This window comes from Myxocyprinus asiaticus, chromosome 3 (genome assembly GCF_019703515.2).
Source record: "Myxocyprinus asiaticus isolate MX2 ecotype Aquarium Trade chromosome 3, UBuf_Myxa_2, whole genome shotgun sequence".
NCBI lineage: Eukaryota > Metazoa > Chordata > Actinopteri > Cypriniformes > Catostomidae > Myxocyprinus > Myxocyprinus asiaticus.
The window spans coordinates 36266062-36393671 of record NC_059346.1 but is presented as its reverse complement, the minus strand read 5'-3'; the positions used below and the strand labels follow the sequence as shown (position 1 = coordinate 36393671).

Below are 127610 nucleotides of genomic sequence, written 5' to 3'. Positions count from 1 at the left end.
TTATGTGCATTACAGTGGGGGGAATATGTTTTTGTTTGTTCTTAGCACTTTCATACCTATACACTTCAGCTGCTGAAAACCAAATATCGCTGGTGATAAAACCACCATTACTATGGTGGTACCATGCTCTTTTTGTAATTCAGAAGGGCAGTAATGTTGCACAGGACTCTCCATTTGTAAGGCAAAACAGAAAAATAAGCAAAAGACTAGCATGGGGCAGCTGTGTTTGTTGGGATGACAGCATGTTAGAAGCAGCACATTCATCATTGTGCCACATAGCTTTGGCTCGGCTTTGTGTATTTTGGTGAATTTGCATTCTAAATGTTTCATATTATCTTCACAAAGGCAGGTGCAGGCCAGAGTTTGAAGGATTCGAACACCTAGTCTCACAACAAGCAGACCGACAAAGGAGACGTTGCAAAGTATTCATTGATTTATCTCTGTTGATTTGGCATCCAGAAACAACTTGATATTCATTGGCTCATGATGTGAAGCATGACAATCCAGATGACGCAAAATGGAAAGCAGAGTTATACATACAAATATCCACACTGACAACATCAACAGATTTTTCTCTTTGTTTCAAGCTAATGTTTGGATTGCGCTAAACAGCATCTGACTTTTCTCAATAAGGCATGAAAATCTTTTTTTGCATTGTTGAGCTGCAGTAATGCTTTGATAACTACTCAGTGCAACACACGTCAATGATACATTCAAAGCTATTTTTATGAACCTACTTTCTGATCTTATAGATTTGAAATCAGATAAGCATTTAACTTTTTTTTTTTTTTTTTTTTATAAATTTATTTATTTATGTGAAAGGGATCAATACAGTCACAAGGAGAATCACGCTGGAAAGAAGGAATGGTGTTTCAAAAAGATGTTTATTTAGTCAGCGCAAATTAATAGTCCCCTATCAATTCAGTCAGAATGCTACGTTATCCCTGACGCTATGGGGTTACCTCCGCAGGCGTAGCCAATATCTGAAACTCTTTAAAATGTCACCAATTTTAATTGGCAGAGAGCACTTTGTGCTCCGTCTCCCTTGTGCGCGTAGTAGTATATAACAGCGGTGCACAGCGCTATCTCTTCAGAATTTTGTCCTTCAGGGAGCCGATAATCTCTCTCTCGTACTCTGCATGGAAAATTAGATTTTTCTTCTACAAGAATCGGCGTCAAGATTTGCACCTCTCTCACAGCGGGTGGATCAGAGTTTCTTCTACCCCCTGCGGTGCTCTGGTGATAGCGGATACTAAACCTTCACCGTTGAACAGCAGTGTTGGAATTTTTCCTCCTGTGGACAGTGGGTGGACGAGACATCTTCACCTCTTTTACTGCATCACAGTGCTGGGATTATTCTATGGCCCGTGGGCCTCAACTGAAAGTATGTTTTGGATTATTTATTTATTGGATTGGATTGTATTTTTTCTCTAGCGTGTAACATAAGTGCTACAGCCTGATTGTGTTTGTATGTATCTGTATACTGTGCACAATCTAAAAGAGCAGTTTACTTAACAATATCTTTTTAAAGATAGCATTTCGTAAATATTTTCCATCGTGTGAACGGTATATCCCCTTATCCAATGGGCACGAGCACTGTGTCCTCTGCCTGGGTCAAGCTAATGCAGAGGCAGCGCTCAGTGGGTCAGATTGCACTCACTGCGAGTGCATGAGACTCAAAACACTGCGCTCTCGGCTCTCCCTCTTTCTGAGGGATGAGTCCGGTCCCTTCCCCTCCCACCATGCTCCTTCTGTAGCTCCCGAGGGACCACACGAGGGAGACGTGCGAGGACGGGATGAGCTGGATGAGTTTGAGGAGGAGATTTCCCCGGCACAAGCCTCGCATGTCTCCTCACCTCATCCGCAAGCGTTTTTGCCTGTGGAGTATGTCCATGATGGCTCCATTACATTCGGAACTCACTCTGAGGATATGGTGTCGGAAAACCGAATTGTTTTTCTGAAACCGAACTGTTTCAGGTGCTCGCTTGGGCGTTCGAGAACCTCAAATTGGATTAGCCCACTCCTGGTGCACCTGAGTGTTCTTGACTAGACAATCGGTTCTATCCGAGCCAGCGCGACTCTGTGTTCCACTGCCCGATGCCGTTCTTCCCCGAGCTGCATGAAGAGCTCATGAAGACGTGGCGTTCGCCATACTCGGCACGAACACTCGTATCAGGAACCGCAGCCTTCACAATGTTGGACCGCACTGAGGAACGAGAATATATGTTGATACCCCTGGTTGAAGAGGCAGTAGCGGCCCACCTGTGCCCCTCCTCAACCCCGGTGTGGAAATCCAGGCCTGCTCACCCGTCCAGGCCCTGTAGGACAACGTCCACTCTACTGGACAAGGCCTGCAGTTCGGCGGGTCAGGCTGGCTCGGCTTTGCACACCATGGCGGTGCTGCAAGCCTACCAGGCTGACCTGCTGAGAGAAATGGACATGAGCAGACCAGATCCTGAGTCCTTCAAGGAGCTGCGCTGTGCCACTGACATGGCTCTCTGGGCTACCAAGATCACCGCCCAAGCCATCGGCAGATCCATGGGTAGCCTGGTGTCCGCTGATCGCCATCTCTGGCTTAATTTGTCAGAGATGCATGACAGGGACAAAACCGTGCTGTTAGATGCCCCGGTGTCTCAACAGGGTCTGTTTGGTGACAGCATTAGTGCTTTCACCGAAAGGTTTCAGGTGCCACAGAAATAGTTGCAGGCCTATAAACACCTCCTGTCGAGGGGGTGGGGGGGTGGGGGGGTGCACACCCAGCGGTGTTCGCGTTATGAATTACCTCGACGACTGGTTGCTCTTAGCACAGTAAAAGGAACAAGCTTGTAAACACAGAGATCTGTTACTTGCACATTTGGGACTGAAAGTCAACTGGTCGAAGAGCATGTTAATGCCCAGCCATCAGATTTCATTCCTGGGCATGAATCTCAACTCAGTATCTATGACGGTGTGCCTGTCAGAAGAACGTGTTCATTCCATTCACCGGTGTTTGAACATTTTCAAGCTGGGAAAAACGTTTCCATTGAAACTTTTTCAACGAGCCCTGGGCCTCATGGCCTCTGCAACAGGGACTACTGCGGATGACCTGTCTAGACCACTTCAGCGCTGGCTCAGATTGAAGGTACCCCATCATTCATGGCAACACGGCCGCTTACGTCTTTTGATGACGTGCTGCTGTCTAGCTGTGCTAACCATTTGGAAAACGCCCACATTCTATCAAATGGGCGTGGCACTCGGTCAAGTGTCCAGATGCAAAGTGGTAACGACGGATGCGTCAATCACGGGCTGGAGCCCTGTGCGATGGGCACCCAGCTTTTGGCACCTGGACAGGTGCTCAAGCGACCTAGTTCCAGACACATAAATTGTCTGGAACTACTCGCTGTATTTCTAGCATTAGAATCCCTTCTCCTCGGGTGCGAGAAACATCTGCTATCGATACGTGCGATGCACCTAATTTGTGCTGCAGATTTCTTTCATGACAGTTATAAAAGGAGAATGGAAGAGTCACGTAACGCCATGCGAGGATCGGATGTGTGAACGGCGTGCTCTGCACACTTTGCTAGTTTTAATACTTTTAATGACATAAACCGGTGAGATTCGATACACTCTGTTCCATAACTGTTCTAGGAGGACAATATGTCAAAGAATTCTAAATCCTCAGGCTCTGGAGACATTAAAAGACACTTACATTCTCAAGTTGACGCCCCCGAGCAGGCCGCAAGCCTGGGAGTCGACTTGGTCGGGGAGGTGCGGGAAATGAGGCGGGAGAGGCTGAACATGTCGGCAATGCCGACAAAGGTCATTGCTGACTTGGAGGATCATACTGTGATATGCCGAACGATCACTGCCATGGAGGTGAAATTCACTGATGTGGTTACAAGAGTGGGGGATGTCGAGAAACGGATCGATTACCTGGAGTCATCAGAGAGAGAATTATCTGCTAATCTGCTAGCAACCAAGGTGGATTTGGAGCGTGTCTGGGAGAAGTTGGAGGACATGGAGAACCGTAGCCTGCGGAATGACATCCTTATTGTCTGAGTTCCTGAGGGAGCAGAGGGACAGGGTATATTGAAGTTTCTGGATGGGCTCTTTCTGAATCTGCTCGACATAGTAGGCCGTAAGCTGGAAATCAAGTGAGCTCACAAGGTTCCTGCTCAGCGACCCGTGGAGGGAGACAGGTCCCGATCAATTTTGGCCAAATTTCTGAGATCATCCGATAAAAATCTTGTGTTACACGAGGCGAGGAGTAAAGGAAGGCTTTCTTGGAGGAACCATAGCATTTTCTTGTTCCCAGACTTTGTGAATTCGACAAGAGAGAAACGTGATCGATTCAAGAAATGCAAGAAACTTTTACATCAATGGAAGGTTGCTTTTGCACTGATAATCCTGGCCAAATTGAGAATAGATGCTAAGGATGGCCGTAAAACATTCACATGCCCAAAGCAAGCGATGTTCTTCATAAAGTCAATGGAGTGAGTAAGTCATCTTGATGTACTCACGTTGCAGCCGAGTAGGCCGGCTCACTGACCATTCGCTTGACTGTTTGACGAATCTGCACACTTTTTTTGTGCTAGTTCCGCCTAGCGGCTGGAGCTTATTCTGTAGAGTAACACACATTCAGGACAGTTTTATGGATGAATCTACATGCTCTTTGTGCTTATTCCGCCTATTGGTTGGAGTTTGTTTTATAGATTATCGTTTGTGTGTAATTCTGTCTCACAAAATTTGTATAGAAACACCGGACTTGAGCAATCTGACGACAAAGTTGTCACGGGGGTTGGAGTAAAAGCTCATTCCACTAGAGGCATGGCAACTTCATGGGCATTGTCTAATGGTGTTTCCCTTGAAGACATCTGCCTGGCTGAATGTTGGGCTTCCCCTAACACTTTTGCCAGATTTAACAACCTGGATGACTCCTCTTTCTCTTCCCAGGTGCTTAATGTGAAGAAGGGTTAAACTATGTATCCTGCTGCTTACTACAAGTTTAATCATTCATTTATTATGGGTCATCCCATAAACCGCAGTTAGCAGTCACTTTATATACGTTTTCACTACCCATTTGGCTAGTCCCTTATTTATACTTATTCACACATGATAACCGAACCGGCTAGCGTTATCGCCATGTATATCCATCCATTCATCATTCTATGCCTCCCTTCTCATTGCGATGCGAAGAGGAGACTCTGTTGATGCTTTTCGCTACCCATTGGCTAGTAGGCATCGTTACGCGTGTGAACCAGTAGCACAGCGTGATGGTATACATTCCCCATAGCGTCAGCTATGATGAAGCATTCTGACTGAATTGATAGGGAACGATAAGGTTACGACTGTAACCTTGGTTCCCTGAAATGAGGGAATGAATACTGCGTAAGCTGGTGGCGCTACTGAATCTTTGCTACAAGGGTTGATTATCGCTTGCACCCTTCAGTCAAATTTTCTGAAGAGATAGCACTGTGCACCACTGTTATATACGCCTGCTAGGTGCGTGATTGAGGCGAAGCACAAAGCGCTATATGCCAATTAAAATTGGCGAGATTTTAAAGAGTTTCAGAGATTGGCTATGCCTGCGGGGTTAATGACGCAGCATTCATTCCCTTATTTCAGGGAACCATGGTTACAGTCGTAACCTTATCATTTCAAAAGTGAACAAAACCAAGGTTACATAAAAATAAATAAATAAATAAATAAACATTCTAAAAGCTAAACAGTTTTTGGTAACAAGAGCTGTACCTAATCCCCTCCCTAAACTATGCAGGCCAGATTCCTTGCACTCAAACAGTGCTAACAACCTTGTTCCATGTGCTCAGACACTCTTCGTCCATTTTGCTTTTCCCCATAGTGGTGGCTGGCTTAAATAAAAATTTCCTGCATTTTCTAATTGGACCACCATACTATTATTTTAAATAAAATCATTCCCCACCTCCCCATTCTTAAATACAATATCATTGAATAAATATATAAGAATGAGAGTTAAAACAAAAAATGAAATCTACAATAAATAGGACAGATAAAAACACAATAAAACTGTAAAGATTTCCTTAAAGGAATATTCTGGGTTAAGCTCAATCAACAGCATTTGTGACATAATGTTGATTACCACAAAAATGTATTTTGACTCCCTCCTTTTCTTTAAAAAAGCAAAAATCAATGTAATGGAGAGGCACTTACAATGGAAATGAATGTGGCCAATTTGTGCAAGGCAGAAATATATAATTCTATTAAAACATTTGTATTATTTGAGCTGTAAAGTTGTTTAAATCATAATTTTTACAGTAATTTTAGGGTTTTAGGTTTTGTTGACATTACATCGTCATAGCAGCAAAGTTGTAAAATTGGCCATAACTTTACACAGAAAAGTGTAAGTAAGTGATTTTATGACACTAAAATCATGTTATAATGCATATTGCTTATGTCTTTTGGCTAACTTATGAAATAGTGAGTACATTTTACAGATTGGCCCCATTCACTTCCATTGTAAGTGCCACACTGGAACCCAGATTTTTCTGTTTTAAAAGAAAAGGAGGGACGAGTAGAAATTAATTTTTGTCACAAATGCTGTTGATTGAACTTAACTTGTATTGAACCCAGATTATTACTTTAAATAGTTTAAATGACCGGTTCCCACAGATGCGCAATTCCACATGGTTACGCCCACTTGCTGAAAACAGGAAATCTAAAATAGCAAGACCCTAATAAGTATCACAAAATGATGAGTAAAACAAGAAATAAGTCCTTTAGATAGATTAAAATCCTGTGATGGAGACCAACTCACAGGTTCCCCATCACAAGTTATTTATTTATTTATTTATTTATCAGTGTGTAAATGTTTGAACTATATAACTGTCATTAAATAATAATAATAATAATGATAATAATAGTAATAATTTGTAATGCGCTTTTGTCATACCCAAAGCATTAGGCTAAAACATAAATAAATACGCATCTATACACATATACTGTACATACATATATACAGACAACACTGAGTAAATTGAAATAAAAATGATCACTTAGCATAATATAAAATAAACAATATAAATTATTAATACAAAAATTAGTAAAAATTTGTTAAGGACAAATAAAAGTCGACGTTCTATGTCAGAAGGAATTTGGTTGAGTTTTGTTCAATAAAATCCAGACAATTTACAGTGGAACTATGGAGATCAATACATGATTTGTGTATTGATTACCTGATGTCCAGTTTCCTTAGCTTTTATCACTATGGCAACCTGTGGTTTTGTGGCAAAATTACCATTTCCTTTCACACAGAATATTTCTGATGGCTTTTAAAGTACTTCCTTGAACATCATATGTGCCATATTATAAAACAGGTCATGGACTGTGACCTAGATAACTGCCTAAAGAAATAATCCCATCTCAATGCATTAGTGCCTGACTAACCCTTACTTAATATGAGGAATGTATGACCCTTCCCCCACTCAGATATCTATTATTCTAGCATTGTCAGCAAACAAATAGAGGGACATCCCATGCTTGTTCAAGCCTTTTGACAGTGGTTTTTAATGCTCTTTCTAGTAAAAAAAAAAAAAAAAAAAAGGTCTATCAGGAGAGGAAACAGCCTCTGCATTGACACACAAACTAAAAGAGAATGAATATAATACAGTTTATTGTTTGTGAAAAATGTTAGGGTTTGCTGTCAACAATTAAAAATTCCTACATTCTTTATAATTAGAAAAATCATTATAAACAACCTGGACACACAAAGATAATGAGTTTTAAAATAATAATAAAAAAAGAAAAATGTTACAGAAATGAAATTGGTCTTCAATTAAAGCAAAATGATTCAGTAAAGTAATAACATAATTGTACAATAGATAGATAGACAGGCAGGCAGATATACAGATATACAGACTGATTGATTGATTGTTCGTATATTTAAGTTTAATTTAGCATTATACTGAGGTATAAAACATGAACCGCAGGCTGGCAACATGTTGAAATCCTCCTTCAATGAGCCTTTGTAATTCAACATTTTGTTTTTTTCTGGCTGAAAATGTACTTTTTTGCTTGTAAAATTTGAAGGCTGAGAAATATGGTCTATTGAACAAAATGATTAGTTCTTCTCAGGTTGCCTTTGAAATGACACTCCCTCTGAGGCTTTTGGTAGCACAATAAATTTAATTGCTGACTTCATCTTACTACACCCCTGAGGCAAACCTGTCTACAGATAAAAGCCATTTGATCCGTGATCAGCAATATACTGGGAATAATTTTTTTTTTGCCTGAAAGTATTGTCTTTAAGGTACAATGGCATTCTTATGTACACAAATTCAGTATGTTCCCTGAGAATCTTGATGAACTGCCAAAGTTGTGATCTGATGTGCAAGGGACAAGAATTACATTGACACAAACTGATATTTGGTGTTGGTTGTTCATGTATTGAGGTCATTTAATGTGAAAAAAAAGCATGTCCTTACTTAAACATATACAGTTGGATGAGAGGGAACAGTCACCACATCCTTGATCCTTCATGCTCCACTAGCAAAAAGACCCTCCTACCAGTTTTTATCAGTCCATCCATTTGAATGCACTACACAAGAAATCTTTACATACCTTCATGGAACGTAAGAAACAAATCTTTCAAATACAAAAAAGACATTTATACATTACACCAGCATTGAATTGACTGTCTGAGCCTGAAGCTAAGTTCATTGATGGATGTCTCTCTTTCATGTTATTTTGTAAAACGTTATGTTTTTTCCTCTCATATAAATCACAGTTTTAACCGGATAATTAAAGGTTTTTACTGTCCAGTGGTGTAACAGTCTTAATTTGGTGATTTTGCCAGTTGTTCCATAAGTGTTTTAAATTTACGTAGACAATGCAAATTACATCAAGGGACTTGTAGGTTAAATTCTAATAGTTAGCTTTAAAGCTATAAAATATCAAATGTCTTGCAATGTGACATGCTAAAACCATTTTAAACAACAAATTGTATTATAATTATTGGCATGAATGAAAAATTCATTTGTCACACCACATGCTGACATGAACTAGTGAAATGCAAAAATTTAAGATACTGTATGTTGACCATTTCATCCATAAAACATACTTCTTTTCCTTATACAAATAAATAGCTTTTAACGTAATAATTCACCTTAAAATTTAATTATTTGTCATCATTTACTCACCATTATGTTGTTCCAAATCTGTAAGACTTCCTTTCCTCTGTTGAACACAAAAGGAGATGTTTGGCAGAATGTCAGCATCAGTCACTATTCACTTTGATTGTATGGAAGAAAGCTGCAATTAAAGTGAATGCTGACTGAGACTAACATTCTGCCAAACATCTCCTTTTGTGTTCCACAGAAGAATTCATATTGGTTTGAAACAACTTGAGGGTGAGGAAATGATATTTTTGGTTGAACTGCCCTTTAAAATTTGGACGTTGAAATAAAAAAAGGTAATGTCCATGTTCATTGGCAAATACCCCTGTACAGAGTACCCTGGCTTACTCATGCTGGTACAAATTAAAAAGTGTTTGCCTCTCACGATAACAAAAAAATCATTTATTTATAGTAAACAATGTGTGCAGTGACGGATAACAATATACATAAGGCTGAATAATGACAAAATAACAGACATTTAGTCATTATTGCTCTGCTTTTGTAAAACCCCTCTTCCCTCAAAGAAAAAAGTTCTGAAAGTTTTTATTTATTTTGCATTTTATCAAATCACAAACTTGGAAGCCAATTAATCAGTATTCTGGACATGTTCCATTGCAGGTATATGCTGTGGTTGCTAATTGGTATTGACAGCACAAAAGCCTGTTCTCTTAGATCAGCTAAGCTAATCATCTCTGATAGCCATGAGGTTATTCTAGTGTGGAATCTTACTCCAGAGGTGAAAGTTCACTATTGAATCAATGGTCACCAGGACAGCAGAGGATGAAAACAGCATCTTTGTTTTTGTTTCTCTTATCAATGGGTCATCAGCCAGTGAATACGTAAGATGAGAGAAAACAACAGAAAACATAGGCTTATGATGTTGCTTTATTTGGTGCAGGTGGGTGACTCTGTTGGGGAGCCTTGATGTAGATCTGACAGGTTTGCATCTAATGATAAACATGTCTTCATTTCACTGTGCTGTCCAGACATGAGAACTCTCAAAGAAAAATCATTATATTCAATGTAATTAAACTTGTTTATTAAGATTGCAGGCAGGAGCAGAAGTCAGAGAGGGGCACTAAAATTAAATTAGACTATATGTACTTGTATACATATGCAATCGGTTTAGATGTTCTCAGATGAACCCAGGCAGGGTAATCTAACCCCTTGCTTGGACATATGACCATTTTAAAGCCTGCCAGTAATACTGGTCTACAGAAATGAGGAAGTACCAGACTTGGACTAACATATGATTGGCCTGTTAAAAGTAAAGGATAAACATTAGTTTGGTATGTGTTTCCTACTCTTCAGAGGATGTCTATTATGAGTTTTTAATATGAACTGAAGTAATAAGTCCGTCATATTAAATAATATTTTGACTAGAATAAAACCAGTTAATTTAAATTAACTACCCACCCGATCTCATGACAAGTCATAATAATAGTAGATGTTGAAATCGTAAGAAATCATTCAAGTTGGCTTTTACAAAAACGTACAACCTTTACTCACATAGAGAGCAATAAACAAACCAATGGACGGTGTTACTAAGATTTACCCTAAGTTGAACCCCTAATCATGATTTTAGGAAAATAACTTGTGTACCACGGAAGAAAGAAAACATTGGGGTTTGGAATGAGACAAGGGAATTCACTGAAAAAGGGAAAGCAGCTCTATTGAAAATAATAAACCAGTACAACTGAAATCAACTTAACACATTTATGTTTGAGATGAGAACAAAATTATATTGTGTGAAGTCCAAGTGATATTCAACACAGTCATCAAAAAGTGTGATCACATTGCTATGAAATGTTCAAATAGATTCAGACTTCTAACGGATGGTGTTCAATCAATGTGATTTTTACTGCTTTCTCAATTAACTTAAAATGAGCTAATGCAACACAATTCTTTTGCATTTGGTCTGAACTTAATTTAATTGTGTACAATCCATCTGTGTTCACTTAATCCAGATGTGCTGTGTCTATGTGAATAATATTTGTTGCATCAATGTATTATTGAAACTTTGCAGGGGATTTCCAGTTCCCAGCATGCTTTAAATGGGACTGGATTAGGAGAGTACATTTTAAAATTGACTGTTATTTTAATGTATTTCAATGCAAAATGAAACAAGTAGGAGCCTTTATAGGGTTTCATGTTCTGTTATGTTGGGATTTAGAGGAGTGTCATGTTACCATTGTGGAGAAGAGTGGAGCCAATGGGACATTGCTACTGAAATTTCAGTGACTATTGCTTGTTTTCAAGAAGCAAACACTGAGGGATCATCATTATAATGACTGATTGGGGATCTGTAAAATATCAGCAGCACCTACATTTGGATTTGTGCGACTTTTCTAATTTTGGCTAATTCGTATGATGTCGTACGACTGCACTCGTATGAATTCGTATGACTTTCACTACAGCCAATGACGTCGCTGGACATCGTTTCCATCTAATACTTGACAATTACTTGCTTCTATCACACACAACAGCTTCCTTTCATGTTTACACACTCTACAGATCGGTTAGGTTTAGATAAGGGGTTTAGGTAAGGGCATAATATTAATAAGCATGTCCTTAACACCTCGTGCGCGAAACTCGTGCTTACTTGAGCATTAGACATCCAGGCATTTTCTCTTGATGAAATTGTACAAATTCATTCGAACGAACTCGTACGAAATCATACGAAATAGGCAACTCGTAAAATATGTAAGAATTTTTATGAGACTGGGTTGGTCAGGTTCAATAGAGTTATTTGAACAGATCAAATTTAAGTTGGGTTACCTCAATTCATTTAAGTTTTCAATACACAAAGTATTTGAGTAGAGCCTACATTTTAATTTCATATCAAAGAAACCCATTTTATTGTGTGGAACCAATGTTAACAGTTGAATTAATTTAAACCAACAAAAATGTTAAGTTAACCAACAAAAGTTACTTCGTAAGAGTAGACTAAGCAAAGTAGTAACCAAATTTGCTCACTGACGTTTCATATCTTAAAATAAAGTGTCGGATAGGAGCTATACATTCTATTCTATGCCTGTATTGTATCGATTTGAAATTTACTTTGTTGATTGGTTGGTTTCTATAGGAATAAAAGTTGTATCGTAAGAGTCAAGACACTATAGGTGGGTTTCCAACTATTTTTATGTGCATTTTGAAATTGCGCATAAGAAATCCTGAATAGAAACGCTCGATATGCAACTAAACTTCGCTTAAAATTTTATGCGCTAGGAGGAGGTGGATTTTCTAGAGTTTCACATTAGTTAAAATGCGCATTAAGGTGATAGAAATGGTTTATTCGCAAAACAGTTAGGTGTTTTGACCATTTGTGCATGTGTTATGAGCAGAGCTGTAGCAAGGTAATCTGGGCTCCCTGACTGCATATTGCTTTGGACCCCTTTCCTATTAAAAAATACAGTTTAGAATTTGTTGTGGGGCCCCCTGGACATTTGGGCCCCTAGAATCGTTACCACCTTTTACCCCACTAGCTACGGCTATTGTTATGAGTGTGCGATAGCTTGATGTGACTAGCCCACTGGAAGGTCCGACCTTGGCACACAATTGTTTGAACATAGCGCTTGTCATTCGGAAGTACAGCTGGTCGATAAAGTTGTTCCTCACAATCCGCCAGAACAGTTTTGAGAGCGGGCACTCCCAGGTATGCGGAGAATGGCGGTGTGTGGGCATCGTAGCTATTTCAGCCCACATTAGATCAGATATTACACTTATTCTGCCGTGTCTTGTGGATGCATTTAATATAAATGAGATACTTGTTCCAATCTTGCAAATAAAACTGTCCCCAAAGCAGGGAGAGGTCATTCAGCTGCTCCATCATGACAAGGCTGCTCCCTCATGATAATGTGCATTGCGTAGTAGACGGAAATGCGCAACAATTCGTATTTTCTTAAGTTGAATTTATAGAATTGCGCTTAAAAAATGCTAAACATTTTGGATGGAAACCCAGTATATGTTAAACTACCACACAAAGCACATTTTAACTTTAACAGACAAAACTTAATTTAAAGTGTACTTCATTAGTGTATTTGTCCTGAACTATTTATCATACATTGATGCTGTAATTACAGGGTTATATCCCTAAAATCCAGGGCTGACAGGGCTGATCCGATGGATTGGGACGTTTTATACATCTTATTGGTCGTAAAGGTATTAAAGTGCAGTTTTTAATAAACAACAAGAAGAAAACTCCTACAAGGAGAAAACTCCTCGTCTACCTGTCCTCAACCCGGACTGATGGTCTCCCTGACTTTATAGTACCTCTATCGATTGTGAAGGTGCTTGTCAGTGATGCATAAAATTAACACTGTGTTATAGGGCATGGATTTCTGTCAGGCCCTGACAAGATAACTCATTATTGGACGACGCTGCTAATTTGTTTTTGTTTATTCCAAAGTGTAATGTAACACTGCTTAAGCCTCAATGATAACTCTATTACCTGCAAATCCTCAGCAAGACCATTGACAGACACTAATCTTGGCCGTACTCCTAATTACATCAGGTTCTCGGGCCTTAATGAACCAATCTTTACCCCATTTTAGCTGCTTAATGCTGCACACACCCCTGGCATCATTAGTTTAATTGCCTGTGTTTGCAGTGCGGGATTTTGACCTTTGTCCTGCCAAGTCAACTTTTTCTGTCTGTCTGTCTTTTTTTTTCTGTCTCTTTCCATGTAGGCTTTATAGGATAATTGCTGATATTCTCTGTATAATGCTGAGCACCTGTGTTTAAATTATGGACCATCTGCTGTTTCCACACAATCTCATTATGTTTTAATATGAACATAATGAGATTGAAGGCCATCTTGCTCTGTATACATCTTGTCATTTAATGAATGCTTGTCGCTCAATTTGTCTTTTAAGTGGACAGCTTTTATCAAAATCCTTTGTCAGTGAACATAGGCTCATCAAATATTAAGCGATCTATCATTATGACTCCGCTCTGTATTATCTAAAGTTTAATCTTAAATATATATTTTTTTTCATGGTTCAACTCTGGTTTAGTCTGTGGATTTTGTTAAATTCATATGTTAGGGTCTTTAGTTAGGTTGATACTGATTAGAGACTATTTTCATTACTTTTATGAGTCTAATAATGTATCATGCTCTAGAAAGCAGTACAGTTTTGTCAGAGGACGCACAAAAATTTACATATATGTTGAAACTGAAGCAAAGTTAACATGTTACAATAAGGTTGTATTGGTTAACATTAATTAACTAAATTAGTTAACATGAGGTAACAATGAACAATACTTTTACAGCACTTAATAATCATGGTTAATGTCAGCAGATACTAATGCATTTTTAAATGTAAAAGATGTATTCATTAATATGAACTAACAATGAACAATCATATAAGTTAACATTAACCAATATTTATGAATGCAATTAAAAAATATTGTTCATTGTTAGTTCATGATGAATTTACTAATGTTAACAAATAGAACATTATTATAAAGTGTTACCAAAACTATTTATTTGTTTATTTTAAATAATAATGTTTTAAGAATCATGGAGGGATTTAATGCAAATGCAAGACCATAATTACTCACTGTAAAATCTAATTAGTTGACCTCACTTCGGTTTGCATGCTTTTTCTAAGTAAACGTACTTATTTGGCATAAGTAAAGTGACTTAATTATTTAAGCACAGTTTACAAGTAAACTTAACTCATCTGTGATTGAAGTATCGTTGTTCTAATTTAATTATTTAAATTGAGTTATAGCACGTCTTATAAAGCACAAAGAAAATTATGACTGGAATCTAGGTTACCCATATGGCACATTAGATCATCCTCAGTACTTCTTAGTGCACATAAATCTGCACTTTTGTAAAGTACAATTGAGTAAAGAAGAATGGCTTAAATTTAACAGGCTCCAAGTTTACCAGAGGTAACACTAATCACCCAAAACAACAATAGTCATAAGAATTAAAACTATATTCACTTTTTATAACAATTATTATATTTCTACATAAGTTCCCATGTTTTGACCAAACATACAGTACATAATTTATTAAAGAACAAGGGCTTATGGGTATCCCACAGAGCCACAAATTTGTACTTGATAATTTTGAGTTAGTTGTACTCGAAGCCAAAGTCTAAAGAACGTATATATTTCCAAAATGTGACATCTTTAAAGTACTATTTAATTAGGACCACTTAAATGTTTTTATTAATGATTTAGAGAGTAACTGTAACTTAATTAAAACTAGTAAGAATAGTAAAAATATAGCTTAAGTTGAGTCAACTATATTTTTTATTTGAGAAAACTATTAGTATTTACAGTAAGTCCTACTACTAATTCCATCATCAGCCAGTGTTACCATGTTCAGCCTTTTCTCTCCAATAAAAGTTAAACTTTTATGTATTACAGCAGAGTTATGAAAACCAAAATAAAAACTCAACTGGTCATTAAAGTGGAAAGAAGTACTTTATTACTAATTATGCTACAAGTCAATGGCAAAACAAAGAAACAAAACAAAAAAAACTTTCACCTGTTTTTTTTTTCCTATTTATTTTTTTTTTAACCCCTGAGCACCACAATCCAGCTTTCCCATAATGCACTGGATTTATCCAAATTGAATTAAATGAAAAGAAGCATCACACACAGTGAATAATAGGACCTAAAATCTACCAGGTTAGCATTGTTGACATAGCTAAACAAAGTAAACAACATGTTATTTTTTTAAGCACATGAGTGAATTATCTTTTTTTTTCTAAACATTTATCAAAATGATAGTCTTATATGAACAAATTCTCAAAACATTGTCATCTACAGTAAGCCTGTGAGCATGGTCTTGTAAAAGCTTTGGTTATGGAATCACTCTGATTCCTGTTTTTATTTCACAGTCAACAAGCTCTTCAGAGTTTTTCCAGAAATCTCTGCAGTCTAGTGACATGAGCCAAAGAGAGAACAGACAGTAATGTGAAGGAATAGACTGTGCAATTGCTGTGAAAAAATAAGAGCAAAGTCTCTTCATATGCTGATCAAGAGGTAAATGACATTGAACAACAGGAATCAGACAATTGTGCATTGATTGTGCCCTCTGGAATTCCACATAAATATACACTATATATTTCCATTACAACAACAAAATGATGCTCAGGTTTACTTGTTTAATTAATTCTTAAATTGTGCGAAAAGTCTGGAAAATGGTATTACATTCTTAGATTTCCTTTCGTGGACTGTGACAAATTGAATATACAACTTGGCCTTGCCTTTGAAAACATTTTGATCCAAGTGCTTAATATCAAGTTTTGCTACAGCAGAGACCAACTGAAAACTTTCCTCTGTTGCTTGTGATTAAAAGTTAAAGGTTAAAAGATGCAACTGTCAACCCTACAACATTGTCAAATCCAGATCTTTGGTATTTTTTTTTTTTTTTTTTTAAACAAATGTCCTGTTCTATCACAAGAGCATGTTTCTACATTCCAATCCCATTTAAGAGAGTGTATATAAAAAGATAATTACACTTTTTGTTAGTTTTGGTTTAGGTTATATATCTTCTGAAAGCCACATTAGGTATGTGATGTAAGCTACAACACTTCATTAAAAATGTTAAAAGATGCAGCTAAACTTAGTTTATATGATATATTAAGATGTTTTTCAGATAGATATTGTAAAGATCTCATTTACGAAACCTCTATAACATCAACATTGAATCAATTTGAGCAGTTGTACACATAAAATAGATCCTTCTGGTATTTTATTTCCCCAGTGCATAAAAAAATGCCACTGACAAAAATGAACAAGCAATGCAAATCACACTGTGTCAAGCCCTGTGTGGTCCAACCTCTGGTTTTGCAGAACAAGTCACGCAAACAAAAACGAATTTGGACCAGAAAGGCTACGATTAAAAACTGGCTGCTGTGATCATGTAGTTGGCACAGTCTATAACAAATGAGGTAGATGTGTGTTCATTATATAGTCCCTTCTTTGGTAAAACAACATAGAAAAAAATCCAGTGATCTATTGAAAAAAACAACAACAAAAAAAAAAACATCATTTTCAAGTGGCTTCACAATAAAAAAAAAAAATAGAAAAAAAAAAAAAAATGAGGTATATCTTTTTATCCATTTACAGGTTTACAGGATTTGTGAGGTACTGGGCTATAAAATTACTATTGTTTTTTTTTTTTTTTTTTCATAAAAGTGGTGTCACTAAAAGCATTGAAACAGCCCAAGATTCAACATGATAGGATGCTGAGAATAAAATAATAAATACAACCTGAAATTGTCTACAGAACAAATAAAAAAAATAAAAAAAAAAATAAAAAAAGACACAATAATATAATCCCATTTTCCTTACCAACAGAACAGAGAAGAAAAAGAAATAAACAACAAGAGCGCAAGCAAAAAAAAGAAGAAAAAAAAGAAGAATGGAATAAAGAATGAGAGATGAACTCTCACATGCAAGTGCATTGTTTAGAACTCGATGAAAATTGGATTCTATTCACAACAGAGATAACACCTCATGAGCTGTTGGTTAACCCATTTACGGCACATGTAATCTTCTCAAGAGCCTTTTTTTTCTGGTTGAAGTGCTGAACCATTTTTTTCATGATCAAATTTCAGCTCAGAGCCCGCACTTCCATGCCACAATATTATTTAACCTCCCCTGACTTCCTAAAACCTGTATTAACCAGCTTGACCCGTTTGTCCATCTACTAAACCATTTAATGAACACTCTTTGCAATTAAACAATAGCTGAGGTGGTGGAAAATCATGAAACAGTGTCGACAAGTGTTCCCCAAATAAGTAATCAGTAATCAATGGAATAAATTTTGCCATGGCCATGTCTTGAGCGTGTAGGAGACATAATTGCATTTTGTTCTCCCTGCTTTCTTCAGTACTAAGCTGAAAATGGCAGATCTTGCATTTCTGCCTCACTTTTTTTTTTTTTTTTTATAGATTCTGTACATGATGCCATCACAGCAGATAAATATACCTTCCACATTTGTCTTTACGTTGAACAGAAATTCAAGCAGTGATACAGTAAATAAGTTGTTCTCCCTGACCATTTGATGCCCCAAGTAAAATGGCATGTGCTTTGCTTAAAATCAAAATATTAAAATCAGAGTTTTAGCATGATACTTCATTATGATGACTCTCCATTGCATATTTCTGATATTTTGCAATGGCATCAGATATGTGTGATGTTGCTGGAAAACTGTGCATTGTAATCATTATACGTTATCAAATAAAGTCATAAACCACTAATATGTTGCTCGTATTCTCTTTGGTAATAGCTGACAGTAGCTCTTGCTGTTTGATTCAAGAATGCATCAGGTGAAGATACAGGAAAAGATGAACAAGATCTGTGCCTGAAAGTAAAAAAAGCCTGCTTTCAAGAAAATCAGCACTCTGTTTGAGGAACATCCTGTCCTCTTAGGTTCCTCACACTGTTCCTTGTGTTCGTGGCATTGCCACACAGTATGTTTCAGTCGCTCCTCACTGAATAACAAGCTGCAAATTGCTGCATATGTAAATGTAACACACTTCAAATGTGCGGCTATGAGCTGTTGGTGCTTAGCTTACACATTTTGTCTTTGCCTTTTTTTAAGTAATAGACTCTCCTGTCCTGATTGCAGGGGGATGGTTATAAAAACAGTAAAAGTGTACACTGAAGGAGACAGAAAGAAAACTGGTCCAACAGGATGACCTAAAGACCCTGCCTTATCTGACAATTGGGGAGAGTCGAGTGAGGTGCTATGGGCTCAAGGGGAGGTGGCTGGTCCGTGTGAGGAGGCGGTTGAAGAGGAGGAGGATGGGGGCATGTGGATGCTGAGCCCTGGGCTGCTGCTCTTTCCCTGAGAGCTGTGTTGGTGATGGACTCGCTGGCTGCCTGGCATGAAACCAATGGCTGGCTTACGGGCAAACAAGACCCCTGGAGTTAGCATAAAAATATTTAAGTTAATTTTAAAGTTAGATTTATGGCATATAATCAGCTTGACAAACTCAATTGTTTGACGTTTTAATGCAATAGTAATATCTATGTATGTTGTTATACATATGGTGGTGAAATGATCCTAACAAAAATATATGACAACACCCCCTTGCCAAAGAAATTGCTCCATTATGGTGGCAATTTCTCAACTGCATAATGTAGGAGACATTAAAGCAGTACTTGAAGCCTACATATTGATTATGTAAGTACATTTTCTGTTTAAGATTCATGAGAAAAATAACAGATGCTAACTAGACAAAAAACTAAGTAGGTGCTAACTAAAAGCAGTGACACTACTAACTTCAGTAGTGCAACTAACTTAACTAACAGAAGCTTGACAATAATTCAGCTGTTTTCAAAATAGTGTAGCTTTTCCAGTAAGAAGCTACTCGCACCAACAAATTGTGGGGTAGTGCGACAAAACCCTACATTGATATTTTGTTTCTTTTTTATTATATAGCTATAGAATAGTTGCTATAGCATTTATATTATAAATGCTGCTGTTCATCTCCATGTTTTCTAGTTATTTAAATTGTCCTATTCAAGTTTTATTGGTGTAAACTGATCTGTTCTTACGCTGTTTAAAGGGATAGTTCACCCAAACATTCTCTCATCATTTACTCACGTGTATTACTTTCTTTCTTCAGCTGAACACAAACAAAGATTTTTAGAAGACCATACAATGCTAGTGAATGGTGGCCAGAACTTTCAAGGTCCAAAAAGCACATAAAGGCAGCATAAAAGTAATCCATACTCCAGAGGTTAAATCCATGTCTTCAGAAGCGATATGATAGGTATGGGTGAGAAACAGAACAATACTTAAATCCTTTTTTACTATAAATCTCCACTTTCACTTTGACATTTTTCTTCTTTTGTTTTTGGCGATTCACATACTTTGTGCATATTGCCACCTACAGGGCAGAGAGCAGAATTTATAGTAAAAAAGGACTTAAATATTTATATGTTTCTTACCCACACCTATCATTGCTGCTGAAGACATATATTTAAACACTGGAGTCATGTGGATTACTTTTATGCTGCCTTTATGTGCTTTTTGAACCTGCAGAGATCTGGTCACCATTCACTTGCATTGTATGGACCTACAGAGCTGAGATATTCTTCTAAAAATCTTTGTTTGTGTTCTGCAGAAGAAAGATAGTCATATACATCTGGGATGGCATGAGGCTGAGTAAATGATGAGAGAATTTTCATTTTTGGGTCAACTATCCCTTTAATGCTAGTTGAGATCCTCACTGTTTTTATTTCAGATAAATACTGCTCTGTTCGCAAAATTATAAAAGGATATGCTTTCTCCAAATAGCTTCAATGTAGTTAGCTATTTTTTATTAGTAGCTTAACTGTTGAGTAGCTTCTAAAGTAGCTTAAGAAGCTGAAGTTTCAAAGAAGCTTCCCCAACAGTGAAATTAACATACTGAAAAAACAAACAAAAAAAAAACTCTGTTCTGGAGCTATACATCTTTACTGGAAGCAATCCTTCAGTGAAAAATGGATGCCACTTCAACTTGATCTCCTCCATTGAAACATTCTCAGCAAGCTTATGAGCCATCTTCTAGTAATTACTGTCTCCCGCACATCAAGCACAAGCACTGTATCTAGCTAAGGCGCAGGGCCTTTCTCTCGGGCACAACAGCCAATAAGCTCCATCGACCTCCCAGCACCCAGGTCCAATTTTAAGATATTTAACTTTTTTAACTCTATTGGACTTGCCACTTCATTACGATGGATTTTATAGCAAAGACATCAAATTGTGTGGAGGACTAAGCGAGGGGATGCTGCTATAACTTATTGAATTTCCTGCCTGCAATTACATCAGCAAACGGCGCTCTATTTACCTGTGTAGACAACCCCATTTATTTCTATTGACATGTTGATGCTGCTAATGCCGTTGGTAGACAGGTTCAATGCAGTCTCTTGTCTATCATCTGTCAAGAGAGGAGCCAGAGAGCGAGAGAGAGAAAAACTCAATATGAGCATTTATAAAAGGAACACACGAAGCAAGAGAAGTGTGCCACCAACTATCGGTGATAACTCATGAGTGACAGGATAAGGAGGGGTTTATTAAAATAGTACATTTCTTTGAACATTTCTTATAATAAGCACATTGAAACTTAATATTACACACAGAGTATTAAACAGAAATACACTAAGGTGATTAGAGTCATTTTAGATGTACATTTCCAAGAAGTCAGCTACTGGTATTTTTCAGTGGATATTGGTGTGCATTTTATCAAGTTACAGAATATAAAATTAAATTTAATATTTAAACTGCAGAGTGTTTTTCTGTATTATAATATATAGTCCTGACCAGCATTATAGAATTGTGCTACATTGTCCAATCATCTCTAAAGAGCAACACCTGTTAAATGAGTGGCGTAAGAATAACAATCGTGCAGAAGACAACAAGCACATTACTCATGACTAGCCTGCAATCACAGCACACACTCTGCCATTAAATTATGAAGGTAAACTGCAACTGTTACCATTAGAAAATTAGCTTAAAAGGAATCATAAACTTTCACAACATATTTACACCTAATTAAGCAGATATGCTTATTTTTTATGAAAATGTCATTAAAGTGCATTTATAATGATAATGTATTATTTATTCATAAATTCATTCAGTACATGGTTTGGTTAGGTAAGATTGGAAGGATGATGTTTGGAGCACCTTTTGTTTGTCCGTTAAGCCTGAGACTTTCCCTGCTGCCGCTGGCTGTTTGTGATCCTCACTCAGCACATAGTAAATAACCTTCAGGTTTTTCTACCATCATCTGCATTATTTTATCCTTAAAGTTTTCTTGTGTCACTACTGACTCAGTCCACAAGACTGTATGGGTCATTCTACAGACACACTCCACTTTACCGCTCTGTTTCTTCCCTGTCAGGATGTAAGAGATTACCAAATAATAGGTGTGGGAATCAGCGGGTACCTAAAATAATTTTCTGTTGATATCTGGTTCATGACACAAAAATATTGCGAATCTTCTTATTGTGAAGTTTAGTGTAAAGTTATTCAAAACGGTTATATATCTTGTACTCACTTTTTTCTAACTTGTCTTCATTGGATTTCGGTGCTTTGTCCAAACATATTCTTAGCTTGTTTGGAAGTTGTATTTTGGTCAAATAGAATAAATGAAAGTGCATTAACGATTCCCAAAAATATTAATGTAATAAATGTAGCTAAAAATATTGATTCTTGGCATTAGAATGTAAATACAGTATTGCGAAGTAAATATCGATTTTTACCCCATCTTTACCAAGTAGCTGCCATTATTATTAGCTACTTGCTAATCATTACAATTAGTCAGTCTTAAGCCAGTCTGCTCCACAATTACAGTACATGCCTTTCCATGAGAAACATGTCATCTTGGTGGTTGATATCATGGCAGACACAGTGTTATTATATTACAATACTACACATGCTTAATTATAAAGGTTGTTTCTTTAAATTGCAATGTTATGACTTCTAAGAATCTTTTAAGCTGACTGGACAATACCACAAATTGCACTACATTTTACACCCAAGTCTACAAACAGTTGCTGCTTATCATTCGTCTCCAATAAAGCGTCTTTCAAAGAGAGAGAAATGAAGTTTGTGCCTGTGTTAAGAGCTTTTCATTTCACTTTTTGTGACACCAGATGACAATAAAGAGACTTTTATGAGAACATAAACTGACCATGAGGGCAGTCTTAGCACTCCATTTTCTTCACTCACCTCTGTTGTTCAGTTTGATGTTCATAGGTAGTTGGGTTGCCATGGCGAAAAGATTCTGCTGCAATGCATGTTGCATTATCCTCTGCTGCTCCTCTGCCATAAGCATCACTTTCTTCTCCGGTGGCTCTCCAGACTCCAGCTTCTCCCGCAGCTGCTCCAATGCAGCTGCCTGCACAGCTGCTGCAGCTGCAGCCTGGGCCGCAACGGCCTGAGCTGCACTGTGGTGGCCGGCCAAAGACACAGGGATGCCCATCCTGTTAGTCAGGCAGTTGGAGAGCACGGTGTCTTCTGTGGAGCAAGAAAGCATCATGAGGTCTGTGTGTAATGACTGTGTAAACTGACAAAAATGGTAACCTCCAATTGTTACCTTAAAGAGCTCTTTCTACCTGATCTAACACTAACCTAATTTATTCAGGTTGATTCAGTGATTTTAAATAATATTTTTGAGTTCATTTAGATTTACCACATGATGAAGCACATTTTTTACAGTGTAGTAGTGATGTGACTCTAAAGCTTTTTGGCTCACTATTTGACTTTGATACTAACTATACTTCATACTTTACGATAGTTTAAACCAATACCTTAGTCTTTATACACCGGAATGTTTTTGAAAGTAAAAAACAAGCTCTGAAGTGACAGCATTGCACAGTTAACATTTTGCAAAAAGGTTCGGTTCAATAACATTATTTAATGCATAATGTATCATGAACTGACTATAAACAATATTTTTTACCACATTTTTAGTTATTATTAAAAATTTATATGTAACGGTAAAGCTTTACAAGGTTCCATTTGTTAACATTAGTTAACATGAACTACCAATGAACAATATTTTTACAGTATTTACTAATCTTGGTTAATTTTATTTTCTACATATAGTAATAAATTTTTTATATCAAAAGTTGTATACAGGTATGTTAACATAAGTTAATGCACTTCGAACTAACGTGAACTAACAATGAACAATTGTATTTTTTATCTAACATTAACAAAGATTAATAAATGCTGTAAAATATATTGTTCATGGTTAGTTAATGTTAACTAATGTAGTTAACTAATGTTAATGAATAGAACCTTATTGTAAAGTGTTACCTTGCACAACTACACTGTAAAAAATGTGCTTCATGAGGCAACATCTCAAATTAACGGATTTTATTCGTTTAAAAATGTAATTGTTTTTTATTATTTAGTATGTCTTATGAACTGCATGTATCCACTTTTGCAGTGTTTGTTCTTTGCATGTAACATCATCAGTTTGCATTGTATGCTACATATTAATATTGGAAATGTTGTAATAACATCCTCATAGGGAAGCATGAGTATGAAACACAAGTCATGCAATAAGCACTCAGATCTATTTAAAGCTGCATTGTAAACACTATAAATACTGTGAAATTTGTAAGGGTCTTTGATCCTTCAAGAGTTGCGTGACTTGTCTTTTTCCATATGGGCACATTACTAAAGCATGAAACAGCCCAGGTCTCTTTGTATTTCATTGCTCCTGCTGGTGTGATGCGGAAACTGGCAGAGTGGGCAAGAGGAAGTCCTGCAAGCTGTTTCCTGTCCGCTCTGATGACCACTCAGGCCACAGTGAGGAATCAACGTGCCAGTGTTATTGTGAAATAGAGATGACTTCTCCTTTGGTGGGTCTAGTTGGTAATTTAGATTGTCTGGAATAACATGACAAATTCCTGATATAGAAGGTTGGGATTGAGGTTAAGATGGTGAACGAAGGCATATCTAAAGTCAACTTACAACCCATCTCTGACACAGTCCCTATCTTGTCTCCAGAGACTATATGAATGTATCGATCCTACATTTCTGCAGTAGTGATAGCATTTTACAGAACCAGTCGGGGAGTGCTCTGGATCATATATTTTATGTTTTAATGCTTAGAAGTGGATATCATTTATACACCTAGTCATGTAGTTTTTTTAAAACGGTTGCAATAGCGAACATTCCGATATTCAGTTAAGTGCATTGCTTAAATGATTATGACACCATCTTGTAGAAGGCATTGTCTTTAAGTTTTTCTGATAATTGTTTTATTTATTGTCTACATTACAATATCTGTAATGTAATATTTAAAAAACTAAACATGACAAAAAAAAAAAAAAAAAAAAAAAAAAAAAATTAGTATTTTGTTGCCAGAGATTACAAGTAGTTCTATTATATTTTAATTATTTTGCTGCAGTTTCACTCTGGTTCAACATATTCATTGTGGTGTTGAATAAAAGGAACTTTTATCCACAAGACTATGTGTTGGAAGGAGTTTATCTGTCTAACTGAGGAAAAGTGAGGACAGAATAAATATAATTGTATTTATTTATTTGTTGTCCTTATCTTTTCACGAGTCAACAAGCAAAGGAATATGTTGCATTACTTTTTTGCATTTTTTTGTTTTGTTATATTCTTCGTAAGGGATAATATACAGTGAACCAGTCATTGTCACATAATAAACTCTCACAGGGTGGTAGAAACAACTACTGGTCTAATAAATAAAATAAAATAAATAAATGCACATGAAATACTGATTTGAGTTGAAATTATTGTATTATATAATTGTATAATAATTATATAAAATATGATATATTTATATAATTATTTTATATATTTAAAATTGACCACAAAGTGGTACGAGAGACATGAAAGCAGCATTTGTATGTGGGAAACCGTTTGCCTTAGCGGTCATTATATGAAAATATTTTACATATATAATATATATAATATATAATATTTGACTTATTGCTGTGATTTCCAATCAGAATCAAGTATTCCAGAGAGCTGTGTAATAAACCGTTTTGCTTTTTATTATTTAGTTATCTATTTATCCTTTCAATCCATTGAGATTGCAAGGAATTATTGTGCATGGGGGTGAAATATTGTTTTATTGTAAAATAGTAATAATAAAAAAATTATACTCAAATAAAAAAATATAACATTCAAATTTCTCTTGAAATCTTACATTACACACATAATTATGTAATTTTATCCTTCGTGCTTTAGACACACAATTATGTTATTTTATCACGTTGGAGCTGTAGAGGCATGTTCACAAAGTGAAACAAACACAAACCTTTCTTGATGAGGGGGGTCTGAGTCATGTGCCCGCCATTGGGAGTGGTCATGCTGATGTGGGGCATATGGAGTTTGGGGGAACCATGCAGTGTGGGGGTGCCCACGGGGGAGTAGTTGAAGAGGGTGGAACCATAACTCTGTCTCCGCCCTTCACGACGGTTGCTGTCGATAGCTGCCTGGAGCTCACCGGGTGAGCTCAGTCCCCGCTTTTCACATTCATAAGGATAGAGGTACTTCATATACCTGTAGAAAAGAAAGGAGAAAATGTGAGAGAAAAGAAGATTGTCCTGTTGTGTGGCGGTATGATGTTATAATGAAATGAGAGATTTTTCAGTGGTAGAGATTATGCTATATTGTTTTTTTACTGTGGCACGATTTTAAATATCCAACATGAAACAGAAAACTACAGTCTGCTTAATTGTGTTAAATGACAGTGCTGACAGAAAGCAAAACCAGAACCAGCACAACATTTCTGACACAAATACAACAACGAAAATGTACAATGTCATGTTCATTGTTTAGGTTTGGATTTTTGGAGTAATGTGATCTGATGTTTTCAAGTAAAGAGTTCTGAGTTAATTATAATAAGCACAAAGGAATCCTAAACGAGCAGTTCAGCCAAAAATGACAGAATATTTATTATTTACTTACCCACATGTTGTTTCAAAACCGTATACTACAATTTTTTTTTTCGTGCAACACAAAGGAATCCTCTTATGGGTTTGAAATAAGGGTGAGTAAAATTACATTTCTTGGTGAACAATTCTTTTAAATGTAAACATTAATCGTTAATATTTTAATTTCAACATAGTGATACATTTTTGAAATCAAAAGTTGTATATGTTAACATTAGTTAACGCACTATGAACTAACATGGACTAACAATGAACAATTGTATTTTTATTAACTAACATTAACAATAATTAATAAATGCTATAAAAATATATTGTTCATTGTTTGTTCATGATACCTAATGCATTAAATACTGTTAACAAAAGGAACCTTACTGTAAAGTGTTACCCTTTACTGCAATGTATACTTCATTGAAATAATGCCTTTATTAAATTTACATTCTTATGCTGATTCAATAAAGCAAAATGCTTAAAAACAGCATTATTTTTTAGTTGATGGATCACAGTCTCAATTTTATCTACAAATATATCTCTTTTATCCACTTGACCCCTGTCAAATATACTCTCCCCTTTACTCTCCCTATTTTAAAAGCAGATAATTGAATTGGACAAGATAGTCAAGAATCAACTGGCTGTTATCAACAGGTTTCCCCCTCTAAAGTTATCTCACTCACTGTGTTCGGAGGGTGAAAGCCGCACTGGTGATGGAGGTAGGGAGGTTCAGGCCTTTGGTAATCTCGCGCCATATTTTCTTATTGATGACTTCCACTAAGCCGCCTTTTTCGGTGACAAGCTTGTAGAGAGTGTAGAGATCCAACACCTGCTTGGCCATGATAGGAATCCGATTCACTGGAGTCCCTGCAGGAGCGGGGGAAAAGCACAATATCCACAATCAATGCCATTAACTCAAGCTTATTGATGGACCTCTGTGCCGCTTATAAGGCCAATCAGTCAGGCATAAGTAAAATGTCCGACAGCTTCCCAGTCCACTTAGCAAAAATATCACTTTTTGCCTTCAATCAAAGGTCTCTGCTGTCTGTTTCGCCAGAACTGAAAAGATTTGTGGCTTCTCTTTTGGAGCAAGAGTGCATCTGTCTAATTTAGTAAAAGTACATATCTTATTCTCACATTCTGAATTACATATTTTTAGGTTAACATTTTTTTCAGTGTATGTCTAACCCTAAACACTGCACTTCTCAACTTTGCCAGTTAATTTGCTGAAAAAAAAAAGAAGAAGAAAAACCTTGGTGGTAATTTGTGATCACGATTTAATGTTCGGTTGTAATGTGTGAAGAGTATAAGCCCTTTGTGTGCATTTGAGACCAGCTGACCTCAAGATAATTAACCTGTATTTTGCTGATAGAGTTCTATTGTGCCCATTGGATTTGCCATAATAGCAATCAATGCGCAAAGAAATATAGAGCAAACAACAGCAAGCAGAGCCACGGACTGAAAAGAGCAAGGAGAGCAGAGCTATGGTCTATCACGGTAAAAACACATCAATTAAGACATGTAATTACACTTTCATTTTACCTCCCTGGCATGTGAACTAAGAGACTCTATTAAAACTAAAGATTTATCTGCTCTCCACTCTGAGACAATGCTGGCATTAGATCTAAAGTTACACCACCATCTAAAACTATCGATTGATGTTTCTAACTTCTCCTCAAACTTACCACACGTCACTGAAGAAAAAGGAATTATAAGGGGTCTTGGTCTGGAGACAAAAAAGCAGCGCTCTCAGTGCAAATCATGCCACTTTATGTCAGATATTATGATAAAAACCGTCAAAATCTGAACAGCTGAAAGGAACACCTTTTAAGTTTTAAAATGACTGTAAAATGGTCTAGACAAAAGCCACCAGACTCCTTAACTGAACATGTGTTTTTCTATATGCAAAAGTAAATGCAAAACCGTGGTGTTTCCCAACCCTTTTTGTCTTATGAACCACAGCCCCATCAGTAAGGCTCAAGTATGCCTTCACGACACTTAAAAAAAAAAAAAAAAAGTTCTCCTATCAGTCTTGGGTGTAATCCAATTACAAAGAAATTAGTTATTGTAATCTAATTACATTTTAAATTCTTGCAATCAGATTACAGTTACTGACTTTCAATTAATTTAATTACTATTAAGTACATTATAGTGTTATGCTTATTTCTAGTATATTATTTACTGTATGTAGAATACATGAATTATGGCCCTATAACGAGCTATTGTGAAGGAGAAATGTGAGGTGCTGAATGTATGACTTGTGTGCAACAATGAAGTTGGAAGAAATACAAACATTATTTTGAATATGTAGAGTGAAAACAAAAGTGTTTAAGAAAGTAACTTAAATGTAAAGTAATTAGTAATGTGATTACTTTTCCAATTAAGTAATTAGTCAAGTAATCTTATTACAATTTTAGAGAAATAATTAGTAATTTGTAGTGGATTACTATTTTAAGTAATTTACCCAACACTGGCTCCTATTAAACCATATTATACTGGATATCATTAGGCATTATCATTAATATTAATAAAGCCACTTTAATAGTGAATTAAAAACACTTACAAAGTACAGTCTCACTAAGTTATTTCTACTTGATCTGATCCTTAAAATCATTTTCATTGGTGTAACCTAATATAATCTGGCTGATTCAGTCACATAAAATATGTATTTTCCCTTGAATAAAAATAATAATAATTGAGGTGTTACCACATAATTTTTTTGTTGTTGTTTTTTTTTTTACAATGTATCACATATATTCTGCTACTGTCATTCATTTTAAAAAACACTTGCAAATCATGTGTAAATCATTCATAAATCCAACAATTTACACACAAATTTGTACTGTTCGTGTTTCATGAAATAGGCCCATTGCACACATTATTTCGGTTTCCTTCCTTAAAATGGAACTGAAAAAAAAAAAAAAAAAAAATAAAAAATCATGATATTAATTCCCTTAAAATTCTTAAAAGGTTTAACAAAGCAAAATCAAAACCTTTCCAAGTACCCCCTGGAACCTGCTTCAGTACCCTCTGGGGGTTGATCATTGCTATAATGCACAAAGTTAAATCACAATAATGCACAAATAATAATTTATTCCCATGCACAAAAGGCCAAACTAAACAAGGCTGAAGCAATAAATTAAAAACCTGACTCCACAAAAGCCACCTTTGGACTAAATGTGAACCTGGATAAGCGTCTTTAAAACAAGATTTACGAGCACTCGATATCCGAGGTGATGTATTCATCTCCTCCAGTTTCCTGAAAGAGATGCAGCGAATACAGGCCAGAGCGAGCTTTTGTCATCCCAAACAATTTGATCTGGTCATGCATCAATATGACTATGAGTGATTGTGGACTGCAGAAAAACAGGATTTGCCGAACTTACATAGCTGCCTGCTGTTAATTGCTCACAGGCTAAAAAGGTTTAATTGAAAATGTGCTGAAGGGAATAAGCCGGTGTTGGGGCCAATCATCTATGTGGCTGCCTTCATCAGCAGTCTGTGTTTTCATCATTCATTTCAGGCAGATAATAGAAGGGGAATGTGCCTGCGATTGCTTGCTCTTCCCAAGCATGAAATGAATGGGCTAATTTGTAAACAAATCTAGAAAAAAAAACATTATCCATCTGTATAAAACAGGCAAATTGCCCTTATTAGAAGACCAGCAAGCTTGAGTAAGTCCTCCATGATGTGACTATCAGGGAAACTAGCTAGGTTTACATTTACATAACATTTATTAATTTAGGAGCAGATGCTTTTATCCAAAGCAACTTACAAATGAGGAACATGAGTGATTCATCCGAAAGAGTAACAGGTGTGCCTACGTGTTTTTCAGTATACTTGAAAAAAATAAAAATAATAAAAAATAAAAACTACAGTACCTTCTCCTTGCATTGAAACCAGTGTATTATTAAAAAAAGTAAAATATAAAATAAAGTAAAAAATAAAATAAATAAATAGGCCAGCCAATAAAATAAAATTGCGAATAGTATAGAGAATGTATAAAAAGAAACACATTTTTCAAGAAGAATATGGACAAACACAATTCACTTTCACTGACAAATTCAATATGGAGTAGATATGAAGTTATAAAAATAATTTTTGCTGCTTGTTCAAGTTACTAAATTAAAATGAATTAAATCAACATAATTCTACAACATTTTGTCACAACATGATTTCATTGCATTGTATCCATTTAAATTTGTAAAATGGAAGTTTACTTAATCCATCTTAAGCAACCGAGTTGGGACTACATGAATACATTTTATGGTGTTAATGTACAGTAGCACTGATGAAACTGGTTTTGTTTTTATGCGTTTTTGTGCAAAATAAATATAAAGGGGAATACTTGAGTGGAGCTTGAGCTAACGATGAGGACAGGGAACCTCTTTCCATGATGGAATCAAGTTTAACCAAAGAGCTATTTTTTTTATAATTATATTCCTCCTTGACCTTTAAGAATGCTCTCAGATGTCGCTGATTTATTATAAGAAGATCCAATAAATACATTTTTTTTTCCTAACAGAGTAAACTACTAAAAAAATGCAGTAAGAGTATTGCAGGCTGAATACACCCTGGTGTACTCACTGTTGTAAATAAGAAGTACTAAAACTTGATACTTTCTTTCTTGATTTTTTTTTTTTTTTTTAATCTTCAGCATATTTGGTATTTATATACAGATTCAGGTATGTGCTATTAGCCTGATTTCCTTCCTATATGGAAGCAAGAGTGACAATTGACATGAACTGAAAACTGAAATGTGACTCCAAGACTCGTTCTTCGAAATCGCACAACTTGCCTTTCATTCTCCTCAGGTAATTATGAGAGCGTCAAATATTGATTTATTCAAAAGAAAGTGCTGATGCTGCCCTAGATGTGATCAATTTATTGTTGCCTCCCTGTGGGAATCATGAATCAAAGTGGGAATTTATCAGTTTACAACGGGCAATAACACTCGCATTGTTCCCATTGCTTTAAGATTAGTGGTCGTAAATGAGCCCATCACTCCAAGTCATTTCCATGATGGACGTATGTATTCTTCAGAACCCATCACAGAAACTTAAAAGAAAGGATACAATTAAGTGATTTACATTAGTTGTTTAAATCTCATTTCTCTACATCTAATGAGACAAGCATACTAGAGCCAGCATCAAGCAGAAGGTTTTCATCGAACTACCATAAAACAACAGTCTACTGAAGGGTTACTGAAGTTTTGAATTTAGTTACATTTTAATTTGTAATTTTATTTTCAATTTGTGCTTTCAATTCAGTTTAGTTTATACTCTATGACTGTTATTTTTAGTCTTTTCTGTATTATTTGGCCTTAGTTTCAGTTTTCAGTATATTTAGATTTATTCTACACGAAAAAACAAGTTGTAACCTGCAACTGTTCCCTCAAGGATGTACTGCTACTTGATCTAACTCTTAGATTAAATACCTTTAATTAAAATTAAATAATTCTCTGAATGGAAGAAAACCACTTAATTTAGATGTAACCACATGAAGCACAGGTTACCTGATAAAACATTTTTACAGTGTATGCTGAAAAAAATAAAATAAAATAGATACCTTAAAAATGTGCTTCATATGGTAACATCTAAATTAACTGGTTTTATTCAACTAAAATAAATAAATAAATAGAAATTTACATTGCTGAATCAACCTAAATATGTTACACCAACAACACTTATTCAAAGAGTTAGAACAAGTAGAAATAAGTAACAAAGAAAAAGGTAACAAATGCAGGTTACCACTATTAGTTTTAGTCTTTCAGGGCTGACCAAATTAAAGCATTGATTTATACAATTACAATATGTTTAGTGCAGATAAATGTTTTTAGTACTCCCTAGTATTATTGCTATTTAGTGACATTTTCATGTTTAAAAGATATTTAGGGTTCAATACAAGTTAAGCTCAATAAACAGCATTTGTGGCATGATGCTGATTAAAAATGTATTTTGACTCATTTGTCCATTTCTTAAATAAATCTGGGTAACAGTGAGGCACTTACAATGGAAGTGAATGGGGCCAATCAGTAAACATTTAAATACTCACGGCTTCAAAAGTATAGCCACAATATGTAAACAATATGTGTGGTAACATGATTTTAGTGTGATAAAATCGCTTACTAATCTTTTCTTTGTAAAGTTATAGCCAATTATACAACCATGTTCCCATACCGAATTAATGTCAACAAAACAACTGTAAGAATATTGATTTAAACAACTTTACAGCTCAAATAATACACGTTTTAACAGAAGAATTAGTGTAATTGCTTTTATAAAATTATAAGCTTCACATTTCTGCCTTTAAACCCTCCAAAAAATGGATCCCATTCACTTCCATTGTAAGTGCCTCACTGAAACCCAGATTTGTGCTTTTTTTAAAGAAAAGGAGGGAATTAATTAATTATTTTTTGTGGTAATCAACATTATGATACAAACACTGCCGATTGAGCTTCACTTGTATTGAACCCGGAATATTCCTTTAAATGAAGGCCATTTGAAAGTTGAACATTTTATAATATATAGTGTATAAAAACTAAAATTAATTTGTGACCTTTTTTATTTTAGTTGTTTTGGAGTCATGAAAACACTATTTTAGTTTAGTTTCAGTTTTACCCAATTTTGTTAGTTTTTACTTCAGTTAACAAAAATCTTTTCCTTTAGTTTTTGTTTTTGTTCATGACAATAAAACTAATCTATGTTTTTGAAAACATTTCTACATTCTGACAGAGGTATAATTTGCCCTCCACAGTAAACAGTACAAGTTTCATTTACAGGTCTTAAACAGCTGGTCATAAATATTTCTCTCTATATAAAGCTCTCTGGGGGAGCAGTGAATATCATCTACATTCTTCCATGAGCTGAACTCAAACACAGGCCTGTTTGTGTTGAGCTGTGAAATAGAGGCAGCCATTTTGATGTGAAAAAAGATACGGCCATCTCAGTACACCGAGGGCCTTGCGACAAACAATCTGTTTTTGACAGGTTATGATTGATGATGGCAAGGTCCAGGTGACACTGGGAATGCCAGTGACCTCTGGTCTCAGGCTAGGCCTATAGGGGACCACAGTCCTGGCACGAATTCACTCACAGCGGGGGAGAACCTTTCGTGTATTGATTTTTAAGGTGTTCTGGACACTTTATAAAGTTGAGTAGATTTCAACCAAAGTTGTCTTTTTTTTTTACTATCATCAAAATTACAGGCTTTAATAGGCAACCTAGGAAGTCTGGGAAGGGCTCATTTTTTAAGTTGCCTTACAAGCCGTTCACACATTGGCAAAACAAAGGTGAATATTACATGAAAATTGTTACATACAGCACCTTTAAATTTACTCATGCAAAGCTCTACAGGAGTTCAATGAATACTTTTCCGGTTGATATTAATTTTCTCATGATCAGTGTTGACATTGGAAAATTATCTCTTAAGAATACAAGATCAACCAAAAACTCTTTGCTATTTCCCAGGGAGATATAAAAAAAAAAAATGGGAGGGTAGTAGTGTTGGTTGAGTCTTGATACACTAATGACAGAAAAATGTCCAACAGAAGTTGATTGTGATAATGATTCAACCACTATTTCATTTTCAAGTACAGCTAGAAAATCATCCACCTTAAGGCGGTCTCGCACCGGACGAGAAGGGCCAAGCCGCATCGTGTCACGGCTAAGACACGGCACAGGTATCAAACACGGGGTTGCAGACAGTACACACAAAAGTTACCAAGGTTTTTCCCTTGTTCAAGAATGAAGAACGCTAAAGTAAATAATCTATGTCCTTTGATAATGATTTGGGTTGAATTTAATGGAAAATATGCGAGTTGTGCTCCGTGGCGCAGCAGTAATTTGAGCAGCCTCCAGAGTTGTAGTACCTTCATTGAAAGCAGTTGTTTCGAATTTTAGAACGCACCATGTCGTCCCCAAGACACACTTGGTGTGCAACCCCCTTTATAGTGACACGTTAATCTTTGAGCACTCTTTTGAGTGGGCCGCAGATGGGTAAAGAGTGGAAGTCAGCGAGTGCCAGAGGCAGGACAGGAGATAGCCCCAAACCCCATCACAATGATCTGACACAAAGTATTTCAGCAGACACCACATTATGCTGACATTTACCTCACTCTTACAATTTGGACCAGACATACTGTGCTGTCCAAAAAGTCTGAGACCACATTGAAAACAAGGGAATCAAAATCAAATTTAAACCTGGACATTTTTAGGGTTTTTAGGCAGAACGCTTTAGGGTTTTGAAAAATTTGAAACAAAGAAATATAATAATGTAAAATGACAAAGAAATATTTAAGATTCTGCACTATTTCTAGGTCACTAATCAAATAAGCAAATTTGTGACACTGACCACGTTAACTCCTTTGAACGAAAGATCAGATTTCTTTGCTGCCATTGAAGATGCTTTTCTCAAATGATTCTATCATGGATCATCAGGTTTTGCACAAACCTGCAGAGTCTGTCCCAGCTTAAGTACATGCTGAAGTTAAAGCAAAAGGGTAACATACAAGATACATAAGAAATTTACACTAAATTCTGAAATACATATTATTTTTTAAATTAAACTCTTCACTCAAATGATTAAGATGATAAGACATTGTTTTTTGAAAAATGCAAAATGAAATCCCTTTCACTAGTGGACTCAGACAGTATGGCAGGAATGAAAAGAATATTCAACAATAAATCAAAGCGTAAAGGGTTTATTGCTGTTAATCCAGAAAATCAAGATAAGTGCAATCTTGTTTTTTTTTGTTTTTTACTAAATACACAAAATAACAATGCCTCTTGATATAAAAAAATATGTGCCTCTCAAAAAGTTTAAAAGTGCTGTGTTGATCTTTTTTGCCTTCCAGGACAGTTTCTCTTGTTGGTCTTAACACAGAAAACTGATATACATTAAGTACCCATTTGAACAGATATTGAAGTCATGTATTGAAAGAAAATTTTGATTTAAATCCAATTATCCACATACTCCAACATGATCATACGAGAAGTCGGCATGTTGCTTTCGAATGTCCCAATACCCTGACATCTGGAGTTGCTCAGGCAAGCAATAGGACCTGTGTATTTCCCCAGGTTTCTTTGAAAACGTTTCATAGCCTTAGCTCATGGAACCTCACGAAAGATAGCACTATTGAGCCTGATCTCCTTTCTCAATCATACTTTTGCATATGAAATATGGTTGCAGAATTATTGTAATTTTTCATTATACATAACAATAACTGAAACCACAACAATTGTTTGTCAGTTACAGAGAATGAAGGGAAAACAAAAGTGGAAGAAAAAAGAACGATTCATGTGAGTAAAGGTGACAACTTCCCTTACAAACAGTGTGAAGAATATTTGCACAAAATCACAGTGTCTTCCACTGGGACATATGTATTTCTATTAAAATTTTTATGAATATGTTAAAGTAAAATGAACTGAAGTATGAATATGACATTTTTATATAAACTTTTTGGGTTGCACTTTATTTTAGAGTATGTGTACTTTCAGTATACTAACAGTGCACTTACTAAAGAAAGTACTGAGTAGTATTAGTTAACTACATGTATTTAATATGGGTTAAGGTTAGAGATAGTACCTAGTAAATTCTATAGTTGTTGTAATTATATAGTACGTAAATGTAGAACAGTACTGTAAAATAAAGTGCTACTAAGTTTTGAAACACTTAAAAAAAAAAAAACGTAATTAAATTGTGGACATTGGTTCGACACAATGAAAATGTAGAACTTATTAAAATGTAGGCTCTACTCAAATAATTCGTGTAGCGAAAGCATAAATTAATTGAGTTAACCTACCTTAAATTTGATCTGTTCAAATAACTCTAAAAGTTGAACCTGGGAGCTTGTTGCTAGCTAGCAACAAACACATTAGCATATTATAGATGTATTTTTGTACAGTGTAATAAGTATGGTGCTGCTGAGAGTTTACAGATCCCCAATCAGTTATTATACTGATGATCCCTCAATATTTGCTTCAAGAGAAAAGCAATACACACTGATTGTTCAGTATTAATGTACCCAACCTTGACCTAACCATTAGTTCCACTCTTCTCCACAATGGTAACCTCCAAAAACATTCAACAATAAAATTAAGTTGAGACCAAATGCTAAAGAATGATGCATTAGCTCATGAGTGAATTAAGCAAGCAATAAAAATCAAGCTGAGTGAACAGTATCCGTTAGATGTTTGAATCCATTTAAACATTCCATAGCAATGTGATCATATCACTTTTTGATGACTGCTCTGAATATCACTTGGACTTCATGCAATATAATTATGTCCTCATCTAAAACTTAAATGTAATAAGTTGATTTCAAGTGTACTTGTTTAGTATTTTCAATAGAGCTGCTTTCCCTTTTTTCAGTGTACCATGTTAATCATACAGTAAGGCTGTATAAGCAGTCTGAGTTTAGATTTCTTTAGCTCTAGTATGAAATGAACATGTCAGGTCAGACTAGTTTCAAAATCTAGTAATGTAGAAATTTACTTCACATTCTGTGACACTCAACAAAAATTACATCTAGTTTCAGAAGCACCTGGAATGTCTCTATAAATGGAATCCACACTGTCGTACATAACATATGTGAAACAGTGTGTCCTAATTGAATTTTTTAATATTTTCTCAGTTGAAGCTCAGATTGCAGTGTAACATACACTCGTCATAGCTCTATATATAAACTTGGTATCACTGATCATTGACCTTTCCTCTATTATAGTTTACTGCTAAAATTTATCCTTAATAAAGTAACAACAGGTGAATCGCTTGCATTCTATAATCCATCTTGCTCAATTCAACCATAGGGCAAAATAAGACTGCTAATTACTTTAACCAAGACTAATTTAATATGTTAATATGTAAATGTATGAGATTTCAACACATGCGTCTACTGAATATGACAACATACAGTGTGTGCAGCTAAAAAGTATTGCCGTGACACATAATAAACTAAAAGTTGACAAAAGCATCACAAAAAAAAACAAAAAAAAAAAAAACAAAAAGGAAAAATTAAGTACAAATTATTTACTTATCAGAGAGCCACAATAATAAAGTCGGAGTGGGAAAACACTTTCAGCAAGATAAGCTTTTAATAAGCGCTGTAACTTGAAATCATCAGTTTGTATATCCATCTCAAATTGCAACATGGCATTCATTTCATTCAATCCAAGTCTGTCTTGAAATGTCATTTATAATATGTAATGTGTCATTTGTAACATGATCAGTGTCAAGTTTCAAACAAGAAAATCCACTAACTGTGTGCTGCTATGGACAACCATATAAGTAGGGGCAGCAACTTTGAAAATTTCCCAGGATCAATCAATTTTGGACTACTGCAAACAAACTTACACTCAGGTTTATAAAATGAACACCTGCCTCTTTTGAAACACACACAGGCTCTTAAAGTAACTAGAGAGGGGGGAAAATGGACATGCTGCAACCATATATTGCAAGAATCATCCATGGAATCGCATGTGTGGAATGTGACCAAGACAACAGTCAGAGAAGACCATGTGCTTTTACTCACTTATTGAGCTTATTGATGGAGCAGAGGTTTCCCCTTAATGTTCCATAGTTTACACTGAAAAAAAAAATGTCAAGTAACCTAAAAAATGTACTTCATGGGGTAACATGCCAATAAACTAGTTTTCAGTCAAAAATATTATTTAATACGACCGAATCAACCTGACAATATTAGGTAGCATCAGGTTTTGTAAGGGTCTTAAGGGTTAGATCAGGTATAATTGGACAATAAAGGCAATCATTGAATTTGTATATTGTTCTACTATTGCTAACTTTGACTTAGGCTGCCAAAAAACACCCACAAACAACTTTGACCATTACCGTGGGTCAAGCAATATTTAATGTAAGTGCATTTCAATTTCATAAATATTTCTTTCAAATTAAACTGAATTGAATTAACTAAAAAATATTTTTATTAAATTTTATTAAAGGTGCACTCAGTAATTTTTTCCTCATTAAAAAAGTTTAACTCCTAAAGACATGAATTGTAATTTTGTAATATATGTAAGAAATCATGACCACTCACATTAAAATGAAGTCATATCAGTAACCCTATAAAAGCTGTTTTATTCTACATGGAGAGGGTCCACACATGGGGGCTGCTGTTATAATCACATGACCAGCCGAATACTACTCGCTTAATCTCAGTAACCGTCCTGTTATTTGACACTTTCACTCATTAATTAAAGTAATAATGGCTGACTGTGAATACTACATTTCTACAATGGCATCTGAAACTGAAAACTATTGATTTTAAATGATGCTGCATCCACACCACTAGGTGTCACTGTAAGTCCAAGATGACACAAAGACAAGTGCACCTTTCATTTAATTTAGTTAAAGATTATAAAATTAAATTTGATGAAAATTTGTTATGAAATTGAAATGCGTAAATCTTAAAAGTAGGTTTAAAATGTTTCGTATCATCTAAGTTGTCATGGCTAGTAATTTTAGACACTAATCAAATCATAATGAGCTGCAATTGTTCTCTATTCTTCAGACGTAGACTCGTAAGCCATAATTTTGACTACTGGCATAAACTCATATTGTAGGAATATTGCAGAATATAGTTGTGCTTGAGGAATTTGTGAGCAAACCAATTTTTGTGAGCCTGTCTATTTGCAGTTCTTGCAAACTCTTTTATTCAGGCACAATGCCAAAGTTGGACAAATCCAGCAACAATTTTTTTTTTCAGAAGCATTCATTGTAACAGCCTGATTATTTCTAAACAAACTTAAAAACACCTGGCATACCATTACTGTAAAATAAATCTGAATACAGAAAGCTGAAAGAGACAAAAAGTCTTGTAACTACATCATTTTTAACAACATACAATGCTAAAGTACACATGATCTTCAGGTATGTCTGAGGCTGAGACTAAGGTTAGGACCTTTTTAGTTTTAACTGCAGTAATAGTGAAATAATTACTTAATAAAAACTACTCCTTTTAACATTTATTTCAAAGTCATATTCCAATATTAGATCTAAGGTTGGCCCCAGACACATTCACAAATGCAATGGCTATGCCCTGAATACCCATTGACTCCAGAAGCATCCCTGTCTCTTACCATCTACTCTGACTGAACATGTATTACTAGATAGCATTTTGAATCCTTTATCCAAATGGTGATGTGATTCAACAGCTCCAACGGTCTTTAATGACTATACTGACTGTCAAAACTTATGGGAATTTCCTTTCTATTCATGCTGTCAGTCACACAGTATGATAACGCAGCTATGAAAGCCACTTGGTCATTTAATACCATAGAAACATTATTAACACAACATTGAAACAAGTACTGCAGGTAACCTGCATTATGTGCTGAAAGATTAATTTATTTATAACAGGCATTCCCAAAACACATAACAGATCTTATGATCTCAAAATGCTTCATTAAAAAATAAAGGGGTAGATTAATATGAATGATTATAACTGGAGTTTTCTGCAGTAAAGCAACTAGTAAAATGTAGCCAAATAAATGATTGTGTGAAACACCCTTTTCATTCACACTAAAGAATGAAAATATCCTTTATAGACTTGTTAAGAAGTCTAACCAAATCAAGTCACAACCAGTGCTAATAACAAATACTTTCTATCCAATCTGCTCATTTATAAATGTAACTGAGCCTTTCATGAGTGTTCTGGGTGTTCAGATTTCCTGAGCAATCAAGTCAATACAGAGGTAGACATCAAGCATAAGAACAGAAACGGAGGGGATTTAATTATATTTGATCTCATGGCTGAGCTGACAGGAAGAGCTTCACTTCACTGCATTCAGGCATTTTTATGTCATGGCATCACTAGTCTGGGCGACTCTTCATTGGCTGTCTCAGATGGATTAGCCCATGGCGCAATAACAACAGCGTGAACTGCGATAAAACCTGCCCTGCATTCCTGTCATCACAAATCTAAACAGATGAGACAGACCTAAATGACAACTCACCCCTCCCTGTCCTCTCTTACCTCTCAGGTCAAATAAATCAGATATCCCGAGACCTCTAACTGCCCCAAAACTAAACCAAAACACTAAGGTGAAGTTTTGAAAATCTGTTGCAAAGATGGTTTGACTAGTCAAAATGGCCACACATGATGTACTGTATAAACAAATATATTAAAAAATATCACTGGTATAGGAAGCTTCAGAAAAGATTTTCTATGCATAATTCATCATAGATACATTGGAATACTGTATAGATGTATATAGATGTGTCTATACATTGTATAAATATCATTATTACTGTTAACAAAAGCAGAATTTTTTTTTTTCACCAAATGAATTAAAAATATAAACAAAACTAACAAATAATTTTCATGACTCCAAAACATACTATAATAAAATTAAAATGAATATTAAATTTTGTTTTAGAGACACAGTACATTAAAATTTACACTGAAAAAGTGGTAACATGCAACTGTTACCTCAAGTGTCTATTTCTACCTGATCTACTCTCACTGAGCACTTTATTAGGAACACTATGGTCCTAATAAAGTGCCCGACGTGGTCTTCTGCTGCTGTAGCCCATCCGCCTCAAGGTTCAATGTGTTGTGCATTCTGAGATGCTATTCTGCTCACTACAATGGTACAGAGTGGTTATCTGAGTTACCATAGGCTTTCTGGCAGCTTGAACCAGACTGGCCATTCTCTGTTGACCTCACTCTTCAACAAGGCATTTCTGTCCACAGAACTGTCGCTCACTGGATATTTTTTGTTTTTGGCACCATTCTGAGTAAACTCTAGAGACTGCTGCGTGTGAAAATCCCAAGAGATCAGCAGTTACAGAAATACTCAAACCAGATCATCCAGCACCAAAAATCATGCCACAATCATAAGCACTGAGATAATTGTTTTTACCAATTCTGATGGTTGATGTGAACATTAACTAATGCTCCTGAACCGTATCTGCATGATTGCATGATTGGATGATTAGATAAGCACATTAATATGTAGGTGTACAGGTGTTCCTAATAAAGTTCTCAGTGAGTGCATCTATTCCATAAAAAAATTACTTTTGTTGGTTTAATCTAATCTGTCAGGTAAATTTAGTCAGATTACATACATTTTTTGAACTGAATAAAACCAATTAATTTACATGGAACCATATGAAGCACATTTTTAAGGTTACCTTTACAAAAAAACATTTATAGTGCAACTTGCCTTGATTAAACAAGAAAATGTCACTCGATAGCTATATTAATAGATGACCCTGAGAATTATAACTGTGTTAAACATATTTAAATTATATTTAATATAGTATTTAAATGAATCCTAATATAAAACATATACTGTAAAACTAAACTGAAACTAGAAAAAAAAACTGAAAAACATAACAACTAATAGTCACAGAGTGAAAACGAATGAAAACTAAACTAAATCAAAACGAAAAATTGCTATACCCTGATAAACATGGAAAAACACAACAACCATTTACAAAATATACACAGACATTTTTTTAACCTACAGTACACTGAAAGAAAAAAAAAGTTGACCTAAAAATTTGCATTTTGTGGTAACTAAATTAACTGGTTTCAATCAAAAATATAATTTAACGTCAATAAATCAACCAGTACACATTAGGTTACAGCAACAAAACTAATTTTAAGTGTTAGATCAGGTAAAATAAGCTCCTTTAAAGTACCATGGTACAGTATTACCATGTTTTTTTGTTTTCATGTACCATGGTGGTAGCACCAGGTAGAACTGGCACCACCACATAACTTTTTTAAAGGAAACTAGCTGCTTCAATAAAACAAAATCTTATAACACCCAAGAATATTTTAAAATATAGTACAACACGAACTGCTAAACTACAAACTGTATTGTGAAACTAATGATATCATCATAGCACCGATATGTAGTATGTATTGAAAAAGAATAAAGTGGGCTCTGCAAGTGTTTTTCAGTAATAATATGTTGTATTGCTGATTGGCTGCTGGGTCAGCAACACACCATGAATACATTTACACACAGATTTTGTCGAATTGCTTCTAATTACCCTCATTGTAATGTGCAAGGAATGATTCCTCCACAGGCACACAGCCACAAACTGTAGAGGCACATCTGTCATTACTCATGGATTAACAGAGGGTTTCTCACTCAACTCTTCTTTCTTTGGAAGAATCCACTGCATGTTTTATTGACTTGGAGATGATTGTGCATGACAAGTTCATAATACAACTTTTCAGTCAATCATGCTTAAAGTACACTTTATGTAAGAAAAGGAAAGCTGTTTGATCATGGTTGTAAATTACCACCATGTTCATGGTGTTTTTCTTGATTATAAATAAAACAATGTCAACTAAATCAGGGAAACTCACTCAACATTTAGATGATATACATTCTATTCTATTCTATTCTATTTGTAAGTGAATAACTTTTACAGTGTCCATAAGTTTAAAATGAGTTATGAAAATAACCAAATACATTTTATGTAGATACAGATACTGTAAGAGTGGACGCTTTTTATTGTTTATGAAACAATTTCAGATCAATAATGACTTGGATGAAAAAACTAAATTACAGTGAAAATACACTATATTACCAAAACAGAGCCACTCAAAATAATAAAAACATTTCTGTGCAGTGAAAATAACTCTTTAATTTTGTCCTGTCTTGTTTTTTTTTTTTTCTTTCTTTTAAAGGCTGCAACCTTCCTCACATTATGTAAGACCATTAAAGTTCTTATATTTCCCCTATACATTATCTGAGGCTAATATCTCCTGAAGCACCTCTGTGAGAAAAATTCTCAGATGATGTACCTCCCTCCTCAGTAAAAGCTGAAAATTCATTATGCTATGGCAGGCTAACATAATACCAGGATGCTGCCTTTCCCACTGTGGCAAGGTCATCCCCTCAGGGATCTTTTCACATAATCTGAGAGTAATTATAAAACAAACAGCAGAAGCCGTTGTTTCAGATAGCATCAAGGGCAGAAACACGCCAATGAGGCAGCAACACTTCAGAGAACTGGAAGTTTCAAGCAGGAAACCTGAAAAAGCCTATCACAATAGTTTCTACACATTTGCAGCTTTTAGCACAACAATAAACCCTGCATTTCTATTGTTGGCAAGGCTGCAGATGGCTGTTAGACATATATGATACTTTGTTTTAGAATGCAGGTGGCAATCATCTAAATGCACAATTATAATCAAACATATTTATTCAAATTGTTCATATGAAAAAAGATCCTCATTATATTCTAAGTTTTTATTCTTATATTCATTTAACTTTATTACAAAAATATTTTAATATACATTAGCTTCTGTTATTTGTTTTGCTATAAAAAATGAAAATTTGATCACTTATAAAGCTACAGCTTGAAAGTCCTATACCGTATGCAAATATTTTCATCTAATGGCAAGCTAAGCTTGTGTAATGTGGGTGTGAAGGGGTGTGTTAGCTTTTTATATTTGCAATCTGAATAGCTGCACACACAGACACAGCAAGACTCACCTCTTTTCTGCATAAAACTGAAGAGATCGTCAAGGAACTCCTTTCTTTTCTCATCATCATCCAGTTCATACAGCTGTGAAATGACAAAGAAGATGCATCATTAGTATTTTGAGAAGATGGAATATTATGTCTGTGTTGTTCTGGGAGTTATTCATAGCAATTATACCTAGAAATTTTAAGTATACAACAGGGCCAGAAATTAACCCGGGCTCGGGGCAAAAATGCCACCAAAAGTGTAAAAAATGGCCCAGATATTTTAAATGTGATGACAAAAATGGATTAATCAAATTAATCTTTAAAATGTATTAAACAAAGCATTTATTGGATTATGATATCTATTAAAAGACAGCTACTTTTTTATTGAATGTTCATTTGATTGAGAATTGATTTCAATTAATTTACTTGAAGAATTTAGTTAAAAAAATGGCACTAAATATCAATTCCACAGGGCAAATATTGCTCCTTTATAAAATAGCTAATTTCTGACACTGCTATATGCTCATCTGTCATTAAATATACTGTATTATAGCTGGATGCTGATACAATCCCACCTGTGTGAAACCACATGCATTCTACATGAGCTTTTCCCCTTATTGGCTATTCCATTATGTTTCTCATCCTGTCCCTCTCTATACATGATCAAAAGAGCCTTTTAAAAGCCATCTCGAAAACAGAACTGCAACCTGATGGAAATATGTTCCTCAACCTTCACTTTCAATAAGTCTTAGTCCACGTTAACAGGCGAGCAGGTCGATACAGGAAGACAGAGGGATGACCTTTGGAAACAGCGGGGCACATGGAACAAGGCCCCGGAGATAATAACCGATCATTTAAGAGTGTATTAGCTGTCACCAATATTAAAGGACCAATGCAATCAATGCCTCAGAAAGAAGGTACAGTGGGTTTAAAGTGTGAACAAACACAACTGGCTTTTGCCCATACATGACATTTCAAATAAAAAATGTGCTATTTGAAATACAGCAAGCAAACCAAAAGAATCTCTAATACAACATTATCCTCTAAAATGCAGTAAAGTCTGTAAAGTCTATACAGTATATCCTGCATACTTTTAAGATTTATTTAAAGAAAGGTCCATCTGAATCAGACAGTTCAAGTTGAAGTTCACCCAAGAATGAACATTCTCTTGTCATTTACTCGTTCCAAACCCGTATGTCTTTCTTTCTTCCATGGAGCACAAAGAGATTTTAGGCAGAATGAAAGCCTCAGTCACCATTCAGTTTCATTGCATCTTTTTTCCATAAAATGAAAGCCATTCTGACAACTCCTTTTGTGTTCCATGGAAGATAGAATGTCATATAGGGTTGGAATGACAAAATTAACATTTTTGGGTGAACTAGCCCTTAAACTTAAACTCATTTACCCTTGCTATGTGGTTGTCCAGTTGTGTAGATGTAATTATGTTTGTGCAGATATTGATGCACAGACTTTAAGCGCAGTATTATCAACTGTGTGGCAAGTTGTTGAGCATCAGAATTTGTAACATGAGAAACCTGCTTCAATTGATGTGTTCGAGAAACACAAGAATACATTTATATGCTAATATGTGGAATAAGCCAAACAACACAATTTCTCTGGCACATTAACTAGCATTCGGGCATAGAGAATCACTTCAAAGTATTTATTAACCATAAAAATACATACTATCATACAAATACAAAAATACTTCTATAAACACCCAGACACATTTACAAGATATTCTTTTTTTAAACTGTGAAGAATCAATTTAAACAATTTTAAATTATGCCTAACCAATCTTTCCACATTAAAAATAAATAAAAATTCACTTCAATCAAGCCAACACTCTGCCCACAGATAAAATGGCAGGAGCCATAACAGTAAATTAGAGATTTATTACAGTAAGATTGAGGTGATGTAATTGTGCAGAGGTCATCACTAAGCTGGAGTGACCAGTAAAGGGATAATTAATGACATCTACAACACTCCATTAAATATTAACAGATGGAAAATACATTAGAGCTCTGCTTCACTTTTGAGTGGTCCATTACGGTCATATTAGTTCTGTTCCGAGCATTATTACTGCAGGAATGTAGAGCACTGAATGCATTTGGACTCACAAATCCTACATGATTCAGAATTTGTTCACATACTGTATGCCAAATATTTTGTTAAATTACATCTACATTGATTCGAAGGTCTGATTCTGAAAATCTCTCTCATGAGTTTATGCACATGAGTTGTTGAATTATTTAACTATGGGTACTTTTGGCGCTATTGACTTAAAGGTGCACTCATTAATTTTTGCCTCATTAAAAAAGTTTAACTCTTTAAGAAATCGATTGCAATTTTGAAACATCTTTATAAAATCATGATAACTGACATACGAAACCTTATAAAATATGTTTTATTCTACATGGAGGGGTTCCCCTCATGGGAGGTGCCATACTTAATCTCAGTAACCACCCTGTTATTAGACACTTTCACACATAGATGAAATTAATCATGGCTGACTGTGAATAGTGATTTTCTACAATGGCATCTTTAAATAAAAACATTTGTGATTGAATGATGCTGCATCCATGCTCCTAAGTAGGGATGTGCACGAGTAATCGACTAATTGAGTACTATTTCTGCACCAGCTAGTCGACTATTAAAAAAACTACTCAAATATTAATATTATTAGAATTTTTATTAAATTCTACTCTATTGATATTTGGTTCTTGTTGGAATCATGCAAACCAACAGACGAGGATTTGCTTTTATGGTGGAATGAAACTGTGAAGCAGTACGAGAAACTCTGAAGCTTATTAGTACAGTATGTGTGTGTGTGTGCGTTAAATCTCTTAACATGGGCAGAGCGGATTTTATAAAAAGCCAACTTTCAGCACTTGTTTTTCTGTATAATAACATCTGAAATTATAAATATGTGATGGTGTTTATGTAGACTCAGATATTATACAGTATATGTGCATTACCCGAATGCCATCAGAATTGGTTACTATCTTTCTAAGCTCTGGGTGAATGCAAATCTTTTTTTCCTTAAAATGTTTTTTTATTTTTTTAATCTTATTTTCATTTTTACTAATGCATATTGTTCATTGTTTATTTTGAAACCGTTCTTGGAAAAATTTGTGAATAAAACAAAATCTAAATTTCACGTACATGCCATACTTTTTACATTTTAACTTATGAGTAATCGATTACTCGTTTTTTTGTGGGTTAGAGTACTCGACTACAAAATGTTTTGAAAATGTCAATCCCTACCCCTAGGTGTCAGTGTAAGTCCAAGACAATGTGAACAAAAACTTACTGAGTGCACCTTTAATGTAAACTAAAAGCAAACTTTTCAAAACACTTTTCAAATGCTTGAGTTTCATTATGTTGGCTTGATGAAGCCAAGATACTGTTATTCTACAAACTTTACCTATCTAGTTTTAATATGTCAGCTACACATTCATGCACCACAAGACAACTCAAGCATTTTTGTAATTTTTTCCTAAATAGTAATTTTTATGAACCAACAAATGTCATTTTCACCGCATCCCAAATTATGTATGTGTTGTCTGACAACATTCTGTGGTGGAAATTACATTTTAAACATTTTTGGAATAGAATGGCAGACTCCTTTGTCTTGCTAAGGGTAATTTCATAGCTACATTTTACATATCATAAACACACACATAACTAAATCATCTAAATGTTTTTTTTTTGTTTTGTTTTTTACATTATCATAGTAAATGTAAAATAGTAACATTGCAATAATTACATTTTTTATGATAGACTTTTGTATTTTAAGATTGGAAGTCAGGGTCTGGGACGAGGTTAAAACAATAAAATCTATAAACAAAAGCCATTTAAAAGTAGCAAAAATAAATGATAAAGGTGGGTAAAAAGTTCCCAAGTTTAAATACAAATCAATCCCTGGGGAATACAATAATTAAGGGCATGAAGTATTTCCTTTCTTACTGAACTATTCAGTTTTGAGCGTGAGTGTGTGTGTGTGTGTTCGTTATGAAGCTTCTAAATGATTCCTCCAAGTTTCAAATGACACAGGCTGCTTATAATGTCAAACCCTTTAGGCTGCTGATCACACACTGACTTAACCATGAATGACTGAAGGTTAAACGTGTACAGGCAAAAAACAGAGAGGGGAAGATGTGATGCCAAATGCTCATTTGAGTAATTTATGAATTACGTATTTGAATAAAAACTTTCAAAAATACAATGATTTGTCCTTACAAATAAATTATTTAGCATTTAATATATTATCAGAGCTCATTTAAATCAGAAAATGAAAAAAAACAAAACAAAACTGTAAAACATGATGAACTTTAGTAACTTTTAGAATATATATTATTGTTGTTTAGGTGTGCACAATGTAAGAAGTATCACAGCAGGATTTCAGTAGAGGGAGCTCTTCACAATACAATAAATTATCCTTCACACACAACTAAAATGTTCCACATCTATAAAGACATCTATAAAGACATTTTCGCCTGTGGTTTTCTTTCGCCTACCCTGACCAACTTTGAGGGATCTGACAAATCATATACACTGACTTCTAGACTGTGAGTAGAACAACAAACACTTTTCTTGTGTTTAAACAGTGTCCAAGAGCTATCAACATAGTTTCATAATCCTCAAATCAGGTAGGTGGGCCAGTGACAGGGTGACATTCTTTGTCAGTGAAACACACACACACACACACACACACACACACACACACACACACACACGTTGGTGCAGCTATCCTTATGAGGACTCTCCATAGACGTAATGATTTTTATACTGTATGCACTATAGGTTCTATCCCCTAATCCTCACAAAAAACTTTCTGCATTTTTACATTTTCAATAAAACATCGTTTAGTTTGTTTTTTAAGCGATTTGAATTATGGGGACACTAGAAATGTCCTCATAAACTACATTTATAGCATAATATCCTTGTAATTACCAGTTTGTAACCTTAAAAAATTTCCTTGTAAACCACCCAAGCCCGCCCACACACATACACACACACACACACACACACACACACACACACACACACACACGTTGGTGCAGCTATCATTATGAGGACTCTCCATAGACATAATGATTTTGATACTGAACGAACTATACTATCCCCTAACCCTAACCCTAACCCTACCCCTAAACCTAACCCTCACTAAAAACGTTCTGCATTTTTACATTTTCAATAAAACATTGTTTTTTAAGCGACTTGAATTATGGGGACACTAGAAATGTCCTCATAAACCACATTTATAGCATAATACCCTTGTAATTTCCAGTTTGTAACCTAAAAAAAAAGTCCTCGTAAACCACTTAAACCTGCCCACACACACACACACACACACACACACACACACACACACACACACACACACACACACACACACACACACACACACACACCATTCATTTTTTAAGTGTCAAAAGCAATGAAGTCAATGTAGGGGGAGCAGGAATATGACTTTGAACCCAGTTCAAGTGAAGCTTCAGGCAGTCTAGAACTAAACTACTATATGTCATACTAAAACCTGGAGGCTCAGCAGAGGGACTGACTCTTAACCTAAAAGTTTGGAAATGCTTTTACTTCTTTACTTTGTAACCTCTGTGACCTTGCAAATAATACACGCTCTGTTTAATATGTGCAAGAGCACTTATTAAAAATTCTGGCTTTCAGCAAAGCAGAAAAGTAAAAATGTTAGGTACTGTATTATATAAGTTATTACCTATAAAAGATAAGGTAGTCAATTTAGAAGTTCAAGCAATATCACACAAGCAAGGCTGCTGTAGTGCGGGGTGTTGCAGGTTATTACAGCGGTGGTGATATTCAATACAAATGCACCATGCTCCATCAGTGACCACGTTTACATGCACTTAAGAAAACTGTTTGTTCCAGGGTTTTTGCAGAAAGCAGCGTTCTGAAACATCATGTAAACGAGAACGCTATTTTCCTTACACAGTTTAAAGGATTAAGAGAAGGCATTTAACACACCTGGGTGTCTCCCAGAGAACGCAGCTTATGTGGTCATGTAAACCCCTTGTGGCCAAAGGTTTTTGAAGGATGTGCATGTGCGTGAAACAGACCGGATGACTAACATCATAGGATGGACCCATATATTATACACAATGGTCAATACAACTGAAAGTATTAAACATTTCTGGGAGTGCAGTGGGAAAAGGGAAAAGCATACAGTACACTATAAACTATACCCATTTATACACACCAATTTAAAATATCGACTACTGTCCCTCATGTCCGTGTATATGCACTCAAGTACACTGGGGGAATCCCAGAGTTTGATGTAAGAGGAAAACCCCAATATTGAAGTGCAATTCCGCTGCAGGTGCGATGGAAAGTTAAGGAAACAAAGAGAGCAACAAATAAAGCAAAGCAACAGAGAATAAAATAACTAAGTCTTCCTCTGATCCCATGCTTGTTATTTACACAGGCGTTATGGGGAAATTACGTTGCTGTGGAGAAAACTGCTTACTGACCAATCCGCATGTATATGGTTGTAAAGAAAAAGCCGATGACACAGTGCTTGTAAACCTTTACGACGTCTTAAGTCTTAAGCAGATTCAAGTCTTAAGCAGATTTCTTGCAATAAATGGCTTTCTGGTGTATATGTAAAATCAGTGAAGTGTCCCAAGGTAGTTATGCTAAATATCAGCACTCTTACAACACAGATTTGAGGACCGGAACGGTTGCTTAATAAGTCATTAAAATACTATGGAATTGCATTACCGTATTTAGCAGTGTAGCGAATTTGTTCTGAATGTGCTTTATATTCTTGGGAAAATGTGAGTGATGTATTATTTTTAAATAATTGTCAAAATGATTGTGATGCGATAAAATAAAAAGATGAATAAATGTGGAATAGGTCATTTTAAAGGTAACAATCACTGTGCTAACAAACCACTAATTAACAAGCATCAATACTGGGGGAAAAATCCCATGACATCAGAATCGATCACAAGATCCTCCCTCATTGTGTGTGGCACTGATAGTGTGTGTAGACACGTGTGTATGTGTGTTTATGCACTGGGTCCTGGAGCTCCTGGGAAACTGCTGGGCTTAACATGCCTGTGTGTGTGTGTGAATGTGAGTGTGTGAGAAGCACAAGCGCAAGGGAGCAGGAGTTAATTCGGGAACAGCAAGACTGGTCACTGTGGCACTGGTCCAAACTGGCGGACTGCCAGTACTGCTTCCATTCCATTACACACACACACACACACACACACACACACACACACACACACACACACACACACACACACACACACACACACTGCCATACACACATGCTCATCCTCACAATGGTGTGGAGCTCTGCAGCAAGCTCAGCTGACATAATGAGATGTGTAAGCTAATATGAAGAGCTGATCTTTGTCTTTCCTTGATGGAGTTCCTCCTAATGGGATTTGTCCGGGTACTTGAGCTGACGGACTGGATTAAGTGGCAGTGAGTTGAGCATGTACTGCCAGAGCTAAGTGTTATTTTACGGGGGCAGAACTGTGCAGGTGCCCTTTTAACTCCCTAGAGGGAGCTGTGAGAAAAGGTCCTTCTGCGATGAATATGGGCTTTTGCCCAAACTACACTAGACCTACAGTGAGACACTTGTGAAAATGCTTTTATTTAGTATTTTTCTATTTTTATTTTTTTTCATTGCAAACTACAATAAAATATACAATTATATAACAATTTGAGATAAAAGTTGCATTGAAAAATTAACATGAGTTTCAGGATATCTTCAGTATTTGGAACAGCTCTTTTTTGCTTTAATGACAGCATGCATTTGAGCTAGCATGGACTTCACAAATTTGTGCAAAACCTGATGATCCATGCATTATTTTTCTCAATATATATCTCAAACTTAAAAAAACATAACACAAACACACGTGGCCGCGTGCGTCTCTCTCTCTCGAACTGGCTTCTCCAGCTCCCCTTTATCTAGCTCTCCCGCTGATCACCTGATTCAGCGCCGGCTGTGCGTCCTCACGGCCCGGCCATGCCCTCCTCCTCATCACAATGGTCAATGACACAAATGTGCTTATTTGATTAGTGATTAAGAAATAGTGCAGAAATTTAAATAATTCTTATTTGTTTTATATCATTTTTCTTCTTCTTCTTCTTTTTTTTTTTTTTTAATATTTTTCTTTTAAATCCTAAAACTTTCTTTTTATTTTCAGGTTTAAATTATATTTTAAATCCCATATTTAAGGGGATTCCCATATTAAGTGGACTCAAATTGAAACCACACTAAATCAGATTGCTACGGTGTGGACCACTGCTATGGGAATTCAAGATCAGTGTGCCCCAAACAAGCTAGTGATCAAATTTTGATGTATTGAACAGACAAATAAAATCCATTATATAATTTTAAAGGTAATGTGACATAAGGTGAGTCTAATGTATTCAAGAAATTCTAATCCTAAAAACCAGCAGCTATATTCACAAGGCAGGACTGCTTGAGATAGCTCTCTGACTATCGCACATGAATCAAATATGGCCACCAAAAACATCTCTCTCTCTCTCTCTCTAGGTTCAGTCCTTTATCTGGACTCAAGATGGCGGCGAGTATGGCTGCTGCGTTGCGAGCTCCGACACAACTCAGTACAATACTGTACATTCTATATATATATACTTTTTTATATATTTTTATTTTGTATTTTTATTGAATAATGTGTATCTATATAGTGCGTATTGTATACTGTACAGTGTATGTTATTATTTGTATACTGCTGAGTGTAATTATGTGTATAACAGACGTTTAAATTGTGTTGTGTTAATTTGATGTTATTGTAAATTGGTATATGTCTCATCACTGTCACGACTGCTATGTTGATCGGAACTGCACCCAAGAATTTCACACACCATTGCACTTGTGTATATGGCTGTGTGACAATAAAGTGATTTGATTTGATTTGATTTGATTTTAAAAGCTCTACTGATTTAGAGAAGCTGTCTGCAGGCAAACAGTGATCTCCTTAAAGCCTGCACAGGATTTTAGCATGTGTGGATCAAAGTCAACAATGGCATTAATTTATCCCTACATTTACGGCTGATATGTGGGGATGCAATTGCCCCGTACCATCCCCTGGTGAAGTAATTTTATTACATTAGGCTATTTCTTTATTGTATTGAAGACTTTATTCTAAACATGTGTCCTTTCTGTGATGAAAGAGAACTCTTATGATGGTGTGTGCTGATTTAAAGGTGAAGTGTGTAATTTCAGTGCCATCATTGTTTTCAAACAGGTTTACTGAAATTTTTGGGGGGTAGGTCTATCTGTTTGCCTACCAATGGCAGTTTGTGGAGTATTCGGGAAATAATTATTTTTTCAATTCCGTTTGGTGACGCTAGTGGTGCAGAAATTACACAAGTCACCTTTAAAGCTTTAAATAACTCTATTACAGTCTAAAGTTACTTATTCAAATGTATGCATATTTTTATGTTTACATTTTCATTTGCTAAAATGCCATGTTCAGATTGGTCAGTTGCAGTCAAATGATGCAATCAGAGATCAACCACTGCTTCTGCTTTTATCTGGTGCCACAGGCAGAATGTGATGATGGTCCATCAACCGTCCTTCACCATTGTGTTTTACTGTGTAATCTGAAGACTTGCACTTTGTCCATGAGATTACACAAGAAGCCTGAATCCTCTCTGCTTGACCACAAGCTCAGAGACATTATCAGATGCACAAAGGCAACTAAATGAGAACCTTCTCTAGTCTATGCATAGTTATTTAGATAATTTGGCTTTTACCTTTATAGCTGTATTTTGGTTTGATGTGAATAAAAATTAACTGTTCACATAACCTCAGTCATTTAAGGGTAGTGAGAGAAAAGAGAAAAAAGAGACAGTAGGTTGTCTGACAGAATTAAAGACACTTAAATGGCAAGCCCCAGTATTGTAATTAAGGCATTAGACTGAAAACTGCTCGGCGCTCACATTTCGCTCTTTCATTACAAGTGAAAAACACAGCAAATCTTCATAGTCACTCAAGCAGAGCACCATGAATTATACATCATCTGATCAGGACAGTTTCTTTATGTGTGTGTGTGTGTCTTTTTTAATCAATAATTTAATGTAAAAACTTAAATGGCTAATTGGACGTTTTTCAAAAACAAGATTTTAGGTTTAAATTTATGTGAATATACATGTGAAAGTGTGTCTTAGGTACTGTGACTGGTAAAAATTTATTTTAGTTCACAAATTCGTTTTTAATGGTCTTGCAATGTAGCAAATTATTATTATTATTATTATTTTTTTTAAACAAGTACAAATGTTTCATGTAGTCTCTCAAAATGAGGTCACAAGAGCTGCATTGCATAATAATGATAAATGAATGAGAATTTTTTTTTTTAAATAGTTTTAGATTGAGTTTATCATGTCACATTGCAGGACATGTCAACTTCTCAAAAGTATTTCATGTTGACTACACCCTTTATTGGTTTGTCTTGCTCCATGAAAGTATGCTTGTCTCAAATTACAGGGTAGGTTGTTTTTATCTACATGTATAAAAAGAAAATGCTGGTTTTTAGCAAATAAAATATGTAAAACACTTAGATCTTCAGTTTTAAAATGTGAATAAACTGACCAGTAATTAAGTCAAAACAAGCCAGTCAGCTTTGTGACTTCTGCATTCTTTACAGGAACAAGCAATATGTATCTCTCAAAGAGAGGGTGCCTGTGTGGAGTGAATCTGGAGAGTTTTTGCTGTGGATTTAGGAGGTTTCAAGTCTATTTTCAAACCTGACTTTTGAGGGGAGGATGTATTGATAATATACTAATATAGACAGGTGCTATATAATGGATTTATCAGCTTACGTATATCATACAGGGGCAATGGTCACCTTTTTACTTCAAACTATTAAAAGTGAGTAAATAGGGCTCTGTATTACTAGACCTTAAACCCTATAGTGATGACAGAGGAGCAGCTTATAAAGCTTTATGGTACAGAATAAAATACATACTCTCAATAATGTGTGTAGCATACACCTAAATGTACATTGCATTATCTTGATTACTGATTAACAATCTAAAGCAATAAAGGTTCCATTGAAATTGTGGCAATATCACAATCAAAGTTTTACAGGCCTTTTGTGGTGAGTGTCTCTGACTAAGTGAAATAAAGTAGTGTATGCTTCTATCAGAGTTAAGTGTACAGTGACTGATATAGTTCTCATTTCAATGCATTTGGCGACTGCATAAGTACGTAAAAGTAAGCCCAGATGTTTTCTGCATTTTCTGCACTGATTTTGAGGGAAAATCTGTGAAACTACGCTGGATGGATTTAAACATGATAAAATTAGTCACTCTTATTAGTAGCTGAAAGTATAGTCAAATTAGCAAAAATATTTAAATGTGATGTAACTTTTTTGATGTCAAAATACGTTATACTATCCCAGTTTATTGTTCATAGAAAAATATAAGTAAGCCATCATGTACAAAGTAACATTTATCTTTAACAACACTATCAAAGTGAATAGCAGGCACAACAATGCCACTACAACATAGACCACCGTCTTGATTGTTTTGGGTTGAATGGATCACATGACAACAAATATGACATTATTTTCAGATTTCTCTGAAAACACGAAGAGGGCATTTTCAAAATAATCCACTTGGGAAAGCGTTTTCAAAAAGCTCAGTTTTCGCTGTCAAAAACGCTGCCTCAGTGTGGACAGAAGGCCAAAACACAGAAAACCCTATTAAAAAGACCAGCTTAACCAGCATACAATTCCCATGCTGTTCTAGGCTGGTCAGTGCTGGTCTAGCTGGTAGACCAGCAAAGCCATGCTTTTCACCAGCAAAAACTAGCTGGTTGACCATCATGGTCTTTCTGATGAAGCTGGTTTAAAAGCCTGGTGGAGACACCAACACACCAGCATCCCATGCTGGGGGGACCATCACCCAAAACACAACGTAAGTTGGTGATCAACAATGCTGGTTATTTCAGCAGGGAAGATGCACTTTCAAAAAAAAAAAAAAAACGTATTAGTGTGGGCGTGACTTGAATGAATTTCGGGATTGTATCTTTAAAATGAGTTTTGGGCGATTCATTTAATCCACTGCCAGTTACATGCGAATTTAAAAGGAAATAACAATCTGACTGAAAAAAAAAAGCAAATGCATATACATGCAAGACTTTCACAGATCTTCAGTATGGCTGATATCAACATGCAGTGACACAGATGAGATGCACACACATTAGATATTCCACTTAAATAACTCAGAATTCTGCTCTAAACGTTAATGTTTAATCATTAAATGCAAGTATAATAAAGAGCAATGGTGTGCCGGTTCATAGCAATTTTTTCTTTTTTATCATGCTTTATTATCATGCAGTAATACACTGCCAATGTATGCCATCATGAAATCAGAGACTTTCCCCTTTGAAATATGAACACAAGTGGTCAAAAGAGACAAGGTCTGCTTGTGATTGGATCAGCCAAAATGCATCTTCAATACCTGGTATAAAAGAAATTTTTGAGTCGGGACTAATGGTCATGTAGTTAATACACCCAATCATGTAGTGTGCACACCACCACAACCAAAAATAAAAGACTGTGAGTCTTTAAGTGTGTACAGGGCACAGACTGCAAGTTGTGTAGTGTGCGCTTGGCTTTACCTGCCATTAAAGGGATAATTCACCCAGAATGTTAGCCTCAGGGCATTTTCAGACCTGTAGCTTGTTTGATTTGTTCCGAAACAGGGGCTAAAGTTGTTACAATGTTGCATTTTCCTCTTGGTTCGGTTTGCTTTCACAAGACATAATTTCAAAATGGACCAAATTGTGTCAATAAAAGTCACAGGTAAGCAAACTGTCCCCTTATTGGTCAGAACGTTTGTGTGCTGTTCCGTGATTTAAAGTTAAATTGATATACCTGTTAAATGTTTTCAACCGTAACACATTTTCGAGTATTGTTTATGTCACGCTTATGCAAAACTTCACTGCATGGTATAGAATGAGCGTTCCAGTCAGAGGTTGCATGGCAAATACATTTTATCCAACACACAAATGATAGGCGATGTAAAATTTGCATCATAGTTATTTTTATCCATCATTAGTTGCTTTTGTATTATTTCTGTATTGAAAAGTGCCTGTTCTCACGGTCACAGAGCTGACTCTCGTGCGCACAAACACACACACACACACACACACACAAAACAGCAGGGAGAAGCCACGGGAAATTATTATTATTATTATTATTATAACTGTCAAAAAGTTGCTGATGCCATCCTACCTGTGTTCTGCCACTATCCGAGAGAAGTGATCATTTTAAAATTACATCAGGAATGATAAAACAGCTCCTATTTTAAACATGCAACTACATCTAATATAGTCGCCAAAAGGCTATATATGAGTTTTGATGATGAATTACAGTGAAGCGCTGATCTACAGAGGTATATTCATGGTTTTTATAGGGATATTGTTTGGTTCGTTGGTCCGTTGGGTCGGATTGCATTCTCGCCACAAGCAAACCGTTCCAGGGTTCGTTTGCAATCGGTCTGAGACTTCCTCATCTAGGTGGTCTCGGACCACTTGTTTAGGTGCAGATCTGAGTGCAATTGCCATGTTCATATATGCCTAAAGGAACCGAACTAAGGGAGAAAACGCACCAGGTTCCGAAACAAATGCTCCAAACTAGCCAGGTGTGAAAACACCCTCAGTCACCCTGTACTTTCATTTCAAAAGATGCAATAAAAGTAGGCTAACATGCTAACCATCTGCCTAAAATCTCCTTTTGTGTTCCACTGAAAAAAACAAAAAAGGGGTTGGGAACAACAAGAAGGTGAGTAAATGATTTTCATTTTTGGGTGAACTATCCCTTTAAATCTTCAAAAGAGCTAGTAGCTAGAGCTGGGAATACATGTACCTGTGACACCAATCTTTTCTACAATGTGTTGATGCTAATGAATGCTGTCACCCTACTATGGTGATCTACAAAATAGGAAGAACCTCACACTTGCAAACACACTTATTCATTTGGGAGACACTTTCTTACCAAACCAATTTGCAATCTAACTGTAAAAAAACCTTCTGTTTGCATGCACATGTATGAAAGGGAAGTATAAGCTTTGTCTGTAAAGGTTAAAGGTTAGCAAAGACGACCCAACTCTTCAACTTGTCTTTTTTCCAGTGCCGCCTTCACTTGGCATACAATGACCCAGCCCTATTATTACAAGCTTTCAAATGTTCCAATGAAGTAACAACTCTCTTCATCTTTACTACTTCAAAGCCACATGCCCTCTGGTCCTATAATACAGATTCAATCATACACTAAATCATTTGGTTAAATCAGCTTATTATCTCTTTCAGCCTTTTATTATGAGAGATATCCTGCCTCATGTATTCTGTCGTGATTAGCAACAAAACAGGCCTCTTTCACATGTCATTCTCACCACTCCCTCAGAATTAATTACGACCCACGCTAACGTATCATACGCTCTTGTGAAACCAGGTTTACAACACAAAATTCCACCTGTCTCCCATTATCTATAAAAATGGGACATATAATCTTGATATATAAACAAGCTTCTAGGCATTTAATCCAGCTCTGGGTTCATTTTATTCAGGGTGACCCCCTAGATGGGTTATAGAAAGCCTTTCAAACACAATTCATGTGACAAATGTGCTGGGTGTGTGTTTGATGGATGGCGTTCACTCCCAAAAGTTTTCTTTGCATAAAAAATAACTGCTGATAGTAGTCCTGCTTTCACATTTAATGGGTCATAAGACATCAGGACGTCAGATGAAGAATTAGAAATTACAGGTAGTGGCAGCACTGGTAAGATAATTCAATAGCAAACAAAACTGCACCAAAAATAACATCGTGTTCTGGATGACTCATGACTAAAAACGACAGAGACACCAAAATCAAAATTAGCAGAAAGATACAGTATACCTTTATAACCTCTAACCAATAATAAAAATATATTATAATATAATATATCACTCGTTATATAAAAAAGCCATTTCCACATTCAGGCTTTAAAAATGTGACTGCTTAAGAGTTCTGTAAAAGTAAAATGTCTGGTTTCACGTACAGTCAATACCCTCAAAGCCTTTATAATTAAAAAGACATGTGAAAAGAACACATTCTAAGCATTTCTTTCTCTTTTTTTGTGGTCATTCTGAACAAATGTGCCCTTCGGAAAACTATTTGGCTGAAACACAAAACATTTGAATTGTTACTCGACAGCTGCAAATAGGATTCCATAGAACCATACTTCAATGAAAAACAAGTGCAGCTCTTGTATCTACAGTCTGGAAATGTACCAGCAACAGCTTCCCAAACCAACCACCGTTTTGGGAAAACTCTACTTTACAATTCCTACAGTAAAAGTAATGTTTAAAAAAAAATTTATAGCATAAGTCATACTCATAATATAGATGTTCAAGATAACGTGGGATAAATTCAAAGGAAAACAGGTCATGTACCTACAGATGCAAACTCATGAGAAAATGTGACATATGGATTAGCATTTAAATGCTAATAAATAATTGCATCATTATACTGTAGCAATGACCCACACAGAATAAACACAAAAAGAGGCTGCTGACATACAGACTATACAATTGATATATTGATCACCTCCCCCAGTCATTAATTTGTGGAAAAATAGACTCAGCACAGCCTTTTAAAATGAAACACTTTAGTTGTGAGGTGAACAAGCCTTTGTTTTATTCTGGAGCTGATGGGAAGAACTACAGGGAAAATAAAGGGCTCGTGGTTTGTGTGTGTGTGTGTGTGTGTGTGTGTGTGTGTGTGTGTGTGTGTTGGATGGGGGAGCTTTGTGATCTCTCTGTCCTTCACCTGTGTCCGAGCAAAGACAAGGGTCAGACATGATTTATGCAATAAGTATAGAAAACAGTAATGAGGATGCAAGGAGTCAAATCTCAAATATGGGTGCAGTCTACCAAAGATAACCTTTTAAACAGCCATTGTTGAATTATTTTAATTAATGTAATTTTAATATAGGTTATTAAATTATTATATTTTAATTTAATTGTGTTTATTTATCCATTTTAATGGAATTACTTTATAGCCATACAAATTAATTAATTAATTAATTAAACTTTACTGCATTAAATGATTACATTAAATTAAAATTTAATGTATTTTTTATATTTGATCATTTTAATGTAATTTTGTGTTTGCACCTATCCTTCATAATTGAGTGAAACTAGTAAGAATTTATCTATTTCAGCATTTAGAATACTATCATATATCATAAAAAGAGAACACTTTATACAGCCATTTTATTTCATTATTTAAAAAAATACAAATACGTTTTTTGTATGAAATGTTCTCTTTTTATAAGGTTTATGGTAAATTTTTTTTTACTGTATATATATATATATATATATATATATATACACTACCAGTCAAAAGTTTTGAAACACTCATTCTTTATTATAATTTTTGTCACATTTTAGAATAATAGTAAAGTCATTAAAACTATGGAATAACATAAATGGAACTATGGGAATTATGTTGTGACTAAACAAAATCCAAAATAAATCAAAACTGTGTTATATTTTAGCATCTTCAAAGTAGTCACCCTTTGCCTAGATTTTGCAGACATGTACTCTTGACATTTTCTCAACCAACTTCTTGAGGTATCACCCTGGGATGCTTTTTAAACAGTATTGAAGGAGTTCCCATCTACGTTGGGCACTTATTGGCTGCTTTTCTTTATTATTTGGTCCAAGTCATCAATTTCAAAAACTTTTTTTATTTATTTTTATAATTAAATAAATTAATATGTTGGCACAATTATATTTTTGTCTACAAAACTAATTTCGAACATTTAAGCATACACCTTCAGATCAAAAGATTTTTAAGATCACGAGAAACATTTCAGTCAAGTGTTTCAAAACTTTTGACCGGTAGTGTGTATATATATATATATATATATATATATATATATATATATATATATATACACACATACATACACACACACACACATTCTGAGATGCTTTTCTTCTCACCACAATTGTACAGAGTGGTTATCTGAGTTACCTTAGACATTGTCAGTTCAAACCAGTCTGGCCATTCTCTGTTGACCTCTCTCATTTCCATACACAGAACTGCCGCTCACTGGATGTTTTTTGTTTTTGGCACCATTGTTGGTAAATTTTAGACACTGTTGTGCATGAAAATCCCAGGAGATCAGCAGTTACAGAAATACTCAAACCAGCCCATCTGGCACCAACAATCATGCCATGGTGGAAATCCCTGAGATCACATTTTACCACATTCTGATGGTTGATGTGAACATAAACTGAAGCTCCTGACCCGTATCTGCATGATTTTATGCACTGCACTGCTGCCACATGATTGGCTGATTAGATAATAAAGATGGATGATTGTTGGTGCCAGACGGGCTAGTTTGAGTATTTCTGTAACTGCTGATCTCCTGGGATTTTCAAGCACAACAGTCTCTAGAATTTACTCAGAATGGTGCCAAAAAAAAAAAAAAAAAAAACATCCAGTGAGGGGCAGTTCTGTGGACTGAAATACCTTGTTGATGAGAGAGGTCAACGGAGAATGGCCAGACTGGTTCGAACTGACAAAGTCTACGGTAACTCAGATAACCGCTCTGTACAATTGTGGTGAGAAGAATATAATCTCAGAATGTTTTGGCGGCACGAGGGGGACCTACACAATATTAGGCAGGTGGTTTTAATGTTGTGGCTGATTGGTGTGTATATATATATACACTATCTATCTATCTAATATATATATATATATATATATATATATATATATATATATATATATATATATATATAGTACTGTGCAAAAGTTTTAGGCACTTGTGAAAAATGTTGCATAGTGAGGATGTCTTCAAAAATAATGCCGTAAATAGTTTTCATTTATCACTTAATGTCATACAAAGTCCAGTAAACATAAAAAAGCTAAATCAATATTTGGTGTGGACACCTTTGCTTTTAAAACAGCCCCAATTCTCCTAGGTACACCTGGACACAGTTTTTCTTGGTTGTTGGCAGATTGGATGTACCAAGCTTCTTGGAGAATTCGCCAGAGTTCTTCTATCTATTTCAGCTGTCTCAATTGCTTCTGTCTCTTCCTGTAATCCCAGACTGACTCTATGTTCAGTGCGAGGCTCTGTTGGGGCAATGCCATCTCTTGCAGAGCACCCTGTTCTTCTATTGTAATCTTTTCTATTTGCAAAAGTAATGTTTGTGAGTCTAAAATGTATTTTTCCTATTGACACAAAAGCTGAAGATATAAATAACCATCTTAAGACAAATGTTTTTATGAACCATCTTAAGTGCCTAAAATTTTGCACAGTACTGTGTGTGTATATATATATATATACATATATATATATATATGTATATATATATAAATATATTATCAGTATTATGCATGTCTGCATGAAATCGATAATCAAAGTAAAGGAACAAGCACAGGATGACTGCCAGACATGAACAGGCCACACCCTGCTCTATGTCCAATGACACCATCAGAAAACAACGTGGAGAATACCTGTGGGTAATTTTGCCACATAGCACATTTCCAAACTGATCCTACAGCTGATAAGAACATATAGAGAACACTAAAGAAAATTCTGTTCTACTCTGAGAAAACAGATACATTGAGTTTAATACTTTTAATGACTAATGGTACTTAGCAATCCTGTAAGCTCATAGGAGCTTGAATATCTGTGGCAGTTTCCCGCACAGTATCCCGTCATTAAGTGTTTTCTGCCCCTCATCATTTCTTTCGTCCAGTGACTGGGGCCCCTCCTCCATCCTGTTGTAATAGTGTGATGTTTACCCTCCAAGCCCAAGGCCACGTCTCTAATTATCCCCACATGAAAACTGGAATGTCCAGCACTGTCATTAAAAATAGAACTAATGCCTAGAGCAGCAAAAACAGGTGTGATTGTTATAACGCCAAACCACGATTCTTTTTCCAGTTAACTCTGCACTTTATTTTCAGGTCAAGTAATACAACTGGCTAATTTAAAATGTCCTCCTAGTTTTCATTTGTAATGTTTCATAATGCTCGTGAAATTTTGTGATGCTACACGGGCTGGGCAATATATTGAGCTAATCAAAACCCATTTCATAGCAAATTCATAAATATCGAGATAGCATTTTAATATTGTCAAAAGGCTGAAACATATTGAGATATAATTCTCGCTAGCTCAGGTCAATTGCACATGCCGAGTGCTGGACTAATGAAGCAGGCAAATGTTTAATCATTGCATACAATACAAATGGATGAACGGGGGCCACATCCACTGAACAGTGCAAAGGCAACCTCAGCAAGAACACTCAATGGCCAAAACAATGAAGGCATTCGGGCCTGGCCGTATGGAGGCTGCTCCATATTTCACTATTGCTGATGCACAGGGGTCAGGTCTGATTCACATGACTGAGCCCCCCAGAGCTGGATCTCCCTTCCACTGTATGCTATGAGTTCTTTCACAGGCCTAGATGCACAAATTGCATTTTACTTTGGAAATATCAGTCTAAATAGAGACTAAAGGCATCTTTACAAAGCGAGTTAAGCCTGCTCTGTGTCTGCTCAAAAATTGCGTAAAGACGCAATGGTGCATAAAAGCCAGACTACATTATGCCTCTTCTGACCCACCTTAGCCCCAAGTATCAAAGGCAGTTCTGATGCTTCTTTGGTTCTGTGTAAATGATAGAGTATATATTTCATAGTTTAGTTTCATATTTAAAAGTGTAAATTCATATTTTTATTCATTTCAAATTTCTATATTGATAGTTTTATGTTTTAAACATAAGTCTCATAACATTATGCAATTGTAATTGCTGTGTAAATGCATTTATACCTGCTCTGAGCAGCATTAAGTAGTCTGTATACATGCACCTAAATGACAATTCAGATGTAAAGATGGCTTTAGAGAAGCTCTTTGAATGTAAAACAATTCAGTGAACAGTGAAGTTGGGTAAGGAACATCAAGTATGTTAAGCGCCTCACTGACAGTTTCAGACAGATTTTTTGGACTTAAAACACTAACAATTCTACTAGATTACAATTCAGCTACAGTTTATCAAGACTAGACCCTTTAACCTCTTCAACTCTGGAGCATTTTTGGGCTGCCGCCTGCAGTTTTTCACACTCAAATTTAAAAGCTTGCCATTTACACATACTGTGGACTAATTGCTAAACATTCGGTCAAATTTTTTCAGAACCCCACCCCATTAAATAATAATAAAAAAAGACTCCAATTATGTAAGCATGTAATTCTGGTTGCGTTCACTCTCCCTCCAAAAAGTCTTATTTTATTCCACTAGATGGCAGCAAGTATTAGAAAAAATATTTTTTCTCTATCACCTTCCATCACAAAATGCAGATCTGAAATGTAGGTGGCGCTCTAACGCATTTTTTGCCATCACAGATGTGCTTGTCCATAGACATTCAGTCAAATTTTCAGTTCACGCACCACCCCCTTGTTTCATCTATTATCTCGTGCTCTGAGTGGACTAGAAGCTCAATCTAGGTGCCATTAGAAATCTGAGATCCTTCCCTTTGCAGTGATGTGTTGCATTTTATCATTAGTAGTCAATAACATATATTTCCAATTATTTGTTTAGCATGCTTTTCCTGCTGGACTGCATATTTTGGTCTGGACATCTAAGATATAACATTGGATTATTCACACAAGCAAGCTCATAGACAAGTATAAAATGGCCAAAGGTAAAAGCAGAAATAAAGTTTTTAGCTATTTGGGGCTTACAGCAGCAGTGATTGGTGCATAAAAGAGTCTTACAAATATCATATTTCACTTTGTGAACTGGTATTAGGGCAACAAAATAAACAGCTTTCATTTGATATATGATTTGTCTATTTAAGTGCTATTTGAAAGAATTTTATATTGATATTAATATTTCTACCACATGACCTCTAGATGGTGCTGATTTACACACAAATGTTTTCAAGCCTTAATTTCTTATTCTATGTAACATAAATGCAGAAATGTTGGTTATCTCTGAAAAGGTCAGATTCTAAACTTTCAAACAATACCCCATATGACTTGAACATTTTAAGAGTAAACTCTTTTCACGACATAGTGATTAACTCCAAAACCAGTGAATAAGCTTTAATGGAGAAGCTAAAAGAACTACATTACTGTCAAAAGAGGTTGTTTTTCTAAATTTCAATTACAATATCAAAAAGACTTCTAAGAAGACCCTACCACCATACATTTTCAAAAATATACTTACGACTCACTACCCAAAACCTAAGCCACATGCTAAATTGAAAAAAAAAAAAAAGGCTGTTCTCTGAATGACTAACCTGACCAGGCACAAAGAACACCCTGACCAAATTAAAATGTTAATCAGTGTCCGAGAATGAACAATTAAGCATTTGATATTGCTATGTGGCTTCACGCTAGCTGCCTGTAAAGAATGCAGGCTGTGCTTAATGTTCTCAGCTAATTCTGTTTCCCCCCTGAAATGCTTCCTGTCCTGAATGAATGTGTTGGGACAAAAGAAAAAGGTTAACGCCAAATGAAAAGCATGTGATGTCTGGACAAGTGCGGAAAATGCATAGTTAGTGTTAATGGCTTTCCAAGAACACAGAGAATGTTAAAACACATTTATGACCATGATACTTCAACTTTCAGCTCTTTCTTTACATGTGCAGAACTTCTTAAAAACTTCAAACCTTTCTAAAAATATAAAACGTAATGAAGAATCGTGCATTAAAAAGATATTTCACCCAAAAATGGAAAGTCATCATTTACTCACCTTCATGCAGGTTTGGAAAAACATTTTTGGGTGAACTATCTCTTTAACACAACAACTCTTTTTGGACAGAACGGAGGGATGTCGGTTGATGTAAGAAAAGAACATATGCTTCTGTATGCAATTTAAATGATAAAAAAAGATGCTAAGATACGGCATGAGTGAGAGAAAACACTTCACTCTGTGGTCTCCGCTTTTGATTACTCCGTGTCCTTATGCAGCAACTGAGAGAATTAAGTGAGAAACCACTGTGATATGTTTTTCAAAATTTATGTTGACAAGCATTCTGGTCATGTGAAACCATTATAACGGCAATTATAAATAACGGTTGCAAAATGAAGAAGTGGGCAAGGAAGTGTCATTGCAGCTATGGGTACATCACATGATACAGTTGATAAGGAAGCAGCAGTTATGACCAAATTGGCATTTTTCTTCCAATAGGTGTTAAAAGATAGACAATTTTTTGATTGGTGTTATCACATGAAGTATAACATGATGCTTGACAGCTTTTCTTAAAAAAATCTAAGAAAAGCAAATGTTTCTGCGTGTAAGTTGTAAGGACATTTTGAGCGTTCTGTATAATGTATTAATATGGCAGTGTGAAAGATAACCAGATGTTGTAATAGTTATACACTATATGTATATATATGTGGGAAGCGGGTATTAAATACTCTTGGGAAGCTGACATCAATAGTGTGATATGCTATACTTCATCTAAAACTATTTTAAACAGATTTCTGCTCATTCTTTTTTATTTTACATTCAGTTTTTATGACTTCTTATTAATTTAGAGACTACATGAAATATTTGTGCTTTTACAAATTAATTTGTCACAGTGTATGGCCATTTAAAGGACATAAAATTTACACTTTCCCTTATACTGAACATTCAGATTAAATGCAATTGTTATTTCTATAAAAAGTTCATGGAAATATTATGCATCAGCTACCCACATGCCTAATATATTATAACTGACACTAGCATAGTTCTGCAAAGGAGTAATATTAACATAAATATGACAGTATGAATGTATGTACCATAGTCCTTTACACTGAAAAGCCACCAGGGCTGGGTGATATGGCTACAAAAATGATATCTCTATATTTTTCATCTTGTTGATGATATTTTATATATATCTCGATAATCATGGATTTGCTCTAAAATGGCATTAAAGGTGTTTGTTTTTTTTTTATCAAAGGAATCATCATTTCAACCAAACAGCCATTGTAGCCAAGTAGATTCAAAATGTTTAATGCATGAAATAAAAATAATAAAGACATGTTTTCCACATTTTTTTTAAACTAAATTAACACAAGAACGAACAATATTTATTCATTTTATTTAAATGCACCAATACAACAACACAGTAATAAAAATCAATATTTGTTGTAAACAAGTTGACGCACTTTTTGGAGCCCAGTTAAATGCTATTACAATACAATACAACACTAAATTCTTATTATATGGATTATTATAATGATTATATTTGTTTTGTACAATAATAATAATTTTTTGATATTTACTTCACCTTAACTTGGAGCTTTTATTTTGGCCGAACACTAAAAGTGTGTGTGTGTTTGTCAGTTTGCAATGATGCGCATTACAAATCTGGTGAAACACTGTCATCTCCTCCTTTTCTGTGATATTGTGTCCCGTTTTTAGAATGTATAATAACTTGTATAATAATCTGCAGCACTTTGCTCTCACAATACATGTGACCCACTTTTGAGTGCTGAAAACAGCATATCATCACAGAACACATCACCTGTTCTCTCTGAACACACACAGAGCATGTATTCACTGAATAAATTCTCATTCTTTTGCGGTTTAATAATCACATATGACAAAATTGTGATTTTTACGTTATTTTGATTAATTGTGTAGCCCAGAAGGATCGTGAAATAAGTCTTATGATGCACTCTTTTGGAAACAGTGGCCAAATAACATGCACAATATAATCATAGCAATGATCACAATATTGCTTAATTTTTTTATCTGCACAAAATCACTGCGATAATACCTTGAATATTCGATATATCACCCAGCCCTAAAAGCCACCCATCCCCCAACAAAGAGCTGAAGCACATTATATGTCTATATGACAACCAACATAGCAGATGACGTAGGAGGTTTTAACTCTGAAACTCTTAAAGTGGACCCTTTCATACAGTATAAATACTCCTGGGACAGAGCCCCAATGAAGACAATGTTCAATGGCTTGCGAGGCCCTGCTTTGGACCCCTGCTTGCAGAACTCTGATGGAATGCAGTTGCTTATGTTTAATGAGCAAAAAAAAAAAAAAAAAAATCCATGCTATGTCTAAAAGGAATGTTACCAGTTGTCCAGCAGAAAAATTGAAATAGTAGTGATTCACACAAATACGAACAGCATTTGGGTAGTTGATATGTGGTGTGACATGTCATACTGCACCTAAAACTATTTTAAACAACATTTTGCTTTTTTTTAATATTATGCATGCATGCTCATATTATGCTCATATTATGCATACAAGCTCAGACAGAATATTTGTATTTTTAAAAGTTCATTTGTCACAAATCTGGACTTATTAAGTGAACTAATTAAGGCAAAAATTTGATTAAAAACAGTGAAAACAAGACAAAACAATGAAATGGTGACCAGTTACAGGACCTAAAATACAAACTTTCCCTTATACATTCATATAAATTTTAACCTTAAATCCTGATGTTGATTTAAAAAAAGCTCATAGACATGTTATGCATCACCTACCCATTTCTAAAATGGTGCATTTCCTACACCCAACACACTCATAATCACAATCACTTATATTGTCTTTTGTAATGACAATCCTCTTCCTAACTGCTGGATCAAATCGGTCCACACTCAACAATGCATTTCTATAATAACAGCATAGTCAACAACATGTATAGATCAATCCCAGTTCAAACATAGAGCAAATATGTATGGGAGTAGGTTCTGTCCCACTAATGTTTTAATTAAGTTTTTACTAAAGAGAGCTCAGACCATCAGAGATCATTCACTGCTGCTAAAACCTAATGATTAGCGACATCATAGCCTTCTACATGCTGTACATACATGTGTTTTTGAGACTAGTATGTCATATACAGCACAGCTAAAGCATTCATTCAGTCTGCACTCCCCTTACCTTTATGCTTTTTTTATTGTTTAGATTCACATGCAGCGCAGCTGTACTGTATGGAGTTATATATGTGCCAAAATTCTGTGCACGCAAAATTGTATTTGGAGTGCGAAAAATTATATTTTGAGTGCAAAAAAGTATTTTTGCATGCGCAAGATGATATTTTGAATGCACAAAAAGTTATTTTGTACGTGCTTGAACTCAGTTTTGTAAAGCAATGTATCTTCTTGCAAAGATGAATAAATTTTGCGTGTGCATGATCTCACTCGTTCTCTCTCCTCTTATGCACTCTGCGTGCGCTCGGAACTTTAGACTGCTCGTTTGCTTTTCCAACCGTTTTCCGACATGTCCTGCCTCCTACATCAGGATTGGCTTACAAATGCTCTGCGATTGGACAGTTGAGGTAGCTACAGCAACCATGAACATCTCAGTGTAAATGTAGCAGAAGGGCCAACAGGCACAATGCTCCAAGATCAGTACACACTTTATATACTGTATGCAGTTACCATTACAAAAGATATTTACCCCGTGGATTATAGACATACCAGGAATACTGTAAGGCTTAACTTACTGTAATGTAAGTTTTTCAAAATAGAGTAGCCTGGGATCATGCAATGCTATGGAGTTCTTTCTATTTATTTACAAATTTTTGCAGTCTCAAACAACTGAGGTTCAATATACTGTACATTTAATTTACCCCAAACTATGATGGGAGAAATAATTAGCCTCTTTTCCCTTTCGTACATTTCTTCTCCTGAATAATATTTGCCATAAGGGTTGTGGTAGAATGCATAAACATCATAAATACAGCATACTGAACATTTCAAGATACCCTACAGCTTTGAAATGCAAACATAAACAGCTTTTTCTAAAAAGTAGGAGAGGACACACTAAGAAGGTGGACAAAATAACATGTTTATTAAAGAAAATTATATTTCATGTAATAATAACAAAAAGAAAAAGGTTCAGTGGTTGCTGATCCATGGTAGACTGTAATCTGGTCACATTTATTTTAATAAACTGATCTCTCAGAATATCCATTGGGATAGATAGAAGTCAAATTAAGTTCCCCCAAAACTACACTATTACATTAGTCTTAAAGAGTTTTATACATGGTTGAGATTAAATTAACATAATTTCAGATGAAAGTGGTAGCTAACATGGCCAAGCTAGTAGCTATGTAAGTGTAACTTGGTAACCTAGATAACCAAATACTAGTCAAGAGAACCAAATACTAACAGAGACCAAACTAAGAGAGTTAGACAGATAGTTATCTAGCTCGTAAGCCTATTAGCAGTGTACAGACTAAAAAATATATTTCATAAAGGTTAAATAAAAACATTCAAGTCAAAAAAAGAACTGCTTTCATGTGGTCATAGTGTGTTACACATTTCCTTTCGTGAAAACAAACTATCGCCTTCTCCTCTTCTTCTTGTTTTTATTAGCAGTATGATCTGTGGTCTAGCCAGCCAATCAAAATGTACCACCTTATCTCTGATTGGCTGAAATTATGGCACATTATAATGCTGTGAACTTGTTGAACAAGCAAGCGGTCAAAACTATGCGTGCACGCAGAGTGGGTAGGAGAGAGAGCGAGTGAGATCTTGCACACGCAAAAAACAGTGGAGTTATGTAAATTTCAGAATTCTGTGCAAATTCGCATTCAAATAAATTTTATTCAAGTGCAAAATGTATTTTTGTTTACTTAAAGTGAATTTATCTTTGCAAGAAGATACATTGCTTTACAAAACTGAGTTCATGTGCGTGAAAAATACCTTGCACAAAAAATGATCTTCACAAAATATCTGTGAAGTTTATATCTTTACATTTAAAGAAAAATGATCCCCTCTGGCCCGCTATAAAAGTCAATAGCCCATTGTGTGAGAGTGGGCCCATTGCACGCTCAAGATCTGCTTGAACTTGTCTAATGTTTTAACTGCTAAATTCAGAGGGTGGTTTAATGTGTAGTGATTAAATATTCATTCATGTGCTTTATACAGCCCATTAAACTTAAAAAAAAAAAAAAAAAAAACTGTATATCTTTATCTGAAGTACACAGTGACCTCTGCTTTACTTAATAACACCTATAATTTATACTCAAATATTAACCTGGCTAAGCATGATTGAGAAGACTTTCATCATGTTATGCACTGAATAAATGTAAATGTATGCAGAGACAAGCAGACCTGCTTTCATTTGTAACTACTGGCCTAACACAACAATTAAGTCTCGCTGCTTTGTGAATTAGGCCTTTGAATAACAAATAGAAGGTCACTTTTTCTTATTTCATTGCTAAACAAAAATATCATGGAAATTGGCTGACTTCAGATGGAATGAAATGTCTAGTTGCTTCCTCAAAATACAGCGCTTATAACTAGTAGTAGTGACAATAATAATAAAAAAGGTCAAAAAATATATTTTTTTAATGTTCTGTCCTAATGTGCTTTCTGAATGAATGTTCATTTAATATACTGAAAAACACTAAAAAACATTTTCATCAATATAACATCATCTGTTTCCATCCATTTAACTTCACAATAATTAACAATAATTTCTACTTGACTTTATGAGTCATTTCTTATAAATCCAGACTGTAACTTTGGCACCACTTTGGTTTGACTTAAAGATTTAAGCCAGCAATTAAACCTACATTTTCAATTTTAGTGGGTTGATATTTTTACAGAGCAGTTGCATTTTTTTACTGTTTACTGTGAGGAAAAATTAGTTTTTAAGTCTCAAGGCTACATGAGCTCAGAGCACTGGATGTGTGCTGTCAGCAGAAAACAAAGGACAGTAAGCTCCATGGTGTATTGAGCATTTCAGCAACAGATATTTGAGTTTCATAACGGCTGTATTGAGAATCACATCATTATAAAACAAGCCTCACCCCATCAGGATCACTTCTCATGATACATGTTGTTCTCTGGCAAGCCTTACATCAATAAATGACAAGAAACCGGTCTAGTTTTTTCTTAGCCTGCTGCCTAACAATATTACCTAAAGGAAACTCTGAAACTCCTTAATATGCATATTTATTGTCATTTCCTGTGACAGAAGCAGATTTCATGGGGAAAAACAAACAAACCTGAAATGACAATAATACAAAATAATAAAAATGAAGAAGAAATTTTTGGAACTGTCATATAACACAAGGCAGATCTTATTCATGAGGGGTGTTTTATAGATACACTGGTGAACAAGACAAGTCTAGTTCCCTATCTGTCACTCACTCGACGTTGTGTTGATGTAGTGACACTAGGGGTCACTCTTGGGAGCCCGAGACACCTCTGGTCTTTGATAAAAGGCCAATGAAAATTGGCTAGTGGTATTTGCATACCACTCCCCCGGACATACGGGTATAAAAGGAGCTGGTGTGCAACCACTCATTCAGATTTTCTCTTCGGAGCCGAACGGTCATGCTCATTGAGCTGAATACTACTGTTCATTCACCTCTGCTGGATCTGACGGCGCATTTCAGCGGCTTCTCCCTCCTCTGCACTGGTGCACTGCAGAGAACGCCTCTGGGCGCTTCGGCAGAAAAACTAGAGAGTATATTTTCTGAAAGAGCTTTTTTCCCCTCTAAAAGAGTATATATTTCTCTAAAAGAGCGCACGCATGGAACGTCTTTTTAAAGACACGTCTTTTTAAAGATGCCTTTCCGATTGTGTGTTATTCCTGGTTGCGGTCGTTATCTCTCAACTTCGGATGGTCATGATCGCTGTCTTTCGTGTCTGGGCGCGACCCACACGGAGGCAGCGTTTGTGAATGGTTCATGTTCTCACTGCGAGAACATGACCATGGCAATGTTGCGGTCGCGGCTTGCTTTGATAAGAAAGCAAGCCACCCCAGCAGCTCCCCGCCTCGGTCCTTCTACCTACGGGTATGAGGCCAGCGCGGCTAGCACTGGGGGTGATTTGGGGACCCCAATGGGATCGTCTCTGCCGGGTATCCCCCCACGGACCGCCCAGGTTCAGCGGTATTCACTTCACCTTGGTCAAGGGTGAAAATGCTGCCACCCTGCGCACGGAGATTGCTACCCTCCTACGGAAGGACGCGATAGAACCTGTCCCTCCTTCTGAGATGAAGAAAGGGTTTTACAGCCCCTACTTCATCGTACCGAAAAAAGGCGGTGGGTTGCGGCCAATCTTGGACCTGCGAATACTGAACCGGGCTTTACACAGACTCCCGTTCAAAATGCTGACGCAAAAACGCATTCTGGCGAGCATCCGGCATCAAGATTGGTTCGCGGCGGTAGACCTGAAGGACGCGTACTTCCATGTCTCGATCCTTCCTCGACACAGACCCTTCCTGCGGTTCGCATTCGAGGGTCAGGCGTATAAGTACAAAGTCCTCCCTTTCGGCCTGTCCCTGTCTCCTCGCGTCTTTACGAAGATCGCAGAGGCTGCCCTTGCCCCGTTAAGGGAGGTGGGCATTCGCATTCTCAACTATCTCGACGACTGGCTAATCCTAGCTCACTCTCGAGACATGTTGTGCGCACACAGGGACCTGGTGCTCTCACACCTCAGCCGACTAGGGCTTCGGGTCAACTGGAACCCCCGGTAGGGCTACGAGCCCATTCTACCAGAGGTGTAGCTGCTTCCTGGGCCCTGGCCAGAGGTGCCTCTCTAACAGACATTTGCAGAGCAGCGGGCTGGGCAACACCCAAAACCTTTGCAAGGTTCTACAACCTCTGGGTGGAATCGGTTTCGTCCCAGGTAGTGGCATGCAACACAAGCGGATAAGCCCGGGATAGCTGGCCGGGTGTATCGCTTGCACATAGCGCCTTCCACCTCCCTTGTATCACCATTAATTCCCAGTAGTGTTCACAAACTTTGTTCCCTGGTTGACTTCCTCCGAGCCCTGTGGCAATCGAGTTTTCGGAGAGACTCGCTGCCGGCCCAGTACACGTGCTAATTAAGAGTCCTGTTCTGAGGTAGGTGCTCCGCATGTGGCAGTTCCCTGTAAGGCTAACCCCATGCGATATATATCTTCCGCTAGTTCGTTTCCCTGTTGGCAAACTGCGTCTTCTTTGGGCAGAGCCCCTCTGCCCCAGTCTTCATGTTTGTAGTAACTCCTCCCCCATTGGGCAGGATCTACCTTGAAGACTCTCCACATGGTTGGAAAGACCATGTGACATATTCTTCCACTTAAATATCCCCCCCTCTTTGGGCGAGGTGTGGTCTCCGTGGTGTCTTCCCCTTGGGAGGGACACCCCCCGACTAGACCTGGCGGCCCAGTCGGATAATCCCCCTTCTTTTTTAGGGAGTGGAAAAAAAGAAGGGGAAAAGAGGCCACGACTGGGTTAAGCCTGTCTAGCTTTTGGGTAGTCGACTTGTCCCCAAAAAGGGCCGTTCGACACTCATAACTATGTTGGGGGAGGTTACATGTCGACCTGGTGTGCTGGCTATAAGGCACAGTAGTCTGCCCACCACACACTGCCAGTTCACGTAACACAGTTCAGCCAGTTGTGGCGTTTCGTATAGGGACCCCTAGTGTCACTACATCGACACAACGCCGAGTGAGTGACAGATAGGGAATGTCATGGTTACTTGTGTAACCTCTGTTCCCTGATGGAGGGAACGAGACGTTGTGTCCCTCCTGCCACAATGCTGAACTACCTGCTGAAATGGCTGGACCTTATATCGGCTCCTCAGCATAAAACCTGAATGAGTGGTTGCATACCAGCTCCTTTTATACCCGTATGTCTAAGGGAGTGGCATGCAAATACCACTTGCCAATTTTCATTGGCCTTTTATCAAAGACCAGAGGTGACTCGGGCTCCCAAGAGTGACCCCTAGTGTCACTACATCGACACAACGTCTCGTTCCCTCCATCAGGGAACGGAGGTTACACAAGTAACCATGATGTTTCTAGTATTTCAGAACAAACAGGACTCAATGTATTGTTGAATATCTATACGCTGTAACCCAGATATCAAGATCAGTCATATGAATCATGATTAGTCATATCTCTTTATTCCCTAACAATAATAATAATAAAAATACAAAATCAGAATGCAATTTTTTTTTTTTATTGCATGTTTAATAAAGATGTGATCATTGTAGATGTTCATGGCTGACTAAACCTAAAGTAAGTACCTGAAGTAAAGATTTGATTGATTGCAACACAAGCTTTCGCACTTTGAACATCTCAGGCACTACACTATTAAGAACTGGACTGCCAAATCAGGATTCCGGCTTGAAAAACACTGCACATTTTCTTAATTATGGCTCTGACATTTATTGGATTTACACAAAAATGTTAAGGCCCCAACTGCACAGGTCATATAAATTCACTGCTCTGTGAACTATTTGATCCCATTCATTATGCTTTAAATAATTTGACTAATGTACATTCAAGTTCTGGCCTGCTCAAAATGACACATGATGCTTTTAAGCAATGGAGACGATAATGTAGGTCTATTATGTTATCTCAACATTCAGCCAAATACATCAATGTCCATTTTTCAATGTCTGATACTAAATAAGGCGTCAGGTGTAGAACATTCATCAGAGCTTTGATAAACAAAGATTTGATCAACTTTAGCTCTTTCACCTGATAGCATACCAATGTTTGTTTTATTGGATATTTAAGTTACTGTGGAATCAATCAATCAAAAATCAGTTGATGAAGGAACCCTAATCATATTCATTCATTGATATGGCCTGGAATGTACTAATATTGTGATTTGTGATGAGTGTGCTCTGCTCTTAAACTATTTACCATTCATGTCTACACAGGAAAAGCTGGACATTCAAATTCCTTATCAGCAGCTTAGATAATGTCTTCTACGGTTGTGCAGACGATGGAAACCAGTCAATATTCTTCTGTCAACGCTGGAATGTGAGGAACAGTAATTTACTCGAGCCTAGGATGGCCATATTAGCTCGTACCACAACAAGCTACTAATGCAAAGTTCCTCAAAGTCATCCACCAAAGCAGCCTGCCTCTATAATAATAGAACCAATTCTGTTATCACAATACACATAATTTGATGGGCTTCTCAAGGGAGACTGAGCTTTCTGTGTACATAATACAGAAGTTTAGGGTGGCATTTAGCCAGATGCAGGAGACAATGAGGTGTCTAAAGAAAAAAAAAAAACAGCTTCTATATCGTCTGAGAGAAATGCTCAACAAATTAAAGATGCTCTACAGACTTTCAACAGATTTTAAGGGATAGTTCACCCTAAAATGAAAATCCTGTCATCATTTACTCACCCTCGGGTTGCTCCAAACCCATATGATTTTATATGCAGAACACGAAAAGAGATGCTAGGCAGAATCTTAGGAACTGATAGCATCAGTCACCATTCACTTTGATTGCATCTTTTTCCATTCAATGAAAGTGAATTATCACTGAGACTGAACTTTATGCCTAGTGTCTCCTTTTTTGTTCCATAGAAGAAAGAAAGTCATACAGGTATGGAACAACAAGAAGGGTGGGTAAATCATGACATAATTTTAATTCACTGTAAACCCTAATAAGTTAGGAGAACTCAAAAGAACTGAGGCAATCAGTTACATTAAATTTTTTAAGTTAATAAACTCCCATGTTTAAGTTGATATAACTTTCAGATTTTGATGCATGTTAATTGTTCTTAACTTGAAATACCGAGTAAGACTTTTCTAAATTTGGCTAATTCATATGATATCATGCGACTACACTCGTTTGAATTCCTACGACTTTCACTACAGCCAATGACGTCACTGGATATCGTTTCCATCTAATACGTGACAATTACTTGCTTCTGTCACACACAACAGCTTCCTATCATGTTTACACACTCTATAGATTGGTTAGGTTTAGATAAGGGGTTTGGGTAAGGCATAATATTAATAAGTATGTCCTTAACGCCTCGTGTGCGGAACTCACGCTTGCTTCCGCATTAGACATCCGGGAATTTGCACGTGATGAAGTCGTACAAGTTTACGCAAACAACATCATGCGAGACCATACGAAATAGCCAACTCATAAATTATGTATGAATTTTCATGAGATCTGGTTGGAGGGAACCTAACTAGCTAGAACAGTGAATGCTAGCATGCTGAATGCATAATGATGCAGGATAATCTTAAATTTTACCTGTCCTCAACCTAAAATCAATCTCCACTATTCACCATAATGGTAATCCCAAAATTTTTTAACATAACAGAAACTCTTCTAAATAATACAAGAAAACATTAAACAATAACAAGTCTCACCCTTTACATTCATCTTTACATCAAGTTTCATGAACTAAAAAGAAAGAGAAAGTTCTAAATACTCATCAAGGTTAATTTATTTTAAATAATTTGTATGATTAAATTTTTCCCCTATTTGAAAACAATTAATTATATTGAGCATTAGGGTTTACAGTGCTTTATGTGAACTATCCCTTCAAGAGATCATCAATTTCTCAAATGCAATCTAATGGCCTCACAGACATGAATGGGAACAAATGCAAATGGAGGATGTAAATTGAGGCTACAGGATGAGACCGTGGCTAATTGCACTGTTATAAAATTCCAAAGCAACAATCCAGACCCAAGATTTGGTCAGTTTTCCCATTTCCCCAAAAGCCACATCCACACAAAGGCAAGACAAATGCTGCCTGCTCGAACCATAAACATGCCCCACATGCTTGATTGCTTCACAGTGAATACTTAGCAGTGATAATAGAGGTGTCTAGTCTGGAGGTGCAAGGGAGGTGTGTTTGTGTTTGTTGAGCAGGAGAAAGAAGGAATCCTATTAAACTGTTAGCTCCCAGTGGTTTTTATTTCATGGCTTCGATGTTTAAGGTTGGACTGTTTTTCAGTAAAGTAATTTCCTTCTCTTGAGTGTCACCCTTATTTAATGAAGACTTATGATATTGGCAGCAAAAATTTTATATTAAAAAACACTACGTCTGGACCTAAGATTAAATCTGTCTATCAAAAATGACAATTTATTTACACATTGTAAAGTGCTTTTTAAAGTTTTTCAAAGATACCAGAATGCCATCAAAACACTTTGAGGGTTCCACTTAAAACCAAGAAACACTCATGTCTTCTTCTCTGTCTGGCTCTCCAAGCCTGCTTGTTTGAACATGCTCTCACTGCTCCTTATTAGAACACAATAAAAGACAGGAATGGAATGGGATGCCTCCCCTTACCCAAAAGAGCACTCAAAGCTCTGGAGATGGAGACCAGATAATTAGGTCTTGGTCTTTGAAGCTCCAGCATCGCAAAAGGTGAGTTACCGGCTCATTTGTAACACAAAAGTTGGCAGGGCAATGCAGGTTAGAGTACAGCAAGAGTAGAACAACAAATTGAACGGTCATTTAACTGCCTGACACTGAAACTTCTGGCATGTAAAGGTTAAAGATGTCCACTTTTCTACTATATTGCCTTGTGGTTTAGATGGTGTCATCAGCCAAGCAAACATTCTGTGCAATGGCCAACACTTCCACAGAAGTACAAAGATAGACCACAATTCACAAGCAACTGATGTTTGCTAAGAAAATATTATTAAAGGAAACGTTAACCCAAAAATAACAGAAACTAAAAATAACTAAAATTAGTAAACACGTGCGAACACGTGAGCCACTATGAACAAGCTTCTCTCATAGCACTCATAAACGCGTTATGGACACCAAGATTTTCGCTGAAAAATCACTATAATTTCGGGTTGTTTTTTTCACCATAACCTATCGCATGCTGTCGGAAGACACGGAATATGACGCAGGAGTCGCACAGGCTACTTTTATGATACTTTTGGGTCCATTTTTAAGCTTTAAAGTGAGGCACTATCAACTGCCATTGTATTGAAAAAATGGGAGGTGATGCTCTGTAAGGAGTACCCTGGCGGCCATCAGGGGTCCTTATATATGTCTATTGTTCACTTAGTGTTTTTCGTTTGATTATGGGTTTTGTAGTTCTATTCACTGTCTTTGTTTCATTGGTTCTTATGATTATTAGTCACAGGTGTTCCTTGGTTTCTCATTAGTTCCTTGTGTATTTAATCCCTGTGTTTTCCTCTGTTCATTGTCAGTTCATGTCCTTTATGGTTGTAATGTTTGTTTTCTTGATTTCTAATCTTTCCTGTGTTTGAGGATTTCCTGATTATGATTTGCATACCTTCATTAAAAGCTACATTTAGATCTTGAACTTTTGCCTCGACTCATCGAACATTACAAAGGGGAAGTAATAAGTTGATTATTCCCTAATCAGCTTAACATAATGAAAGATTTTATATTGATTAAATAGGTTACAAAAAGCTGAGCATGGAGCAACACAAAAAGAAATCCTGCTAGTCCTGTGTAGAATTAGATTATAAACCCACACCATCCCATTTAAGGGCCTCAGGAGTCACTTTAAAGACCTGTGCAGTTGGGGCCTCAAAATTATTTTGTAAATCCAATAAATGTCAGAGCCATAATTAAGAAAATATGCAGTGCTTTTTCAAGCCGGAATCCTGTATTGGCTGTCCAGTTCTTACTAGTGTAGTGCCTGGGATGTTCAAAGCATGCAAACGTATCAGAAAACTCTTCCAAATCCAAAAGCAGACAAACAAATCTTTGAATCTGGAATGCAAATTAACCACAAAACACTGAAGCAAATACGACAACAGGCAACTTGACTCATCAGTGCTCAATTTATATGCTCAAATTGCAAACATACTAAGATATAAGATCAAATGTGTAACATTTGAAAATATTTCTAAAGAACATTTCTCTTTATTTCTGGTAAATTTTCTAAAACAACTGTGTTGAAATTGGGCATTTGTGACAAATAGTGTGATTTGTTTTAATGCTTTGCATTTTCTTAAGCTTTTTGCAGTTTTGCGAAGCTGCTGTGTTGATATGTAGCTATTTGGATTTGAGTAAGATCTTTGATTTGTTTGCATGCTTTGACTATACACTGTAAGTACTACACTAGTCCGCCCACACCCCCGCCCAAAAAAGGGTAAGTCCAAGTATTTCATGGCATTTCACCCAAACTGAAATTTGAACTTTGAAACGATGACAGAAACATTCTAAAGCCATGCCTTATAGCACCTCTCCTCACTTGTTTAAAGTAAAGACAAAAGAGCAGCAATCCATAACCCTCCACCCACTGTGTGTCTCTGCATGTATTTACTCAGATGAACAGCGAGGACTCAATGTTTTCCTTTTTCTGCATCTGCTGACAGGTCCTTCCACAAAAGGAGCCTGCCATAGTGGGAGGTCTACTGTGGTAAGTGGCTGCCCTCGCCTCTGTGCTGTCAGCCTTAGCGACATGTCCGCTCACCCCCTGACACCTGGGAATAATGATATTAGTAGAGGGTGGAGGAGACAGGACGTCAATGGGCAGATTTGTTCAATTTAACCCCTCTGACCCCATCTGGCCCTTCAATCTGTCAGCCAGACCCTTCCCTCGTGCTAAGCAGCTACGCAGGGACAGGAACAGGCAAAGCAGAGGAAAGAAAGAATTAAAATCTAAATAAAAGATAAAAATGACAAAAGCTGCGTCCAAAAGCTGAAAAATTCTGCTTTTGCTGCTGGTATACGGAGGTGTTTATTTGGTAAACTGACCGCACCCAATAGAGAGTCTAAAAGGAGTTATATGGTGCATAGGCAAAAACATTCACGTTAAGATGAAGTTTGCAAAAAGCCTGCACACTCTATTCCTACAGAAATACACAGGCCCCAAACAAAAATGTCTGCTTGCTCGCTAAAATGCTGATACAAATTTTTCTGGAATACAGCGTGCAGGCTTTTTTCAAACTGCAGTATACTGAAGTAAAAAGGCAACAAAGCACATCTGAATCCAATGCTTGCGTAACATCCTGTCTACTATGATGTCTTTATCAGGTCTATTTTTGAAAGCAGCATAAATGTATCCTTTGTTGTCTATGATATACCACAATCTTATGCGTGCGGTTTGGCCATTGGTGGAATACAGTAGAATAAAAATGACATCTGACAGTGTGGTTGAAAGAAGTAAATTCCATTTCTACCAAGAAATAAACACTGTAGTCCCTAAATAGTTGCTTGGTTGTCTCTAAAACTAACTTGAATTTGTAATAGATCATTAGACATTATGTCACAATGCATTCATTAGAAGCTGATCTGAAACCAGTTTCCTTAGGAGGTGCTTAACTTCATGCACAAAATGCAGCCTGTGTAGTCATTGACTGACTTAGGTTTCGGACACGGCCAAAGAGAGATAAAAAGAATGGGTAGAAAAAGAAAAGGATGTTAATAAAATGAAACTGAATGAAAAGACACACAAAGAGTTAAAGGTGTAGTGGTAAAGGAAGTTAATTAAGTGTGTAACTGCACAATAAATTGCCTCAACAGACAACTGTACTGAATAAGGCAAACAAATCTGCAAATGTGACTTATACGGCTGTGTTTGCTATAAGCACAAGAGGATTTAGAAGCACAGAATACAGAGGAAATGTATTGTCTCCCACACATACACACCATCGAGGCATGAACTGAATCTACTGGCTACTTGGATGAACAGTCAGCAGTGCACCTGGCTCACGCTGCTCCATTCGTACGCCCCTTGTTTGTAAAGCATGAGTCTTATGTCTCTAGACATCTGTAAGAGATTGTATGTGTGCTGCAGCAGCAGCAGCAGCAGCACCGTCAGCCAGCTGGATCCAGGCCAACGAAACGCTGCCAGAAAAGTCAGTGGGCCACGCGTGTGAACAAACAGTATGGGAAGAGGTCAGAGAAAGTGTTGTGTGACGCAGACCTGGGAAAGAGAGGGGGATTCAGGGGTGGGAGGGGGATGACAGAGACTCTCGGCACATGAGCCTGCTTTATTTCCCCCATTATGACGGATGTCTCCTTCATACTACGGCAGCTGCAGCTGCTTTTGGAGAGGCTGAGCAAACATGACACTATTGAAGAGGACTGACCAAGATAACAGCCTGAAAAAACAAGAAGATCACAATTATGCTTATCTCGCCACTTTGTTGGATGCCAAATCGATATGGAGGTGAATTACAAGAGCCATATGTAAATGTTCACTAATACAGCTGAGCTGAAATTATTAGAGGTGCTTGCCAGAGGGTTACCACTAGGGATGTAGACAGTTAACTGGGTTAACTGATTAACCGGCATTAACCATTTCTTCGACTAATACTATGTTAAATATTAACCGAGAAGTTATTAAAGAAACAACAGAGAGGTAAATTTAAAGTTTAGTAGTAGCACGAGTACAATGTGATTCCATATAAAAAACAAACATCTGCAAGTCTCGACATCTAAGAGCATATGTTTACAGCCCCGCATTTCACTTATGTTGCAAGGGAGATGGGAGTGCGATGTGCGGAGCGGGTTTCAGTCGTTGGGTTTACCGTTAACAGGCTGTGCACCATACCGACACCTGCCCATGTAAATATATGTTGATTTTTCTAAACAAAAATTATTAGGATTACCCAGAAGTGGCAAGGCTGGCCGTTTTTATTCTTCCATTGTTCAACTGCCAAAAGTTATCACCTCGTAGGTTAATTTGGCATGCAAGCGATCCATTCAAAAATGTATTTTTACAAAATATAATAAAGAAATATACAGTTGTTCATTAAAATGTTGATGTAATAATTATTGCTTAATATAGACATCTTTCATGTGAGCCTGTTTTGTTTCAGCCAGAATTGACCTTTGTCATGCCTGTTTGGTCACTTGTTTGATTCATGGCTTATTGGTTAACCGGTTAATTCTGGTGGTTACTTGGTTAAAAGAATTTGCCAAAATTTGCATCCCTAGTCACCACACTTTTTGATTTTCCATGACTTTTCCAGTCAATCATGATTACTGAAATATATTGTTTAGTTGTAGTGCTTTCAATATAGTAAATGGTGAATATAATTTACAAATCACTCCTTTTTGTTTTTATTAGCATTTTTCATACTGTCCCAACTTTTTCGAAATTGGGGTTGTAGATTTCCCTGATATTTTCAGGTTTTACATGACCTGGAAATCCTGAAAGCATCACTATTACTATTGCTCAAACTTAGTGTTAGGGATTTGAACATTCGGTTACAGACATAAATGATACATGAAGAGGAACATCAGAGAATGTTCTGAGGACTGGCAGCCTGACTGCTATTGAGGATGCGTTGAGGGAAATGTGTTGAACCGGATGGGACGTGTAGTGAGATGATCAGAAGCAGAGCTGGGACAGTGGGTCTTGAGAGCTTTTCAAATCAGTGAACAACCACTTCATTTTAATACTACAGGATACTTCATCTTTTAATGCTGTAAAAATGGCTTAATTCTTGACAAGAAAGCATTACGTTAACGTTTGTTGAGCATTCATGCACAAGAGAAGTTTGTTCACAGTGGCATGCATGTTCGTGCAAGAAATAGCATCGCTTTTAGTGCAAAACAATGCAATTTCTCACGTAAACACAAGCCACAGTGAACAAGCTTCTCTCATCGTGCTCAAGAACATGCAACAGGCATTAAGATTTTCACTGAAAAATTACTTCAATTTTGAGCTGTTTCTCATCTAAACTTTTTTATGCCTTTAGAAGAATTGTATGATGACAGATCATGATACATTCAGGGTCTTTTTTTAAGCTTTAAAGTGAGTCACTCTCAACTGCCATCGTATTGAAAAGACGAAGTGGGATATTCTTTTTTATTTTTTTTATTGTGATCCACATAAAGTTAATTGTGACAGAATTATTCATTTTTGGGTGAGCTATTCCTTTAAATCAACATTATATGTCAATTATATTTATTTAACATATCCTACCTCTTCTGCATTACATTTCCTTGCACTGTATATAACAGACTTGTATTTGAACTTGTATATATACACTACCGGTCAAAAGTTTTGAAACACTTGACTGAAATGTTTCTCATGATCTTAAAAATCCTTTGATCTGAAGGCGTATGCTTAAATGTTCGAAATTAGTTTTGTAGACAAAAATATAATTGTGCCACCATATTAATTTATTTCATTATAAAACTAAAATTTTATTACAAAACAAATAAATAATTTTTTTGAAATTGATAACTTGGACCAAATAATAACGAAAAGCAGCCAATAAGTGCCCAACATAGATGGGAACTCCTTCAGTACTGTTTAAAAAGCATCCCAGGGTGACACCTCAAGAAGTTGCTTGAGAAAATGTCAAGAGTACATTTCTGCAAATTCTAGGCAAAGGGTGACTACTTTGAAGATGCTAAAATATAACACAGTTTTTATTTATTTTGGATTTTGTTTAGTCAACATAATTCCCATAGTTCCATTTATGTTATTCCATAGTTTTAATGACTTTACTATTATTCTAAAATGTGAAAAAAAAATTATAATAAAGAATGAGTAAGTGTTTCAAAACTTTTGACCGGTAGTATATATATATATATCTTTGTCTTATTGTGTATTTATATATATACACTTATATTTTCTATTGGCTTTTATTATTATTATTATTATTATCTCTGTCTTGTTGCTATATTGTTTGTACACTGGAAGCTCCTGTCACCAAGAAAAATTCCTTGTATGTGTAAGCATACTTGGCAATAAAGCTCATTCTGATTCTGATTCTAAATCCATGATTTAGACAACATCTCTTTAAAATCTTCAGGTTATAAGAAGGAACTGATTTCTTAATTCAGCAGTCTGAGAACGGCAGTAGACTGGATTAGTCATTAAGTTCTCTCTTCCTGACGTGGAATATGACTCTAATACTCTTGGGTCCATGAACAGTTAATCAAAAATGGTAGTATAACTCAGACCCTGCAGATGGAAATTTACGTATCCGCCTCTAAGCCAGTATAAAGCTGCGTGAATAAATCATAGGTCACCAATGTGAGGCAGATGTAAACTGGTCTCTCTGTACTAATAAATAATGCAAAGCTACATGACTAAGCAGTAAAGCCAAGAACCTCAACTTAAATCCAGATGCTGAGATACATGTTCCAAATATCAAGACGGCCCTGCATGGTTCCACATTCTCAAAAGAGGAAATGGTTCTGAGTGGATTAGAACTCAAAAAAGAGCTAACATTACAGGGATAGTTCACCCAAAATATTTAAATACTGTCATCATTTATATGACATAGCTTATAGCTATGTTTTTCCAACCCCGTTTTTTTCATGTCATACAGTTATAAAGGTTTGAAACAACATAAGGGTAAATAAATAAGTAGGGCTGGGAATTGATACAGATATACTGATTTGATTTGATTCAGATTCACAAGCTCTCGATTTGATTCCGATCTCAAGATCTCGATCTCATTTGATTCTATTTCGATTCATATAGGTACATTTCTGTTACAATGTCCATTTTGCTTAAATACTGTATAAAATAAATTCTCTCTCAACTTATGCTCTTATTTATAAAGGAGCCTTCTAGGCAACCCTTCTAGGTATTAATTTTACAAATTATATTTTATCATTTGTTTTTCATCAAATTGGTCACATTTTAGCTTTTAAAATGTTTTCATATTCAGTCTATTCCATCAGTTAATGTCTTGAAATTCCATATATTATGTTGCATGTATATTTTTGCTTAACATTTTTATTATTTACTTGCATAATTTGTAGAATTTACAAGTATTTACATTGATATGTAGAACACATGCTTAATTGGTACTATCTCTTTAAGACTAGAGGGATTAGCCAGTAAGCGTATATAAATGCATAATTTCTTTAGCGCATCCATGTGTGATTAGAATTAGTTTCTTTTTTTGTTGTCTTTATCAACAACTGACTGTAAAAAACAGAAAGGGTATTAAAAGAGTCATTATTCAGTGACAAATGGATCCGTGGATCTCATCTTTGGACAAACAGAACAAGTTAAACCAAACTTTTAATCTCAACATGCATTGAAAAGATCTCATTGCTAATAACTTCTCCACTATACTACTCAATCACGGGTGAGTGAAATCTGAACATTTACCAGACATTTTGAATCGCTTAACGTGAGATTTGCTTGCACATACGAGTGATTTACTTGCATTTAAGAGGGTTGCCACATGATTTAAGAATCGATATCAAGATCGTTCAAACGAAGATTATGATGCATCTGAAAATTTATATTTTTACACAGCCCTATACATAAGGATAGACTTTTTTGGTGTACTGCCCCTTTAACTATCGATACCAGTGTATGTAAAGTGTGTGATTGTGACAAGGAGGAGGGTGGAGCCGGGCCGCGACTATGCACGCCCGGCCCCCAGTCGGGCTAATCACCCAAGGAGAGGGAAAGGTGCAACAAGATGCGGCAGTTCGGGGGAGAGAGAGCTACAGGCAGCTGCCCTGTATGCGTTTACGTTTGTGTGTCTTTGTGTTTAAGTATATTAAAAACATTACTTTGATGCTTCATCCGGTTCCCCCCGCCTCCTTTCCATTGAACCCTGTTACAGTGATTTACTAGTAATTTCTTTTATGAAGGAAACTGCTGAGATTATATATGATGATAACTATCATCAATATCTGCAGATAACTTTTCAGCATTGCTAGAAGCACCGATACAATTAAGTTTGTAGTTATAAAACATGATAAATAAAAACAGAAAATTAAAATTAATAAGTCAATAAACAAGGAGGATATACAGACATTATTTTGAATTCATTGAGCGGAAAAACAAAAGCTTTTTTTGTTTTAGAAAGTAACTTAAAGTAATTAGTAGTGTGATACATTTTTTGATGTTAACAGTGAAGTAATCAGTAAATCAGTAATCAGTAAAGCCAGTAATCTGATTACAGTTTTAGAGTAGTATTTATTAGTTTGTAGTTTTTTTGAGTAAGTTACTCAACACTGGCAAAATGTTAGGGATTGATAGAAAAGAAAAACTAGAAGAACTGTATTATTTATTAAACCGTTTTTTACATATGGTCAGAGTGGTTGTGGTTCTTTAACAAAATCCAACAAGCAAAAAATTGCTTGGTGGCACACTTCTAATACAGATCTAACTAAAGTGCTCCACATAAACAGGAAGTTCTCGTAGCTCCTCCTATGGGACATGAAATAATTCATATTTTACAAGTATGGCTTTACATTACAGGCTTTTTTTTTTTTTTTTTACTTTTTTGAAAAATGGGCTAGCTTTCAGACAACCATCAAAGTTTTCGCAAGTCATTCTGCATTTCTTGTACTCAGTCATAATGAAAATTGTACTGAAAGGATGTTTGGTGCTTTACTTTTTGCTACAGAGGCAATCAGCAGAGGCTGTTTCATCCTGCATGACACATGCTCTGATTCACCAAGTCAACGGAAGGGCAGGTTTACCAGTGTAAATCTTTGATTTTGTTTGAAATGTCATCTTTATTTATTTGCCCTCATACTCATGGAAATTAAATTATGTTGATACCCAGTCCTTAGGCGGTGATACTGGCTTTTTACAAGTAACAACAAGCATCTCTAGCAGTTATACCCTTAGACCAACAGCAATGCGTTCGTATCACTTTCACCCACAGTAAAGTTGGGTTGCAGCCAAGACTAGCAAACAAAGATGGAGCTGGAGCCCTGAATAGATCAGTGATGGATGAGTACATCATGACTACTCTGTGCTCGAATAATCATTGTGCCAGTGAGACAGTGCGTTTTGCGTGTGTACGAGTGTACGAGTGTGTCAGGAGGGTCTGGTGTTTCCCACAGCTGTGTGTATGAGTGCTCGTGTGCATTGGAGGCGAGGGGGCTCTATCACTTCAACAGCTTCTGTGTGAGCTAACCTTTTATGGTCTTTGACAGCCAGGCTCAAGATGGCTACCATACCACACAGAGCCATCTTTTTTAACCAAATTCTAAAGCAGACCACAGTACATTACACAGTACACAGTACATAGCCAAACTTAAACAAGCATTCCAAAAAAAAAAAAAAAAAAAAGAAATTCCAGGAGAGCTTATAGCTTAGAAACCACTGTAGAAAGTGAAAAGGTGCAGTTGTTACTTTAAAAGGACAGTTCCCCTTAAAATGAAAATTCTGTTGTCCTTTCCTCACCCTCTCATTGTTCCAAACATGTATGACTTTCTTTCTTTGTGAATCACAAAAGGAGAATGTGATGAGGAGGAGGGCGTGGCCGGGCCGTGATGGAGCACAGCTGGCGGTGAATCAGCTGATCAGCGGAAGAGCGAGATAAGGGGCGGGCAGAGATGCCGGTTCGAGAGAGAGGTACATTGCATGTGTATCTGTTCATGTTTGTTTAACCCTCTGGGGTCTGAGGGTGTTTTGGGCCCTGGAGAAGTTTTGACATGCCTTGACATTTGTGCTTTTTTCAGTTGCTTAAAAACATATTAATAAAGTCTGATAACATTGTATTCAGCACAAACTGGGCTACAATAATATGTGAACAACATGTATGTACATGTTTGTATTTTTGAGAAAATAACGTTTATGCGTGGTTTTTGAAAAAACTAAAATTGTAAGTCAATGAAATAAGGCCATATATCACATACTAAACATTTGTTCCCTATCTGTCACTCACTCGACGTTGTGTCGATGTAGTGACACTAGGGGTCACTCTTGGAGCCCGAAACACCTCTGGTCTTTGATAAGAGGCCAATGAAAATTGGCAAGTGGTATTTGCATACCACTCCCCTGGACATACAGGTATTAAAGGAGCTGGTATGCAACCACTCATTCAGATTTTCTCTTCAGAGCTGAACGGTCGATGTTCATTGAGCTGACTGTTCATTCACCTCTGCTGGATCTGACAGCGCATTTCAGCGGCTTCTCCCTCCTTTGCACTGGTGCACTGCAGAGAACGCCCCTGGGCGCTTCGGCAGAAATAAAAGAGTATACTTCTCTAAAAGAGCGGCACACATGGAACGTCTTTTTAAAGACGCCTTTCCGTTTGTGTGTTATTCCTGGTTGCGGTCGTTATCTCTCAACTTCTGATGATCACGATCGCTGTCTTTCGTGTCTGGGCGCGACCCACGTGGAGACAGCGTTCGTGGATGGATCATGTACTCATTGCGAGAACATGACCATGGCAACGTTGCGGTCACGGCTTTCCTTTGTAAGAAAGCAAGCCACCCCAGCGGCTCCCCGCCTCGTTCCTTCTACCTACGGGTATGAGGCAAGCGTGGCTAGCACTGGGGGTGATTTGGGGACCCCAATGGGACCACCTCCACCGGGTATCCCCCCATGGACCTCCCATTCCCCAGCACGCTCGTCTGCCCTGATCGGGCTTCCGGATGAGTCCGCCGGCTCGTCTCACAGCGAGTTCGACCTCTTGTTCGGAGCCCGCGAAGCTGGTGAGCTCTCGAGCGCAGCATCGGAGAGCGGGCTCGTCCAGTCGGTTGCAGAAGCCTCAGCTGGGCTCTCCCCCTCGGGTTCGGTCGCCCAGTCACGGGCTGACGTGGAAATGCCAGACGGATGCTTTCCTGGGCAGCCGCGAGTGTCGGGCTAGAGTGGAACCCTCCGCACTCCCCTGAACCCTCTCGGCTCGATGATTGGTTCCTGGGCTCGCGGCGCCGCTCGCAGCCACGCCCCGCCCCAGTTCCTTTCTTCCCGGAAGTGCACGAGGAGCTGAAAAGGTCATGGGAGTCACCTTTTACTGCCCGGTCGCGATTTTTCAGCTCCCCCGACCTCACTACCCTCGATGGTGGGGTGGCCAGGACCTATTCGGCAATTCCCCCGGTGGATAAGGCGCTCGCGGTGCACCTATGCCCGCAGAGCGCCACCACCTGGCGCGGGCGCCCGAAGCTCCCGTCCAAGGCCTGTAGGTTTACGTCATCCCTGATGGCCAAATCCTACAGTACCGCTGGACAAGCCGCTCCTCCGCCCTGCATGCCATGGCTCTCCTGCAAGTCCACCAAGCCAAGGCGCTAAAGGAACTGCCCGAGGGTAGTTCCACCCCGTAATTGATACAGGAGCTGCACTCAGCGACTGACCTCGCTCTCCGGGCGACGAAGGTCACGGCGCGGTCTTTCGGGCAGGCGATATCCACCTTGGTGGTCCAGGAGCACCACCTTTGGCTCAACCTGGTTGAGAAGGGAGAGGCCGACAAGGCACGGTTCCTTGCTGCCCCCATTTCCCAGGTTGGCCTATTCAGCGACACCTTCGAGGACTTTGCCCAGCAGTTCTCGGCGGTGAAGCAGCAGACGGAGGCTATCCGGCACATCCTGCCCTGGCACGGCTCAAGATCCCGCACCCCGCCTGCTTGTACTGCAGCCCGTCCCTGTGGCCCGGCCCCGGCGTGGAGCCCATCGCAGGAAGCAGACATCACCCATCTCATGGCCGGCCGCCAAGAACCCGTGAAAGGCTTTGAAGCGCCCCTGAGATGGGCGACCCAGGGACGACGAAACCCACTGCTTTGGAGCTGGTAAGCAGACCACTCCATCCCCCGGTGGAGGGCCGGGAGGAGAATCTTTTGTTGTCTTTTCATTTAATTTCGCCGCATGCCCAAGTGGCTGCGGTACCCAAGAGTTCAGCAAAAGAGCGGTTTCCTTGTTCCCTGGGTCACATACCCGGTGTGCACGGCCGTCATCACGACCACCGTCCACCATTCCATTTTGGCAGGTTTGGTGCTCCAGCGGTGGTCTCCCCGCCCCTGCGCGCCCAGCTGTGGCACAAATTCACCCCCGATGTGACAGTCTCCACGGGTCATGAGGACAGGCCCCTTCCTCCCCCATCCCAGGCTGTTCTGGGGGTGGTCACAAAGAGCCAGGTAAGTGCTTCGATGTCCCTGAACTCAGCACGGCCACAACACGGCGTGGCACCTCAGGCTCTGCCCCACCACGAGGCCTCACCCCTAGTACGTCCGATGAGATTGTCCCCTTGGTCCCCCTCGCCCGGAGCTTGGACACATGGCTTGCGCTTTCCAACCTGTCACAATGGCTGGTCCGGACCGTCCGACACGGCTACGCGATTCAGTTCGCCAGGCGTCCGCCCAGGTTCAGCGGCATCCACTTCACCTCGGTGAAGGGTGAGAACACTGCTACCTTGCGCGCGGCGATCGCTACCCTCCTACGGAAGGATGCGATAGAGATTGTCCCTCCGGCCGAGATGAAGAAGGGGTTTTACAGCCCCTACTTCATTGTACTGAAAAAAGGCGGTGGGTTGCAGCCAATCTTGGACTTGCGAGTACTGAACCGGGCTTTACACAGACTACCGTTCAAGATGCTGACGCAAAAACGCATTCTAGCGAGCATCCGGCATCAAGATTGGTTCGCGGCGGTAGACCTGAAGGACGCGTACTTCCATGTCTCGATTCTACCTCGACACAGACCCTACCTGCGTTTTGCATTCGAGGGTCAGGCGTATCAGTACAAGATCCTCCCTTTCGGCCTGTTCTTGTCCCCTCATGTCTTCACGAAGGTCGCAGAGGCAGCCCTTGCCCCGCTAAGGGAAGTGGGCATTCGCATCCTCAACTATCTTGATGATTGGCTAATCCTAGCTCACTCTCGGGATGTGTTGTGTGCACACAGGGACCTGGTGCTCTCGCACCTCAGCCGACTAGGGCTTCGGGTCAACTGGGAAAAGAGCAAGCTCCTCCCAGTTCAGAGCATCTCTTTTCTCGGCTTGGAGTTGGACTCAGTCTCGTTGACGGCGCGCCTCACGAACGAGTGTGCACAGTCGGTGCTGACCTGTTTGAAGGCGTTCAGACAGAAGACAGTGGTTCCACTGAAACTGTTTCAAAGGCTCCTGGGTAATATGGCATCCGCAGCAGTGGCCACTTGATGCATATGAGACCGCTTCAGCACTGGCTTCAGACTCGAGTCCCGAGATGGGAATGGCACCGCGGGACACATCGCGTGGCCATCACATCGATCTGTCACCACCTCTTCAGCCCTTGGACCGACCTCACATTTCTACGTGCAGGCGTTCCCCTAGAGCAGGTCTCCAGGTGCGTCGTGGTTACGACAGGTGCCTCCAAAACGGGCTGGGGCGCTGTATGCAATGGGCACACAGCCGCCGGCTCATGGACAGGCCCGCGGCTACGTTGGCACATCAACTTCCTCGAGTTGCTGGCAATTCTGCTCGCCCTGCGGAGGTTTCGGCCATTGATCAAGCATGTGATAGTTCGGACAGACAACATGGCAATGGTAGCATATGTCAACCGTAAAGGCGGTCTGCGCTCCCGTTGTATGTCACAATTCGCCCGCCGTCTCCTCCTCTGGAGTCAGCAGCACCTCAAGTCGCTACGAGCCACTCACATCCTGGGCAACCTCAACACTGCAGCGGACACGCTGTCATGGCGGGATTCTCTCAGGGGAGAGTGGAGACTCCACCCTCAGGTGGTATAGCTGATTTGGAGTCGATTTGGGCAGGCACAGGTAGACTTGTTCACCTCCCAAGAATCCTCCCACTGCCCGCTCTAGTACGCCCTGACCAAGGCACCTCTCAGTATAGACGCGCTGGCACACAGCTGGCCACCTGGACTCCGCAAATATGCGTTTCCCCCAGTGAGCCTACTTGCACAGACCCTGTGCAAGGTCAGGGAGGATGAGGAGCAGGTCATCCTGGTAGCACCCTACTGGCCCACCCAGAAGTGGTTCTCGGACCTCGTGACAGCCCCCCCCCCCGGCGAATTCCCCTGAGGAAGGATCTTCTTTCTCAGGGACGGGGCACCATCTGGCACCCTCGACCAGACCTCTGGAATCTCCATGTCTGGCCCCTGGACGGGACACAGAAGACTTAAGCGGCCTACCACCCGCAGTGGTAGACACGATCAATCAGGCTAGGGCCCCCTCTACGAGGTGCCTGTATGCCTTTAAGTGGCGTCTGTTCACTAAGTGGTGTTCTTCCCGACACGATGACCCCCAGAGATGCGCAGTCGGATTGGTGCTTTCCTTCCTGCAGGAGAGGTTGGAAGGGAGGCTGTCCCCCTCCACCTTGAAGGTGTATGTAGCCGCTATAGCAGCACACCATGACACAGTGGACGATAAGTCCTTAGGGAAGCCACCCTGAGTGGCGCCAGGAGGTTGAATCCCTTCAGACCGCACCTCGTTCCCTCATGGGACCTCTCTGTAGTTCTTCAGGGTCTACGGAATGCCCCCTTTGAGCCCTTGCAGTCAGCTGAGCTTAAAGCACTCTCTTTGAAGACTGCCCTCCTGACTGCGCTCACTTCCATCAAGAGGGTAGGAGACCTGCAAGCGTTCTCTGTCAGCGAAACATGCCTGGAGTCTGGTCCGGGCTACTCTCACGTGATCCTGAGACCCCGACCGGGCTATGTGTCCAAGGTTCCCACGACCCCTTTTAGGTACCAGGTGGTGAACCTGCAAGCGCTTCCCCAGAAGGAGGCAGACCCAGCCCTGACGTTGCTGTGTCTGGTGCGCGCTTTACGCATCTATTTGGATCGCACGCAGAGCTTTAGAGTCTCTGAGCAGCTCTTTGTCTGCTTTGGTGGACAGCGGAAAGGAAGTGCTGTCTCCAAGCAGAGGATCGCCCACTGGCTCACTGACGCCATAACAATGGCATTTCACGCCCAGGACGTTCCGCCCCTGGCAGGGTTACGAGCCCATTCTACCAGGGGTGTAGCGGCCTCCTGGGCCTTGACCAGTGGCGCCTCTCTAACAGACATTTGCAGAGCAGCGGGCTAGGCAACACCCAACACCTTTGCGAGGTTCTACAATCTCCGGGTGGAACCGGTTTTGTCCCGTGTAGTGGCACGCACAAGCAGGTAAGTCCGGGACAGCTGGCCGGGTGTACTGCTTGCACATAGCACCTTTCACCTCCCCTGAGCTGAAGACATGCGCTGTTGACTCCCAGTAGTGTTCACAAACTGTGTTCCTTGATGATTTCCTCCGAGCCCTGTGGCAGGCGAGTTCACGGAGAAACCTAACATGGGACTTCTCCACATGACATACTTCCGACAAAGTTTGGCAAGACCATGTCACGTACTTCCACTCAAAATACCCCCCCCCTTTCTGGGTGGGGTGTGGTCTCCGCGGTGTCTTCCCCTTGGGAGGGACACCCCCCCGACATAGACCTGGTAGCCCCAGTCGGTTAATTCCTTTTTTTTGGGGAGAGGAAAAAAAGAGGATAAGAGGCCATGACTAGGCTAGCCTGTCTCTATCTTTTGGGCAGTCGACTTGTCCCCAAAGGGCCGTTCGACACTCATAACAGCGTTGGGGGAGGTTACGTGTCGGCCTGGTGCGCTGCCTATGAGGCACACAGTGGTCTGCCCGTCACACACCGCCAGTTCACATAACACAGTTCAGCCAGTTGCGGCGTTTCGTATAGGGACCCCTAGTGTCAGAGCTGTATATATACAGGCAGACATCGACACAACGTCGAGTGAGTGACAGACAGGGAACGCCCTGGTTACTTGCGTAACCTCCGTTCCCTGATGGAGGGAACGAGACGTTGTGTCCCTCCTGCCACAATGCTGAACTACCCGCTGAAATGGCCGGGACCTGGTCTCGGCTCCTCAGCACAAAACCTGAATGAGTGGTTGCATACCAGCTCCTTTTATACCCGTATGTCCAGGGGAGTGGTATGCAAATACCACTCGGCAATTTTCATTGGCCTTTTATCAAAGACCAGAGGTGTTTCGGGCTCCCAAGAGTGACCCCTAGTGTCACTACATCGACACAACGTCGCATTCCCTCCATCAGGGAACGGAGGTTACGCAAGTAACTAGGACGTTCACAAGACTTTTGAGAACTGGATCTTGTAGCCTAGAGTTTTTGACTCTATTCAAAAACTCATTTTTCACTCATTTCACTCATTCATACAAAACAATATAGTCATTTAACTTTTGTAAGACACTTTTAGTGTTAGAAAGGCCATATGCGAGGAGGCCTGGATGATCATGAATATTGAAGTGATTCACACCTGAGGAGACAAAGACCCCTCCCCTGAGAGAGAATGAATGTGAGGAGACTTAATGATTGAATGTATTATCTGACTATACATTTTCTTTACATAAAGACTTTACTTAAAAACTTTAGACCTACACTACCATTTAAAGGTTTATAGATCTGTAAGATTTTTTTAATGTTTTTAAAAGAAGTCTCTTCTGCTCACCAAGGCTGCATTTATTTGATCCAAAATACAGCAAAAACAGTGATATTGTGAAATATTTTTACAATTTAAAATAACTGTTTTCTATTTGAATATATTGTCAAATGCAATTTATTCCTGTGATCAAAGCTGAATTTTCAGCATCATTACTGCAGTCTTCAGTGTCACATGATCTTCAGAAACATTCTAATATGCTGATTTTCTAATATGGGCATATTTACAGCACATTTTACACATTTACACCCGAACAGATATTTGCAAGCACAAGCTTCGTTGATGATAATGAGGCAGTATAAACACTAGTTAAAACATAATCTAAACATTCATATTATTTTTATATCATATTACATATCATATTTATATCATACAGCATACAATTTAAATACCTGCTTCAGCCGAAACAACATTTAAATGTAACTAAAACTTGCCTATTAGGACATATTTCAAATGTCAATACTCTGAATACTGGCTGGCAAGTCTGGAAATAGTCCAACTAGTAAAATATGTCCATGCTTATATAAAATAGCACGTCAACTAATGTATGTAAAACTAAATGACTTACTCATCTGAAATTGTATCCTTGGCTGGATCAAATCGCTCTTCAAAATTTAAATGTTCATCGGAGTCCCGCTCTTGGACTGAGGAAAATGTGAACTCTTCGTCACTATCCAGGAACATCTGTAGAGCTTCCTCACCTGTGTAGCGTGCCATCTTCCAAACGTGCAGGAAAGTGAATGAATCTGATGTTGAACTTGATGTTTTTTAAGGCTCTGTTGGGGGCGTTTACCATTTGCATTGATCGCCTCAGCACATTACCGTATGAATAGCACGCTCTGTTGGTGGGTGTGATCTCATTAGCGATAATGAGCTGAGCCAGGAGAAACTGTACATCGCTTTGTTTCATACAGATTACATTGCAGGAGAATATTTGTTTTAAATTTGAATTGTTTTATTTAAAAGTAGACATTTTAAGCTTTCTTTAGACATATGTTTCATGTTTGTGTGATAAGTATTCACAGAGTTTCACTTCATTTTTTGTGACGTGTTTCAGAAAGATGCTCACAGAGACAGAGACGGCTGAACGCGCACGCTGTTTATTTTCTTTATTTTACAAAAGCACAAGGTTTTGTTGTTATTGTGAGTGTACACAAATAAAAGTAGACCCTTTATAGTTTCTAATGATGTCTTACACTTATCTGTATGCCCAAAAATGACAGAGTATTTTAAGTTGTTTCCACTGTTATGCGGAAAAAATCCAGCAGGACGCGCCGGCACGTCCGTCGACCCCAGAGGGTTAAGTTCATTTATGCATTAAAAGTTTATGTTGATTGATCAGCCGGTTCCCGCCTCCTCCTTGCCCAACCTTTACCTTTAACTTTACATGTTACAGTGGTGCCGAAACCCGGGAGGGAGGAGGGATGCGCTGTCGCGGAGTCCTCGCCGCTGCCATCCGCCAGGGTAGCAGCCGCGGCCATCTGCCTGGGGACGGAGGGGTCGCTGCCGGTCACCGAGAGCCGGAGGAACAGTCAGACCGGTGGCGCCCCTGCCTGGATCAGGCAGGGGAGGAGTGTGACGAGGAGGAGGGCATGGCCGGGCCGTGATGGAGCACGGCCGGTGCTGAATCAGCTGATCAGCAGGAGAGCGAGATAAGGGGCGACCGGAGATGCCGGTTCGAGCGAGAGAGACACACGCGGCCACATTGCATATGTGTCTGTTTATGTTAAGTTTATGTCGATTGTTCAGTCGGTTCCCGCCTCCTCCTTGCCCAACCTTTACCTTTACCTGTTACAGAGATGTTATTCGAAATGTTAGAGACTGACAGTGAATGTGACTGAGAGAATGATGACTTTAGTGTTCTATAGAAGAAAGTCATACGGGTTTGGAACAACATGAGTGTGAGTAAATCATAACAGAATTTTCATTTTTGGGGGAACTATCCCTTTAAGGAGCGATTTTGCTGATCTGACCCTTAAAAATTATTTGGAGTAACCTTATGTAGTGAGGTTACTTCCGTCATTATTCCGTAGACTTGAATATTAATTTAGATGTTACCACATAAAGTCAATTTTTTTAGATACTGACAAAACATGTTTTGCAGCGCATGGCTGACCTTTTACATTGTAAATTGACATCCTTCACACTGGTGGTATTAGCATTACATGTAGATACTACACACAGAGGTAACAAACCAATCTAAGCCAATCCCACACTATGAACTATGTAACCTTTTAATAACCTGTTTGTTTAGTTTAAAGGATTTGGAGTTTCATTTCAGTCTACGCAAAGCTTATTGTTTGTATTGTCAGCTCCAACAGACACATTTTTCATCTAGGCTGCAGTGTATAACCCTCGTTCATGTCTTGTTTAGTTTAGTAGACCTTGGTGAAATGTGTGTATGTGGCTGGTGGTAGTGTGTGTGTGTAGGTCAGGTTTTGCCAAAATGATGGGGACTAAATGTCCCGACAAAGATAGATAAACCTGTAATCAGAAACGTTGTGGGGATCAGCCAACAGCCCCCATGAGAACAATGTTAGAACAATGTTAGCCACTCAATGTTAGTCACCATTCATTCATTTATTCATTGTATGGAAAAAAGATGCAATAAAAGTGAATGGTGACTGAGGCTAACATTCTACCTAACATTTCCTTGAAGGTGACGTAGTGAGAGTGAGTAAATGATGACAGAATTTTCATTTTGGACAGAACTATCCCTTTAATGAAAATGTAAAAATACAAAAAGGCATCTGGTAAGGGTTAAGTTTAGTGGTACAGGGGATCAAAAATATTATTAGCTCTGTATTAAAACAATAGAAGTCAATGGAAAGTTCCTACCATGATAGAAAAACAAACGTGTTTGGGTGTGTGTGTCTATCTGTATTCATAGTAAGCACTGCATTCATACAATAATGCTGACGTTAACACTAGGCTAGTAGAGTAAAAGATGACAAGGTACATGACTGTCTACACGTCCAATGTAAAAATGACTATTCCTCATAGGGGGTCTTAGAAAATCAATAATACCCTACAAAATCCAAAACTAAACTCCAATACTAATAGTGCTGGGCTGTATATCAAGGTAAATGTGTAGTGTATATATACAGCTCTGGAAAAAATTAAGAGACCACTGCAAAATTATCAGTTTCTCTAGATTTACTATTTATAGGTATGTGTTTGAGTAAAATGAAAATTTTTGTTTTATTCTATAAATACTGACAACATTTCTCCCAAATTCCAAATAAAAATATAGTCATTTAGAGCATTTATTTGCAGAAATAAAAAAAATATGCAGTGTTTTCAGACCTCGAATAATGCAAAGAAAACAAGTTCATATTCATTTTTAAACAACACAATACTAATGTTTTAACTTAATCTCCAGACCTGAACCCCATTGAAAACCTCTGGGATGTGATTAAGAGGAAGATAGATGGTCACAAGCCATCAAACAAAGCCGAGCTGCTTGAATTTTTGTGCCAGGAGTGGCATTAAGTCACCCAATAGCAATGTGAAAGACTGGCAGAGAGCATGCCAAGACACATGACACCTGTGATTGAAAATCAGGGCGTGAACGCATGAACGTATTTTCTTTGCATTATTCGAGGTCTGAAAACACTGCATCTTTTTGGTTATTTTGACCAATTGTCATTTTCTGTAAATAAATGCTCTTAATTTTAACACTTGGGACATTTGCCCTAGCAGCCACTAGAGGTGGCTAGGAGAACTTAGACTTTTAGTTTGAAGTTCTGTGTTTTCCTTCTTGTGCCTCTGTTCCTGATTCCTTCCCTGATTGTCATCCCAGCTGTGTCTTGTTACCATTGTTAGTTCTTGTGTATATATTGCCCTTGTGTTCTCACTGTCTCTGTCAGTTGTCAACCTTCCATGGATGTAACGGTCTTGTTTTGAGTTCTTTATGTTTATTTCTCTGAGTTTTTATTAAAAGCCTGCACAGAGATCCTCCTTCTCTCGCCTCGTTCCTGCAGATGTTACAGAACAACTGACAAATCTATGGATCTAGCAACTTGGCAATTGTTGTCTCTCAGACAAGGAAATTATACCATCAAGCAGTATACAGAGCAGTTCTGCAGTCTCGCCCAGGATTTCAATTGGGGAGATATTTGTCTCAAGGACTGCTATCGGTTCAGACTTAATGAGCCTGTGAAATCCTGTCTGCTAGGAGGCAGATGTGAACTTTCCTTGGTTGAGTTCATTGACCATGCTTTGAGGCTCACATTCTCCCCATACACTGTGGGGTATGGCAGTAATCCTGTGCCGCTGTTAGCCAGTGGCCACGCCTGCCATGGTCAACAAGCCCACGCCTGCTACGGTCAACAATCCAGTTCCTGAAGCCTCGTCCGTCCCAGAGCCAGCGCTTGAAGTCTCGTCTGTCCCAGTGCCAGCGTCAGTCGGCCACGGATGCCGTTCCCACAGCAGTGCTCCCGGCTGTCGAACAGGAGGAGGAGGAGAAGAGCCCCTACTCTCCAGTTTTAGCCTGCACTCACGGCCACGGAGGCTGTTCCCTAGTCGCTGCCAGCCCTCCCGACAACAGTGGCCATCGACGAGCCTGTCCGGTCCCCCGAGGCTGTCGACAAGCCTGTCCCCAGCAGCCTTTGACAAGTCTGTTGCTCAATCCAGTGGTCAGCACCTGTCAGACACAAGCTACCAGTCTGTTCAGTGTCCAGCGGCCACCTACTTCCAGTATGACCCCTGTCCAGCAGCCATCGTCCAGTCTGCTGATCCCTCTCCAGCGGCTCTGCCCTCTGAGTCTTCCACAGCTTTGCCCTCTGAGTCTCCACCTCCTGCGGCTCTGCCCCCTCAAGCACCACCTCCCTGGCTGCCAGACCTCGCTCCCTTCCTGGAGCCACATCCCTGGCCACCACTTCCACCCTGGTCCCCTGGTCTACCTCTGTCTCTGGGCCCTCCACCGGCTCCACCATGAACTATTTTTTTGTGTGTATTTTGTTTTGTGTTATGGAGCATCAGGAGCTGCTCCTTAGATGGGGGGCTCTGTAACACTTGGGACATTTGTCCTAGAGGTCTCTAGGAAAACTAAGACTTTTAGTTTGAAGTTCTGTGTTTCCCTTCTTGTGTCTCTGTTCCTGATTCCTTCCCTGATTATCATCCCAGCTGTGTCTTGTTACCCTTGTTAGTTCTTGTGTATATATTGCCCTCCTGTTCTCTCTGTCTTTATCAGTTGTCAACCTTCCATGGATGTAACGGTTTGTTTTGAGTTCTTTATGTTTATTTCTCTGAATGTTTTATTAAAAGCCTGCACATAGATCCTCCCTCTCTTGCCTCATTCCTGCAGACGTTACATTAATGACAATATTTTTATTTGGGAGAAATGTTGTCAGTAGTTTATAGAATAAAACAAAAATGTTAATTTTACTCAAACACATACCTATAAATAGTAAATCCAGAGAAACTGATAATTTTGCAGTGGTCTCTTAATTTTTTCCAGAGCTGTATATATGACAACAGTTCTACATAACATTTGGCATATAAAAGTGATTCTGATCCTTTGCATGCTCAACAAGAGTTTTCTCCGATCTTCTTTAAGATGTATTCCATCATTCTATAAGCTCCTTCAGAAATTCCCGATTCTCATCTAATTGCTGTCTCATTTCCAAATCTGTACTTAACCTGCTTTTGCTATAGTTTAACTTCATTATAATAACCTAATTTATATAACAGATGATCACGAAGCAGACCATAAATCAAAAGACATATGGAGCAAGTCTTTAAATGGCAGGAAATCATTGGCTTCATCTCATCAATTCTCTTCACCGGTCACCGATCACAAAGGGACTACTGCACAGTCACATCACAGCATATTTGGGGGGGGCCTGAACGAACCCATCCATCGTGAGCTCTTTCGTAACAAATTCTAGCTATACAGCAAGAGTTAGCAGGATAAATAATTGAAGGAATAAGGTCAGTAATTCTGAGAGAGGAAGGGGGCTATGAAGGGATGGAGCAGGGGAAACGAGGGGGGTCAGGCTATTAAATTTATGACCCAAAGTGCCACATCATCAGTGGGGGATGCCATTTCCTGCCGGGGGGGGGGGGGGGGAGTCGTCACACTAGCATTGCGAAAGCAGATGGTGAAGATATCACCACAAATTATACCTTCAAACACAACTCAACTATCAAGTCCTATATCACAACAACTAAAACCCTATTGATGCACATAAAGAAAAACACTGAGTAATGCGTATTGTAATTAAAACAATTAAGTTTAGAAGGCTCACACCCATCTGAACTTTTCCGTATGTTGCTAGTTGCAGGTATAGGCACATCGAGATCAGATCTGGTTATTATTTTTATGGCCGTTGCTTTAACAAAAAAAAAAGTTACTATAGACAGCGAAGAGAAAATAGCAGACAAACTCGCAAGCAAGCACTAAGCAAATTGCATTGGAAAACAGTGTGAGAACGGGATTGCTGTGAAACATATTTCTGCAGGTAAAATCCTCAGTGTTTTATGTGTAATGTAAACTTGTATCATGTTCTTCCTCCTCGGTTTGAATGTCCAAAATTAATGCTAACCAAACCCACTTCTCTGATTGTAAATACGCTGATATCAGTGAAATCATACAACAGTCTCAAACTGAAATATTCGTGTTAAAACCAATATTATCACAACTTCTTTAGCATATCTTATTCAGGCAAAAAGGAGAAGTGTATTAACCATAGTTCTTATTTGAAGATGTATAATGGAGGGTTTATTCTAATTTCATTTCAAATAATTCTAATAAGTTCATTCTTACAACAGTCGCTTATGTAGTTTTGAGCAATATGTAGCAGTTGAAATGTAAAGCGCTGCATTTACTTATGTTTTTAAAATATCTTATATTCATATTATTAAAGGAATACCTCATCCAAAAATAATTATTTTTAATTGTTTACTTACTCTCGTGTTGTTCCAAACTTATATGACTTTTTTTCCCTCCATGGAACACTAAAGGAGATGTTAGGCAGAATGTTCAGTCGCCATTGACTTTATAATGTAATGAATATGAATGTTGACTGAGGTTATCAGTCCCTAACATTTTGTCATTGTTGGATAGGTACTACAAACTACTATTTACTACTCTAAAACTGTAATCAGATTACTGAATATACTGATTACCTCTTCAAAAAAGTAATCAAACTACTAATTACTTTGTTACTTTTTAAAATACTTCTAAAAGCTTTTGTTTTTCTGCTCAATGAATTAAAAATAATGTCTATCTTTCCTTGTTTATTGACTTGTTAGGGGGCACACACCCTTCAGCTGTAGCAAAAAGCAAAAATAGGTACATATTAATGTAATTCGAGTTTTAAATGTATTCTACATATAAAATATTATTTTAGAAATGTGTAACCCAAGTAACAGACATAACTGAAAGTCAGTAACTGTAATCTGATTACAAGAATTGGAAATGCAATGTGCTACACTACTTTTTGTATTGAAAAAGTAATTAAATTACAGTAATTAATTAGTAATTTGGGTTTTAAACAACATGAGGGTTGTTTATGATTAGGAGGAGTATATGATAAATGTTTTTTTTGTTTTTTTGGGCTATCCTTTTAACTCTTTAGCATCTTCGATGCATTCACTTCTTGAGCTTTCTTGTAAAGAGCATCTGGATTTGATCTGCTGAACAGCATTGGCCTGTCAAATTGAATGTTGATCATAAAGCATTTGTCTAAGCAGATGATACACAGCAGGAGCACAACGTATAGGCTAAGCCAACAAAATGACACTGAAGGAAGTGGCCTTTAAAGTAAGAGCTTTACAGCTCTGGCTCTGAATTATTTAAGAGAGGGAACATGAGTCGTGGTCAGCTCATAGGAATACGCCACATTTCTCCTGCCATCAAAAGAAAAGAAGGGGGACACACATGAGCTTGTCTGAAACACATACTGATGCGACGTGGAGACACTGTGAGCGGTGAGTGATGAGAGGTGAAAGGTGAGCACTATATATACATCTACACACACACACACACACAACCCACAAACGACAGCCACCACACATTCCTAAGAAAAGTGTGTTGTATTATTCTCAATATATTTATATACACTTGTGTTTATAGGTTTTAAAACCAATAAGATTGTGCTACTGCCACAACTAATCCTTTCACTAACCCTTTGATCTTCTTAATGATCAATGAACGGGTGAGGAATCTATGCACAGCAAGCCTTGTTTTATGGCAATGTGAGGGGGTGAGGTCTTCAAATAAGTCAAAGGTCATTAGATTCTGCTTATGCTAAACAGAAACGAAGAGTCAGCAAGCCCATGTTAGATTTCACAGAGGCAAATGCTGATTAGAGAGAATCACATTTCACTAGGATACCATCTTAAAGTGACAGTAGCATTTTTTTTCTTGATTTGGGAGTATATGTTATATGTCTGTCAACACATTAATAATGAGACATTACAACCTGTAATAATGAAAAAGACACAACAATAAACTGCCTTACTAAGGAAAAACAAATTGAGCCAAAATCTGGTCTGTTAGACCAGTGTTTCTCAACTGGTGGGTCGCAGGTCTGTTCAGATAGGGTCGTGGACAGCAGGGAAAGAACAATGCCAGAGTTATCCCTCCAAAAGATTTGACCAGCGCTTTATACGTGCTAAATATGCTTCTCATCTGCAACACAAATGTAGCGCGGAGGAGGGCGGGGCCGGGCGGAATGACGGACGCCCGGATCAGCCTGATGAGGCTAGCGAGGGATAATGGTGACCGAATCCGGCAGCTTGAGAGAGAGAGAATTATGGGCAGCTGCCCTGTATGTGTTTGTGTGTCTTTAAAATATAAATAAAATATTATTTATATTATCAAGCCGGTTCTCGCCTCCTCCTTTCCCTTGTACCCCCTCAACATTGGTGCTGAAAACCTGGGAGGGAGGAGGGATGCCCGTCGTGGAGTCCTCGACACTGCCGTCCACCTAGGGGAGTGCCGCTGCCATCCGCCGGAGGACAGAGTAGTCCGACCGCGGGGAACGGCCGCCGTCCACGAGGCGAGGAGGGACGGGACGGGACTCCCCGACCGCCTGGAGCGATGGAGTCGCTGCCAGGGGCGGAGGAGTGTCCCCACGTGCCGCCAGAAAAGCGGAGGGGCGTTCTGTCTACTGGGGGTCGGAGGTTTGACTCCGGTCCGCCTGGGGAGGAGTGGCTGTCATCCGCCTGAGAGAGTGGAGGAGTGATCGGGGACCATGCGACAGCGCATCAGAGAACTGATGAGTGAGCTTTTTCTCTCTCTCTCTCTCGTGCTGTCGCTCCGTGTTGGCCTTTCCCTCCTTTTGTTTGGTTTGTTTTGTTTTTGTTTTGTTTTCATACGCAAGGCACGCCCCTCACCCTGGAGGGGGGGTATGTACATCATGCCGGGGGCTCCCCAGCCTGAGGCAACGCAGGGAGGAGTGTAGCACGGAGGAGGGTGGGGCCGGGCGGAATGACGGATGCCCGGACCCCAATCAGCCTGATGAGGCGAGCGAGGGATAAAGGCGATCGAAGACGGCAGCTCGAGAGAGAGAATTATGGGCAGCTGCCCTGTATGTGTTTGTGTGTCTTTTTATTTAATTAAATATTATTTATATTATCAAGCCAGTTCGCACCTCCTCCTTTCCCATGTACCCCCTTTACAACAATATTTTCGCGGTGCGATTGAAGCCTGGTTTCAATACAGAAACACTCACACCAATGATCTGCTCTGCTCTAAACCTACTGTATCTCTGGAGCATGCGCAAATCAACTGGCTTCTCTCGAAGTCATAGCGCATATCATAAAACTGATGCTATCCTTTTGAATTCTAGTGAGAATTTTCTAGTTTAAATGGCTATGGTGAAAATCAAACCTCTCAAACAGTAGACAGCCCAGACATGCTAGACAGCACTGAGGAGGAAAAGATACAACATTGTGCCATGCGCCAAAATAATGGTTTTTTTTTATTTTTTTTACAAATTACACTTAATCATCTCTAGGTAGAATCTATTAGACTTCATTTTTATTACTACCATGGCAATTGTAGTTGAAGTTTTTAAATGTGTTTAGGCTACTATTTTTTCATAACAAAAAAATAATTTATTATTATTATTGTTAGAAAGACTGGCTACACTGACCTAATGAGGAGCCATCCATGGTCGTACCTGTGCTTATATGGAATTGCACTGTAAATATACAGTACATAAAGGTTTTAAAGTCTGGGCCTCCAAGACTTATGACATCAGCAATAAAAATAATATCACTTGATTCATGCCCTTATACTCGAAAACCATGAACAAAACTATGCAAGATAAAAGAAAATGAAACCCTAGCAACATTAAATACAGGTTAAAATTTTTACTACAGTATGTTGGGTCGCCACCTGATGTCCAATGTAAGATCTAGGTCCCAAAGCAAAACCAGTTGAAAACCACTGCCTTGGACTATAATCTGTCCTGTGACAGATGGGTTTGGCTCAAGTATGCTCATATTCAGAGAAAACTGAGTGGAATTATTTATAATACACATCTGACTGAAAAACGATTAAAAAAAATTCCATGTTCAGTTTTGGTACAGTTTCTGTGTTTTGGCTGAAATAAAAAGTTGCTTTAGATGCAACAAAATCCATGCAGTACTTAAAAATATAAAAACTAAAATTGGATCTACTTTATTAGGTCACTATCTAACCACCATCCACAGTAGGCAATGTTAAAATTTACTGTACATTTTGGATAAAGGCTGAATATACTCGGTCAAGTAATTGTGCAGCAAGGTTGTGGTACAGGCTGCTTCCTCTCTGCTATGTGCTGTAAATTTTTACTGGTCAGCGATCAGCCCCTGAGGGGCCAGATCCAGTGCACAGGCCTTATGGCTTCTCTGACACTAGATAGTTTCTACATCTAAGTGCAAACTTGGTCTGGATTTACAGAGGCCTTCACTATATTTTGTCCTTTTTCTCGAAAAGGGTAAGTATTGATCTTTCATCCCCCTTTTGAGCAGCCTTGAATAATCCGTTTCCCTTGATCTTCTTTTCTACACAGTTTGTCATGAGCGCTGAGGGGGAGAGAATGGAATCAAGGAAGGAAAACAAATACATTATCTTGTCAAAATTCTATTTAACTTCATTAGGCCTCATCCTAGAAGAAGTGGACAATGTCCTCTGTTGATGGCATTGGCTGCTTTTTAACAGTGCGGTCAATCATGATTGTACATGTTCGACCCCCAACATCTTTATCAATACGCAAAAATTATGCATGGCTGCACTTTTATTTGTATACGAAAAACAACGAGCATTCACTGCTCTTTTCATTGGCTAAACAAATTGTTTCCTTTACATATTTGGAATGTTCTGGATTAGATGCCAACTATTTCATGTGATGAGACCTTGCTAGTTATGATTCTGTCATCCAATTTAATGTGCTATTTGGTTAAAGATAGACAGGCCAAACCACAGTGAGGATGTGAGCTCTCTTGGTCAGCTGTGGATCTATGGCATTACGGGATATATCTAGTTTGTATTGATTTAGTGAGGACTTCAATCCGAATTTACTGATTGCTTCCCAGTACCTTTTTGAGCGAGGAAGGGGCCAGAGGATTACCCTTAAGATGTACACGGATATGACTTTTAGCTCTATTAATCCAATTGTGTTCACCTATACATAAGACAGAAACTAGTTGGAGTGCATGGCTATTTTAGGAAAAAATTCTCACCTGTAGAAAAAAAAAGAGACAAAGAGAGAAAAAAAGAACGAGGGGAATGTTTGTAGCAAAATGTAAGCCAATGAACCTTGCAGAAATTTGAGGGAAATAAAATCCTGTTGATATGCTGTTCTTTTTCTAAAATTAATTCTACATATTATATACACATTCGGCACCTTTATATTCATGAATCAAATGCTTTTCTCTTTAAAATAAAAGATTAAATCCACACCTATGCACACCTTAGGAAAAGAAAGCCTATATTAAAGCAACAAAACTGTCCCTTGCAATAGAAACTCAATTATTCAATACAATAAAAAAAGCAACTGAGCTCTATAATGGAACATAACGGTAACAGAAATGTGATTGCAAACACAGACGGCACAAACATTCAATGGACGCTATCAGAGGATCCCGATATTCTTACTTAAGACTCTTACACGATGTAGAAATCTTCCACAATTGGCGTGGACAAAACCAGCCTCTGCTATTTACTTTATTGTGCACTGCAGGTCAGAGTCCACTTTCTTTTTGCTCTGATGACAGTTAGCATTTAATTGGTTCAGCAGAGTCTGTTATAACCATAATTCACACAAAAGGCAGCAAAATCACTATTTCCTCAGAATTCGATACAGCAAGTGTTCCTTGTTTACCTGCCAGAGTAACTCAATCCTTGATGCTATACAGTAGAAAATACAGACGACAATTCTTGACCACAGGTATGTCTTCTACAGTGGCACATATTCATAGGATAATAAATGCTTTTCATAGGTTAGAAATACATTTTGAATCTTGTTTTGAATACTCAATAAAAAGATCTGCATTCAGTGATATGAGTTCAAAGGTTTTTAAAGATTAAACTAATGAGGGGGTTACACTAGTAACAATTAAATCTCAAAAACACCTATAAGAAACAATTAACTTAATAATTACAATTTATTTAATATAATAAACCTCATTAACCATCCGAAAAAATCAGAGCTAACATTTCTTATAAACAACACAAACCTATTCTGGTCATGAAAACATGATAAATGACCTTGTGAAACCTTTTTATTTTTTCAAACAGCATTTAAAAGAATGTGTTCACTGCAAGTAGCCAAACGGAGGAAATAAAACTTCCTGCTTGTGAGGATATATGCTTGAGGAATTCTCTCCAGAGTAAAAAAAAACATTAGAACTACAGACATTTGAGAAGAACTTTAAAAATACCCACAATCGCTCTCTCTATTACTTGACAAACCACATCTCTCAGCCTCATTTTCTGTGTGTTCACTGTTGCTTTTCATTTTAGAGTGTAAATATTTTAGGTTACAGCCTCCTTTAACAACTGAGCCAGAAGGAAAAAACAAAAACCCTCTGAGCAAAATGCAACACAAGCTTGTTTTCATTTAAAATATTTCATAGTTCCCTTCAGACCAGGTAAATCATCTTTACAGCATCAGGAGAGGAATTGGGTGCAGGGCAAAATCTGTAAAGTAAACAATCCCTGGGATACAGAGGGGTCTGATCCCGTTTCAACTATTAATTGTTGCCTTTTTCTCCACTGCCAAGGCACAAGCATGCAGAGGTCTCACTTTTTCCACTGTCTTTTTTAACTGACCTGCAAATCTTTTAGCACAAAGGTGTGGAAGTCAGAGAAAGTCAGTGACATCCATGGCAATAATACTGAAATTTCCTTTCTTAAATGAGTGAAATAATCAACAGCTTTAAAGAGCTGTACTTTGGATTTAAGTAGAGACCATCCGCTGTAATTGAGGTTTCTTTCATGAAGGTGGGGAATGTTGCATCACATGCCTGTGGAATTCAGGGTCTAACTGACTCTTGAATTCATTGCAGGCCATTAAAAACAAAGCAAGCCTTCTATGCTACATGTGGGTTTTGAACTATGTAGGGCACAGTCTGGTCAGCGGAGTAGCACTTACTCATGAATTCAGTACTGTATTAAAGTGGATCTTGATAGTCTCACATTTGGGACAGACCATTACTTTGTCTATTAATGACTCACATGTGCCTTCTCAAAAAAATTCTTCACTCAGTAAGTGTGCACACTGTAACATGGTAACCTGCAATTCTACATGATCTAAAATTAGTTTTGTAGGTGTAACCTAATGTAGTCAGGTTAATTCAGACATGTTAAATAATATTTTGTTTTCAAATTAGTAAATTTAGATTTTACCACATGAAGCACATTTTTGGTTTACATTTTTTTAAAGTGCAGGATAAATGAATCTGGTTACATTAAGTGGTTGCACATGGTTTAAGGCAGTGGTTCTCAACTGGTTTTGCTTTGGGACCCAGATTATACATTGAACATCAAGTCATGTCCCAACATAGTAAAAAAAAAAAACATGTATATATTGTAGCCTGGGTGGCATTTTCTTTTATCTTGCATAGTTTTTTTCATGGTTTTCAAGTATAAGGGCATGTATCAAGCGTCATTATTTTTGTTGTTAATGTCATAAGTCTTGGAGGCCCAGACTTTAAAGCCCTTTATATATACTTGCCCTTATATTTACGGTGCAATGTCATATAAGCACAGGTAAGACCAAAGATGGCTTCTCATTACTGTGGTAGGTCAGTCTAGTCAGTCTTTTAAAAATAATATGAATAATAAACTATAGTATTTGTTATGAAAAAATGGTAGCCTAAACACATTTAGAAACTTAAACTACAACTGCCACAATTGTAATAAAAAAATAGGTCTAATAGATTCTACCTAATAGGTTTAATATGAAACTATAGCATTTTTGTCAAAACACCTCAGTTATGATTACTCCTGTAAAATTGTGATCACTTTTAGTAATGGTGATGATGTGTAATTTGGCTAGAAGCTACTAGATTGCCACAATGCATAATCTTTATATTGTGAGATTAATATTATGCAAGTTTTAATAATAATTTGTGCCCTATGGTATGCTTGTAGGCCCTACATTTAAATAAAAGATAGGGTATTTCACTCACAAAGAACTATTATAATGGAACAGTGATGCATCTTATACAAAATATTATACTCATTTACTCATTTATCTTTTTGATGTCCATTCAGTGGCGCTGCAAAGAACATATAGATCTGCTACTGAGTGTTGGGTGTGACCATCACAATAATCAGAATCAGATTACATTTTATCACTTTATGAAGTGATGTTAGGAATTACTCTTTATTTTTCAAGGAATTACTCTTTATAGCTATACAATTATAACTTCTGTTCTGTTGTTACTTCCGTTACAAATACAATTTTAATTTGATCAAAATTATCGCGCTTCATTTTATTTTGTAGACGTGCATGTGCAAGCTGAGCACGAGCATCAGGCACAGATGTACAAGTGTTTTAAAAGCTCTCTTCTACAGTATGTCCTCACTCAAATGGCGCTGGGAAGCCTGTGAATCATTTTACTTGTTGCAACAAAATATCAGAACGAACCAATTAATTACAGTACACTTCCCAGTGCTACAGAGGACATTCTGGAAGAGTATGTTCAGTTATGTTCAGCCACTCACACAACAGCAGCTCTACTCAGTTGTATGATGTGAGGTATCGGAACACTTTTACAAGAACAAGTACATGAGCAAAGTATCTAAGGAAAATGTTTATGATTTTCATGCATCTGTTTTGAAACTACTTCTATATCTTCTAATCACAAAACAAAATGGACAGAAATACATTTTGAAGGTTGAAGATATTTTGGGATGTGCATTCTGGAATTCTCATTCAGTACTACACTAGTAAACAGGTTAGCTAATTTAAGACATTTAACGGCAGTAGAGGATTTTTTTTCCCCCTACTTTAAAATCAACAAATGTATATTTCCGTAGCAGATCAAATGCTTAATGAAATACATACAGTGGAATATCAACGTGATACCATCCAGCACCTCTCATTTGGCTATTTATTAATATGTGATAATTATACAAGCAATGATTTATATCAACCATTAATTGTAGCTAAACTTTAATAAATTTTACCTTCACTATATCTAAGAGGTGCGAAAATGTTGTCTTACACATAATAAGACTTTGCTTACTTTTTTCTATTTGGATTAATGACTAGGGAGAGCTCTGGCATAGATAACACACTATCGTTTCATCTTCCAGAAAAGGTGTCTTTGTTTTTAGCACTACATCAAGACAGACGCAAGTTCTCTGGACTGTCACTACTGTTTGGGTGGAGGGGTTGTTACACAGAGGCCCTGGGCCAGTAAAAGGGGGTGTGAGTGCAATTTGAATGAAGCAGAGGGAGAGGGGAGATGAGGAGTGGGGGGTGGGGAATGATTACTGACCTCCTGTATCAGAGACGAAGAGCCACCACCACCGAAAGCAATGCTTGACTCTTTCAGCTTCCTCCCCGGCCCGCTGTCGTGGCCTGACTGAACACATGTCAAGGGCACAACTGAAATCATGGGCTGAGAGGTACAATGAACTACATTTGACTACATTTGAAGACAGACGGCATTTGTTTTAAACAAAGTAAAGGTCACAATACAAAACATTCTGGTGTTAGTTGCTTTAGTAGCAGACATTTTTCTAACAGGCAAGTGAGTTGGATTAGCCATAAAAATTCTACATTTGCATTCACATACAAAGACTACAACCCTTTCATTTTTACTTTTCTCTCCTATTTTGCTTTTCAGTTTTTTTCTATTTCTGTCTGTATGTCTGTCTCTCTGTCTATCTGTCTGTCTGTCTAGCTCCACAGACACTGTTCTGCACCTGTGGGATTAAGCAACATGCTAATTTACTAATGTTACATCTGATCTTTAGACCTGTGTGTGTCTCTGAATCAGACTGAATGGGTTAGGCTGAGATTACTCTACCTCTCATTAATGATTCAATAGCTGAGAACCTGGAGACAAGGGTGTTAGTGCTATAGCATTACACTTTTAACACATACAAACAAACAAACAAAACTATGCCAGCAAACACAAAGATACAACAAACAGAGTTAGCAAGATAAACTGACTTAGTTTCCACAAGAGAGTGTTTGATCATCTAATTATAACTGTAACTGCGCAATGATATTCCAGGCAAAATAAACATGTATAAAGACACGTCTTATACAATCATGTATAGAGCCAATCAGGCAGTAATAAACTCAAATTAACATTTAAACAGTGTGTGTTGTTAGGGGGGTCAGTAGGGTGGGGGATGCGCAGAAGAAGCTAATCCTGTAAAGAGAATATCTGATTCTGACCTTAAGGCTAAGACACTCAATGCTTGATTCCTCTCTATCTTTCAGTACCACTCCTCACCTTAATGAACACTGGCACGTGAGGCCATATGGGCCGAGACTGATGACATGAGCCTTCAGTAGCCTGCTGCCATTTTATACCCACTGTGCTGCATGTGTCTTAATGATACTGACCAAAGGAGAAATTAAAGGTGAAGCGTTTTAATTTTTTCAATGTTAAAATACTTTCTCTTATGCAAGCTTTCCATGAAAACTATGAACACTGACGCAATCAAAGTTCTCAGTTTGTTTGAGCATCCCAAACAGCAACATTGGAACAACCAATGAAGAATGGATTGACTTTGTGGATGGACGGCACTATCCTTTTGTATGACCAATGGAACACGGGGGGAGTGTCTGAAAACATCTTTTGTTTTTTTCTTTTTTTTTGCAATTCTGTTTGGTGATTCTTGTGGCACAGAAATAACAAATTTCACCTTCTTCCTTCTTCGTCCAGCAGTAAAAAGAAGTTTTAAACAGCCGAGCAACGCATAGTGTTTGGGAACATTCAGACACTCGCCACACCGCTGTGGGAGGTGTTTGAGGAATATTTAAATATGAGAATGCTAAATGTAAAACCTTTAAAATGTGTAATCAGTTACTTTTGCCTCATTCTTTGAGTAGAAGTCACGACCAGTAAAAGAATCCCTTTTAACCACTCGATGATGATTTAAAGTAATACATTTGCAGTAGATAATATTTCATTTTTCTTGTTTACATTTGTGAATTCATGGCGCTTATGCGCTAACGCTATACATGGCCATACTATGCACCGATTACACCCTGTTATTGTAATTTATGATGATACTGATACTACTGCAAAGATGGGCATATAAAAGGGTTAATGTTCATAATATAGACAAAAGAATGGTGATAGAGGCATATCTTCCTTTGGGCAGATGTGTGAATGGTTTTTGCGGCAGATGGCACGAGTGAATGGGCACTTGAGAGTATTTGAGCAGATTTGATTTCTTTTGTGGACTAATTAAATGGGAAAAAAATAGCATGAAATGTTTTTGGAAAATGTCTCTTTGCGAATGATCGTACTGATATAGGTAAATGTGCACCAGCTCGCTAATAACTCTACACGCCGGTGTGTTCATGTTGAAAACAGACTGAACAATGTAAACAAAGTAGCAGGTGGAGCTTTAGGGCACACCTACCAATGACATGAACCAATGGCAGTAAGAAGGTGTTTAGCAGCCGGTTAGAAGTTTTCCTAAAAGTCCAAAGCTGCTAAGAACCACCGAAACAAATGCAAAAACACCTTTTGCACTGAGTAAAGTTTTGGCCAGATTTTGTTCTAAATGACGTCACACCCGTTCATTTTTTGTTTCTTATGAAGTTTATCTGGGCCTTAAAGTAGCACCAAAAACAAACTTACGTATTTAGCTTTGACATCCTCAAACAAGTGTCTTTTTATTAATTTTATTGCAGAAATTAAGTTTTGCCTAAATGCACAGCAAAGAATTAGCGCGGACAGGGCAGGATTTTTTTTTCTGAAATAGCTTTTGAGTTCCCTCGCAATAGTACATGGTTTTACTACAGTAACCATATTTTAAACTTGATATTCGTAGTAAAACCATAGTAATAATACAGGAAAATGAAAACTATGATAATAAAAAATCATAATTGTTTGGTTATTATGGTTTTACTACAAATACCATGGTAAAGCCATAGTACCACAAGATTAACCATGGTTAATCCATAGTAAAACTATAGTTACTATATTGATACAGTACATTGTATTAAAACCATGGTTTCTACCAAAAAAACATGGTTACTTTTCATAGTTATTACAATATTACTATAGTACAACCATGGATTTCTGCCACAAAAAAAACAACAACAACAAAAAACATGGTTAGCCTACAACAGTCATGGTTATTACAATATTATTATAGTAAAATCATGATTTCTGGCAAAAACTATGGTTACTACAGTCTACAATATTACTATAGCCAAAAAATGTAACTGTCATGGTTACATATAGTAAAGCCATGGTTTTACTACAGTAACCATAATTAATCAAAATTAATATTTTTAATACCATAGTTTTCATTTTCCTGTATTATCACTATGGTTTCAAATATCATGGTTAAAATATGGCTACTGAAACCATGCAAATTTATTTTGAGGGAACGCAAAACGTATTGCGAGGGCACGCAAAACTATTTCAGAAAAATAATTCCCACCCAGTCCTCTAAGGGGCTCTGTAGATTAGCCATTTCTTGCATGACGATTTATCGTGAACTGAAAGTAAATTGGCTCAGTATGTTCATTAATAATTAATTACTTCAAGTACCAAAAGAAACGTATGGCATCTCGTAAGATGAACCTTGCACACTGTGCACGATAAATGCCCAACAAACAATATATCACATTAGCTGCCCTAACAATGATACTGTACATGACATTACAACACTCAGTATGAAAAATGCGATATAATTATTGCACCATATGCACACAATAAATAGTCAAAGGTTAGCCGACTTGCACAATCTGAGAATGCTTTAATGGATCAGGTTTTTACAGTTACAATGTCACAAAAGTGTATTGAGATATCAATTCAGTATGACTCACTACTAAAATAATATTTCTATGTTTTAGACAACAATAATGAAATATTTCTCTGACTTATTAGAATAAAGCTAGTCAATAGGTGGTCAGTAGGTTTCTGTTGTTTTCTTATTATCTTTCCCTCTGTGTTCTTGACTTGAATGAAAGGGGGTACAAAGCTTCTAAAAATGTAGAAAGAGAAACTCAGTACATTTTGTTCTATGCTGTTTGTTAAATGTCTGTACAAAAACTCCAATAAAGAAACTGGGGTAAAAACACATTTTACTATGTAGACTAGCTGTTATTCCACTAGAAAATCCACACATATAGGCTGCCTTCATGATCCATCGACTACAGGATACAGCAAATCATGCAGGGCACTCACACTCTAAATTGTGTGTCTAAATGATGCCATGTGGCCTAAAACTGCTTGAAATCACGCCTCATTCTTCAGATTAAGAGCAAAGTGTTGAAAAGCAAAGGAGACCATTAACAGGATAATAGTATGTATTACAGTACCCAGAAAAACAGTGTATACTGTTGCTATGAAGGTGTAACCTCTTCTAAACACACTAGAAGTGGTGTATGATCATTTAGCCTAGCATTTGCTGAGTTTGTTCACTGTCCCATGACAGTCTGTTTTGCAAAGCAACAGCAGAAAGGCCAAGCTTCTTACTCTTATAAGATGACACCCACATTAAAGAGGTATGCGAAACGAGTCTTTCTCCCTGTTTTAATAAGAAAAATACCTGTTTGCTCATTTATAAGCACTTCTTGCTTGAGCTATAGTGAAAAAGTTGCATACTATCACCTGCAGTGTTTGAGTGATGACTGAGTTCTCGGCAAACAGGATTAAAATAGAACACTCTCATTTTGATGTGTCACCCTGTTTGTTTGTACAAGACGTTAATGTGGCTCTAGCCACGGATCTGTGACCAGATCTGAATGTTCACTATGGCTAATGTTAGGAGATGGATTATCAGGTCTCCTCAAAACTGTCAGCTGATGACATGGTCAACAGGGATTTATAACAGCCCACCAATTGGACATGGCTAAAGCAGGCTCCCATATAAAAAGCCAACTAAAACTGAGACAACTGCTGGAATTCTATTAAATATTTCCACTGACAGCACACGAACCTGCCACAGCTGTCGGTAGGCCTGCGTTAACTCATACTACAGGCTGCTAACGATAGTGCTGCTGGGTGAAAATCACAACCTCTGTGCCATATGGAGAATTTGCTCTATGCATGTGTTTTAGCTTAACAGAGACTGCATACTGGGAAACTTAATGGCTCTCAGGACCCAAAACATATGAGCAAAGCAGTGCAATCAAACAGAGGGGGATAACATAGGGGTGGAGCAGGCCTGTAAAGAGAAGGAATTTCTTGTGATGATACTGGAGATATTGTGTGTGTTTGTGTGTGTGTGTGTGTGTGTGTGTGTGTGTGTGTGTGTGTGTGTCTATTTCAAAGAAGGTATTGGGCTTGTATTGAAGTGTGTTACTTGAGAAGACACCAGGACAGGTCATTCAAATATATCAACAGACTAACTGCCTGCATTTAGCCTCAGTGTATCACTTCCACTTGGAGAAAAAAAAAATCAGTAACATTTTCTATGAAGCCCATATTTATAATGCATTGCAAAGCCATTATAATGCATTAATAATGGCTCATAATACACCTTATAGTATGTTATAACTTCTCATAAATAATTGTAACCACAAATATAATACATTATAATACTTACCTATTCATATTTATACCTTAAGTGTATAATGCATTATAACACAAGCAACTTCTTTGTCTTCCTTTCAGTGATTTCACAATTGCCTCATATCCTTTTTTCTCCAGGAGATGTTTTGCTTAATCGTGAGAGTTGCAGAGTCAATTAGGTCACCACTGGCTGCCTCGATATACTGACTAATCTGTTTTGGAACTGGATTTTCGAAATGTGAATTTAAAGAGGTTTCTAATGGTCACTTCTAGAGGATTAAGGGGCCAAACTGTCCCTTCTTAGCTCAGAACAAACACAGAGTTCAGAGTTTAGAGAGCGCTAATACCCTCAGAGCCAAAAACAATACATTAGACTAATTTGACTAAAGCCGACTAGAGAGGAAAGAAAAACCTCCTTTCCACAAGCTTCTGTTGTGAAACCAAACACCACTGCCGAGTTTCCTCCACCCTCTTTCAGCTCTACCCAGCCCCCTCTATGGCCCTGTAAATGCCTTGTTATGGGAAAAAGCCATTCTGTGAGTTTTTCATGTTTGCAAAACAGATCAAACACAAGCCCCGAAACCAAAGTGGTGGTCAGACTGAGTAATCAAAAGATAAGTGATATTTACGGAAGGAAAATGTAATGTCTGTTGTTGTTGTTTTTTTGTTTGTTTTTTTTAGCATTAGATATTTATTTCAACTAGAGTTCAATTTTGAGCTTGCAGAATTGGCATAATTTTTGCAACAGTAATATAAACCCCAAATTGAAGCTTGTTTTGTATCATGTTATTTAATCATAAACTCAATTAACACTACCCATAAAATTGCTCTAATCGTGTCACACAATGTTGTATAGTAAATTATAACTTTTCAAAATTCAAAAAAAATTTTTTGCACAATGCAAATAGAAACCATGCTATTTCACAAAAACATCTTGCTCAAAAATCTGTATACTTAAAAAAAATTTAAATAAAATAAAAGTGAAAGTGAAAGTCATAGGATGAAGAAGTTAATATGTAAGTTTACAAAAATGCAGTGTAGTTACACAATGTGCATCTAGTTACAGCATACACACAGATATGTTTGTCTGGCTGTACTGTATTGAAGTATATGCAGTTTGTTCCTATTTTGTAATGGCTTGGCTACGAGCCGACCCATTCGCTGCTTGAGAGGGATATCCCAGTGTTACTGGGAGGGAGCCAGGTTGGAATGCCACTAGGTCTAGTTTCCTGCATTCCTGCCAAAATTCTACGCAACGACATGCTTTTTTTCTCTTCCCTCACTGTTCCTTTGACATTAAACGGCCATATGGCAGCCGCTTTAACTTTGTCTCTTCCTATCCTTTCCATTCTTTCTCTATTACTCTCTCTCCTGCCTATTCTGTTTTCTTTTTACGAATGACACATTTTTGATATCAGTGCAAATAGTAGTGGTAGAAACACCCAAAGCTGAACTAAAAGATCTAAATAAATGGAAAATAACGTGCAAGCGATAGAAATGGAGGAACAACACAACACAATGCTAAATGTACATATATGAAAAATATTTAGATTTTTTGGTTTTGATTTTAATTACACAACAACACTGTACCGAAATAAAAATAAAACATGATGAAAAAACATGAAAGATTTGAGCCTGCTTTTATAGTTGTAGCGAAGCTAAACAGCAGTCTGCATTAACTGTTTTAATTACTTTTGTAAATACAGATGCCAAGAATTTGGCCACAACCAAGTTGTTTAATGTCTTGACCTATTTTTTCATTCTTCTAAACAGCTTTTCTTATTTCATGAAGGCATTTATTGCATTTAGATGGGTTTTTTCAGTGTTGAAAACAGGTAGTACACTGGCTCCAGTCAGTCTGCCAAATGCCATCGGCATCCTTTCATTGTTTCTACATTTCACTTGATTTGTGCAAATAGCTCAAGAGCAATTCGAAAATGTATGTTCTTGACTTCTGTAAAACAACATTTGGTAACACTTTACAATAAGTTTCCGTTCGTAAATATTAGTTAATGCATTAGGTATCATGAACAAACAATTAACAATATGCTTTTTACATAATTTATTAATCTTTGTTAATGTTAGTTAATAAAAATACAATTGTTTATTGTTAGTTCATGTTAGTCATAGTGCATTAACTAATGTTAACAAATACAACTTTTGATATTAAAAATGTATTACTATATGTTGAAATTAACATTATCTAAGATTAATAAATGTTTAATAAGTATTGTTAATTGCACAATAACTAATGTTGTTAACTAATGTTAACAAATGGAACCTTACTGTAAAGTGTTACTTAACATGGTTTTCTGTTATGCTGTTTGTAATTTTTATAAAGAGAATGTTTGTTGATATTAAATTTATGTCAAAAATGTACAAATTTCCAAACTTGTATTAATTACACCTCTTGTTTAAAGCCCTAAGCAAAAAGCTAAAAATTAAACATAAATGTTTTCATTACCGAACGGTGACCCACATTATCATGTTTAACATGTTTAAAAAATACATCACATTATTAAAATTATGCTGACTACACTATAAAGTTGCATTTTGTTGAATTTGTTGAAGTTGGTTTTGAACAGCTGAATCATATATGAATACAACCACATGAGTTACTATCATCCATTGCATGACTCTCAATCAAAGCAGCTGTCTGTATTCAAACTGCACTGTACCCCTTATGTTAAGCCAGTGCTTACACTAATGCAGCTGCTAATGTGCATGTCTCATTTGGCCAGGCATCTTAATGATCTATCATAAATAAGAAATGACAAGTCCATCCAGGCTCGTTCTGTATGGATCTGTGTCTGCTTAAGAGCCTCACTCTCAGTGTATCACTCTAAATTATCCCCAGAGAATACAGTGAAACCATACTGCTACAGCATATCTCGCAAACAATCTTACGCCGCAATCCTGAATTTCAAGTGTACAGATGTACTACGTCGAAGAACAAGCGCTTCCCATCCCGAAATAGTTTTATATAGAATTATCAAAAGCAACTGTGGCTATACTAATGTTATTTTTTCATTTGTATCTTTACACAAACATGTACTGACACATCAAACATAGTGATTCCAACAAAATATATAAAACAAATAAAAAAAAAAAAAAAAAAAAAAAAAAAATATATATATATATATATATATATATATATATATATATACACACACATTTATATATAGGCTGTTCTTTATGCATGTTGCAAAAACACGAGAGTCATAAATAATTAAGTGGTTGTAATTTAAACATTTTAAGTAACTATAAAAATATATCTGTCACCAGTCTATGCATAGTATATGTATGCCTATCTAAAGTACGATGCAATGGCACATTGAAGCAGGAAGTATAGGCCTACTCAAAATACAAATGATCCATCTGAACCGTGTAGTTTTTAGGAAGATTACACTATTAAGATGAAGCATTAAAGTCCTAGCACTGCCTAGTCCACATTTTGTACACTTATATAGATCTATTTCCCACCTATATCCATACAGATACTTCAGAACTTCAGTGTAGGCCATATGTTCCTTGTTTTAGTGATAACTAGCTGGGTAGTTGATTAAGATAATGGGACTTCAGCAAGTAGTTTCACACAGGACTGAAAAAAGTTTCACTTCATGCTTCACACTTTGCACATTAGTAAGGACCATACAGTTTACCAGAGTTCACATTCAATGGTTATAATAACAGTGCATTACTAGAATCTACCTACAGAACTCACTAATGCACATACCTGTTTGAACTGTTCCTCATAAGTCCATTCGTGGTGCTGCGATTGTGCTTGTGGTGCCAGACCACTGGGTGATTCGGCCTGTCTTGGAGCTGCATACGAAGGCTGGACTCTGGACAGATGTATAGGGGTACTTTTTGGAGATTGTCCCGCACCTGAATAAACAGCATGACGCGGTGGGTAATGAGCTAGGGGTCCTTCCAAATCTTCATCCCCTCCACCCTCGTTCATACTGTCATCTTCCTCCAAATCCCGCTCGTCATCGTCCATGCCGCGGTCCAGGTCATCATCATCGATGTCAGAGTCGACGATTTGCTCATCGGGGTGGCCTAAGCTCGCCATGGGTGATTTCGGGGCTCCCCCTGCGAACGCCCCCCTGACCGCTTCTTGATAGTGGCGGAAGGCGAGAGCTTGCTGTTGGATCTGGGACTCCACCATGGACCTGATGTCTTTCTCCTTCTCGGCTTGCCGGAGCTTCTCTTCCAATGCGAGGCGAGCCGCCTGCTGTCGCTGAAGGTTTTCCATGACCGCCTCCAGCTTCATCCCGCCGCCGCCGCCGCTCGAGTGACTGTGCGCGCTGGAGGAGCTGACCAGCAGAGGAAGAGTGTTCGCCGACGAGAAAGCGGCTTGCTGTGGACAACAAAATATCAAATAATGTAAATACAAATTTTAGTTGCAAGTAACTAATGCTTAATAAAAAGTAAAACACTGGGCGTACATGGAAATACTTTGAAACTGCAAAAACTTCACAACGTATGACTGATGTTACTGTCTTTAGATTAAAAAAAAAATGCTTACAAGTTTTCTCTGTATTACTGATTAAATCAGAGCAGCGCAATTTATGATAAAAAAGTATATTTTTCCTGTATAGCAGTTGCTATAGGTCGAAGGGCAGCGTGCCTGTAACCAGCTATTGCAAATATATCACAAGTTGCATGATAAGACTGAATGTAAGTAAATAAAAACCATTGGACATGCTAATAAACAAGAGGATATCTGTTCGACCAGAGGAGCAGAGCTCACGCTTACCAGTGCAGATTTAGCTGCGATGCTTGTGTTGTCAACCATGCTTCTCCCGTCAAATGCGACGAATTTGCTCAAAAGTGACCTTTTCCCCCAAACAAAGTCAGAAGTGGCTGTACTCCCTTCTCAACATCTAGTTCTGTGTCGTGAACGCGGAGAATTAGTTCGCTTAGTGAAAACGGTTTCGCGGCGCGCTCGCGTCTCTGGGCGATTTGGCAACAAGTGGCTGTAACTGTAGCGAGAATGACCTCTGAGGACCAGAGATCAGATCAGTCCCTCTGCCTCCATCTGCTCTCTACACGTCAATAGAGAGATGAATATAAGGCAATCAGGGCAGGGTTTGCACTCAGCCAACAGAAATACAGCTTCCGGCGCGCGGTGGTGTTCAACTACTTGTACGGCACTTCAAACTTTAAACCAAATTATTGCTTTTCCCATTTATAGGTGTTAAACAGTTCTGGTTAAACATAGCTACGTATGAGAAAATTAATGTTTCGTCCTGGAGGTTTAAAATGTCGAAATTGTTGTTCAACCGAGTGTAAAACTATCTAACATTTTGGTTATCATTCGCAAATGATAAAGTAGTAATTATAATCTTGTTCATTGAGCTGTTCTTCAAAACAATGTACGCTTTCCACCCACTATTTATGCTTTTAAACAAGAGAAGGTTCTCTCTTAGCAAACTCTGATGTTAAAAATGATATTTCTGATTTTACAATGTACCTGCAAGAGAAAATGATTAATTTTAATTAATTGTATTTATTTATTTCAATGTGATATTTAAAAGTTATGACTTTCAGAGCAACCCTTTTTTTTAAGCATATAGTCTTCTAACCGTTTGTCTTTAATGTTCTCACCGTGTGTTGCCAATTGCATTCATTTTTATGCATCTCAATACTTAAAGAAATAAAGAAAATCCCTGCACACTATTAAACACATTGCCAACCCATAAGAGTTCACTGAACACAATTAAACACCAGGTTTGATTGAGAAGATGTAAATTTCACATATTGAATTGATCTGTTTTATTATTAATATATAATATGCTGCAATGGTACATGTTAACTCAACATACAGACTAAAAATCAATCCATTACACCTGCATGTAGACAGACTTAAATAGTACAGATAAATATCACTGAGTGTTGGTGCTCTGTAAATACACCCTTCTGACTGCAGAACATATAATTGCCATTCACCCTGCAATTATCCGAGATTTGTAATTATGGAACCGATAAACAGACTTACAATTGAATTCCATATAATTTCAGTGCAGTACATTAGTCATTACCGCAGTTCTTATGGTTTTAAACTATTTGGTGGTAATGAAGCCTGTGGTGTTTGTCTAATTCTTCACTCTTGCCTTTGCGAAAAGTCTTCACTCTTATGGGAAATATGGATGAATATGAACAGATAGATAGATGGATGGATGGATGGATGGATGGATGGATAGATAGACAGACAGACAGACAGATAGATAGAGAGACAGATAGACAGGTTAACAGACAGACAGACAGACAGATAGAGAGACAGATAGACAGATAAACAGACAGACAAACAGACAGACAGATAGATAGATATGTCCACTTCGTTCACCTATTTATGTGCAAAACATTTGGCTCCTACAAATGTGATGTCTGAAGTAGTCCATATAGCATTAAACAGCAGGTAATTTCTCCCATGACCCCTCTGCTCTGTGATTATGATAAAATAACTCATTATCTTTTGACCCCAATAACTCCTGCAAGAATCCTGTGTTGCTTTATGCCCTCAAACTGTTGAGCAAAATTGATAATCATTCCAGGTTTACAATCCATTCAAGTTAATGCAAGGCTAAGGTCTTGCACTGACACTGATTAGGCTAGAATGATGGTTAATATGTTTGACACTGTGAACTCTGCTTAAAGAAATGTCTCATTAATAGGACTGAATTCACACACGTTACACAATAAAATGTAAACTGAAATGTTTGCATAATTTAGAACAACTCTCAGATTAGAACTACTGAAGAGAAGACATAATGGGACACATATCTAACTAATTAATCATAATAATTAAACATTTTAATTCATACTAATAAAGAAGTATGACTTTGCAAATGCTATGTAAATAAAAGTTGTGGTCCAACTATCTGAGATAACAAACATGAGTCTCAGAGGATTAAGCCACTAAATGAACATAAAATATGTGCTGTTTAACATCGCCACCTGCTGTTTATTACCGCTAAACGCATCAACAGAATTCCCACCAGAGGATATACATTAGATGAATGATTTCCTTGTCTACGTATCCAAGGTCAGAGATTTGGACAAATGCAAGATGTAGCTACAAAGCAAGATGTAGAGCAGTGGTTCTCAACCTTTTTTTAATGAAACATCCCCACCCGTAATTCACAAAACTCAATATTTGTGTTGTTTACTTAATTTGCTCAATGCAACTTTGATACATTGCATAGTTTTAAAGTTTTGTTAATAAATTCAGCAGGCTTATTCGTCATGAATGTGAGACCAAACCTTGCTTTTCTTGAATTCAAGCAGATGGAGGGCTATATCTGGGGACTATAAAATGAAAATGCAAAGACAGAGTCTAATAATAAAAGTGATACTGTTAATATATTTTACATTTGGCTTTTTGTTAATTCATTAATTATTATTATTTATTTTTATTATTTATTATTATAATAGTTTTAACAGTGGTATTTGTAACATGGAAGCATGGATCTTCTTCACTTCCATGGTTAGATGTAACATGATTTCTATAAAACAAACTATGGCATTTTTGAAATTATAAACAGTAGACCTACTTTAAACACATGTAAAAACTATAAATAAAAAATATATATTTTTATAAGTTGCAACAAAATTAATTATATTCCCTGCCTCACTCCCCTAATGTAGACTATGACAAATTTAATAGAGTTAATAGCGCTCCCACTGACCTGAGAAATATTACTCTCAGAATATTTCACCAATCATGAAGTGTGTCCCGTATTTCTGGCTGTTTAAAAGAACTAGCAATGCCCAATTTGTGAATGAATAATTCTTTTGAGTCGGTTCTTTTCAGTGAATTGGCCAAACAGGCTTACAAATCTGTCTGAATCAATTCGTGATTCAGTACAATTAGTTCAGAGCTCTCTCACTGAATCATTTGGAGCGGTTTCTCACACAGCATTGGGATATTTACGAACACAGCGTTGGATACAGTGTAAATGTACCTACAGTCAACTGAAACAAAAGTCTGTCTTTTTGAGAGGTAACTTTAAGAAACGTCAGCTAGTGCTGTGTCATGTGAACAAGGGGCTGTTCAAACTGAACGTGTTTTGCGTCCGCTCGCGCTGTTCTTCAATCGTTTTCCATGTAAACATTCATTAGATAGATGTCTTTTGAAAACTGCGTCACGTTTCACTGTGTTTTTAGCATCTCTCACGGAAGCGCTGCATTTTTAGAAGCCGTTTTAGGTAAAAAAAAAAAAAACAACTTCTAAAAACGCCTCTCAAGACACCTGCGTGTGGTGCGTTTTGCGTTTTTACCGCGAAAACGCCTCTGTCTGAACGGTTACTGGAAGAAATGCTTTAGCCAGTAGTTACATGAATGCTACTCATACTCGAGAAAATAAATAAATGCTTATCTCAAAGTCACCATAATTGAACGCGTTGGTGTTGTTTTTTGCACACCAGAAAATCTCAGGGTTAGCGTGCCCCCAGACCCACAAAGATATAAGGTTTATTAGGCAGATTTAGAGGTCTGCAACCTAAACTGGGCCCGATGGGACCTGAGAACCCGACAGGTTTCGGGTCGAGCTCAGGTTTGTAATTAATGAAAAAAATAAACAGGCCTACCTAGCTTGTTTCGCGCACGCGCGCTCACTCACAGAAACGCGCGAACTGACGAGTTCACGCCAAATGTGTTTTTGCGCATGTCTGTTCTGTTTTCCCATTGTTTAAACAGTTGCTGGACGAATGTCTTTCAGGTTTGCACCATGTCTCGCTTTTTGTTCAGCGTCTCGTGCAGGACCGGTGTTGTATCGAACTCTGTTTCCCCATCAGGTTCTGTTTCCCCCCAGCAGATCTGTATGGGGAGGAACAGAATTTGACGGTAGCATTCTCCGCTGTCAGAATGCGTTCCCCCATGCACATACCTAAACCTAACCCTTCCCTACCCTAACCCTAACCATAACTCCATACCCTATCGGGGCTAGGGGGAACACAACGGCACTGTTTAAACACCATGTCAAGTTAAAAGGAACTTAACATTTTCAAAAACGCATGTTGAGACACCTGCGCTCTGTTTCATTCTTTGCGCTGTGTCTAGATTGTTTTTAGTGCAATTGTCACTTTAAGTTTGGCTGTCCTTTTCTGCATATCGCTGCCCCCTTCGGCATATCACGGTGCCGTTTTGTGGCCCGTTCTGCATAACGCGGCGGCCCATTTCAGCTCATCCTGGCCCATTCGGCCCCGTTTCGTGGCCGGCACATCGGGAAAAGTCCTGGTTCTCCCTATGGCCAGTCCGCCCCTGGCGATATCTGACGATATCATTCGGCCGGGTAGGGTCGGGCCACACGGTCTCGGGTTTTGGTTTAATTTTAACGCCCGTGTAGACCTCTAGGCAGATTTCAGTGCGTACCCTCAGATTAAATCCTGCAGATATGATAGTATTTAATATACAACAGTTATTTTCGGTCCTCGAATCTGATTGGACGAGAGACGTTCCATGAGCACTGTTGATCTCACACCATCAGTACTTGGACACTTCACTGTGTGTATCACTCCGCTTGTGTTCATGCCGTTCTAAACTAAAGTGTAAGAGCAGTGCATATGTGTTAAGAGCCATCTGTCTCTTTACATTTAATATTGTGACATTGCATATTTTAGCCAGCAGGTGGTGGCAAAAGACCATTTTTGTGTGTAATATGAGCCAGTTAGGTGAAGTGAAGTGAATCCGCGTCAGCCAGTGTTTATATACAACAGCACTACATGATCGCTCATATTACTACTACACTACTAAAGCTAGGAAATAGCTTTAAACGGCTTTAAACGAACAACTTCAGCATTAAGGCTCATCATAGCTGAGAGACACAACAGACTGATTAATTACACAACTCAAGGCACTTACCTCTTACCGGAGTTTCCACATTGGAGAGGACATGCTGTTTAAAATGGCGGAGGAGACTGCGGTTTCTATAGTGAAAGACATTTGTGCATCGGCTACTGCGATATAGGGAGAAATACCCCCGCTTGGACACTATTTTTCCACTGAGAAAGCTGATCTTCAGAAAGCTGACAGCATCTCTGCTTGGGAGTGGCAACAGGTGATCGCACACGCTCGGTCTCTCTCTCTCTCTCTCTCTCTCTCTCTCTCTCTCTCTCTCTACACACACACACACACACACACACACACACACACACACACACACACACACATCCTTGTTTATCCAATAACTTGTTAGAAACAGCACAAGCCGTGATACTATTTCTGAAGTGACATTTTTGAATTACTAACAAAGGCTTGGATGCATCATTTGGTTTGAACCAGCAATGGCAGATTCTGATCCGTCGCGTAAGAAAGTAGTTCCATGCACAAATGCGTTTTTATGACCGTACTCAGTTTTTCCTAATTTTTTAATATTTACTTGTTCATTGAACTGTTGTATATAAGCAATATCATACTCGCAATCATGCTATATGGCCCTACATCAGCACTGCTGTGATTACCTTTGGCACTCGGCCTGCGACCGAATCACAGCAGTGCTGATGTAGGGCCATATCACACTCTTGCTCATGTGATATTGCTTAATTATCAATCTATTTCTGCCTAAAGTACAGTTAGTGTTACTCTAGTAAATTCAAGGGTGGTGATGTAGAATTCTGTGCCGAATTCAAATGGTTTCCACTTCTCGCGCCTTGCTTCTCACTGATTCTTGCAAAGCTGTGTGTTTAAGAGCTCGAGCTTTAAGAGCTTTGCGCTTGCGCTGCTCTGTCCATTGAGCTGTATCCATCTCCAGAGCCATACAGGTGCATTAGCCGAGGTTGTTCCTCTGCCTGTGTATTTGACGCTGCTAAACCAGATCCTTCAGATGCGTCGCTAGACTTCAAAATTAGATGTACTGCGGTACAAATGCGTACCAACCTGTATAATTGAGAACCAACTGATATACTCCAAGTCTAGATAAACGTTTTCATGCAAAGAGGAACTTGATGATAGATTTGATTATTATGACTGATAAACGCCCCCAATTTGTAACCTAATGCCCCCCTTTCAACTAATTTGATCTCAGCACCCCCTGGCATCCTTTGAACGTACCCTGGAGGCAGCACCACCCCCGCTGAGAACCCCTTATGTAGAGCATAGCTTTTACTGATAGCTACTCGTTTTACTGAGAGCTACATGTGTTGTTTATCTCTCCGTATCAAATAAATAAAGACAGGACTCTCAAATCTATATATTTCCATAAAACTAGAAGCCATAAATATAGGCTACATATAATACATGGTGTCATCCAAGACCATAGACATAGATTCAAGATATGCTTGACGTATTAATTTCTTATATTACATTTTTCATGAATCAGTTTAGGCTATAATATCTGACCAGAATGCTATAAAATTACTCAGCATAAAATTTACTAGAAATGTAATTTTATTTTTAATGGCACCACATCTTCAGAAACACTTAGGTAATGAAAACATGAAATGGTTTCTGCTTGGCATCAGCTCTAAGATGGCAACTGAGTGAATTCAATAATACTAATACATTGGCCAGCTTAATAGATCAGAAAAACTATCCCTGACGCGATTAAGATAAAAAATAAAAAAGCATCACCACTAAAACAAATGACATCAGAGAATTTGGCTCACCTATAAAACAATTATCATTACAACAAATTGATGTCTACACTTAGTATTTACATTAGTATG

The 127610-nt window shown here is 37.7% G+C and overlaps 1 protein-coding gene across 2 annotated transcripts; it reads right to left on the bottom strand.

Moving 5' to 3' along the window:
• Positions 1 to 17262: 17262 nt before the first annotated feature.
• Positions 17263 to 120990, bottom strand: LOC127429514 (AT-rich interactive domain-containing protein 3A). Of its 2 annotated transcripts, XM_051678564.1 has the most exons (9): positions 120704 to 120990; positions 119678 to 120304; positions 110722 to 110808; positions 44000 to 44072; positions 27206 to 27389; positions 25898 to 26142; positions 22822 to 23109; positions 20939 to 21028; positions 17263 to 19025 (listed from the first exon to the last, which is right to left on the bottom strand). In XM_051678564.1, exons 1-9 carry the CDS (start codon positions 120740 to 120742, stop codon positions 18856 to 18858), a joined length of 1803 nt encoding a protein of 600 aa, XP_051534524.1. In that variant the 5' UTR covers positions 120743 to 120990; the 3' UTR covers positions 17263 to 18855. The 2 variants fall into 2 exon arrangements, with proteins under 2 accessions (XP_051534524.1, XP_051534534.1); XM_051678574.1 differs by lacking the exon at positions 110722 to 110808.
• Between the last annotated feature and the right edge of the window lie 6620 nt (positions 120991 to 127610).

What these genes read in the sequence shown, in the direction of transcription:
- LOC127429514 (XM_051678564.1), bottom strand. Translation starts at nt 120,742, where the DNA reads ATGGTTGACAACACAAGCATCGCAGCTAAATCTGCACTG. An exon ending in CAGTTTTATGCAGAAAAGAG is followed by an intron (nt 27,390 to 43,999) that starts GTGAGTCTTGCT and finishes CCGCTCCTGCAG; the next exon opens with GGACTCCAGTGAATCGGATT. An exon ending in GCTTTCACCCTCCGAACACA is followed by an intron (nt 26,143 to 27,205) that starts GTGAGTGAGATA and finishes TCTTTTCTACAG; the next exon opens with GTATATGAAGTACCTCTATC.